Source organism: Musca autumnalis, unplaced genomic scaffold (assembly GCF_047663935.1).
Source record: "Musca autumnalis isolate F117 unplaced genomic scaffold, ASM4766393v1 scaffold_5, whole genome shotgun sequence".
Lineage (NCBI taxonomy): Eukaryota > Metazoa > Arthropoda > Insecta > Diptera > Muscidae > Musca > Musca autumnalis.
The window spans coordinates 62,027,672-62,171,850 of record NW_027412088.1 but is presented as its reverse complement, the minus strand read 5'-3'; the positions used below and the strand labels follow the sequence as shown (position 1 = coordinate 62,171,850).

General features: G+C 35.9%; 4 protein-coding genes across 4 annotated transcripts; 1 reads left to right on the top strand and 3 right to left on the bottom strand.

Moving 5' to 3' along the window:
- The first annotated feature begins 33,975 nt into the window (after positions 1–33,975).
- On the top strand, positions 33,976–126,157 carry LOC141405422 (fibroleukin-like). The gene is made up of 5 exons (XM_073989718.1): positions 33,976–34,031; positions 125,007–125,110; positions 125,186–125,206; positions 125,445–125,939; positions 126,011–126,157. Exons 2-5 carry the CDS (start codon positions 125,025–125,027, stop codon positions 126,144–126,146), a joined length of 738 nt encoding a protein of 245 aa, XP_073845819.1. The 5' UTR covers positions 33,976–34,031; positions 125,007–125,024; the 3' UTR covers positions 126,147–126,157.
- On the bottom strand, positions 42,204–49,747 carry LOC141405975 (fas apoptotic inhibitory molecule 1-like). Its single transcript, XM_073990943.1, has 4 exons — positions 49,533–49,747; positions 49,036–49,257; positions 42,697–42,969; positions 42,204–42,599 (listed from the first exon to the last, which is right to left on the bottom strand). The coding sequence occupies exons 2-4, from the start codon at positions 49,183–49,185 to the stop codon at positions 42,411–42,413; spliced, it is 612 nt and encodes a 203-aa protein (XP_073847044.1). The 5' UTR covers positions 49,186–49,257; positions 49,533–49,747; the 3' UTR covers positions 42,204–42,410.
- Positions 69,261–69,828, bottom strand: LOC141386643 (uncharacterized). The gene is made up of 2 exons (XM_073955559.1): positions 69,641–69,828; positions 69,261–69,575 (listed from the first exon to the last, which is right to left on the bottom strand). The coding sequence occupies exons 1-2, from the start codon at positions 69,650–69,652 to the stop codon at positions 69,261–69,263; spliced, it is 327 nt and encodes a 108-aa protein (XP_073811660.1). The 5' UTR covers positions 69,653–69,828.
- LOC141405425 (uncharacterized) lies at positions 86,257–87,557 on the bottom strand. Its single transcript, XM_073989722.1, has 2 exons — positions 87,319–87,557; positions 86,257–86,997 (listed from the first exon to the last, which is right to left on the bottom strand). The coding sequence occupies exons 1-2, from the start codon at positions 87,328–87,330 to the stop codon at positions 86,674–86,676; spliced, it is 336 nt and encodes a 111-aa protein (XP_073845823.1). The 5' UTR covers positions 87,331–87,557; the 3' UTR covers positions 86,257–86,673.
- Positions 126,158–144,179: the final 18,022 nt, after the last annotated feature.

Genomic DNA, 144,179 nt, shown 5'->3' with positions numbered 1-144,179 from the left:
TAAATGCTTGCGTTAATAAATTTGATTTGGATTAAAGGGCAAAAGGGTTGCACTTTTCGGAGAAGGTACCTGCAGGAATGGACCGACATATCTTATTTAGGAAGTCGATCTTATTTTGAGAGCCTTTCCTTTCGATAGTTATAACAACATATAACCATTCATTTTAGTTGGTCACCGTATAGTTTTTTACCATTATGTCAGGAAGCACGGACTTAGCTATGAAAAATAGAATATCGCTGTAACCAAGACCACAAGGAGTACCTTTGGTCAAAATGTCCAAAGGCTCCTCGAACAGATTTAAACTGCAGTTATGTTAAACTCTTGTGAGGGAGGTATCTGAAAATGTTGTTAAAATAATCTAAAAAACCAAATTTTGAAATTTAAGGAGTGAACTGATATGACTTAATCTAAGTTTGGACAAAATATTACGAAATCCAAAATTTGGAAAAAGTCGGCCGATTCGTTCGAGATTTATCATGTGCTCCAGCCATATAGACAGACGGGCGGACTGGGCTGAATGACACCAAATTGTCTGAAACGGATTTCTCCTACTGTTTAACACAAAATTTGTCTGTATGATCAGAAAGGGACTCGAAAGTGACTCCCTGTAATGATTAAAAATAGTTCAATTTAAAATACAACAACAAATGTGTAGCAATCACAAATAAATCATTCAGGCGTTTAAAATGTGACTATTTTTTCGTTATTTATTGTCACAGTTTCATCTTCATGAAGATTGAAAAATGCTTAATCAAAAAAGGGTCATGCAGGTGTTTGATTTTTTTTTGTTTTTTTTTTTTGTTTTGTTGTAAATAATTCTCATATACACTTTCTTTAAAACTTTGATATAAATGTAACGTATAATATTGAGAGTATAGACAAAACAAAACACATGTTCAGGTTTTGCCAAGTGAAATGAAGAAGCAGTATACTGAACAGCACGCAGCATAAAGGATAATTAAAAGACATAACAAAGCAGAAAAGACAATAAAACAAAGGAACGAAACAAACAAGTAAGAAATGTCTATAGTCGGACGGAGCCGACCATGGGATACCCTATACCACTATCCCTGGACAATCGCTCTCCACGGAACTTCTTTTCAGTGATTGTGAAAATTTAATTATCAAATATCAGAGATGTAATGTATAATACTTATGACCGAAACCAAAAAGTTATCTAGCATGACAAAGACATTTTTGTAGCAAGAAAGGAAAATTTAGTTCACACAAACTAAAATGTATTGAAACCCACCTATGTAGTACTACTACTTCCGTTGTTTAACCGCTACGTTATTGAAATTTTTACCAATTTCACACGTTTCAGTCCATTTAACCCGCTAAGTATTATCTGATCTTCACGTTGGTTTGTACGCTTCTTCTTCATCATAAACTAAAACTTTGTTTAAAATTTTGCGGGTTATTATTTTGGCCTACAGAGCCGCTACAAAATTGGTTAAAATTTTGTCTTTGGTCCATTTCATCCCCTGAACATTTCACGATCATCACCAAAAACTAATCAATTCTATTCTGGCCCGAACCCAACCTCCTTAAAAAATTCGTTACAATCGGTCCATAATTGCGGCCTTAACCTTGTTTACAATTTTTAATGGACGGACATACATCGCTAAATTTTGGCATACCAAATAAGGGGTCTAGGACGAACTTTTGGAGAGACAATATGTAGCTTGGGATAAAAATGTGGTTCTTTACACAGAACCCATTATATATTAGGCAGTAGGCCCGTTATCTAGCAAACACTTTATTGCAATTTACATCAGAGGAAAGGTCAGTATTTTTCCCATATGTAGGCTACTTTGCGAAATATATATGTCCTCAAGGAATTAAAATATCGACCAAAAACAAAATGTTTATATTTTTTATACAAAAGTAATGATCCATTTCACCCGCTAAAGAATATCAGATCATCATTCAAAATTGTAGGCATCTTTTTCGACCTATACTCTTATCCGGTGCAAAATTTCGTAACTATTGATGTATAATTGCGACTTCTAGCGAGTTTATAATTACACTACAAACAAATAACGGAATATATTAGGCTGTAACTCTGTTATCTGATCATGCACACCAACATAATTGGCATCAATTGAAAGGTCAAGCGTTCCACTTTCAAGTATATCTCACTTGTCCGGAATGTCACTTCTAGGAATTAAGATATAAGCTGTATATTAAAAATTTTCACAATTTTCACACAAAAGTTTTGGTCCATTTAACCCTCTAAATATTATCCGATCGCCATCTCAAATTGCAAGCTTCTCCTTTGTGATATACTCTTACCTTATTTAAAATGACGCGTGGATCGGACTATTATTGAGACCTACAGAGCCGCTAGAAAATTGGATAAATATTATGTTTTTGGTCCATTTCACCCGCTAAATATTTCACGATCATCACCAATAAGAATAGGGATCTATTCTGATCTGAACCCGACCTCCATACAAAATTTCGTGACGATCGGTCCATAATTGCGGCCTGGAGCGTGTTTACAATTTATAATGGACAGACGGACGGACGGACGGACAGACACACATCTCAAAATAGCTTTACCTCGTCGACATATGAAGATTGGTATACCACATTGGGGGTCTCCGACGAATATTTCGCGGTGTTACATGAATTTTTACCAAAACAAACTTATAATACCCTTTTCCACATTGTGGTATAGGGTATAAAAAGAATAAATAGAAAATTCTTTTAATTTATTTCGTCTATTAAAAAGACTCATGAACGACTCCCTAAAGACTCATAAACGATTGTAAACATGACTCAAAGAAGACTCGAAAAAGAGTCCCAAATTAATCAACAAATCACCAATAAATGATTGAAATACGACTCGAAAAAGACTTTATATACCATCAGAAAATGGACAAAAATGACTCGAAACTAATGCAGAGGAAGACTCATTTGTGATTTGTTTAGAAGAGTCGGATCAAAAAAGACTCGAATTTGATTAAAATTTTCAAAAAATGCTGGCTGGGTTTTGCCCAATATATATTTCATTCCATTCATTTCAATTCAGAAAATAATGTACGAGTAACTCCGCGCTCTTTTATTATTTGATAAAATAATAAAATTACATAAAAAGTAATTAAGATTTTACTGTGGGAACCTCTAAAAGTGTGTTAAGGGTGCCCCCTGCGTACGTCCCTGCCCTCCAGTGCCCACCTAATATTCCAATGTAGGCCATGGTTTTAAGAATTTCCAGAATTAATATGAGGTGCCATCTAGTGCCAGACTGTAAATGGTGGGGTGCAGACTAAAGCTGCCCTACAATATTGTTTCTATGGATAAATCAGGGTATGACTCTGTTATCTGACCACGTATATTAATATATTTGGCTCCAGTGGAAAGGTCAAGAACTCTTCTTCCATATATGACATATGTGGGCGGTACGTGTCTCCAAGGATGAACGTTATAAGATCTTTTTAAAATTTTTACCAATTTTGAGAAAAAATTGTTGGTTATTCAACCTGCTAAATTGGTAGGTTTTTTTGTTGTTTTGTAGATGGTTTTCTTTTCCCATGCCTATTTTTACATCATAAGATAATCGGTACTTCTGTTCAAGACATTTTGTATTAACAGCATAAAACAATTCATACTATACACTGCTTCCAAAAGGGAAAGCGGGAGATTGATACGCTCATGATTTCGTATAACAATTTCAGCAGCAGTACAAAGCTCTACCCAAGCTTATTAGTTTGATATTTACACGAGAAATGTTTTTGGCCACTTTCCCCTTACATGTTGATTCACTGTGTATCCTAAGCACATTACCTTGCTGGTCTCTACAGGAGGATATACCTTTACCAAAGCCATCAGTTTGATGTTTCACTCTTTGGTAGAATTTCGGACTTCCTTGTGGCTTCTGTACATCTCGATTTTTTTACACTCATGTTTTTCCATTACTCTCTTTTTTCTGCGGAAAAGACGTTTCTCAGCCCTCCTTTTTTCCCGGTACCTCTCTCGTACCTTACCTCAGATTGTAGAATAGCCCTATATGCCGTCTTTGATGGCGGCACAACATTCGTGGTTCTTTGATGGAGGTCGCCGATATCCAAGTATGGACTTTGCCGCTGTATGCATTGAAATGACAATACTTGGCCACTGTGGTGATATGTTATCGGGATGAGGAGTTCTTTCATTAAGCAATTGGGTCAGTTGAGTGAACTAGCTGAAATTTGACATTTGGGATTTCCAATGGCCAAGAATGTTCTCCACTAAAAATGTCAAGATAGGTCCACGTTTTGGTATAGCCAACATATAACGGTACCTTCCGATTTAAGGTATTTTGATGCAACATTTTTTAGCAACATTTTCCGCCCAAATTGGCTCCAATTTGCACTTGGAGTTTCAAGAGGTATAAACCCCATATAATGGTACCTCCCCATTTGAAGTATTTTGACGCTTTTAGCAACAGTTTTTGGCCCAATTAGTTGAAAATTGACATGTGAGGTGCTCAATGACCAGAAACATCTCCACTGAAAATTGCCAAGAGAGGTCCACATTTTGGTATAGTCCCCATATAACGTTACCCCCGATGTAAGGCATTTTGGGGATTTTGGCTAAACCCGAAATTTCTCCACCAAAAATTTTCAATATACGTCCATGTTTTGGAATAGCCCCATATAACGGTACCTCCAGATTTAAGGTATTTTGAGGCTTTTAGCTACATTTTCCGACCGAATTGTTCCCAATGACCAGAAAACTTCTCCAGTAAAAATGGCTAAGATATGTCCATGTTTTGGAATAGGCCTCCAATCGGTACCCCCGATTGTCGGTATTTTGAGGTTTTAGATATAATTTTTGAACGAACTAGTTGAAATTTGACATTTGATGTACTCAACTAAAAATCGTCTACATAGGTTCATTTCTTAGTGTAGCCCCTATAGAATGGTACCTCGAAATTTTACGGTATTTTGAATATTTTAGCCATAATTTTTAACCGAACTAGCTATAATTTGACATTTGAGGTCCCGAAACTACTCCATAAAAGTCGTCCACATAGGTCATTTTTTTTGGTATATCCCCCATATAAAGATACCACCTATTGAAGGAATTTTGTAGATAAAATTTTTGAACGAATTGAGGCATTTGGGGTATCCGTGTTCGAATAATTTTTGCACCTAATAGGAAACTATATTGGTCTCATTAGATCATATAGTCGATCGCTATAGTAATATCGTAGCTGTATCTAAAAAACATATTTGATGTCATCAATTAAAATCTTCTTTCTTTCCTTCCTTCTTTCATCCTAGCAGTAACCAACTGTTACTAAGCCCTATTCCCATCCCAAATTAATTGCTCGCGTCATCCAAAAATGAAACTCGGTGACAAAATATATTGTCACGAATACTTGATTGTAATTTAACACCCTGATGCGATAATCAAAATAGTTTTGTTGTTGTTTTTTTCTGAAATTCGATTTAGACAATTTTTCGTATAAATACAACCCAAAATTTAATCAATATTTAGTAGAAATCTGAACAAGTTAATAAATAGAATGAGCAACATACGTTATCCGTCGTTACCATCATCGGAGAAGCAGTATTCAATATCATGGGAAAAGGATTTTGTCATTTAACAGTGAAAAGAAATTGCCAATAAAAATTTCTGAAAAATTCAACATAAAACAGAAAAATCACAAAAAAAAAATAAAAAAATTAAATCATCAATAAATCCGTATCCTGAAAATAATTAAAAAAACTAAACATGTTTAAGGTAAGTAAATAAAAACATACATCACTATTGTAACAATTGAATAACACAATTATTTTTTTCTCAACTTCCAGGCCACAAGCATTATCCTGACATTCATTGTCATTTTCGCCGTCATAACAGGCATATCTTCAAAGCCCGTTATTGACCTTTACAGTCACAATGATAATGAAATTTATTTAGCGGGACAACCTGCTAAACATTCTGATGACATTCTCTCAAGTTTAAAACGTGGATACTATTACATCGATAATGGATCAATTAAACCTGTCAGGAATTTGGATGACATCAATAAGGCAGACAGTCACTACGCCCATTATAAACCCATTGTCCGTTATCATAAGCAAAATATGCAACACAAGAAAGTTGTGCTTAGTGCTCGTATTGATACACCACCAGCCGTGGGTTCTGTAAGAGCAGCCGTAGGACAACAACGTCAGAATAAATTATTCCTTAAAACACACAGAGATATCTCAGATTAATGCTGTTAAGTGGTTACTGTTTTGTAATTAGAAATTTTGCAATTGTTTAAATAAAAAAAATAAATAAAAATATATGAGAAATATTAACGCAAATGTTGTATTCATTCTATACCCCATGGGAAGTTTTTTATGTGAAGATCTGTTTGTTGGTCTCTTATGAGAATATCTATTGGTCTTCTATAAATAAAAATAAATAAAAAGTCCTATTGTTCCTCTGTGAGAAGTCCTATTGGTTTTCTATGAGAAGACCAATTGTCTTCAAAGCGATGATCTATTGGTATTTTATGAAATGACTGGACAGCGGATTTTTATGCAACCCCTATTTTTGGTCCGTTTCATGTCAAATTTAGCGGCTGTTCTGTTTTCTGTTCAAATTCTCTTCAGAAAAGTCAATAAAAAGAGAAATCTATATCCACAGCCATAACCTTCAAAATACCGAAAGTCGGAAGGTATCGTTCTATGGGGGCGTTCTATGAAGACATGGACCTATACCGACAAATTTCAGGTCGAATGTTATATAACCCCAACGAAAAATAAATACCAAATTTCAGTCATTTTGGTGGGATATTGAGGCCACAAACTTCAAAATGCCGAAAATCGGGAGGTACCGTTCTATAGGGGCTACATATGACCTATCAGTAGCAACGCGTAGCGCATGAGTTAGGTATCGGAAGCAAAGGAGAGAGGTTTCTCCTGTTCCACCATCTTTTCCGCTGGAAATATAGAGAAATGTAAAAGCGGGAGTTTGAAAAAATCGAGATGTACAGGAGCTAGAATGAACTCTAAAATTCAGATCTACACTTACCATATTTTTGCCGATTGTAGAACAGCCTTCGACAGTCCTCTACGCTAAAAGGTATTCCAAGACATGTCTGCATTTGGTAGCCCCGTCAAGCTGATTCGGTTTTGGAAGATGACATCAACTGATTCGCGGTCTTTAGGTCAAAAGAGGTTTCAAACAAGTTGGCAACCATTCGTGTGACTTATTCAACATGCTGCTGGAAAAGGTTAGACGAAATGTGAAAAGAGGTTTCAGACAAGCAGACGACCTGTCATGTGATCTCTTCAACATCCGGTTGGAAAAGGTTATACGAGATTCGAACGTCAAAAGAAGTGGGACAATTTACACCAATAGCCATATGTTATTTGCCTACGCTGACGATATTGAGATCATAGGTCAATCAGCAAAGGAAGTAACTGATACCATTAAGAAGGTCCAAGAAGAATCTGCTAAAACGGGTGTGTCAGTAAACGGCGAAAAGACAAAGTTGAGATAGTTTAAGACTTCGTCTACCTCGGCACCACCACGAACACAACAAGCAGCATTAGCTGTGAAATTAGAAGAAGAAAAATGTTGGCCAATAGATGCTACTTTGGCTTAAGTAAGCAGTTTAAATAAAAACAAAGCCATATCGCGTCAAATAACGCATTACGAGGGCTGTTCGGAAACTTCTTAGCCTAGCACAAAAAGCGCGGTATAAACAGAAAAAAGTTAAGTGTTTTGGAAACTTCCATCTCTGTTATGAACACATGTTAAATTTTGTTTCCATCTGGCAACTCCTTCATATAGAAACAGGTGTTCAAAAAAGATGCATCCGCAATTTTTTTTTAAATGGAAAGATTAGAAATGCGTGCTTTGGTGTTTATCAATAGTTTGCCTTCTAGTGATTTCTTTTGTTGTAGTATTGTTTGGCTACAGGCCTTTTTAATAAAAAGACTTGATGTTCTATGTTTTCAAGTTTTCTTTATTTCCAATATTTCGATTGGAGTCTCCAATCATCTTCAGGGAACTACAATAATTGCACATTACAAAAGGTTTGCTTAAGAGGAATAAAACAAAAAATAAAAACTTACTTAAAGGAAGTAATGGCTGTTTACTTCCCAAAACACTTTCTTTAACTAAAGTTTTGTAAATCTGTATTTATTTACTAAGTGTCTGTAACTTTCAGTGCAATTGTCAGTGTCTGTTTTATAGTTTAATCGTTTGTTTGTAGGTGTGTTGATTATATGTAGCATCTCGAGAGTGAAGCGTTTGTGATAGTTTTTCTCTTGAGCTAATATTTTGACGTCATCGAAATCAGGGACGTGTCCTGTGAGGCTGCAGTGCGCCGCTAGCGCAGTTTTTTGTTCCAGGGGTTTGTTACGGGATTTATGATCAGATTTATGGGATGATATTCTGGTCTTTAACTTGGTTTTTGTGGTACCAACATATACCTTTTGGCATATGTTGATATTGTCGCCCTTACAATTAATGCGATATACTACATTGGATTTATCTTCGTCATTTATTTTGTTTTTCAATTTGCTGAATAAACTGTTGACTGTATTATTCGATTTAAATGCTAGTTCGTATTTGTTGTTGTCATATATTTTAGAATGTTTTACTCTTTCAGAGAAACCACGTACATATGTCATCGGTTTATATATCTTCTGGTTTATCTCCTGCGTTTTAGAGGTGTCAGTTCTTATTGCACGTTTAATAAGATTGTTTATTGTTTCATTAGGAAAACAGTTTTTGGTGAGGATCTCTATTATTCTGTCAATATTTTTGTCGTGGAACTCTGAGTCACTAATGTCTAGCACTCTTTTAATAAAGTTGGAAGCAGTGTTTATTATTGTTCTTCTTGGGTGTTTCGATGTGTAGTTAATCAGTCTCCCAGACGCTGTGAGTTTCTGGTACCAGTCCAATTTTAGTTTGCCTTCCTGTTTGATAACTATCGAATCTAAATAGGGTAATCTGTTGTCATTTTCAATTTCCATCGTGAATTTAATTTGTGAATTATATGAATTGAGCATGTCTAGCGTTTCACTGATGTCGTCTTTTTTGATTACTGCAAATATGTCATCAACATATTTGCTAAGAATTTTGGGTTTATTGCGAATTTTCTCTATTGTCGAGTTTAATAGTTTTTCCATTACTATGTCTGCCAGCACTGGGGATGCTGGCGATCCCATTGGCATTCCTTTGTTTTGCTTATAATATTTATTGTCAAATATGAAATATCTTGTATCCTTTATACAAAGCGTCAATATATCCATGAAGAGGTCCTTAGGTATTGATTACCATTAGCTTCGTTCCAGAACTAAAAAGTTTTTACACATTTTGAACATTTTCCCCGAAATGCGTTCCCCAAAAAAGTTGCAAAATGTTCACTTTTCTTTCAACAAAAATGGCGCTGAAAGTCTCTCTCTTTAGAAACTTTTTACACGACATATTTGAGCGAGCAAAAATGTGCAATATGTTTGCCGGCTTCCGATTGGCTGACACGCCGACTTTGACATTTGTTCCAGTTTTTTGACGTTTCTGCCATTTTTCCGTTCCCGTACGTTTTGGAAAAATGTGTGCGTTGAACTCATTTTTGACGGTTCTCTCTTTTGCACATTTTACCATTAAAAAAGTACTGTAACGGAGCTATTATAAGTATGTCATCATTAGCTGTGTTCCTTTACTTACCTAAGGTTACCATTTTTACCATTTGTTGCCATTTTTAACCTGCAAAGCGTTCCTTAACCCCGAAAAGTGGCAAAACTGGAAGCAATTTTTAAGAGAGTGAGAGTGGAGAGATAGGGAAAATGGCTTTCTCTTCTACCACAGGCTACCAGCAAAATTTCTGCAGGTAAAAAATGGTAGAACTGATTTTTCGACTTTTGTTTGACGATTATTTCACAATGAAAAAGAAAATGGACGAAAAACAGAAGAAAAAGTCGAAAGCTGACAAAAACTGCGAAATAAAAGACGAAAAATGATTTTTTTATGTTTCTCTTTGACATTGCTGGCAGATCTACCATTTTTCCGTTCCTTTACTTTTCTGGTAAAAATGTTCATGAGAGAGCAATTTTGACACTTTTCTCTTTTAACACCCGTACCATTAAAAAAGTAAAGGAACAAAGCTTTTCTCTTTCAAAAAGGTTTTACTTCGTCCAACTGTGCTTACAATTAATTTGTCTTTCGCATCTAATGTTGTTCTCTTCATTTGTTCATCTATAAGAGAAACTAGGTTGATTCTCGCTATTTCTTGTTTCTCCTTGTCGTTGATGGTTTGTATGCAGTTTTCTCTTTCTGCGATCACATTAAACAACGGGAAATTCTTTGTTGTAGTTGCGTATTTTGGCCCTTGCGAGAGCAACGACTCAATATCTTGTGGAAACTCTTTTGTTGTTGTGTTCACAAACCATCCGTTTTTGTTGTAAATTTTCATGTTAATATTTTGTTGTCGCAATGACTCAAGCTTTTTAATTTGAGTGGATTTGTGTGTGTGTGTGTGTGTGTAATTCTCTTTTAGTATTGACGCACTCTCAAAGAAAAGTTTCAAATCTTCTTCATGTAAGATATTTGTAATTTGTTGTTGTAACTTGTTCTGTTTTAAACTTCTCTTGTGTCTTTGGTTGTGTTTTTGTTGTGTTACAAGATTAAGTATTTTCATGTGGAAATTGTAGGCATGTTTGTCTAGAGAAATTTTGATGTTTGGCGGGATGTCATTATTCAATTTAAAAAATGTTGTAAACATTCTTTGTGCTGTTGTATATGAAGTTTGGAATGATTCCTTCGTGTTTGCATTTAATAAGAAAGGATGTCGATGTTTTTAACCTCGTCATTAATTCGTTACCTTTGGAATATGGCTTGGCAATGTGTTGTGAATGCTTATTGTAGTATTCTTTGATAGTTTTGTAGATGGTCATCTTTGCGGTGTGCTTCCGTGTTTGGTGTTCATCAATAGTTTGCCTTCTTGTGATTTCTTTTGTTTTAGTATTGTTCGGCTACAGGCTTTTTTAATAGAAAGACTTGATGTTCTATGTTTTCAAGTTTTCTTTATTTCCAATATTTCGATTGGAGTCTCCAATCATCTTCAGGTAACTACAATAATTGCACATTACAAAAGGTTTGCTTAAGAGGAATAAAACAAAAAATAAAAACTTACTTAAAGGAAGTAATGGCTGTTTACTTCCCAAAACACTTTCTTTAACTAAAGTTTTGTGAATCTGTATTTATTTACTAAGTGTATGTAACTCTGGGCGCAATTGTCAGTGTCTGTTTTATAGTTTAATCGTTTGTTTGTAGATGTGTTGATTATATGTAGCATCTCGAGAGTGAAGCGTTTGTGATAGTTTTTCTCTCGAGCTAATATTTTAACGTCATCGAAATCAGGGACGTGTCCTGTGAGGGTGCAGTGCGCCGCTAGCGCAGTTTTTGCTCCAGGGGTTTGTTACGGGATTTATGATCAGATTTATGGGATGATATTCTGGTCTTTAACTTGGTTTTAGTGGTACCAACATATACCTTTTGGCATATGTTGGTATTGCCGCCCTTACAATTTAAATCGATATACTACATTGGATTTATCTTCGTCATTTAATAGTTACATAAAAAAGGTTTATCGGGACAATGTGTTAGGTGAAAGTGCTCCTTCATATGCAACAGTAAAAAATTGGGTTGCTGTATTTAAACGTGGACGTACAAGCATTGAAGATGAACCACGTTGTGGACGTCCAAAAACAGCAACAACAACAGAAATTATAGTCAAAGTGCATGATATGCACGCAGAGAAAAAATATTTTTCGCTTTTGTTGGAACAAAAATATCTGTTTTGGTTCCAAAAATGTATTTGTTTTGTTCAAACATTATAATCCAAATCCAAAAATACCATATTTTGTTCCAAACATAGAAAACAAAAACAACTTTCAAATTTCCCCAATATTGTAAAAATCGTTAACAATACCGATTGTAGGAACTATCATAACCTAATTTTGTTTACAAAAAGTATTGTCAACCCAGAAAAGCAGCCCAGAAATTTTTGATTTGAGTGTATATACTTCTCATATACACTTTTCACATAACTTGGATATAAATGTCGCGTATAATATTGCAATCATTGATGAACAAAATGCATGGTTTGCTGCACTGGCTGACAAACAAAAAGCCACAAGCACCCACCACAACATAAGGAATAATTAAACACCATAACAAACTCCGGTATAACACCGAACCTCAAAGCACAATGAAGATAGAAGAATGAAACAAAACAGAAACAAATAAAAACAAGAGTCTCATTGTTGGTATACATACACAAAAAACAAAGATAAAGGCATCAAGTCATACAAACAAAACTGACCATAATTGTTTTTTTTCAACACGGCATCGAATAGCGATAGAAGAGAAAAAATTGTCGAAGAAAAGAGAGAACTATTGTCCAGTTGACAAGAACTATTTTTGGATTTAACAAAACCCAATTGTTGGAATCACAATACTACATTTGGAATTTAACAATATCCTTACAATACATATTTTGCTCTTCGAATATTGTTGGATCAATCATATTTTTTTCTCTGCGTGTGGTATTAAATGATCGACGAATAAAAGTGCGTGGTATTGCTAATATTATGGGCATCTCAAGTGATCGAGTCCATTTAATTTTGCATGAAGAACTACAGATGAAAAAGCTTTCTGCAAGATGGGTGCCGCATTTGTTAACAGTCGATCAAAAACGCATAAGAATGAACATTTCTCAAGCTTGTTTGTTGGTGAGACATGGATCCACCACTATACTCCAGAGACAAAAGAACAATCCAAACAATGGACTGAAGCTGGAGGAAGTGCCCAAAGAAGGCAAAAACAATTCAATCTGCTGGTAAGGTTATGGCAACGGTTTTTTGGGACTTCAAAGGTATTTTATTGATTGACTATCTGCAAAAGGGTAAAACAATAAATTCAGAGTACTATTGCAACCTTTTGGATCAATTAAATGTACAAATTCGAGAAAAACGTCCTGGCTTACAACACAAATAAATAATTTTCCATCAAGACAACGCACCAGCGCACAAGAGTGTTTTAACAATGGCTAAAATCAACGAATTAAAGTACGAGTTGCTTGATCACCCACCTTATTCTCCTGATTTAGCTCCCAGTGACTTTTACTTGTTTCCAAATCTAAAAAAATTCCTTGCTGGCAAGCGTTTTACCTCAAATGAAGATGCAATTACAGTTGTAAACCACTATTTTGAAGACCTTGAGGAAAACTATTTTAATCAAGGGATAGAATTGCTAGAAAAGCGTTAGACTAAGTGTATTGCAGTTTCAGGAGATTATATTGAAAAATATTTTTGAAAAACTAACTATTCTCTTTCATTGATAGGCTAAGAAGTTTCCGAACCGCCCTAGTAAATGGCTGAAATTTGGTATTAAATCTTCGTTAAGTGTATGACACTTTACACTTGAAATTTATCCGCATGGGTCCACGTCTTAATATAGCCCCCATAGAACGGTACCTCCCGATTACCGATATTTTAAAGGTTGTGGCCTCAACATCACACTTAAATGGCTGGCATTTTGTATAAAGTCTTTGTTGGGAGTATAAAACTTTCCACCTGAAATTTGTCAGTATAGGTCCACGTCTTCATATAGCCCCCATAGAACGGTACCTCCCGATTTTCGGTATTTTGAAAGTTGTAGCCTCAATATCCGTCCGAAATGAGTGCAATTTGGCAATAAGTCTTCCTTGGGGGTATCAAACTTTTCACCTAAAATTTGTCGGTATAGGTCCACGTCTTCATATAGCCCCCATAGAACGATACTTCCCGATTTTCGGTATTTTCAAGGATTTAGCTTCAAATTACTAGTGAACTGGCTGGAATTTAGTATTTAGCCTTCGTTGGGGTCATAAAACTTCATTCAGAGAATAAAACTTTCCACCTGAAATTTGTCGGTATAGGTCGAGATCTTTATATATCCCCAACAGAGTGGTACCTCCCGATTTTCGATATTTTGAAAGTTTTAGCTTCATTATCACACCGAAATGGCTGAAATTTGGTACTTAGTCTAGGTTGGTGGTATAAAACTTTCCCCAGAACTTTATCGGTATCGGTCCATGCCTTCATATAGCCCCCATAGAAAGGTACCTTCCGATTTTCGACATTTTTAACGTTGTGGTCTCAACATCCCACCGAAATGGTATTTAGTCTTCGTTTGGTGTATAAAACTTTCTACCAGAAATTTGTAGGTATAGGTCTTTATATAACCCCCATAGAACGGCACTAACTGATTTTCGATATTTTGAAAGTTTTAGCCAGGAGTCACATTTCCCTTCCGAATTGGTAGATAATTGGAATTTTGTGTTCCCAGAAGATAGGAAACTTACACGAAAAAAACTATCCATGTAGGTTTTAATCTAACTCCCATGGACTGGTATTGCCCAATTGTTTGCATTTCGAGGGGTTTTTGTCCAATTTTCCAACCGAGATTGCTGAAAGGATAGAAAGAACTAGATTATCTCTTTTAAAGAGTGTTGCATAATTTTCCTTCTGATGTGGATGTAACTCAGTATTTTGGAATCTCAATGGGTAGAAAACCTCTAATCAGAAATAAAGATACGTATTAAGTGATTATCATCAGTTACGTTATTATTGTCCTCCAAGGAATTATACTTAACGTAGAGAAAGACCTTAGTGGTTGCTAATTGTTCATATTTACTTCAATACAGTGGTGGTGGAGGGTAAAAAAATTCGACCCGGCCGAACTTAACGCCGTTCTTAGTTGTTCTTCTTTTATTGGTCTTATTTTATAAGTTCATTGGTTTACATCTTTTTGTTTATTTCAGCTTTAGTCCATATTTTGTTGTAATTCAATTGTTTGAATAACAACAAAATATTTTAAAGTGGATATGAAATTGATTAGTTGCGGGCGAAGGGTAGGGAATACTATAGTTTCAGTTGTCACCAAACAACTTCATCAGTTCCCTTTTTCGCCGACTCTGTATCGATAAACAGGTCAATAAAGCCATCTAGCAAATTAAATAAAATGAGAAATTTGCTGTATTTTACCCTTCGCCCGCAACTAATCAATTTCATATCCACTTTAAAATATTTTGTTGTTATTCAAACAATTGAATTACAACAAAATATGGACTAAAGCTGAAATAAACTGCAGTCCAAGAATAAAAAACGCCAACAACAATAATAGGCATCAGCACGGCCTTGTTGACCAATGCGTAATGCAAAAACAACTTTCTTGTTGTTTTTACCCCCGCTTATTGAAGCAACACTCCTATGTTCGTATTCTTTGCGAAGCAAAGACGACATAAAAACAGTGGTGGATATGACATTCTTTAGTTCGACTCAAATTGTAGGGTAAACAGCTTTAGGGCCATATAGCAAATTTCTCATTTTGTTTAATTTGCTGGATGGGCTTATTGACCTGTTTATCGATACAGAGTCGGCGGAAAAGGGAACTGATAAAGTTGTTTGGAGACAACTGAAACTATAGTATTCCCTACCCTTCGCCCGCAACTAATCAATTTCATATCCACTTTAAAATATTTTGTTGTTATTCAAACAATTGAATTACAACAAAATATGGACTAAAGCTGAAATAAACACAAAGATGTAAAATTCTGCAGTCCAACAATAAAAAACGCCAACAACGTTCATTGGTTTATTTATAATTTTATTGATGTTCTATGAGAAGAGCTGTTGGCTTCTTTAATATGACCTATTGCCCTTTAATGGGAAAATATATTGGTCTTCTATGAGTAGACCTATTTGTCTTTTCATTAACCACCAACACAACAATAAAAGCACAATGTTTGATATAATGAAAAATAGCACGTGCACACACTTTGCTTGCTATGTTGTGCATATAGAAACTGCGCAATGCTTATGAATAAAAGTGGAATGGAAGAAGACATTAACTAAAAATTAGCAAAGACTCAATCAAAACTCAGCAGTGATCTAAACAAGATAAATTAAGAAAATACAACTCATGACTGACAACATACGACGTATCCGAGGTGTTAGATATGATTAATAACCAAAAGCTGTGACAAAAAATCAGCATTAATTGAAATTAATTCGCAGATTCATGCGAATCATATTATCGTGCATGTCCAGGTGAACGCCATCACAAATTACCAACTATGACAAAGAACAGATTGAAAATGATGCAAATTTGTTTGCAATTGATGCAAAAATACGTAAACACGGTTTAACAATGGGCGGGACGTGCCTCCATAAATGAAATATGTACATACATATGTATCTTTGAAGGTACATCTGGTCAAACAACTACTAAACATTTGGTACTACAACATGTGGAGAAGAATATACTAAGGTATTTAGTTACGAAGCCATGAATTTTGTGGTAAATTTATTAGAAAACCAGTAACGAAAAGATCAAAGTGGGATGGGGCCGACTTTATGACACCCTACAACAGTGAGAATATGTAAAATATATATGGGAGATATATATAAAATTCTGAACTGATTTGAATATAATATGGTACACTTATTACTAGACAAAATGTCGTCACACATTCCAAATTTCATCGAAATCGGACATACATATATAGCGTGTTTGATGCAGCAAATACGTGAAATCGGCCGAAATTTTATATATGGGAGCTACATCCAAATCTGAACCGATTTCGATATAATTAGGCACATTCATTGCTAGTCCGAGTTCAATCACACGTTCTATATTCGATTGAATATCAAACATATATAGCGTGTTTGGTGCAGCAAATACGTGAAATCGGCCGAAAATATATATGGGAGCTATATCCAAATCTGAACCGATTTCGATAAAATTTGGCACATTTATTTCTAGACGGAATTGAGTCACACATTACAAATTTAATCGAAATCGGACATATAAGCGTGTTTGGTGCAGCAAATTTGTGAAATCGGACGAAAACATATATGGGACTTATATCTAAATCTGAATCTGATGTAGCACATTTTTTATAGACCGAATTCAGTCACACATTATAAATTTTATCAAAATCAGACGTATGTAGCGTGTTTGGTGCAGCAAATACGTGAAATCGGTCGAAATATATATGGGAGCTATTACCAAATCTTAACCGAAAAGCAATAGCGTTCTTCCTATGGCTAAATAAATTATATTCCCCGTAGATGCTCGATCGATAATCTCTATCTCTTCTACATCTACACACACGATACTGTAGTTCCATCTTAGATATTCAATCACTCTGCGATTTGCCCACTTGCCCATCCCTAACTTTTCGCGTGAGAGAAAAGATATAGTTCTACGTTGGAAGATCACAGGTCATATTGCCTGAATACTGAATATCCTACGATGCGGTGCTCTAACTTAACATCATTGGTATATCGATCGACTGAGAGCCATACCGAGCTACTTTATCAGCTGATTCATATGTCATATATCATGCAGAGCCATTCTGCAATCAACTAAGGCTCACTTAAGTCATTGAGAACCTTTAGGGCATATGCATATTGATACGCGGGTCCTATGAGATTTGGTGAAAGTCCTCTAAGCAACGCTGATGCTTTCCTGCTAGCTAGAATTTCTATTTGAAAGATGCTGAAGCTGTCGTTAAACATATATGAGTTTTTTTTATGTTTGGATTTGCACAGTAGCCACCGGCGTCAGTGCCTCGATCTTGGATCCGTCTGAACAAATTGTCTTCAACCCCAATATCTCTGCTTGGTTGCTCAAGTTGACCGTCAGTTAAGTTCGCATATACGCATTTCTAACTACCGAAGCCTGGGATATCTAAAGGTTGGAGATCCAGGATCGCGTTCCAAGCAAGGTTTGATTACTCAGGATATCAATATTGGGACAGAACTGCTGACTGTAAATCGGGAAGTTTGCGCTTCCTGGTGTATAATACGAGATCCGTCTACTTCTAAATTTACCCCAAGTCCATTTTCTTTTCCAAAACTCATTGTATCAGTTCATCGGACAAAATTGTTAAGAATTGATCACTTAATACTACAGCATCATTGTCATAATCCACCGCCTTAGTCTTCCAAATCCCAATGCTTCGGGTTCTTGGACACCGGATTGACCCAGAACCAACTACGGAATATCCCAGAATTCCAGATCCGGATTCTTTGTTGCAAATTAATTATATTATAGCTATGGAACTGCTGAGGTAGAGTTGTTTAACCTATACATCCCGTCAATTAATAGCTGTACTCCAGGTTATAGTCCCAACCTTAGCCAGCTTTTGGAAGGTTATAACCAACTGGTCTTGGGGACTATAATGCTCATCATGAATTGTGGCATTCGTTCCTATGTAATGACTAGACCCCGGAATTTTATGCAACCCCTATTTTTGGTCCGATTCATGTCAAATTTTAAGACTGGGCATATTTTTGGCTTCTGATTACATTGCAATCGAAACATATGACATATGCAAAATTATGCAAAATGCATAAATTTTTGCAACAAATATTTCAATAATAGGTACAAAAATGTTTGTGTGTACAATTTTTCTGTTTAAAATTCTCTTCAGACAAGTCAATAAAATAGAGAAATGTATAACCAGAGCCACAACCTTCAAAATACCGATAATCGGGAGGTATCGCTCTATGGGGGCTATATAAAGACCTGAACCTTAACCGAAAAATTTTTGGTAGAAAGTTATTTACCCCCAAGGAAGACTTAATACCAAATTTAAGCCATTTCGGAGGGATATTAAGGCCACAACCTTCAAAATACCGAAAATCGGGAGGTACCGCTCTATAGGGGGCTATATAAAGACGTGGTCCTATACCGATAAATTTCAGGTGGAAAGTTTTTTACCCACATTGAAGACAAAATACCAAATTTCAGTCATTTCGGTGGGATATTGAGGAAACAACCTTCAAAATACCGAAAATCGGGAGGTACCATTCTATAGGGGCTATATGAAGACGTGGACCTATACCGACAAATTTCAGGTGGAAAGTTTTACACCCACAGCGAAGACTTAATACCAAATTTCAGCCATTTTAGAGGGATATTGAGACCACAACCTTCAAAATACCGAAAATCGGGAGGTACCATTCTATAGGGGCTATATGAAGACGTGGACCTATACAGATAAATTTCAGGTGGAAAGTTTTATACCCCCAACGAAGACTTAATACCAAATTTCAGCCATTTCGGAGGGATATTGAGGGCACAACCTTCAAAATACCAGAAATCGAGGTGCCGTTCTATGGGGGCTATATGAAGACGTGGACCTATACATATAAATTTCAGGTGGAAAGTTTCATACCCACAGCGAAGACTTAATACCCATTTTAGAGGGATATTGAGACCACAACCTTCAAAATACCGAAAATCGGGAGGTACCGTTCTATGGGTGGCTATATTAAGACGTGGACCTATAGCGATAAATTGCAGGTGGAAAGTTGTATACCCCCAACGAAGACTTAATACCAAATTTCAGCCATTTCGGAGGGATATTGAGGGCACAACCTTCAAAATACCAGAAATCCGGAGGTACCGTTCTATGGTGGCTATATGAAGACGTGGACCTATACCGACAAATTTCAGGTGGAAAGTTTTACACCCACAGCGAAGACTTAATACCAAATTTCAGCTATTTCAGAGGGATATTGAGACCACAACCTTCAAAATACCAGAAATCCGGAGGTACCGTTCTATGGGGGCTATATGAAGACGTGAACCTATACCGAGAAATTTCAGGTGGGAAGTTTTATACCCCCAACGAAAACGAAATACCAAATTTCAGTAATTTCGGTGGGATATTGAGGCTACAACTTTCAAAATACCGAATATCGGTAGGTTCCGTTCTATGGGGTCTATATGAAGACGTGGACCTATGCGGACAGATTTCAGTTGTAAGGTTGCATACCCCTACCGAAGACTTAATACCAAATTTCAGTAATTTCGTTGGGTATTTAGCCCACAAATCCTTGAATATATTTTTGCATATGTTTTTACATATGCTCATTTTATGCAGATATGTACAAATATGCCAAAATATGCACGATATGCAGAATATGCAAAAATTTCTGGGCTTAGTTCGTTTTATTTTGTAATAAAATGAGTTTCTGTCTAGTCAGATTTTCTCTACGACCATCCTAACCATATATGCATTTGCATAGGATTCCGCTGTCTAGTAATGACATACGTTTTGCACGCTCAATGAGGACGTCCCTACCAAAATTAGCGGATAGTGCCACAGTTCACCACACATAACCATCGTGGCATTTGGTCGGACAAATGACGTTACCTGGCAACCCGTCGTTTCTCTTGTTCAGACCATATTCCTTTAATTGTCACCATCAGTAGACCGCTCGACTTCGTCACCTATGAAAGCCCCAAATTCATCAACCTAATTGGCCTATTTTCAGAGAGTTTACCAATCACCAATTCAGAGAACTGCCTAACTCTTCTGAAATTCAGGTTGCAAAAAGGATGTTCCGAAATATCATCACACCTGCAGTCCCTCGCTATATACCTAATGTCTGAATACCCGAAGTGAGACCAAATTTTCCTGACGAACTTCATCGAGATAACCCTAGTGAATTCAGAGTTAGGGGGGTGATACGGAATGTTTATATGTTGGTCGGTGAGCAGAAGTGGAACAAGTGGCTAAATCATCTGAAGAGTTGAAACCTGAATTACTGAATTGTTGGTCACTCTTAATCCCTGAATAAAGGAAGATATGACCTCAGTCATGTTTGCCGACGTTACGCTTACCGATCTTAAGAGGTGTGCAAGTTATTTTAATCCACAAATTGGCGAGTACCTAAAGAGCTACAGAGTGAAGAGATGAGTACTACGTCGCATTAGATCTTTCCCGTCGAGGAGAAACGACCACAATTTACCATGGATAACGTTGCAAATGTCATTAGGAAATCGAAATCATCAAAATCGTCGGGCCATAACGCTGTCTTTATGGTAAATCTGAAACAGCTGGATGGGCCCAGGAGTTGAGTGAAGTTCTCAGAGCAGGGATTTCAACGGGGGAATTTAGCTACAATTTTAGCCGAACTAGCTGTAATTTGACATTTGAGGTTCTCTGTGGTCACGGAACTTCTACACCAACAAGTATGAAAGTGTCAGTCGGCTTTGCCGACAGCGGACAGATCGAATGTATTTAAGGTCTCTTCAGAATTTTGTGGCCCTTTTTGGACATTTGAACTTGCCGACAAAAATGTTGGTTAGGAATTAACTGCACTAAGACACAAATGTTGAATTTTTGTGGGGGAGGTACCCTTAGGGAGGACCGATATAAGCCATTTTAGAAGTTAAACTAAATTTTCACAAAATATGAGTGAGATCCAAAGTTTGGACCAAATTGGTTGCCCCATTCAAGTGATATCGTCCCAGCATTTTAGTGACATTTTTTAAATATTGGGGAGAAGTACCGGAAGTTGTGGACCACCCTGAAACTACATATGTTTGGATATAATATGACGAAGACCAAATGTTGGACCAAATCGGTTGAACAGTTCGAGAGTTATCGTGACATAGGTATTTTTTACACCTTTCAGGCTGTTTTCCTAAGAAATATGGACTTGCCCTGAAAAAACTTCTACTGTCGTAACGGAGGTAGCGAATGCAAATCGCTTTAACAAAAATCAAAGTGATTCGAGAGCAGGTCTTAAAGTGAACTTATTCGAAATTTTGTGTGAGAGGTACCAGAAGGAGTGGACAAATATAGACAATATTCCAATATGATCTATATCTGGTAGATATATTAGAATGTGCAAAGTATTGATTACTTCGGTCACTCCCTTCAAGAGTTATCGTGAACCGAACATTTTTGAACTTTTGTGGGGGAGGTACCTGAAGGAGTGGACCGACATGGCTTATCTTCGAATTTAAACTATGTTTGGACAAAATATTACGAAGGCCAAATTTTGGACCGAATCGGCAGATCCGTTCGAGAGTAATTTTGCGCTCTATCTACTACACACGGTATCATAGGGGCTTTTTGCATCTTTCACGATATTCTATCAGGAAGTATGGACGTGCCCCTGATGAAACTTGTGCCGTCGTATAGGGAGCAATAAATACAATTTGTTGCAACAAAAATCAAAGCGATTCGGTAGCAGGTCCTAATCTGAACTTATCCGGAATTTTGTGTGGGAGGTACCCGAAGGAGTGGACCGATAAAGTCCATATTAAAAATTTATCTAAGTCAGATAAACATTTCACGATTTGCAAATTATAAACCAAATCGGTTACCCCCTTCAAGAGTTATCGTGCGCACAAATTTTCCGAACATTTCGAACTTAAACTAAGTTTGAGCAAAATATTACGAAAGCCAAAATTTGAACCGAATCGGTTCTTCCTCTCGAGAGTTATCGTGCGCTCCAGCCAGACAGACAGACGGACGGGCATTGCTCAATCGGCTCCAAATTTTCTGAAACACATTTCGTCCAAACATACTTAGGGTCTAAAACCATTATTTCGATGAGACACATGATGCCCGCATGAAAGTGTATATACCCTCGTTAGCATAAATGCTGAGGGTATAAAAATCGTCAACATAGGTTCATGTTTTGATAGAGCCTCCATATAACGGCACCTTCCGAATTTCGATAATTTGAGGATTTTAGCTAAAATTTTAAACCAAACTAGCTGTAATTTGATATTTGAGGTTCTTAGTGGTCGCGAAACTTCTTCACTAGAAATCGTTAATATAGGTCCATGTTTTGGTTTATATCCCATATAACGATAACTCCCGACTTTCGGAATGTTGAGGATTTTAGCTAAAATTTTTAACCAAACTAGTAGTAATTTGATATTTCAGGTTTTCTCTGATACCTCCCGATTTTCGGTATTTTGAGGGTTTGACATTTCAAATTGCCAGGATATGTCACACTTTGACATATGTAGACCCGATATAATGGTACCACCAGATTGAACATTTTTTTATTAGATTAGGTAATTAAGACATTTGGGGTATCCGTGGTCGAAAAACAAACTTAAACTTGTTACTTGTTGGTATTTTGAAGGTTTTGCTCTCTCCCACCAAAATGACTGAAATTTGGAATTTGGTCTTCGTTGAGGGTATAAAATTTTCCGGTGTTGGCCCACGTCTTCATATAGATCCCATCATACATATCAGGAAAAATGTCTAAAATTGTCTTTTCCATTTCAAAAAAATCAAAAAAATTTTTGATACTACATCAATGATTTTTGGTACATAGATTAAGAAAAAAATCAGCATTCCAAATCTGTTTTCGTTAATAAATTTGATCTTTGCGCGCAAAAGATATGACCGTTTTAATTATGCTAATTAGAAAAAATTCTAAAAAAATCGCGGCTTAATATAGTTAGCTGTTATATCCTATTATCGTTAACTGAATTCGTAACCTTTGCGATGATGCAAAAAATAGTCGCGAAGTCTCAATGGATTCGCGAAAAATCAAATTTGTTAAATAATTTCACATATTTACAAACATATTTTTGAAACAATAGCGCTCATAGTTACGAAAAATATATAAAAAATTATAACAGCATCCAGACATTTTGAGGAATAAAATGAAACCTAAGTTGTGAAGGTATAGTATTCATGTTATTCATGTTATACGAAGAAAATATTACGAAAAAAATAAAATCATATTATTCTAATTTTATTTTTTTATGGTTTTCTAGGAAAAGTTGGAGAACAAATGTTTGAGTTCTTCGGCATTTTCGTCAAAATTGCACGCAATAATGATGATATTCCGCTGTAACAAATTTTTCGCTTATAGTTTTCCTATTGGATAATATTATTAGAACCTTATATTAAATCACAAGGAATTCCAATTGTGGCATAACGTTAAAATAATGTTATATAGAATATTACAATATTTGAGACGCCTATAAACCGCGTAATTATGAAAATGACATGATGCGCATCCGATTTTCCAACACAGCGAATCAATCCCTTTTATTTGATGTACAGTTTGTCAAATTCTATTTGGCGGCCACGATGTAGCATCTGCTGCATTTAAGGGTGCAAAATACAGTAAAATGGTCATAATTTCCGCGAAGTTCATTTACATTTTATGCGCATCCGATTTCAATAATCACCATTAAAAAATACATCCTTCTATGCCGTTTCAATGCGATCCATCAAGAACCGTGGATGTAGCATCGCACTCAATTTTTAGAAAAAATCTATTATATCTCTGGATTTACGAGAGTTTTTAAATATCTGTTTTCGCGCAGTTTAAACACGCGTATCGATCTATTTATTTAAGTAGAACTGACACATCCAAATATATTTCAAAATAATTTTTTGCAAATTTTCGAAATTTGAGGGGTATCATATCCGCCGATCTAGTGGGTGGATTTTTACGCGTCGTGGCTTGCTAGATTCAGAACGTAAAAAAACTAAATTTACGCGGGTTTCCACGGAAATCGAATGACGTTTGTAAATTTTAAACCAAAAAAATAGGTTTTTGAAAAAAATTTACGCACAAAAATTTCGTGTTTAGGCGCAGATTACTGTGATCCTGTGAGGGCTACACCCTTATGTTATACATTAAAAAAATGCGAAATCGCGAGTACTACAATCCAATAATAAGCTTTTAGGGAAATCCAGCTGCGCGTCCCGATTAGAGCAAAAATTCAAAAAACCCCATTTTTCAGGTTTCAAAATGTCAGCATCCGTTTTAGGTAGATACAGTGGATATATTAAAAAATGATACATTAGAAACTTCAACTCTGAAGTGTGCTCTTTAACTTCTCCTTTGAGCATTAAGCTCTACATTGTGTTGTAAAACCACTAATTGGAAAATAACATAATGAAACTCGTTTATTTCAACGATTTTTTCCGATTTTTTTACATTAGTACGACCACAGCTTCCGCTGAAATTATTATTTTAAGAAACCCCTCGGTGAATCGGGCTAAAACAGTTTATTTTGCCGAAATGCGGTCAAAAGTTATGGTATAGTAAAACTGATCGCGAGTTACAATACCCCATACCTCAGTTTCAACATAAGTTAATTTTCTACAAAAAGCTTGATATATGTACATATGTACAACTAGGCAAAGCGAAAACACGTGCGTTTTTGCAGGTAAGCATAAAATACTGCCTATGATTCATACTCTAGTTAATGTTGGTTTATTTGCCGTAGACAAAAGCCGCATTTACATCTAATAGATTTCCAAAAACCATGCGTCAATTTCATATAATACACACGTCATATAAATGACGTTTTGTCCCAAATACTTGTTTTCGGTGCAAGTGTAAATTAAGTTAAAGCACAATGTTAGACTACGATTGTTTCGTCATTTGTTTTGTCACAATTTGAAATCTGAATCATTTGAAAATTCTCGATTAATTTATGGGAATGTGACTGTGGTGTGAATTTTATTAATTTCTGAAGCTGCTTTTGTTTTTTTTTTTTTTTTTGTATCAAATTCTTTTTCGGAACTTGACTTCGTCGTGTATTTTACCGTTAATAACAGCTACTATTTAAGCAGAATGTCTCACAAATCATTTGCATTTCCAAACGAATAGAAGCGTTTTGGATAACAATATTAGAGCAAATATCCTTTGATAAAACAAGCTTTATTAAACAAAAAGAGTGTCAAATATACCAACAAAACATCATTTCATCACCGAAAATTAATAATCATGTTTAAGGTGAGTTAATTAAACTAAAACCCAATATAGAAATGTTTATTTCTAACACATGTTATGTTTTTTCTCAATAGCGTGCAAACACCAAATTACCAATTACCCTTACGCTTGTCGTCGTCTTCTTTGTTATTTTGCTAACAGAAATATGTGCAAAACCCACTTTAGGTGGTTACTATTCAGATTATACCAATAGACGATCTGACATAGAAGATGACAATATTCTCACGAATTTGAAAACGGGATATTATTACATTGATAATGGCTCAATTACACCAATCAGGAGATCTGACGACTCTAGTCGTTATACACTAATTGATCGCGCTGGCCAACGGTATACGCGACGAAAGAACATTCTTGGCCTTAAACAAGTCAGAGACATAGCGGACTGATATTCTTATTTTTAAGTAGATTTTGTAGTTTTTTTATTTATTTGTTATTGTTTATTGTTATTATTTATTTATATATTGTTATTAGCATTTAATTTAAAAATAATTAAAAAAAGTAAAATTTAAAAACAACGTGTTTTTCTCAACGAATTGAGACACAAGAAAGATATGGGAAACATCGTATATACAAAGATGTTCAGAAAACAAAAGAAGAATTGATAGATAACCTATGTACATCACGGTGTTGATTTTTATGAGACTGTCACATCTCAGAAAAACAGTTTCGAGAAAAGTGCATTTAAAGTTGCCGATTGAAATTTTGCTTCCCATCTTAAAAATATTATTACACAAATAACTATTTGGGCAATCTTTTCGAAAGAGTTAGCCAGATATCAGAGCTAAATTTCTGTACAAGATCAAGCATGATGCCACTCGTTGACTAAATAAGTGATATGATGTTTGTTTGTAGGAGTTTCAAACTCGTTCGCTATATTACTAAACGCAGAAATATGTTTGGATCCAAACAAATATATGTTAGGGACTGGTTGCGAACAAATATATGTTGTTATTCTCATCAAGGGCACGTGTGCCCCTTTTTGCTGGATGCTGAATTAAAGTTTAATTTTTAAACCAGCATCCGACAAAAAAGGGGCAAACGTGCCCTTGATGAGAATAACAACACAACAACCACCACTCAGTCTTCGTTCAGAAGTCAATGAAGAAGGTTCTGCAGTCGCTTCCCTGTAGGAAATGTCAATAGTGAATCTATACTGACTTACTACTGACATTGTCAACTGTACTACTGACAAACTGTAGACAACTAATGTAATTTCCTATAGACATTTTGTATGAACGTGTCATTGGAAAGTCAGTACTGACAATGGAACTAGTATGTCAATAGTAAGTCAGTAGTTCCTGAGGAACCATGTGTTGACATTGGAGGTAGTGAGTCAGTATAGACATTGGAGGTAGTAAGTCAGTAGAGACATTGGAGGTAGTGAGTCAATAGTTCATAAAGGGTCATATGGAGACATTGTTACCAGACTTCCCTTACTAAGTTTTTTGGCTTATATGAACTTTTTATTGATTAAAAAGCTATATGGTACGTTTAATAAGACGATGATCTTACACTTTTGTTTAAATAATATACATATTTTATTAAAGAAAAATACATATTATTGAAAATGCTAAATTCCACATAAGTTCAAAATAAAGCCAATGTTTTCGAGGCTGGCTAAACATTTGAATATTTAAATAATAACAAAGTCGTTTTCATTGTCAGAAATATCATCGCCTTTTATTTTCTTGACCATAAGACTTGGTGCGACTTGTCTGCTCAAAATATTTCTTCTTCTGCTGCATTTAACCTTTTATCATGCGATTCGCTGAATGTTGATATAACATCTAGGAATTGAAAAGAATAAACATGTATAAAAAAAAAAACAAAATGTCCTTAAATTTGCTTACCTGTTACAGCTGTGTAAACAGTGGACATTATAACTCATTGTTATGTCGTGTTCAAATATGTATATTGGGTTCAGCATTTCCAGCAAGACGGAACATTATATTCGCCAGGTCCACAATCTTCTCTAAAGATTCCACAAAATGTCTAATTGTCGAAGTTTCACCACACATGTTGTCAGCCGCCTCAGAATTTGTATTTTCATAATTGTCCATTTTTTCACTTGTCTTTTATAATTTCTTTTGTTCATACTTGTTATTAAAAGCTGAATCACACGTTAAATTCACTATATTTTATTGATTTTTCACAAAAACACTTTTTTCACGAAGCGCCAAAATTATTTTACACCAAACAATCGTTGGGTTATCAGCTGTGAAAATAATCAATGCTTCTTCTTATTAAGATAAAAGAATCAATGGTTGACAAAGTGTAGACTTTGTCACCATAATAGTAGACAAAGTGGTGACATGTCGACACATGTCCCCATGCTTCCTACAGGGTTGTTTCAATGATTTTTAATTTTAGAAATGCATTAACGCACACGCTGTTTGTGGAGAGAGAGTCGTATGCGTGAGGTCGCAAACAATGCATTTGTATTAGTGCCGATACCTGGTGTAAAGCAAGGCTGCTCAAAGGGCGCCCTTCTGCTGTCGGTGTGTGTCAATTAGCTCACTCACACAATTAAAAAAGAGAGCTTTTGTTTTTGAAATGAAAATTTTCAATACACAATATTTTGCATTACACAAGACAACCCAACATTACTCGCAAAAAACATCATATTTGAATTATAAATTCTTGTGTAGCCACTGGAGAATAAACGATACTTGATTTTCTTGAAAATAATGAATGTTTATGCTAATTATTAGCTTATCCGTGTAATTGAAGAATGTATTTATACGAATTATTTTTCGTAAATTTTATAAAATCAGGCTGAACGGTATGTTAGGAAACTATCAAAATGTTTGTGTTTCAAATCCAACACAATAAGAAAATACCCAGTTGATCAAGAAATAGCAATTGTCTACTTTGACATAGTTATGTAACTAGTTACTCATTGATCCTAGTTACTTTACACCCACAAATGACACACAAAATAGCCTATAGCCTGATTTTGTCACTGGAAATGGGCTTCACTGCTTACCATGTTAATTCACTAGTTACTGGTAATGCGGAGTGTAATATATTGACTATTTTATAGACTACCGATGGATAATGTAATCAACAATGTTTCTCTCTTGTAATCTCTTTTCAAAGTTATTAATTCTCTTTTTGAAAACAAAATAAAAAATGTCAATTTAATTTAATTTAATTTAATTTTTTCTGAATTTATAAAAGACGTATTTTGATGAGTTGATGTGCAAAAATTTGTTGTTAAATGAAGATACTACAAAGGTGAAGAACAGAAGAATATTTGGTAAGTATCGATATTTTTGGGACAATAGATTTTTTATTATCTCATTACATTTTGTACATTTTATTTCAGGTACTTCTGGATTATCTGAAGGAGACTTGAGATGAACATTCCCAGGACCAAATATACAGTTCGAGTTCATGGATTCACACACAAGTTTCAATAACAAGAATCAAAAGATTAACATTAAATTGTCCTTTGTGATATATGTATGTATGTATATACACGTCATGTAATTAAATAAAGCGTGGTTAGCGCATATAAAGATTAACTGTTATAATTATATTTTTTAAACTGATATAATGTCCGTTACACGTTAAGCATTTAGCTGATCAAAACATACTAGTGATTTTGGCTATCATTTCTAACTATCGATTTAACTGGTTACTGGTAATGCAATGAAGGGACAATTGAGTTTTCCAAGACTATCCAATTACCTGGTTACTGGTAATGCAATGAAGGGACAATTGACTTTCCAAGACTATCGAATTGCCTGGTTACTGGTAATGCAGTGAGGGGCAATAGACCCCTTCCTATGATATCCCCATGTTAAATTCACTAGTCTATAACATAGCGAGTAGATTGGGCGGTAACTAGGGGTGTTTACCAGTAGCCAGCAAAATTGCTAGTTATTCCCTAGTTACCCGAACAACTGGGTACATATGTTTGTAGTTGTATGAGCAGCCCTACCCAGTTGTTCGGGTAACTAGGGAATAACTAGCAATTTTGCTGGCTACTGGTAAACACCCCTAGTTACCACCCAATCTACTCGCAATGTTATAGACTGGTGAATTTAACATGGGGATGTCATAGGAAGGGGTCTATTGTCCCCCCCACTGCATTACCAGTAACCAGTCAAATCGATAGTCTTGGGAAACCCAATTGTCCCTTCACTGCATTACCAGTAACCAGTCAATTCGGTAGTCAGAAATTTATTATTTTATTTTATTACAAGGGGTGAATATATTTTACAAAGGACAATATAATCTTGTATACATATAGATCTTGATCCTTGGTACTGGAACTAGTGTATGACTACTTGATACAGCGACTTATGTTTATTTGTTGCTTGGAATGTTTTTCTCGTGGGTTCTTCAGATCATTCAAAAGTTCCTGGAATAAAATGTATAGAAGTTTAATAAAAATACGCGATAATGAATAGTGTCAAGATATGTGTCAATACTTACCATAAATATTCTTCTTAAATTATTCATCCTTTCTATGATTTAGCTCATAGCACGTTCTTTTTGCATGTTCAATTTTGTCGCAACATCAATAAGTTTTTGTAATTACGAATAAGCAAAATGACAGAAAATTTTTCCTATTTTGTTAAAAAAAGAAATAATTTTGAAAATGGATTACAAGGGAGAAACATTATCGATTACACTATCCAGCGGTAGTCTATAAAATAGTCAATATTTTACATGCCACATTACCAGTAACTAGCGAATTGACATGATAGGTAGGGAAGCCCATTTCCAGTGACAAAAGCAGGCTATAGGCTATTTTGTGTGCCATTTTTATACCCTCAGCCTTTAGGCTATGAAGGGTATATACACTTTCATACGGGCAAAATGTGCCTCATCGAAATAATGGTTTTAGACCCCAAGTATGTTTGGACGACATGTGTTTCAGACAATTTGGAGTCGATTGAGCAATGTCCGTCCGTCTGTCTGTCTGGCTGGCTGGAGCGCACGATAACTCTCGAAGGGATGAACCGATTCGGATTTTGGCTTTCGTAATATTTTGTCCAAACTTAGTTTAAGTTCGAAGATGAGCTATATCGGTCCTCTCCTTCCGGTACCTCCCCCACAAAAGTTCGAAAATGTTCGGAAAATTTGTACGCACGATAACTCTTGAAGGGTGTAACCGATTTGATCCATACTTTGCCCATCGCGGAGCGTGTACCAGACTTAGATCAGGTTTTAATATGGACTCAATCGGTCCACTCCGTCGGGTACCTCCCACACAAAATTTTGGAAAAGTTCAGTTTAGGAACATCTCTCGAATCGCTTTGATTTTTGCTTTAGCAACTTGTATTCACTGCCCTCCATACGACGGTATAAGTTTCATCAGGGGCAAGTCCATACTTCCTGAGAAAATAGCCTGAAAGTTGCAAAAAACCCCTATGACACCGTGTGAGGAGGTTGGAGGGCAAAATAACTCTCGAACAGGTCTGCCGATTCGGTCCAAAGTTTGGCCTTAGTAATATTTTGTCCAAACATAGTTTAAGTTCGAAGATAAGCCATATCGGTCCACTCCTTCAGGTACCTCCCCCACAAAAGTTCAAAAATGTTCGTACGATAACTCTTGAAGAGAGTGGCCGAATTGGTCCATACTTTACACATCCTAATATATCTACCAGATATAGATCAGGTTCAAATATGGACTATATTTGTCCACTCCATCCGGTACCTCCCACTCAAAGTTTCGGATACATGTTCACTTTAAGACCTGCTTTCGAATCACTTTGATTTTTGTTGAAGCAACTTGCATTGCTGCCTCAATTGCGATGGTAAAAGTTGTTTCAGGGGCAAGTTCATACTTCTTGAGCAAACATCCCTGAAGTTCTAAAAAACCCCTATGATACCATATGTAGTGGCTGGAGGTCCATTCTTTTTAGTATCTCCTCCGCAAAACTTTTGATAATAAATCCTAATCAACATTTTTGTCAGTTCAAACGCCCAAAATTTTTAAAACTCCCTAAATACATGCGTTTTTTTGGAACAAAAATTGTTTCAATATACACAGGCTGAGGGTATATCTCTGTCGGCAATACTTTTTTACTTGTTGGGTGTAAAGTAACTAGGATCAATGAGAAAGTAGTTACATGCCTATGTCAAAGTAGACAATTGCTATTTATTGAACAACTGGGCAGTCCTCTTTGCCTTGGAAAACTGTTACAATTTGTTTTTTTTAATATTTTGAAAAAAAACTATTAATAAATATATTTACCTTAAATACAATAACTGCTGTGTTTTTTAAAATAAATATACATTTGACACAATTTCAATTCAAATTGCGCAATTTGATTTTGGTGTTTACGAATTCTAGAGGCAGACAACATTTGGAAGACCAATAGGTCTTCTGATAGAAGATAATTATGTCTTTTAATAGAAGATCATCAGGTCTTCTCAAAGAAGACCGTTAGGTCTTCTTATAAAACACCATTGTGATGGACTTTCTGAATAACAACCGACTTGTCCTCAAGTTTTCTACCTAGAGAGTAATTTTCTAATGTCGAGAGTAATTTTTTGGTAAGGAGGGATATGTTTTCGAATCCTTCCAAATCAGCAGTAGGGTGTGGGCACAATGGTCTAAAACTGACCTTTAGTCTTTTGTAATAGAATGTTAAAATACAATTTCTCACTTAGCATTTCAAAGTGACGTTAAACATTTCGTCTACGTAAACATTTGCTCTGGTAAAAAAGTAGCATTAACCTAGGTTATTGATCCGTTATTAAAACAAAACGGAACCGGTATCTTCTTCCGTCTGGGTCAAGGCTTAAACCATGGCTCAAACACCCGACAATTTATACCGTCATCATTATTTGTTTATTCAAAACAAAAGTAAATAAAAATCAATGACAACAACAAAAAGCCTGGCTGCACTATAAAAAAAAATTAAATTTAGCTAATGTTAACCCTTTGGGGACACATGGCCTGAGAATTCCGAAAGCCACATAGATAATTTCATTTCAAATTTTCACTACGTCTGTTTTGAAATATTCAACTGGAAACAGTAAATTCACAGTCTACACATTCGGGCACTAACCCCACCCGATTTTTATGTTTTTTTGTCAAAAATAATATTTAAAATACAAAGAAATTCAATACAAAAAAATTCAAATCACAATAATGTAAATGCTACTATGTTTGTTGTTAAAGTTTTTAACAGCCTGTTTCTATATGTCAAAATGAAAATGTGTGCGAATGAAACACACCCGAACTCGTGTGTGTTTTTCAAATTTCTTTTTTGTTTTCAAGGTAAAAATATTTCGAAAACTAAAGTTTAGGCGTATTTCATTCTGAATGGCCGACCTTCTGTAAGCCTTGATTAAAATCATGCGTTAAGCCTTTACCTAATTAACTGCGTGTTGCGTGTGCGTTCAAAAAAACAAAAACAAAATACATGTATTTGTTTTTGTTTTCAATTTGAAATACATGTATTTTGCAGTTAATTAGGTAAAGGCTTACCCCCAGTTTTTGTAAAAAATTTTATTCTTCTCACACGAATTGTCAAATTTTGTAGATCGATTTACTCGTTTTAGCGCAAATGTAGAGCGCTGATTTTTAAATGAGGAATTCTTAACGATATATGGAACGGGTGTACGAAAAATTAGATGAGTATGTCTTCTGGGGGCTGAGCTATGGATGCCTAAATTATTACGAATATAGACGAACGAACAAAAATAATTTACAAAAACAGGGGGTAAAAGATAAGTTTTTCGAAGCATGTTTACAATAGTTGTGTTCCAGAACTAAAAGGTTTTTAGAATTTTACCACTTTTTACCACATTTTGCATTTCCTTACACCACAACACAGCATAATTTATATGGGAATCGTTCACTACTTTTGAAACTTTTGCCATTTAATAAAGAACGAGAGCAGACCAAATGTGAACTCATCATTTTACTAACAACAAACAATTGTTCGTTTTTAATGGGTTAATCGCATGGGAAAATTTCAAAATCACAAATGACAATGTTCAACTACAAACGGGTGTTAAATGCAGCTCCCCAGGTGACACTTGAGACACAGTGTGCACTTGAGATGAAAGATGGACCAACATAAATCCTAGGCTTTGCCATGTTAAAGCCGGTCAGCACCGTTCCTTGGTATCTTCCATCCCCTACGTCACCCGAAGTGGTTGGTTGATTGTGGCAAATTACCATTAAATATAGAATTAGTTTTGTATTTATTTGCATGTATGTGCCGATAGTTAGACAGGCAGATGGTGATGGGGGAATTTCGAAAGTGATTTCTAAACACATGTTTTGTTATGCGTTGCAAATCGACAATATCGATTTCCGATTTAACACCTTTGTCTTCTTCTTTGTCTAATATTTGCGAGCTAAATGCACGAAAATTAATATTTACAAAACCAAGGTCAGTGATGTTACATTCATTCATTCGTATACCAAAAGCCCGGGAAGTAATAAAAAGTGTTAAAACGTGTTTTAGTTAACCATAAAGGGTAGTAAAAACAAACAGCTAGTAAATATGGAAATTGCCAAAACAAAACCAACTTACACTGGGAATTTTTCCATCTTCCCTAGGAAACAAAAGTGTGTTCCGCATGCAAAGATTTAAATTAATTAGTATCTCTATCAATTAGTTGAAACAGTTAAGGAACACTTTAATGCTAATAACGTTGTTTATTGCCAATTGTCTGAAGGAAATTTCCATATTTATATATGTCTGGTAGAAATGGTGTTACATTTTGGAATGGTGGATAATAATAAATGAGATACAATTTGATATGCCAGTTGAAAACATTTCATATCCACATGACCCGAATAAACTATTACAAAGTAATGTAAAGAAGCTCTATTCTGCAGTACCAATAGGCTGGAAAAATAATGGTATATTTCTTTAAAAATTTACAAGGCAAAATTATTTGCTTACTCATTACTAAGTAATAGATAGCGGTGAAACAGAGTGTGTGTCTGGCTACTAAACCGAGAGTAGGGGTTGGTTAAACGCTCACAATCGGCAAATAATTCTTCTGTTAGGAAAAAATCGAAGAGTTATAGATACCCAACAAACATTTTGGAGCCAAATAAGCCAATATCAAATAAAGGGTCTTAGAGTACTTTTTGGTAGTCGTAACTACTTACAGAACCCATACTAACCCATCATTATTTTAACAAGGGCATGTCGCACAGAATGACTAGTTATTATATAACCACAAGAATAATGAGTTATTCTATGGCCACTAGAAGTTGAAAAATAAGCTAAAAAAACATTGATTTGTAGAACAATGGAATTGAGGTGGAATTTATTCTCAATTTCAACACACTTCATATTTTTATTTTATTTTGCTCTCTGCTGGATGTGATCATGCAAACTTCCGATTTGTAGCCGAAGACACTGCATACTATGCTACGCGTACGAGCAATAAGGGTCATTTAAACGCTTAGATATGCACCACTAACAATTTTTACTTGAACTTGGAGTTTCAAGAGGCCAAAAGATGTCTGCACTAAAAATTGTGGAGACAGGTCAACGTTTTGTTATAGGACCCATATAGCGATATATTCCGATTAAAGTATTTTGATGCTTTTAGCTACATATTCAGACCGAATTAGCTGAAATTTGACATTTCATGTTCCCAATGACCAAGAAATTTCTCCACTAAAAATTGGTATAGCCCCCATATAACGCCACCTCCCGATTTAAGGCATTTTTAGCTAAATTTCCCGCCCAAATTGACTCCAATTTAGCACTTGAAGTTTCAAGAGGTGGTTGCAGCGGATTTTATTATGCTAAAACTTTTAGCGTTTGTCTGATAGGCTCGTCGATCTAGAGGTTGTCGTTTGTACCTTCAGACCTCTCTTTCTAGATTGTGAAGATCTCTTCTGATGTCCACTAGGTTGGGATACTGATGCTCACGGCAGTAACACCCCGGCAGGTACTGCATAGATAACATCTTGTTGTGCTGATATGCCAGTAAAATCTTCGCCTCCTCATGAATATGGTTCATTGTTGTTCTGAGCAGACACCCTGCCGCAGTCCTCAGAACAGCATTGTGGCAGATTTGAATGTTCTTCCTCTGTGTATCGCTAACGTTTGCCGCATGGCTTGCCACAGATCAGCCTATTGCTTGATGAGAGTTCCACAAGATTTCTTTGTCAGAACCCCAAGTGCTGCCGGCCAGCCACTTGATAAACAAGGTTCTCAAGGTTCTGATCTTGTCGCAAATAGCTGTAGCTTTCTCGGACGACTTAAACATCCTGTCGAACGTTACACCCAATATCTTGGTGTAGTTAATGGTGGGAATCAGTGCACCATTGTTCAGGGGGACCCTCATTTTATCCTTCCAGGTTGTGAACAGTGTGGCTGTGGATTTAGCGGCGGAAATTTTCACATTCCTCAGATGGAAGAACTAGACTACGTAAACTATATAGATATTTTATTGGCTATTGCATCGACGAATGGACCCGACTCAATATCGTGCAATTATCCCCATATACATATTGCGATAGCTATGTCGTCCGGAAGGTGTGGAATTTCAGAGAAGTAGTTGTTAAACACTTTCCGATAAATTACACCACCTTGGAAGACCGATAGCTTCGACTTCTCATTTCCGATTCCACAAATGACGCGTCCACATTTATAGTAGATTATCTATGTTTTATACACTGCTTAAGGGAAGTATTTTCTATGATGGTACCAAAGGCCTTCGTTGGTTCAAGAGCTACCACAACTGTTCAGTCGCACGGTCTGTTCTGGTTCAGTCCGCGGCTGATATGTGTATATGGCGAGTAATGCTGTGGTGGTATAGAGCATTTTCTGAAATCCATGCTGATGTTATTGCTGGCATTGATGGTTATTGCTGCCAAAACGCAAACTAATAGCAGGCATATAACGCAGGTCACAACAATTCATTGGAGATATTAAGCACCTCTACCTCGGCATTCTAACACTTATTCCACTATTCCCACTTATTTCATGTATGGGTCACAAGAGTAGAGGTGGGCGCGTGTCGTGCCGTGAGTAGTGCGTGTTCGTGCCTTCTCGAAAAACGCCGTGTTTGTGCGTGTCGTGCCGGTATGCATTTTTGGCCGTGCGTGATCGTGTTTATTTGTTCGACACGGTTTTGCCCGACACGACTAAACACGATCTGCACTATGTGACACGATCGTGCTAAATTTTTGGTCTCCCTTTAGAAGTCGTGCAAGATACCTTACTAAACACTAACATCGAACAAGAAACCGACCAAAATATTCCAAAAAATTATTTGCTTCGTTTTTGCAGTCTGGTACTTATTGCCGTTTTGTTATGGAGAGGGCAGAGTAAAGTGAAAAAAGATGATGTTTGTTTGCCATTTGTTTTGTTCATGAGAGAAGCAAATACAAAAACTACTATGAGGGTTAACGCAATATACTCTCTTTGCAAATCATATGTTTTTTCATTCGTACACATTCTTCTTTCGACATACAGAAACTGGCTGTAAGAGTATTTTGCTACAAAAGCGTGAGTTGGATCGTATATCTGACTTAAAGTTTTCATTGCTAGAACTTCTATTGGGTTTTCAAAAAATATTCTCGGAAAAGTACCCTACTATGCACATTTTTGCCCTTTGGACAAAAAAACTTTTGAAAGTCTGCTCAATTGAAAGATTTGAAAGCTAAAACTAAACAATCATTGCTTAAACGCTTTGTACCAACAATGACACATCTTATAGGGGCGTTTTTATTTCCAAGGTATTTGATGCACGAAACACGCTATATTTGTCCGATTTTGATGAAATTTGGACTATGTGACGGAATTTGGTCTACAAATAAATGTGAAAAATTATATCGAAATCTGTTCTGATTTGGATTTAGCTCCCATACATTAGGGCTATAACCAAAAAATACCACCACATAGCCGTGTAGAGAGAGCATGGAAAACTATTATGAAAACTATGTAAATTTTTCTCTATTGCGAAAAAAGTTTTCGCACCAAATGCATTGAAGTTCAGTAATGCATTTTTTAATTTTATCTGTTATAACAACATATTTGCTTTTCATTAAAATTTTTATTTTTTTTGTAATCTAATTTAAAATCATTATCAAACCGTTCTGGACCAATTTGTTCTCAAATCGCGCCATTTCGGAGCACATTAAGAACTTTTGACACTATTGCAATTTTTGGTTTTTCTTTATAAACTCGTGAATTTTATGTTTATATTTTTTGTACCTATCGGACAAGAGAATGTGGATTCATTTGCAACAAATTCGCGAAAGTTTCATGCTGTTTTTCTTGACTTTGCCTGTTAGAATCGTATTTGTTTTCTATAAATATTTTTTCAGACAAAGCAAATTTAAATTTTTAAATAGAACAAATATCAAATAGGCTTTAGTAATCGCAGCCAGTGCGGAAACTTTTTTCACCGAATCGATTATAGAAACTCGTTTGCGTTATCAGGACAAAATTCCCCACACGGTACTGGTGTTGTATGTTTTTAATTATAGCAATATGTAGAAACACCCTTTCTTTTAGGGTCTATAAAATCACCCTTGCTTTTATGTGGCCCCACCTAAGAATAAAAATATTGAAAAACAACACGAATATATTGCACCACCTAGGATTAAAAATAAATAAATAAAAAAATAATACATAAAATTAATAAGAAAAATTACAAAAAAAACTCCAAGGTACTTGAAATAGAGTCGAAGCATTACATCGGGGCTATACCAAAACGTGGACTGATATAGCCCATCTTCGAACTTGACCTGTCTATGCAAAAAAGACACTCGGGTGCAAAATTTTAGAGGTCTATCTCAATTATTGCGGACGCTAGAGTTATTACAACAGACAGACGGACATGCCTAGATCTTCTTCGAATTTTATCCTGATCAAGAAAATATACACTATATAGGGTCGCAAATGATTAGTTCGATGTGTTACAAACAGAAAAACAAACTTAATATACCCTCCATACTATGGTGGAGGGTATAAAAAAGAACAAATATTTGCACGACCAGTACCATGTGGGGAATTTTGTCCTAATAAAGAAAACGCGTTTCTAAGATCGATTTGGTGAAAAAAACTTTCCGCACCGACTGTGATTACTAAAACCCTTTTGATATTTTTTCTACTTAAAATTTTAAATTTGCTTTGTTGAATAAATATTTATAGAAAACAAGTAAGCAAAGGCTATAGTCGGACGGGGCCGACCATGTGATACCCTACACCACAACCTGTAGGAATAGCTATGTGCAACCGGCTTGCACGCTGAATGTCCGGGTTCGATTCCCATCAAATTGAAAACGGCGGCAAAATACCCCTTAGCAATGTTGGGGATATTTCCTGAGTATTTCCGCCATGAAAAACGTCTCTATAAGTGGCAACTTAGGACAAGCCTTAATAACTTACTATGAATCCATTGATATATGAGAAGTCTCCCTTGTCTTTACTGGGATGTTTGTGGAAAAAATATATAAATTATACATTTCTAAAAAATATTCGAAAATTAGAAAACTCGCATTGATTAGCCCCTCTTGCTACATCTTAAAATTGAATAGAATTTCAAAAAATTTGCATGCAAACAAATTTATAAATCAAAAAAATTATTCATATTCAATTACACACCAAAGAAGATAGTATAAGTCAGCTGCGTTAACGGTGATATACCCTCAGCCTCTGCCGTATAAAAAATATTAATTTTGTAACACGAGTTTGCTTCAAAATACGTGGGATATGTACGTATCGTAATATGGGGCTATACCAAATCAATTTTAGTAAGCTAACTTCTGAGTTTTGGAAAAGTTTGAGAATTATGTTTTCAGATGTGTAATTTTAGTTGGAGCCGGCAGGGGTTTTTGGAACTTCTGGATTATTATCTCAGGAAGTATGACTTACCCCGGAAACGTGACCCGAATAGGGACCGTGAAAAGAACATTCTTAAAAAAAAAAAAAAATAAATAAATAAAATAATAATAATAATAATCAAATAGATCCGATACGGGTCCTCAAACTGCACTTTTCCCATATTCCAATCTGATACATGAATGGATGAAATAATACGATGTGTAAAGTTTCGACCAATCAGAAAAACCCCTTGAGATTTATCTTGCTGAAAAAAATTCAAAACGGTTCGAGAGGACTCTTAAATTTCCCTTTTCCGAATTTTGTGGGAGGTACCCTAAGGAGTGGACCGATATAGTCTTATCCGATCTATATCTGGAAGGAATAATATATTGAAAGTTTGGAGTAAAACGATTGCTCACTTCGCCAGTTATCGTTCACAGAATTTTTCGAAAACAATTTTAAACTTTTTTGGGGGAGGAGTGGACCGACACAGGCTACATTCGAACTTAAACAAAGTTTTGGCAAAATATTACGAAGTATAAAATTTGATTCTAATCGGTTGGTTTTAATTAAGAGAGACAGATGAACGGACAGGGCTAAATAGACTCCAAAGTGTCTGAAACTAATTTCGTCCAAACATACTTGGGGTCTAAAACCATTATTTCGATGAGACACATCTTTGTTCGGATTTTGTATGTATCCCCTTTACCCAAAATCCTGAGGTATAAAATAGGAGGCGAGGTGACCCCATGCTGCAATATATGTATAAAAAATCCAATTGGACAATTGAACTGAAAATTTCTCTGTCATGATAGAGACAATTTGTATAATGGGAGGAAATTGTGGTTATCTACACAAACCCATTATATGTTAGGCAGTAGGCCCATTATCTAGCAGACAAGTTATTGCAATTTCCATCAGGGGAAAGGCCAGTAGTTATTTTTCCATATGTAGGCTACTTTGCCGGTATATTCCGTCCAGGAATTAAAATGTGGGCCAAAAAAAAAATGTATATTTTTCTTACAAAAGTAATGGTCTATTTCACCCGTTAAATAATATCAGATCATCATGCAAAATTATAGGCATTTTCTTCAAATTTCGTGACTATTGAGCTATAATTGCGACCAATTGAGCTATAATAGCGTGTTTATGATTACTCTACAAACAAAAAACTGGATATATTAGGCTCTAACTCTGTTATCTGATCACGTACATTAACATAATTGACATCAATGGAAAGGTCAAGAGATCGTCTTCCAAATATAACTCATTAGGAAGGAATGTGTCTTTCAGGAACAGAGTTATAAACTGTATATAAAAAATTTTCACAATTTTCACACAAAAGTTGTGGTCCATTTAACCCTCTAAATATTAACTGATCGCCATCTCAAATTGCAAGTTTCTTCTTCATCATATACTCTAACCTTATTTAAAATTTCGCGTTAATCGGTCTATTATTGCCACCTACAGAGCCGATACAAAATCGGATAAAAATTATGTTTTTAGTCCATTTCACCCGCTAAATATTTCACGATCATCACCAATTAAAATAGCGATATATTCTGATGTGAAACATATCTTCATACAAAATTTGGTGACGATCGGTCCATAATTGTGGCCTGGAGTTTGATTACAATTTATAATGGACAGACGGACACACGGACGGACGGACACACATCTCAGAATCGCTTTATCTCGCCGAGATATGAAGATTGGTATACCACATTGGGGGTCCCCGACAAATATTTCGCGGTGTTACATGAATTTTTACCAAAACAAACTTATAATACCTTTTCCACATTGTGGTGTAGGGTATAATAAATACAATTCTCACAGGCAAAGTCATTAAAAACGGTCTGTAACTTTCGGGAATTTGTTGCAAATGACACCATATTCTCTTGTCCGAGAGGTACAATAAATATAAACATAAAATTCACGAGTTTATAAAGAAAAACCAAAAATTGCAATAGTGTCAAAAGTTCGTAATATGCTCCGAAATGGCGCGATTTGAGAACAAATTGGTTCAGAACGGTTTGATCATGATTTTAAATTAAATTACAAAAAAATAAAAATTTTAATGAAAAGCAAATACATATGTTGTTATAACAGATAAAATTAAAAAATGCATTACTGAACTTCAATGCATTTGGTGCGGAAACTTTTTTCGCGATAGAGAAAAAATTGCACCTTATTTCATTATAGTTTTCCATGCTCTACACGGCTATGTGGTGGTATTTTTTATATTTGCAAAAAAGTGCAAAAAGTTATATCCCTACCATACATATTTTACATATTTACAGTGGTGTAGGGTATTATATAGTCGGTCCCGCTCGACTTTGTCCTTTCCTTACTGGTTTTGTAATTTCGTGCGTGAGTGTGCGTGTTCGTGCCTTCTCGAAAAATGCCGTGTTTGTGCGTGAATGTGCATAAAAATTTTGGTCCGTGTTCGTGCATGTTCGTGCCTAAATTTTTAGGCACGCGCCCTTCTCTAGTATGAAGATGTGGACATATAGCGATATACCCACAACGAAGACAAAATCCAAATTTCAGCCATTTCGGTGGGAAAATGAGGTATCCAAAATTCGAAATCGGGAGGTACCGCTCTATGGGGACTATTATAAATACAGATCATCCTATGAGCAATAGAAGGTTGTATACCAAAATATATATGTAGCTGTATCTTAAAAATTGCAAGCTATATTTTGATTCCAACAGACGGATGGACAGACGGACATGGTTATATCGAATATCAATTTTATAATTAAGAATACATATACTTTACTGAATCCACGAAGAATATTAGAAACGGAGTAACAAATATTATTATGGTACAAAGTAAACAACAAGGTTGCAAGCACTGGACGGCAACAACATCATAAGCATTTAATCGTTATATCAATCAAGTCAAATACAATAAGTAGTTTAATAAAATTTACAAATTTCGAATACATTTCTGTTATTTTGCTTAAGTCTTAAGTTTGCATTTCACTTATCGGCCTAAAATCGGCAGGCACGTTGAATCAAAAGAAAAAAATTGGACCGCATTTTGGTGTAATTAAGTTGAGAGTATTGAGCAGGGTTCTTGCATGATTTCCTGAATTTTCGCTTCGGGTATTTCGACTTGATTCGCCAGCAAGATGTGGCGGATTCCACTGAGCTTATTGCCACTCGATCTAGTCTGCAGTATAAATTCAACATCATTATAGAGAATAGTTGTGTCGGTGCCACCGTTAACGAATTCGGCCTAAAAAAAACAAGAGATAATTAGAGATATATTGACGGCAAGAATGGATGGAAGATAGGGTGATTTCAGGCATCAGCCTGAAAACGCCATTAGTTACCTTGTCTCTGCACAATTCATCGTTTATGTACAAATTTAGGGTATCCAATTCGAACATTATCCTGTATTGAATGCCATTAATTGTTGTCACCCACAGTCGATATTGTTTGTTCTGTTCATCGGTGTACTGGTCCAGTGACTTGCCATCAATGAATAATGAATATTCATATCTGAATCCCGGTGCTGGATCTACTCGTATAATGCATCGTACCTGTTCTATGTAAAACGTATCCTCACCGACCAATTTAAACATCCAGTCACGCCTCAAGACTTCCTGTTTGAAAAAAAAGTATGGTGTTAACATGGTTAAATATCCTTAAAAAAATTTGATAATTAGCCCTGATTGCGGTAGTTGATGGCGGAATTCGTCAGTTGGTGAATTCGTTGACTAACTTCAGTATTTTACTAATGCAAGGATTCAAGGATTAAATTTGCCATTCCGTTTATAACACATCGAAATATTCATCGGATAACCTATAAAGTATATATATTCTTGATCCCCACAAAATTTTAAGTCGATATAACTATGTCCGTCTGTCCATCCATCCGTCTGTTCAAATCAAGATACTGTATTTTGCTTTATCACACCGAAATGGCTGCAGTTTGGTTTTTAGTCTTCACTGGGGTATAAAACTTTCCACCTGCAATTTGTCGGTATAGGTCCACGCATTCATATAACCCCCATAGAACGGTACCTCCCGATTTGGGGTATTTTGAAGGTGTGGCCTCAAATGACTGAAATTTGGTATTTAGTCTTCGTTGGGGGTATACAACTTTCCACCTGAAATTTGTCGGTATTGGTCTAGGTCTTAATATAGCCCCCGTAGAATTTTCGGTATTTTGAAGGACTGAAATTACTGAAATTTGGTATTTAGTCTTCGTTGGAGTATACAAATTTGTCGGTAGTGATCCAGGTCTTCATAAAAACCCTTAAAACGGAACCTCCCGATTTTCGGTATTTTAAAGGTTGTGACCTCAATATCACACCCAAAATGAGTGATGTTTGGTATTTAGTCTTCGTAAAACTTTCCACCTGAAATTTGTCGGTAGATGTCCACACTTTCATATAGCCCCGATAGAACGGTACATCTAGACTTTGCCCATTTTGGTCGAAATTTGGTTATAAGTCTTCGTTGGGGTATAAAACTTTACACCTGAAATTTGTCGGTGCAGGTCCACGTCTTTGTATAGCCCCAAGAGAACGGTACCTCCCGAACTGCGGAATTTTCGAGGTTTCAATCTCAATATCACATGGAAATGACTGAAATTTGGTATTTAGTCTTCGTTGGAGTACAAAAGCTTCCACCAGAAATTTGTCGGTATTGGTCCAGGTCTTCATATAGCCCCCGTAGAACGGAACCTTCCGATTTTAGGTATTTTAAAGGTTGTAACCTCAATATCAATGTTGGAATGTGTCGGTATAGGCCCACTGGGGACCTAGTATCAGTTAATATCATCCTAATATGGGTTCGAAAATCTTTGAACGTAGAGGGCTATCGAAGGCAGCTTTAAAATCGACAAAATGATAGTTGGTGTCGATCTGCATCTCTTGGGTCTTCTCCAGGATTTGTCACAGAGTAAATATCTGGTCAATGGTGGATTTGCAAGATCTAAAACCGCATTGGTATGACCCAATTATATCGTTGACCATAGACTTTAGGCGTTAGCACCATATCCCTGCCACTGTCTTATAATCAATAAGGAGCAGACTTATGCTTCTGTACTTTGAGCACAGTGTCTTATCTCCCTTCTTGTGGAGGAACACAGGATGCTCAAGTTACAATCGTCGGGTACGAGTTCTTCCTGATAATCGGCATCTTCTGCCTTGTTATTCGTCAGCCGGTTTATTGCTAACTTTACCTTATCTTGGTTGGACGGTATAAATTCAGTACCATCTTCTGGGATTGGATCTGTGATATCTTCGTTGTCTTCGATATGACTGGATGCAAACAGTTTGGAAAATGATATTTCCCTATCCTTAGCACACTATCTGTTTCAGTTCCCATATTACCTTGCTGGTCTCTACAAGAGGACGTGCCTGTTGATGTTTCACTCGTTCATAGAATTTTCGGCCTTGATTCTGACTCCTGCACATATCGGATTTTCTTACACTCCCATCTCCCTATTTCCTTCCGAAAAGACGTTTCTGCTCTCTCCTTTTCTCCCGATACCTCTTTCGTACACTTCGCATTGCTACTGATTGTAGAATAGCCCTATATGTCGTATTTTTCTATTGGTCATACCATGGATTCCTTGGTAGAGGTTTCTGGTATCCAAGTACTGATTTTGCGCCGGTTTGCATGGATTGTGCAATACTTTGTCACTGTGCTGATATGTTATCGAAACGAGGAGTGCTTTCCTTAAGCATTTGAAACTACTGAGTGGAATATTCCGTGACTATCTGTTGTGATTTCAGCTTACCAATGTACAACTCCCGTCTTGTGTCTATTCCTACTTTACTTGCTACGTTTAATCGCCCACGTACCTTTGTTGCAATAAGGCGGTGGTTCGGGTTTAAGTTTGCTGCTCGGAACGATCGTACAACCAAAACGTTCAATGAATGTTTTGTATCTATCTCAACGTGATCAATTTTATTTCTTGTGTTTTGGTCTGCAGTTAACCAGGTGCTTTGTAGATGCATAGTCTATCTGCCTTATTTCATTGTCAGGTGTTTCACTGTGTAGAATTTTGACATTAAAATCGCCTAGAATAATTTTAATGTCATGGGCAGGACAAAGGTCATACATATGTTTCTAAGCGCTCGTAAAATATATCTTTGGTCTGTGCGCCCTTGCTTTCAGTAGGAGCATGAGCGCAGATAAAGCTGATGTTGAAGACTTTTGCCTTTATTCATGTTGTAGCAAGTCTTTCATTTACAAGGGTAAAGCAGGAGACCAGATGAATTAACCTCCAATCAACAAATCCGCAACCAAACTCGTCGCCTTAAGCTGTTGTTGTGACGTCTTTCCCAAACCATCGTATTTCCTGTATGGCTGTAATATCGGTCTTACATTTTTCGGGTACATCTGCCAGTTTTCTATAAAGAGTGCGAACATTCCAGATGCAGTTTTGTAATATTTTGTTCACACTTAGTTTAAGTTCGAAGATGGGTCATATCGCTACCGTCCCCACAAAAGTTCAAATATGTTCGGAAAATTTGTGCGCACGATAACTCTTGAAGTGAGTAACCGATTTGGTCCATACTTCTACCAAACTAAGATGAGGTTCCAATATGGACTCAATCGGTTTATTTCTTCGTGTAAATCCCAAACAAAATATCGGAAAAGTTCAGGACCTGCTCTCGAATCGCTTTGACCTTTGTTGTAGCAACTTGTATTTACTGCCCCCATATGACGGTACAAGTTTCATCAGTTGCAGGTCCATACTTCCTGAGAAAATAGCCTGAACGTTGCAAAAAACGCCCCTATGCCACCGTTAGTAGTGGTTGGAGCGCAAGATAACTCTCGAACGGATCTGCTGATTCGGTCCAAAATTTGGGCTTCGTAATATATTGTCCAAACTTAGTTTATGTGTGGTATAAGAAATAAGCCATATCGGTACACTCCTTCAGGTACTTCCCCCACAAAAATTCAAAAATGTCCGGAAAATTTCTGCGCATGATAACTCTTGAAGGGAGTGACCGATTTGGTGCATACTTTACACATCCTAATATATCTACCAAATATAAATCAGGTTCGAATATGGACTATATTTTCCCACTCCTTCGGGTCCTCCCACACAAAATGTCGGATAAGTTAACTTTAAGACGGTAAACGTTTTCTTCAGGGACAAGTCCATACTTCTTGATAAAACAGCCCCATAGCACCATATGTAGTAGCTGGAGAGCACGATAACTCTCGAACAGATTAACCGATTTGGCTCCAAATTTGTCCAAATTTAGTTTAACTTCTTATATATACCATACCGGTCCTCTTCTTAGAGTACATCTCCCACAAAAGTTCAACATTTGTGTATAATTGCAGTTAAGGGTATGTTCGAAGATCCTTTGGAAATATATACCGATGCTATTGGTTGTCATCCTGGTTACAGTGATTTTATGTTTGCGTGGATAAGTCCATGCTTCCTGGCATACTGGTCCAAAAGTTTTACGATGACCCACTGAAATGACTAGTTATCTATCGAAAAGATATGACTCCCAAAATAAGATCCACTTCCATAATGGACTATGTCGGCCCATTCCTTCAAATACCTCCTCCGCAACACTTTTAAATGTTAATGCTAGTCCACATTTTTGTCGGCAAGTTCAAATGTCCAAAAAGGGCCACAATATTTTGAAAAAATTCTAAATACATTCCATCTGTCCGTAGATGAAAATTTCAATTCACATAGGCTGAGGGTTTATCTCTGTCGGCAAAGCCGGCTGATACTTTTTTACTTGTTTCATAGTTCTTGTTTTATAGTGGAATGGGTTAATAACGCAAAGCTCTACCCACGAACAAAGTTGCAAAGAACAAAAATTCCTTTTTTGGACCCTCAGCATTTATGCTAACGAGGGTATATCCACTTTCATACGGGCAAAATGGCTTTAGACCCCAAGTATGTTTGGACGAAATGTGTTTCAGACAATTTGGAGTCGATTTAGCAATGTCCGTCCGTGTGTCTGGCTGGTGCGCACGATAACTCTCGAACGGATGAACCGATATGGTCCAAAATTTGGCTTTCGTAATATTTTGTCCAAACTTAGTTTAAGTTCGAAGATGGGTTACATTGGCCCACTCCTTCTGGTACCTCCCCCACAAAAGTTTGAAAATGTTAGGAAAGTTTGTGCGCACGATAACTCTTAAAGGGAGTAACCGATTTACTCCATACTTTGCACATCACGAAATTTCTACTAAACTTAGATGGGGTTCCAATATGGACTCAATCGGTCCACGCCTTCGGGTACCTCCCACACAAAATTTCGGAAAAGTTCAGTTTAGGACCTGTTCTCGAATCGTTTTGATTTTTGTTGTAACAACTTGTATTCACGGCCCCCATACGGCGGTATAAGTTTCATCAGGGGCAAAACCATACTTCCTGAGAAAATAGCCTGAAAAGTTCAAAAACCCCTATGGCACCGTGTGTAGTAGTTGGAGCGCAAGATAATTCTCGAACGGATCCGACGATTCGAACCAAAATTTGGCCTTGTTAATATTTTGTCCAAACTTAGATTAAGTTCGAAGATAAGCCATATCGGTTCACTCCTTCAGGTAACTCCCCCACAAAAGTTCAAAAATCTTCGTAAAAGTTGTGCGCACGATAACTCTTGAAGGGAAGGACCGATTTTGTCCATAATTTACGTATGCTAATAAATTTTCCAGGTATAGATCAGGTTTGAATATGGACTATATTTGCCCATTCCTTCGGGTACCTCCCACACAAAATTTCGGATAAGTTCACTTTAAGTCCTGCTCTTGACTAACTTTGATTTTTGATGAAGCAACTTGCAATCGCTGTTTTAGTTACAACGGTAACAATTTTGTCAGTGGCAAGTCCATACTTCTTATGAAAACAGCCCGAATTGTAAAAAACCTCTATGGCACCATATGTAGTAGCTGGAGTGCACAATAACTCTCGAGCTGATAAACCAATTTGGTCCAAAATTTGGTCTTCGTCATATTTTGTCCAAAATTAGTTTAACTTCAAAAATGGCCCATATCGGTCCTCTCCTTAGGAAACCTCCGCCTGTTCGGAGATCCTTTGCAAATTTATACCGATGATGTTTTTTGTGGTCCTGTTTATAGCCATATATGTTTTCCGCAGACAAGTCCATGCTTCCTGGCATACTGGTCCAACAGGTGTACGATAACCCACTGAAATGACTAGTGGGCGCGATATCTATCGAAAAGATATGAATCTCTCGGTCCATTCCCTCCTCCGCAAAACTTTTGAACTTCAATCCTAATCCACATTTTTGTCGGCAAGTTCAAATGTCCAAAAAGTGCCACAAAATTCTGAAAATACCCTAAATACATTCGATCTGTCCGTAGATGAAAGTTCCAATTTAAATATGCTGAGGGTATATCTCTGTCGGCAAAGCCGACTGATACTTTTTTACTTGTCTCTTTTATTTTTAATAAAATACAACATTTTTGCTTGCTTTGGTTCCTTCAATGGCGGACAAATTCAAATGTTTTGGCAAATCAGCTGATTGCCTACTGGTTTTTGCAGGGAAGGTGTCTGTTTACTTTTTTAATTTTTCTTGCAAAAGAGAATAAAAACTACTTACTCTTCGAGAAAGTTCTTGTTGAATAATTCTTGCTGGGGAAGTAAGCAGACAGACCTAATTATTATTATATTATCGATGTGCCATCAACAACCCCAACAAGGGCAACTATACCTTTCCATTGACCCAGATCATTCGACGACCTGATGTGGTACCATGTTCCAATTCGATGCGATACATTCGGCCGTTAATAGGAGCGCACCATTTTGCCACAATATTGTTTTTATTATAACGATTTTCTTCTGGCAAATGATCCGAGCTCATTATGGGGTTTTCGGGACAAATTTTCTAATCTCAACGATGGAGAGAGAGAAATGGCATTCTCCACTCACTGACCTGCAAATGTAACGGAATTGGAATAAAAGAAAAAAAAAGAACAAAATATACTAAGCAATTAATTCACGAATGGACAATTTATTGATTATTGAAACGGGAAATCGGTAACTCCCAGCGTATTACGAATTTATGGAATAATGCACACACACACACTTAAGATATTCTGTTCACGTCGATACGATACTGTTTAACATTTCCCGAAGTTGTAGAGGGTGTGTATTTGTTTAGCCCTAGACAAGACGTTTAACTGTATATAATTCGTTCACCACACTCACCACACAACACTTAAGGTCGTCACGACTAATCGCTTTGCTTCGTAAAAAGGCCCGGAAAGGAGATAAATGTAAGTGTTTACCGTTACAGTGCCACTAAAGTACTAAAATTCAGGACAGCACGCAATTCATATACTAGAACATATTTGTTAGCATGTCGCTCTTCTCTGGATATTCGATAGCCAGTCAGTCTGCCAGCCACTCAGGCAAATGTCGACAGACAAGGTTGAGCCAGCCATCCTTCGAGGCAAGTCGCCAAAGCCAGTGGCAGAATCGATGGCGACATACGACAACCCACCACAGTCCATTGTTGTTAGGGGATCTTAATGACGTGTTAGTACACACACATATGTTTGTCAGTGTGTGTGTATATTTTCCATGACGTTCCTTCGGAGGGGGATGTATGTAGGCATATATGTTTACAAACGACAAACAAGTTGATTACATATGTATGTACAATAGGGCGACACAAAAAAACAACATTTTTTATTTTTTTGATTGGAACTCTAATTTTTTTCCATTTTTCCCAAAACCAATATATATGAAATTTTATATAGGATCCGATTTTCTAAAATTGTTGCAGGATTCGTTTTTTAGCCACAACAACCGAATAACCGAATGACATAAAATTTTTATACAACTTTTTGGATCAAATGGAAAAAAATTGGGGGTAGGAATTCCAAACATTTTTTTTGGTTCACCCTTATGTGCAACTCTTACTTTGTCTTCTTTTTTGCATTGAAATCCGGCAAATTAATAGTTGTTTTCATAGGGTAGAAATGAAATGTTGGTCGCCAACTTTTAGTTATTCGCAGTTGTACAGAAATTGGTCTGAGAATTCAAAATACTTCTGGGGTTTTGCTCTTCTGAACTAATAGCAACGCCTCCATTTGGACAGGGGGTCCCTTTATCAAGTCCCCTCGAGTTGTATTGAAGTAAACTTGAACAATTAGTTTCACTTCGTTTATGAAAGGAAAGTAGCAAAATATTTTAACTAATAACACTGTGAACCGAAATTTTGGGGCAGAGATAAGTCCTTTTGGGGATGAAAGCACTCGGTGAGTACATTAAGAATCCCGAAGGACAGATCCGCCGTGAGTCGAACTTCCGAGTTATTGCGTGATGAAGTTTCTGCTGAAGACCCTGTTAGGCATCTGAAATTAGCGTTGTATCTTTGTTAACCGTTGTTTTAGCTTACTTATGAGATGACATGTCTTCGGTCAAATCGAATAAGGATTATTTTCGTAGAGCATTTCGACCTTTTAACTCGCTTTCCTCAATGTCCTTTTCGTCCTTTATTTTAAGAACCTCTATAAAAGTACCACAAGATGACGTTTTTCAGATCCGTTATGTTCGACAAAAATGTTGCTCAGAAAATTTTATGTACGACTCTTATTGACAACTAATCGATTTTTCGCGTTTCATTGTTATTTTTTGATATTTACCCTGTTTTGGCTCAGAAGAAACTAGGTTTTGTGTTTTTGTATATTCGAACAACCAATAAATAAAGAATATACAAAAACAAAATACAGTTTTTTTCTGAACAAGAACCGAGTAAATGCACAAAAGTACCATGAAAACGCGACAAAATCGATTAGTTGTCAATGAGAGTCTTTCATAAAATTTTCTGATCTGAAAAACGTCATCTTGTGGTACTTTTATATCGACTCTTAAAATAAAAGACGAAAAGGACATTGAGTGAAGCGATTTAGAAGGTCGAAATGCTTTACGAAAATAATCCTCATTCGACTGAAGATATGTCATCCCAAAAATAAGCTAAAGCAACAGTGAACAAAGATATAACGCTAATTCCTGACGGCTTACAAGGTCTCTAGCAAAAAACTTCATGTTCGGATGTTCGACTAACGGCGGATCTGTCCTCCTGGGTTCTTAATATACTCACCAAGGCCTTTCCTCACCAAGAGGAATTTTCCGTGCCCCAGACTTTCGCCTACATTTTGTTGCACAGTGTATTTTACCATTTAAAAATTGAAAAATCTGTAAAGAAATTCAAAAACTTGTGATCATACTACATACTTAATATGTGCATATTGTTCCACTCTTGTACTTATCGAATATTTTCTCTTCTATTTTTACTTCCTCTTATGCTAGAATAAAGGAAGGCAACCTCATTTTAAATTTACCACCCGCAACCCTGGTATTTTCTGGAATTTAACTTTTCAAATCCAAACCTTCATTCCTACAGTATGACATGAAAAACAAAAGCAACACTTGTTTTGTTACTTTGATGTAAATATTTTTCAGATTCGTATTGAAAAATAGAAACGAGAATGTCGAATGTCTGGAGATTTGGTTAAACGCATTGCCATGTATGTCTCAACGCGAAGATCATTTCTTATTTTATCATTCATAAATATAAGAGCAGTGAGGTGTGTAGGGTGACTGTAGACTGGGTTTTCGGAAATTCGTACTATGTAAAAGAGTACGTAAAGTACTAAACTGGGTACACTTTGTATTTGAAAACGGGAAGAGCTAGAATTTTGAAATTTGGAATAAGAGTCACTGATGGAGAGTTAGAAAGATGTTCGAAATGGTTTTTACAAACTCGAACTATACGCGTTCGAATATTACTACATTGAGAGCAAAATGCTTCGTTGTATCAATGAACGGGTTTCATTGACTATTTTTCATTGATGCTATGAAATGTTACATTAATACAATGAAATGTTTCGTTCATGATAAGAAACCTTACGTTACCTAATATTTAATAATTTTTGTTTTTTTTTTTTTGCATAAATGAAACGGATTTCATTGTTGTAATGAAACTTTTTATTTCTTTAAATTTAAGAAAAATATGTGAGTATTTAAATTATGCCAAACACTTTTTAGGAAAATGGCGGAAAATTTGATATATTTGAAATAGTTTCATTAAATAAATGAAACAGCTTCCTTAAATAAATGAAACAGTTCCATTAAATAAAGAAAACAGTTTCATTAAATGAATGAAACAGTTTCATTAAATAAATGAAACAGTTTCATTAAATAAATGAAACAGTTTCATTAAATAAATGAAACAGTTTCATTAAATAAATGAAACTTTTTGAAGTCCCTAATACTATTTTGCGGAATGAAAATAAGGTCTGCAGTAATGAAGTCTTATCTATATTATCACCCTATCATCAATATCAATTTTCTTCTAATTTGTTTTTTCTTTATTAAACAAATATTTTTAATTTCCAAAACCATAAATAGAACAAACACATTTATAAAGTTGCGTGTATGGAATCATATCCATATACATATATGTATGCATGAATACTTGCAAAACCTAGCAGAAGCATCACTAACAGCGTAACTACTTTTTTGTTAAATTCTAGTTGTGGTTATTCTTTTTGGTGTTTTCCTCGCTACAAACACTTTTGGCATGAAGAGAAGACAAAAGGCCTGAATTTGATTTGAAAAAATTCCAAAATTGGATATATTACTGACTTGGTTCAGCAACTACGCCCACCAGCTTTGCATCAATGTATAGAAGATATTCTTCTTCAATTGACGAGCTTTCCTTTTGGAACACCCAACCAGAAACGGAAATATTCGCATATGAATAAAACCTTCAATTTTATCCACACCTACCCGTATTCCGAGCATCACCAAAATCAATAGGTTTCTTCATTTGCCATCAACCTCCAAAATTTTTGATAAACCCATCAAAATTTCGAAATGTAGCGTGATTACAAAAAAAGGACAAATTGAACGAATTACCGAGTTTTTCGATATCTCCTTGTTTGACCACCTACGCCAACTGACTTTGCATCAATGTAAATGAGATCTTTCCTTCTTCCATTGACGGACTTTTCTTTTGGAATACTCCTACCAGAAGCAGAGATATTAGCATGTGAATAAAACTTTGAATTTTATCCACATACCATTTTTTCCCATTCTGACCTCTGAATATTATCCAAGCACCACCAAAATCAGTAGGGTTCTTCCTTTGTGGGACCCCATCAAAATTTCGTGATTAATCGATCCAAATTCCGACCAGTATCGTGATTAAAAAAAAAATGAGAAATAGGATGTATTACAGACTATTGCAATATCGCTGTTGTTTGACCACCTATGCCAACCTGCTTTGCGTCATTATAAAGGTGGAATGTCTACTTTCATAGAAAGGCTTTGCTTTTGAAGGATACCCAACCAAAGTTGTGATATTTGTCATTATAATTAAAATCGCAAAATTTAAAAGTTAGGTTGGATCTGAGAATATGGCGATATCTCAGTTGTTTGACCACCTACGAAAACCCACTTTCCATCGTTGTAAAGTCGAACCCTTAACGAAGCGTAAAACGTTGACTTTTTCTCCGATCAAAATTGCGACCTGTAGCGTGGGTACAAGGTTTAGATGGACAATCGGACGGACACACATAGCCAGATCGAATCAGTTTGTCGATACATTCATTTTGGAATATATAAGTATAAATGTACGACAATTATTTCCATGCATTGCAAACATTTTTGGGCCAAAACCAAATTATAATACCCTCCTCACATTGTGATCTATACTTATAAAAGCTTATGTTCAGTAATGATGAGTGACTGACTGACCGATAATCAACGCCCAAGCTAAACGGCTAAAGCTAGAATCTTTAAATTTTGGGCTTGGTTTTTGGACATTTGAACTAGAACGTTACTAAAAGTACTTAAAGGTTCTAAATATGATACCATTTGTAATTGACGAACCGGTGAAGTTAGAGTTATGAAACTTGGAATGAGGAGTAGAGTGCAGGACAGATGTACCAAAGGGTTATTGGATATTCGAAACAATTCGTATTTTGTGAACGGATAAAGCTTACAGGCTGAAATTTGGAATGAAAATCAAGATTTAGAAGTATGGTTGATATAAGGAGGTGATTTTGAAATAGTATACCCAGCAAAATGTTCGATGTCAAAGATGCTATTCAATCATGGGTGAAAGTGATCTGGCATGTCATCTTTTTAGCATCTTCATCGATGAATTTTATATGAGTGTAGACCCCAAAAGATGCTATTCATTTTTGGATCCAAAGCATGTCATTTACACCAATGCTTTGACATGTCATTTTCAAATTATCATTACGAAGAGAGTTTTAACAACGTTGGTTGTGATTTCGAGTCTCCGACAACATCAAGCCTATTGTAAATAATTAATCTTATATATTTAGAAAAATGTGTATAAATAAAACAGAAAATTCATCTCTGTTGGATCGATGGAATGGGTTCAAATGCTGATGAAAAGATCGGATCTTTCACGACTTCCTTTGCATTTGTTTACATGCTAATGAAAAGGTCGGATCTATCACGACTTCGTTTGAACCAATGCAAAAGATGCCATGAAACCACATCATAGCATGGAACTCCTTCCTTCAAATTTGGCTGGCTAAATTTGGTACAATTTGAATTTAGTTGAAAGGATTGAGAAATTTGGAATTAAGATTGCTGTTGGAGTGTAAGAATGATATATGGAGGTTGTTTTGGAAATTCGTACTTATGTGTACGAAAATTACAAAATGGTACTAAATTTGGTTTCGGGTGAACGGATAGAACTTGAAACCCTAAATTTAGAATTAAGATCACCGTTGGAGTATAGAAAGTCGAAATAAGTCCAATCGATGCAAACAGTTTACCAGTTCTTTGTAGTGGCTAAGTAAGTAATCCTACAAAAAAAGGTTGAAAATCGGATCAGATTTTAATTTTGGCTATATAAAGGGCCCTTGGAAACTTTGAGGCCCCAGTGGCACGTGTTAACATATTCTGATTGAGCTCAAACTTTGGCAATCTTAATTTTTAACATGACTAAACATTTTAGGAGGGTGCCGCATAAAAAAATCCGACATAGATTTTTTCCCTTTGAGTTAAAACCAGTCTAATGGACATTGTTTAAGGTTTACTCAGATGTACGAAAAAAAACTAAATTTGTTACCATTTTGTTATTGCATACGGTTATGCAATAATATAAGGAGTTTTTTTATGTTGATTAAAAATGGTAGTAGTACAACAAAATTTTCAGTGTTCGTCATTTCCATATTAAATATTGTTTATTTATTTATTTTTTATATCCTTCCCTCATACGAAGTAGCGGACACTTTGCTAATGTAGGATATAATAAGTTTTGATAAATTGCGTCGTTCAATTTGTCAATTCCAAACGACGTACTTGCCCAAAAAAACCTTTTTTAGGTCCCAGTATAACTTAGATTGACGCCATGCGGGTTTTTTAAAACAATTAACTACATTAGAGATATTTTTGAGGCAATAATAAACAGGATTCGTTCAAACCAAATGTGACACAATTTCACGGTTGCAATAAATCTTTCGAACTTTCCATACATTTCGATGAAACAAAGTTCAATGTATGGTTTGGAATTTATTGTTAAGGCAATTAGGCACCTTACGTTTTCTCAAAATTCCCAGCACGCAAACATTTCGTAAGAATGTGGCTGCGGTCTGAATTTTATTGACTCCTCAAACTGGTGCAACAATTAAGTTATTATTGTTTAAATGCGACTACCTGCATCCTGTTTTAATATAAATACCCGATATTTTTAAGCTGGATGCTACACAAACCATTTGGAATTCAAAGAGTCAATAACATTCCACTTTTGCGAACGGATAAAAGCAATTCGGAATTAAAATTGAAAAAATATCATATAATTAAGACAATTAAAAAAGGATTGCAAAATAAAAATTGAAAAAAGTAAATTTAAAATTGTTTCAATAATATTGAATTGTAACAGTGATATAATCCAAAATGATAAAGGTGTGTAAATCAATTAAACTCCTTTTTTTTAATATACTAATATATTTTAATATTTTTACAGCCAATTAGCACCAAATGGATTGCGTTTACATTCGTATTATTCATTATTTGCTTTACTGAAATATATGCTAAACCCACCTTTCGTCTTTACGATGGCGCTTATTGGTCAGATTATCCCTCGAGACCGTCTGACAAACAGTGTGACAATATTCTCTCCAGTTTGAAAACTGGATACTACTACATTGATAATGGATCAATTATACCTGTCAGAAGAAATGGTGACTCTTATACGGCAATTGGTTATACACCCGAAATTCGTTACCGACGCAAGAACATTCTTGGCCTGAAGCAAGTAAGAGATATAGCAGACTGATATTCGAATTTTTAGTACAATTTGTAAAGTTTGTTTTGTTTTGCATTATTAGTTTAATTTAATTTATTAATTGTTGTTAAATAAAAAAACTTGAAAAGGCATACACTAGAATGTACTCTATTCTGGTTTTATATAATCCTTAAATATCTGCTTATATTTTTTATATATCTTAAATAAAAAAATTGAATAACAAAAAAGTTAAATGTATACACTATACAGTGTTTTATTCAGGTTTTATATTATACTACAACATATATGTTTTTAATATAAAAAGTTTATATGTACAATATTTTTTCATTTGATTAATATAAAAAGTTCGATATGTTCGATAGCTTTTAATATATTAAATTATGACTTTGATTTGCATTTCGCTTTGAATAGATTTCGCTTATTTGCTTTTACAGTATTATTAATAATAGAAGATACCAAGAAATTATCACCGAATGCTCGTTTGATTTAACAAAGACAAACAGCCAAATCCCAACATGACCAGATTTCGTAGGAATTTGGTTGTTGTGCGTAGTTAATTGATAGATTGATTTCACAAACTGGTGCAATAATTAAATTATTTTGTTTTTTAACAATTTGACTACATTCTGTTTTATTATAAATATGAGCTGCAACTTAAGCTGTGGGCCACACAAATAATTTGGAGTTCAACAAATAAATAACATTCACGTTTAACAACCGCACAGTAGCGATTCCAACATCAAAATCGAACAAAATTTCTGATAACTAAGAAAACCAGAAGAAGATAAACCTCGAAAACGCTAGAAGGATTTCAATATCAAATCGAAAGTCAATAACTTTTAAAGTTTTTCAATAATCCAAGCAATAACCAACCAAATAATAATGTTTGTGGTGAGTAAATTATTTCTAAGGCTACGTTTACATTAGCGTTTCTTTGTCATGATTTGGTTGCTATATCTTGATATATTTGACGTAAGGTTTCGTATATATTTTACGTCTAATAAATGGTGATTAACTGTTATTTATCACGATCATAAATAAATCCAGGTGTAAACGAAGTTAAAATTCCTGAGGTATATTGACCTAACATATTTAATTTATTATATATTCCTTATTATCTTGCAGCCAACAAGCACCAAATGGACAAAACTCGTGTTGGTACTCCTCCTTGTTTGCATAGCGGAAATATCTTCAAAACCCACATTTGGAATTTACGATGAAAATTATTATACAGATTATCCCTCCAGCCGGTCTGCCGCACATAATGACAATATTCTTTCGAGTTTGAAAACAGGATATTATTACATTGATAATGGATCCATTACACCAGTTAGACGATCCAGTGATTCCACTCGAAAAGGCGGAGGAAACACTCGTTATACACCTATCCTGCGCTATCGGCAACAACAAGTACAACGCAAAAATATTCTTGGCTTAAAACAAATAAGAGATATTGCAGACTAATACTCGTTTGTTTCAGTATTTTTAAGCTGTAGTTAATTAATTTTAAATTATTAAATTATTTATTTAAAATATAATTTTTTGTACTAAATAAAAAAAAAAAAAAACAAAACGAAATAAGTTAAAAAGAGTCATTAATAGGCAAAAACTCATTCATTCCCGCAACAGGAAATCATTTTTGAGAAAAAAGTTCCAAAAGTCATAACCCTAATCTACACACGCCTTGTACGCTAAATGCTTACTCACTTACTTAGTTGGCCATTACAGAACATTTGTTCCATAGACCGAAGATCTCCATTCCTCTCTGTTTTTCGCTTGACTTTTTGGAATACCGCCCCTTTTCATTTCTTCATCCATTTGTATGCTCCATCGAAGCTTAGGCCTGCCGATTCTGCGTGCACCGCCATGTGGCATGTATTCATATGACTTTTTAGCGGGTTCATCATCGCTAATTCTCATGATATGGCCTAGCCAACGCAATCGTTGCATCTCGATACGTTTAACTATATGCATGTCTTTGTATAGCTCATATAGCTCGTGGTTCATACGACGTCGATATTCACCGTCAACGCAAATCGGCCCGTAGATCTTTCGAAGAATTTTCCTCTCAAACACACCAAGCACTGCCTTATCTGCTTGCGCAAGTACCCAGGCTTTGGAGCCATACATCAGCACGGGTAGTATCAGTGTTTTGTAAAGCGTTATTTTTGTTTGAGGAGATGTGGCTTTGTTTTTAAACTGCTTACTTAAACCAAAGTAGCATCTGTTGGCCAATACAATTGTTCTTTTTATTTCACAACTGATGTCGTTTGTTGTGTTTACGGAGGTGCCGACGTAGACGAAGTCTTTTACTACCTCAATATTATAGGAACCAACTTCTACAGTCGGTCCGAGCTCAATGGACGCATTGCGCGTCGACACCATCAACTTGGTCTTCTCACCGTTTACCGCCAGACCCACTTTAGCAGATTCTGCTTCGACCTTCATAAAGGTATCAGTTACTTCCTTTACTGATCGTCCCATGATGTCTATGTCATCAGCATAGGCAAGTAACATGTGGCTATTGGTGTAAATTGTGCCATTTCTTTTGACATTTCCATCTCGTATTACCTTTTCCACCAAATGTCGAATAGGTCACACGAAAGGCTGTCTCCTTGTCTGAAACCTATTTTGGTACAAAATTCTTCGGAGAGGTTCTTTCCAATTTTAACTGAGGACCTAGTATCAGTTAAAGTCATCTTACAAAGCCGGATGAGCTTTGCGGGGATGCCAAATTCAGACATTGCATGGAATACCTTTGATCGGAGTGGACTGTCGAACGCTGCTTTATAATCGACAAAAAGGTGATATGTGTCGATCTGCATCTCTTGGGTCTTCTCTAGGATTTGCCGCAGGGTAAATATCTGGTCAATGGTGGACTTGCCAGGTCTAAAGCCACATTGGTATGGTCCAATTATTTCGTTGACCATTGGCTTTAGTCGGTCGCACAATATCCCTGACACTATCTTATAGGCAATAGGGAGAAGACGTATGCTCCTATAGTTGGAGCATACAGTCTTATCTCCTTTCTTGTGGACGGGACATAGGATGCTCAGGTTCCAATCGTTGGGTATGCGTTCTTCCTGCCAGATGGTGCTAACTACCTGATGCATACACCTCATCAGCGCATCGCCTCCAGTTTTAAACACCTCGGCTGGTAAGCCATCGGCTCCTGCTGCTTTATTATTCTTCAGTCGGTTGATTGCTGTTTTTACCTCATCTTGGCCGGGCGGTATACATTCTATACCATCTTCTGGGGTCGGATCTGTGGCATCATCGTCTTCGCTACTATTGGATACCAGCAGATTGGAGAAATGTTCCTTCCATATCCTGAGCACGCTATCTGTATCTGTTACCAGATTACCTTGCTGGTCTCTACAGGAGGATGTGCCTGTACCAAAGCCATCAGTTTGATGTTTTACTCTTTGGTAAAATTTTCGGACTTCATTCTGGCTCCTGTACATCTCGATTTTTTCACACTCCCGCTTTTCCATTTCTCTCTTTTTCTTGCGGAAAAGACGTTTCTCTTCTCTCCTTTTCTCCCGATATCTCTCTCGTGCGCTACGCGTTGCTACTGATTGTAAAGTTGCTCTATATACCGCATTTTTCACTTCGCTAGCAGCACGACACTCCTGGTCATACCATGAATTCCTTTGTGGAGGTCTCTGGAATCCAAGTATGGATTTTGCGGCTGTTTGCATGGAGTGGGCAATATTTTGCCATTGTGTTGTTATGTTATCGGGACAAGGAGTGCTCGCTAAATGCACTGATTTAATTTCCAGGCCAACCAACTTGGTATTTCCAACGGTTACAAAATGCTCCTCAATAAACAGAAGGCCCCATATCATTGAGCTCAGGGTGCACTCACTGATTTAAGAGATGTAACCTTTGTATCCTTGTATTTACTATAAACAGTTTTTATACCCTACACCACTATGTGGGGAGGGTATTTTAAGTTGGTTTTGCCCAAAAAGTTTGTAACACGTCAAAATAATGGTCGTAGATCTATACTTACGTACATATACCATAACCAGCAAGGAAAGGATCAAAGTCGGGCGGGGCCGTCTATATGATACCCAATGTTAATATGTAAAATATATGTGGGAGTTATATCTAAATCTGAACAGATTTCGATATAATATGGCACATTTGTTTCTAGACCAAATTCCGCCACACATTCCAAATTTCATAAAATTTGGACAAATATAAAGTGATTGGTGCATACAATACATAGAATGGGCAGAAAATATATATGGGAGCTATATCCATATCTGTGTCTCATCGAAATAGTGATTTTAGACCCCAAGTATGTTTGGACGAAATACGTTTCAGACAATTTGGAGTCGATTTAGCAATGTCCGTCCGTCTGTCTGTCTGCCTGGTGCGACCATTTCAAACTACATATGCCGAATTATAGCCGATTCGGTTGGAAAATATAGCTAAAAACATCAAAATATCTGAAATCGGGAGGTACCGTTATGTAGGGGCTATACCAAAATATGATGGAGAAGTTTCCTGACCACTTCGGACTTCTCAGAAAGGAATAGGAATTTGGCCTGGCTGCCTTTAGCAATATTGTAGCCCTAAACTAGTAGAACTTATCTTTTGAAAAAACCACATAAGAAAAACTCCATCTAGGGCATCAAAATCTATAAAATATAGAAAATTCTGCATAATTGCTGAAATTCTAGTCAGTATCGGCTAAACTATGGGGAGTTGAACCAAGTAACCTTTTGCAAAAATCTTCCAAATAAAGTTCTCAACAATTCTTTAGAACATTCTGAAACTCTAAAATGGTTACTTCATGTTGTTTCAGCGGTATTTTGCATCATATCTTTTACCACACGTATTTCAAACACAGTTCACACCAACTGTTTATTCTCGCATTTCGAATTTCACTACATTATTGACATTTTTATTAAATCGTCGCTGAAAAATGTACTGAAAACAACGGCATAGAGGCATTTTACAACAGTGACATGTTCCGAAGAGTTGTGTATTACATTCCAGGGAATATTTTTCCAAAAGAAAATATTCAGAAAAATTAACGAAATTTATAAAAATTGTGGAACACAACAAATCTCAACTAGGTTTCTTGTCGTTTGGGTCTGTACTTTCAAAAAATCCCCAGTTCGAATTGTAAACGAAGGTCGTGAGGGTCGTTCAAAAACGGCCGTTGTGCCAGGAAAAAATTAAACCAAATCCAACGAAAGTTGTTCATGGAAGAAGCACTTCGAAACAAATGGTCGCCTGTTTCTTTGGCTAAACTGACCATTAGCTACTATACGACTTGAGCAACGTAGGACGGTTATTTCTGAGTGGTACACTACAATTTGTTTGCCTAAACTCTCCTTAGAAATTCGCAAAACGAAAAAGAGAAGACGAATCATTGTGCACCACACATCACACATCGATTCAAACCAGCGCCATCCGCCGTACAGCCCAATGCGACCCAATGCGTATATTTGATTCGCGTACATCCAGAAAAAAGGGGTCATCAACAATTTTCGTTTCCAGAATATGCTGTTGAAGCGTCCAAAAACCATGTTTTGGAGGTGACTCGATCGAAGTGGAAAAAATGCTTCAACAATTGGTTTAAGCACACAAAAAAGTGTATAAAACATGCTGAAGAATACTTTGAAAAACAATGGTGATAAATATTCGCGTTTTCATTATTAGTCCAGAAACTTTTCTAGTTCCCCTCGTACTATTGTGAACGGTATAAGAACATATCGTGTAAAGTAGCCATTATTTAGTAGGCCCTCTAAAGAACATTTGTCCTATAATCCGAACAAATAAAAGATTTCCATGCCTCTATATTTATTGCTTTTTTTAAATATCTTGTTTTTCGATCTCGTCTTCCACTTGTTTACTCCATGGAAGACTTGGCGTTCGAGTTCTGCGTGCAAAATTCAGTTCCATAGATAAAGTTAAAAAATGGGCCATATCGGTCCATTCCATTCTGACTATTTTGAAAAGCATCGAAAGGAAATTTAAAATATCCGAATGAGCTTTGCGCAAATCGGTAGGTACCTATTCTAAGGACTATATAAAAACGTGGAATTCTACAGATTATTCTTTGCATACTGAATTTTACATATTCCTGTAGAAAAATGTTACCAATACCTTCAAAATTGTTTCCCCAAAAGGAGACTAAATAGCAAATTTCAGTCATTTCAATGAGATAATATGGCTAAAACCTTCAAAATACCGACAATCGTATTTTGCCAACGTTGAAATTGTTTGATGTTGCCTGGCCGGGGAATCGAACCCACGATCTTCAGCATGCAAGGCGGATGTGCATACGATTACGAAAGCCAAATTTTGGACCGAATCGGTTAATCCGTTCGAGAGTTATTGTGCGCTTCAGCGAGACAGACAGACGGACGGACATGGCTAAATCAACACCAAATTGTCTGAAACGGATTTCGTCCAAACATACTTGGGATCTAAAACCATTATTTCGATGAGGCACATTTTGCCCGTATCAAAGTGTATATACCCTCGCTAGCATAAATGCTGAGGGTATAAAAAAAGTGGGATTGATGGATCATCCGCCGACAGCCCTGACTGGTGATCCAATGATTTCATTTGATTCCAGCATATAAACCACGCTGGTCAACGTTTTTCGTCGCCAGAAGATGCTGTAAAATTGTTCAAAAACCAGGGTAGTAAAACGTATTGAGCTATAATGATTGCGTCGGCCGGGCCATGTCAGCAGGATAGATAATGATGCCCGCGAATGAAAGGCATATGAATACGACCCATATGACGTATACGCCCCAAGGGAGTGGCGTCTCAATATTTAAGTTGTTTATAAAACTATGATAATATCCAAAATAAACAACGGCTTTACTTTTTTTATTGTAACGAAAGTTGCGTTTTTTAATAATTATATCCGTACTTGTTGATTTTCACAATAAATTATGAACATAGTTGTGAGTAAGATCGACTTGGGCTGTGTAGCTTATAATTTTATAAAAAGGGAAGAGTTTTTGTTTACCAATTTCCATCGGAACATCCTGCACATATTTGCACTTTTCGTTTTTACAGTGTTTTATTTAACTTGCTTTGGTGTCCGTTTAGTTCAAATCTGGTAACTCATTTTAACACAGTTGCAGTTGACCAATCGAACTGAAACTTTGCACACTTTTCAGATTTAGATGACAATACATGAATATGGAATCAAAACCAATATTGGTCCATTTTTATAGTGTTTTATTTAAATTGCATTTCAAATCTGGTAACTCAATTTTGACACAGTTGCAATTGACCAATCGGACTATTTACCATTTTACAGTGTTTTTACGGTGTTTTATTTAAATTGCATTTCAATTCTGGTAACTCAATTTTTCACACCGTTGCAGTTGACAAATCGAACTGAAACTTGGCAGACTTTTCAGATTTGGATGACAATACATGAATATGAAACCAAATCCAATATGGGTCCATTTTTTCTATAGCCCCCATATAGCGTACCACCCGATTTATTTCAAATCTAGTATCTCATTTTTAACGCAGTTGCAGTTGACCAATCGAACGGAAACTTTGCACACTTTCCAGATTTGGATGACAATACATGAATATGGGCCTATTTTTTCCTACAGCCTCCATATAGCGGTACCACCCGATTTCAGGTATTTTGAGGATTTTATCTTCATTTTTGCCCGAATTAGCTGTCATTTGGCATTTGGGATTTCCAATGATACAGACATTTCCCCACCAAAAATTGTGAACATAGGTCCAGGTTTTGGTATAGCCCCCTTATAGCGGTACCACCCGATTTCAAGTATTATGAGGATTTTATCTTCATTTTTAGGCCGAATTGGCTGTAACCCCCATTGGTACAGAAACTTCTCCACCAAAAATTGTTGACATTGGTACAGGTTTTAGTATAGCCCCCATATAGTGGTACCACCCGATTTCAAGTGTTTTAAGGATTTTATCTTCATTTTTAACCAGAATTGGCTGTAACTTGGCATTTGGAGTCCCCAATGGTACAGAAACTTCTCCACCAACAATTGTTGACATTGGTACAGGTTTTAGTATAGCCCCCATATAGTGGTACCACCCGATTTCAAGTGTTTTAAGGATTTTATCTTCATTTTTAGCCAGAATTGGCTGTAACTTGGCATTTGGAGTTCCCAATGGTACAGAAGCTACCCCACCATTACAGAACATTTGTTCCATAGGCCGAACTAAGAAAAGATCACCATTTCTCTCTATTTGTTGTTTCGCACTCCGGAATACCGCGCCTTTTCATCTCTTCATCCACTTGTTTGCGGCATCTATTCCTTGGCCTGGCAATTCTGCGTGCACCGCCAAGCGGTCCGTATTTATACGCCTTTTTAGCGGGTTCATCTTCGCTCATTCTTATGATATGGCCTAGCCAACGCAATTGCTGCATCTCGATACGTTTAACTATATTCATGTCGTTGTACAGCAGATACAGCTCGTGGTTCATGCGACGTCTATATTCACCGTCAACGCAGATTGGTCAGTAGATCTTTCGAGGAATTTTTCTCTCAAACACACCAAGCACTGCCATGTCTGCTTGCGCAAGTACCCAGGCTTCGGAGCCATACATCAGCACGGGTAGTATCAGTGTTTTGTAGAGCGTTATTTTTGTTTGACGAGATGTGGCTTTGCTTTTAAACTGCTTATTTAAACCAAAGTAGCATCTGTTGGCCAATACAATTCTTCTTTTTATTTCACAACTGATGTCGTTTCTTGTGTTTACGGAGGTGCCGAGGTAGACGAAGTCTTTTACTACCTCAATATTATAGGAACCAACTTCCACAGTCGGTCCGAGCTCAATGGACGCATTGCGCGTCGACACCATCAACTTGGTCTTTTCGCCGTTTACCGCCAGACCCACTTTCGCAGATTCTGCTTCGACCTTCCTAAAGGTATCAGTTACTTCCTTTACTGATCGTCCCATGATGTCTATGTCATCAGCATAGGCAAGTAACATGTGACTATTGGTGTAGATTGTGCCACTTCTTTTGACATTTCCATCTCGTATTACCTTTTCCAGCAAAATGTCGAATAGGTCACACGAAAGGCTGTTACCTTGTCTGAAACCTCTTTTGGTACTAAACTCTTCGGAGAGGTTCTTTTCTATTTTAACTGAGGACCTCGTGTCAGTTAGAGTCATTTTACAAAGCCGGATGAGCTATGCGCGGATACCAACTTCAGACATGGCATGAAGGCTGCTTTATAATCGATGAAAAGGTGGTAGGTGTCGATCTGCATCTCTTGGGTCTTCTCCAGGATTTGCCGCAGGGTAAATATCTGCTCACTGGTGGACTTGCCAGGTCTAAAGCCGCATTGGTATGGTCCAATTATCTCGTTGACCATAGGCTTTAGTCGTTCGCACAATATCCCTGACACGATCTTGTAGGCAATAGGGAAAAGACTTATGACTTATTAGAGCATACAGTCTTATCTCCCTTCTTGTGGGCTGGGCACAGGACACTCAGGTTCCAATCGTCGGGTACTCGTTCATCCTGCCAGATGGTGCTAACTAGCTGATGAATACACCTTATCAGCGTGTCGCCTCCGGTTTTGAACAGCTCGGCTGGTAAGCCATCGGCTCCTGCTGCCTTATTATTCTTCTGCCGATTTATTGCTGTCTTTACCTCATCTTGGCTGGGCGGTATACATTCAATACCATCTTCTTGGATTGGGTCTGTGGTATCTTCGTCGTCTTCGCTGCTATTGGATACCAACAGTTTTGAAAAATGTTCTTTCCATAGCCTGAGCACACTATCTATATCAGTTACCAAATTACCTTGCTGGTCTCTACAGGAGAATGTGCCTATACCAAAGCCATCAGTTTGATGCTTGACTCTTTGGTAGAATTTTCGGACTTCATTCTGGTTTTTGTACATTTCGATTTTTTCACACTCCCGCTTTTCCATCTCTCTCTTTTTCCTGCGGAAAAGACGTTTCTCCTCTCTCCTTTTCTCCCGATACCACTCGCGTGAGCTACGCGTTGCTACGGATTGTAAAGTAGCCCTATATAGAGCATTTTTCTCTTCGGTAGCAGCACGACACTCCTGATCATACCATCGATTCCTTGGTGGAGATCTCTGGTATCCAAGTATGGATTTTGCGGCTGTTTGCATGGAGTGGGCAATACTTTGCCATTGCGCTGATATGTTATCGGAATGAGGAGTGCTTTGATTAAGAAATTGGGCTTGTTGAGTGGAATATGCTGTGGCTATCTGTTGTGATTGCAGCTTACCGATGTCTAACTTTCGTGTTGTGTCTGTTCGTACTTTGTTTGCTACGTTTAACCGGGTGCGTACCTTTGCTGCAACAAGGTAGTGGTCCGAGTCTATGTTTGCTCCTCCGAACGAACGCACATCCAACACCCTCGATGAATGCCTTCCATCTAACACAACGTGATCAATTTGATTTCTTATTTTCTGATCGGGACACAGCCAGGTGCCCTTATGGATGTCGATATGTTGAAATCTGGTGCTGCTAACTACCATGTTTTTTGCCGCTGCGAAGTATATCAGCCTCATACCATTGTCAGATGTTTCACTGTGGAGACTGAATTTCCCGACTGTTGGGCCAAAGATATTCTCCTTTCCAATTTTGGCATTAAAATCGCCTAGAATGATTTTAATGTCATGGGCAGGGCAACGGTCATATGTTTCTTCTAAGCGCTCGTAAAATATATCTTTGGTCTGTTCGTCCTTTTCCTCAGTGGGAGCATGATCGCAAAGAAAGCTGATGTTGAAGAATTTTGATTTTATTCGAATTGTAGCAAGTCTTTCATTCACTGGTGTGAAAATGGAGACCAGGTGTTTTAACCTCCGACTAACTACAAATCCGCAACCAAACTCATGCTTTATGTCATGGCAGCTATAATACAGTGACGACCTTTAGGTGTTGTTGTGACGCCTTTCCCATTCCATCGTATTTCCTGTATGGCAGTAATGTCGGCCTTGTACTTTTCCAGTACATCTGCCAATGCGTAAACTGCACCTTCTCTATAAAGAGTGCGAACATCCCATGTGCAGATTCGCAGATCATGGTCCTTAAAACGTTTGAGGGGGTCGTCAACTTTAGAGGGATTTGTTTTTCTTTTTTTTTGTTTTTTCATGGTAGGGTGATTTTTCTAGGGGATGGTTACTAACCATCGCGGCACATTTTAGCTCACTACCTTTAACGGGTGTTAAAGGCAGCTACCCCAGGTGACACCACCGGGAGGTCAGTGTCCACTTGAGATGAAAGAGGAACCAGATAAATCCTGGACTTTGCCATGTTAAAGCCGGTCAGGACCGTTCCTTGGTATCTTTCATCCCCTACGTCACCCAAATTTTCGGCCTAAATTGACTATAATTTTGTTCTCAGTATTTACTAAAAAGTAAAAAAAAAATAATTTAAAAAAATTAAGTTTCAGTGTTTTATTTAGAAATGCACTTAAAACTAGGAAATATTTTGTCGCTTAGCGTCAATAAATATATTCTTTCTCATGATGGAATCTCTCAAATAAAACGCTTGCATTTAAATTATAAATGGTGGCAAAATTAAACGGTGAGCGTTTTATTTGAGAGATTCCATCATGAGAAAGAATATATTTATTGAGGCTAAGCGACAAATTATTTTCTAGTTTTAAGTGCATTTCTAAATAAAACACTGAAACTTTTTTTTTAAAAATATATTTTATTATGTGATATTTTGTCTTGCAGATATGAACATATTTTCGTTGATTCAGAATATCATAATATTGTATAGGGTGACTTCCTGGCGTTTAGGTAAATTTTAGAGTTTTGATGTATTCTAGGACCTATAATAAAATGATTCACGCGAAGTTTATTTTTTTTAAGATAAATATTCCTCACATTCTTGTCAGTAAAGTTGCCAAAGACACCATATACCTAAAGTGCAAGGATTCCAAGTAATCTTAACTCAAATATTTCCAAAACTGTAGAAATGGTAGAAGCTTGCACCCCTATTTTAGTTTCTTGGTTTTTTGGCAAAATTGATACCGATATTTCCTTGGTATGTAATACAGATAGAGATTTCATTTCTTTGGTGACTTATAGTGAAATTTAGCTGAACATTTTTGTCTTCGACGCCATTTTGCTAAAATGATGTTTTGACTGACAATTTTGCCAAAACTCACATGAAGTACGACTTTAACCCTAAAATGTGTTTTTAATTTTACATATTTCTGGAGTTCACGTAAGATATAGAGTTTTGGTGTATTCTATGACGTATAGTAAAAATTGATGGCGAAGAAATTTGTAGAATGTTTTGATCTGATACGATTACATTTTATATGAGAAGGGACCGAAAAGACCTCTTTAATGAACACCTGAGGTTTAAATAATATAAAAAATGAAACCAGCGACCCGAAAAACATACGAACCCAAGGCTAGGTCAAAATCCATTCAGTTTTAGAATTTTGGCCAGGTTTTTCGTAAAATTGGTCACTGCGCGTTGTCCAAATAGAAGCCTTTTGTGTTCAGTTCACTTCCCATTTGAAATTTTATTTTTTTTTTATAAAACGTTATAACCCAAAATAATTACTATTATAAAATATGTAACTAAAAATAAAGAAAAATATCAGTCTGATCTCTCTCGATGATCACAAATAGGAAAAACAGAATCCTTTAACCATAAAAGTTAGGTACGAAAAGCTTCTTACGTTGCGTTTGTTGTTTTCGGTAACGTACAATAGGTGTGTAATGACTGTATCCACCATAAGGATCATCGGTTCGTCTGACTGGTGTAATAGATCCATTATCAATATAGTAGTATCCCGTTTTCAATGTTGAGAGTACAGTTTTAGGTTGTTCTCTGGGACGTCTCGTGGTAACATCTGAATAATATGACAGATCATCGTAAATGTCATAGATTGGTTTTGAATATATTTCCACTGTGAAGATAAGGAGCAATGCCAGAGTAATCCATTTGGCGTTTGTCAGCTGCAAAAAGGAAATTGATACAATGAGTTAATTAATTATTTAGTTATTTTTTTTAAATAACACACCTTAAGTATCATTTTTTGGCTTTTGGATTTGAATTATTTTATTTAAATTTTTACTTGAAGATTTTTATTTGAATTTGTTTAATTGAATATGTGCATTAAATAGTAAAGACTTGTACTTATTTTCCCGTTGGTATTGAATCGAATTCTGTTTATCTGTTAACACGATTTGAATGTTCTTTCCTTTTAGAACTCCAATTGATGTGTGTGGTATCCCGTTGAAATTGTAGCTGGTATTTATAATAAAACGGCAAGTAGCCAAATCCCAAATTCCAATAAACAATAACATTTCACTTCACCTCTTTTTTGTAAAAAGTCAATATTTTCAATTGGATTTTCGCACCCATTTGTGAAATCAACAAAGTACGCAATACAACAAATTGTTGTTGTTGTTATTTCTTTCTTTTAAGAGAGTTCATTCATAAATTCGTACGAAATTTATTCATGTTGTGGTTTTGAGGTGCAATTTCGATTTGCAATTGTTATGACTAAGTAAATCTAAATCTAATATTGAGTTTTGTCTGGAAGAAATGCAAACATCCATACGTACATATATACATCTGTATAGAGTCCAATGACTTTGTTGTTTTCATAATATTGCAATTAATCTGATTATAAAAGTAAATGACCGAAATCTATGGAAATTAGTATGTCTTAAGGCCAGTCAGGATTTTCACAATGAATTTTTACCCAACAAAATGTTCGACGTCAAAGAATGAATGACATTATTGCAAGTGCAAGTGATGACGTACGGCATCTATTCAGGTGAATAACCCATTGTTTTAATATTAGCTTGACGCATTCTTTGAACATTGAATTTATTCCATCATATCATATTTCGAGGTCACATCATCTATTTGCTCATTTCAATGGGAGTTTTTAGACTTCCCTGAACTGCGCAAACTATTATTAGTCTCGTTAGTAAATGCCTTATTAGCTGGAATATTATCAATCACTCTTTTAGTAGAAAAATCTTAATAGTGTTAATTGTTTTTAATAAGGGGAATCCTAAGCGTTGATGACGTGAGTGAGTAAGCGTGGGATTCCACAAAAGTTATGTGCATGATTCATAATCCAGTGATTCATAGCACGACGGACACATCGACAAGCCGGATTAGTCAAATTCCAAAATAGGAACAAGTTTTACTTAAACACTCTAATTGTTTAAAGGCCTTTTATAATACCAGCTGGTGTTCTATAAGAGAAGACACCTGGTCTTCTATATAAATATCCTTTGGTCTTCTATAAGGAGACCTCCTGGTGTTCTATGAGAAGACCCTTTGATCTTCTGTAAGAAGACATACTGGTCTTCCATAACAAGACCTATTGGTCTTATATGAGAAGGCCACTTGGTCTTCTAAAAGACGACCTCATGGTCTTCTATAAGAAGAACTCTTGGTCTACTATAAGCAGGCCTCCTGATCTTCTATAAGAAGGCATCCTTGGTATTCTATGTGGTATTTTATAAGGACACCTTCCTGTCTTCGATAATAAGACAAGACCCCTTGGTCTTCTATAAGGAGACCTTTTAGTCTTCTGTGAGAAGACCATTTGCTTTTCAATAAGAAACCCCTTTGGTCTTCTATAAAAACACTTCCTTGTCTTCTATAAGAATACCTCTTGGCATTTTATCTGACAAACTCCTGTTTTTTAGGGAGACCCTTTGATCTTCTTGATATTAGAAGACCATTTGGCCTTCTTTATATGGCCTTCTAAAGAACACCTCATTGTCTTCTACAAGAAGACATCCTTGTCTTCTATATGAAGACCTCTTGGTCTACCATAAGGAGTCCTCCTGGTCTTCTATGAAAAGACTTCCTGCTCTGCTATGAGAAGACCTCCTGGTATTCTGTAAGAATACCTCTTAGTCTTCTTTCAGAAGAGGTTTGGTCTTCTAATAGAAGATTCTTAGTCTTCTATAAGAAGACTTTTGGTCCTTTATGGGAAGACCTTTTGGTCTTCTATGAGAAGACGTTTTGGTCTTGTACGAGAAGCACTTTTGGTCTTCTGTAAGAAGACTCCCTGGTCTTCTATAAGTTGGCCTCTTGATCTTCTAAAAAAAGACCTGTTGGTCCTCCAAAACAAGAACCCCTTGTCTTCCATAAGAAGACCTCCTGGCCTTCTATAAGAAAACCACCTAAACTTCTATAAGACCTCTTGGTCTTCCATAAGAATACCTCTTGTTCTTCTATGAGAAGACTTCCTGGTCTTCTATGAGAATACCTCTTGTTCTTCTATGAGAAGACTTCCTGGTCTTCTATGAGAAGATCTCTTGGACTTCTATAAGCAGACCTCCTAGTCTTCTATAATAAGACATCTTTGGTCTTCTATAAGAAGGCCTCCTAGCCTTCTATAAGAAGGTCTCCTAGTCTTCTATGAGAAGGCTCTTGGGCATCTACATTAAGACGCGTTGGTCTTCTATATGAAGACCCTTTTGCCTGTTATAAAAAGATATCTCTATATTCTATATAAAAATCTTCTTGTCGTCTATATTAAGGCATCTTGGTCCTTTTTCTATAAGAAGGTCAAGTGTGTTCGCAAGGGCCTTCTGATAGAAGACCAAAGGTATAGGTAGGCTCTCTGGTCTTCTGCGGGAAAGGCTTCTGGTGGTACCCGAAGAACCGGACCGATATGGACCATATTCGAATTTAAGCTAAATTTTGACAACATATTACTACTTGCTTACTTACAGAAAATTTGCTCCATAAGCCGAGCTAAGAAAAGATCTCCAATCCTCTCTGTTTGCTGCTGTATTTTTCCAATTTGGGATATGGAGTTTTCTGATGTCGCGTTTCACTTTTTCACTCCAATGAAGCTTTGGCCTTCCAGTTCTGCATGAGCTGCCATGCGGCCCGTATTTATACGCACTTTTAGCGGGTTTATCATCAGTAATTCTTACGACAAGGCCTATCCAACGCAGTCGTTGTATCTCGATTCGTTCAACTATACCCAGCAAAATTTGAAGGAAGGGGTCCTTTGCGATGACGTGATTTCATGTCATCTTTTGCATTGGTTAAAAGGAAGTCGTGAAAGATCCGATCTTTTCATCAGCATTTGTACCCATTCCATCGATCCAATGGAGATGATGTTTGTGTTTTTATTTACACACCTGTTTATTTTCATTTTGGTATGTTCCAGTACTGCAAAAATCTACTAATTTTTACTATTTTTTCCGATAACATAAAGGAAAAATTGTTATCGTAGTAAAAATTAGTAGATTCTTGAAGGTTCTGGAACAGACCAAAGTTGTTAGAACTGTCGTCGTGATGTTATCTTACATTTCCTGCATATCAGACAGCTAAAACTTCTAAACAATTGGTATTGTATTAAGCTCGAAATGTCTGCAATAAAAATGAAGTCCCAATCATCGAGCTAAAAATAGAATCGGACTGCACACATTGCTATTTTAAAAGTTCCCTTGTCTGTTCTAAATCTGACATAGAACGAAATCAATCAAATCTCGCTTCTTGGAATTTCAAAAAAAGTCCGGAACGAAAAGGAACAAGAATCTGAAAATAAAGAAGAAACGACTTTTGGAAAGAAATAATTAAAAATAAATTAATTAAGCATAAATGGTATTTTCCAGAAAAAGTCTCTCCTCCTCGTTCGTTACATTTTGTTCTTAGAGATACCTAAAGCAAGCCGGATTGTAAATCCCTACATATTTTCGTCACTAAACAAAAGATTATAAATTTCCAAAATGTTGTTATAAAATAACAAATCTATAAAATAAAAGTAATTTAGGAAATAAAAATACTTAAAGGAGTGCAGTTGGAGTCCATGTCGAAATCTGAACTGGTGATGGGAAGATAATAGAAAAAAACCTTTTGTAAGATGAAAGAATATCAGTTGCGGAGAACGGAGGAAGTAATCTTTTGCGTTGCAGCGGTGGTGATTACATTGCAATTTTGGATGTAAACTTTTTGCTGATCAATTAATTGAAGTTATTTCGTGAATACGTTTGAATTAATAAAGAGTTTTGTTTGTCCATATTTCAATAGAGCATTTCCATTTTCCAAACAAGACATGAAAATGTCATGCCAAGGTGTTGGTGAAAATGACATGTCAAAGCATTGGTTAAAATGACATGTCAAGGAATGGGTGAAAATGACGTGTCAATGCATTGGTTAAAATGACATGCTTAGGATCCAAAAAAGTACGTCATCTTTTGGGGGTCACGCTCATATAAAATTCATGAGTGAAAATGACAAAAAGATGACATGCCAGATCACTTGCAGCCATGATTCAACTCATGATTTTTCATCGAAGATTTTACTGGGTACTGATGTCGTTGTAAAGTTGATACAGCTCGTTGTTCTTACGACGTCGATATTCATCATCAATTTTGAAATTTGTTGAAAATTACTGTGGAAACAAAGATCGTTAGGTTGGCACGGGTTAACGTTAACCGACCGCCATAAAATTTCACATATAAGGTTTTTGGATCAAGTGGAAAAAATTAGGGGGGTAGGAAATCAAAATTCCATTTTTTTTTGGGTCACCCTAATGTGAATGTTGGTGCCTACGATTTTGAGGTAGTAAAAGTCTTCGTCTACCTCGACACCGCCATAAACACAACAAACAGCATCAGTTGTGAAATACGAGGAAGAATAGTGTTGGCCAACAGATGCTACTTTGGGCTGAGTAAGCAATTCAAGAATAAAGCCACATTTCATTAACCAAAACTAACGCTCTACAAAACACTGATACTAAGTCAGTGCGTGGTATTTGAGAGAAAAAAATTCTTCGAAAGATCTGCGAGCCAATATGCTCCAACACACTCGATGAATGTCTTCCATCTATCAGATCGTGATCAGTTTGATTCTTGTTTTTCTTTGTTTTTTTTTTTTTTTTGTTCTGGAGACAGCCATGCGCCCTTATGACTGTAGGACCAAGGATCTTCTCTTTCCAATTTTGGCATTAAAATCGACAAGAATAATGTTCACTGGGGTGAAGCTGGAGACCAGATGTTTTCACCTCCGACCAACTACAAATCCACAACCAAACTCATGCTTTGTGTCAAGGCAGCTATAAGACAGTGCAGTGCATCACCTTTAGGTGTTGTTCTGACGCCTTTACCAATCCATCGTATTTCCTGTATGACAGTAATGTTGGCCTTGTATTTTTCAAGTAAATCTGCCAATGCGTAAACTGCACCTTCTCTATAAATCGTATAAACATTCCAGGTGCAGATTAGCGGATCATGGTCCTTAAAACGTTAGCGGGGGTCGTGAACTTCATAGGTGTTTGTTTTTCTTTTCTTTTGTTTTTTTTTTCATAAGAGGAAAATTTTTTTCTAGGGCAGGGTTACTAACCCGACGCCCATACCCAAGTTTTGATCGTTGTTATGGGTGACACCACGGGATGTCAGTGTTCGCTTGAGATGAACGAGGGACCAACTTAAGTCCTGGGGCTGGGTTATTGTTCTATGGAAATTTGAAATGACACATGGTACGTTACAAATGCCCTTCGTCCTAATAAGACAACAATAAATAAATGTTCAACATTTTTGTTTATATGCAGATTAGGGTCTGTTCGAAGATCCTTTGGAAATGTATATCCTGAAGTCCAAAACCTTTAATTTATACGGTAACTAACTGAAATGGTTGGAGGGCGCGCTATATATCGAAAAGAAATGACCCGCAAAATAGTATCCTCTTCAAAAATGGACTATACCAATGCATTCCTAGGTACCTCCTTCGCAATACTTTTGGGGTTTAATACAATCCAAAAGGGCCACAAAATCTGAAAACCCCCTAATACTTAATTATTGGATTTCGATTACGTGGCAGTTATTCAATTCGATATTGTCAATTTTATTTGGTACATACATTGTACATCGTATTGGTCCACTCCTTCGGATACCTCTCACACAAAATTTCGGAAAAGTTCAGTTTACGACCTGCTCTCGAATCGCCTTGATATTTGTCGTAGCAATTTAATTTGGGATTTATGTAAATACCAGTAGTGCGATTCTCTAACTCATTTTTTGACTTACCGACAAAAGTCGGTAACATTAAAACCCAAAATTATGGATGAAAAGTTCAATTAAAAGTTGGCAACACTGTTTCTATCGGTAGAGTTTTACGCCTACTTTTTATTGGTCGCTAATTTACTGAAAAATATAGTTAATTACCGAAATTATAAGATATTTAATTTTAACGGTTTTTGTCGGTAACTGAGAAATGAATTAGAGAATCGCACTACAGTACACGATGGAGCCAATGCACACTGGTCCCAACCTGCGACAAAAATCGAAAAATCGATATCAGCAAATCTCTGCGACAATTCAGCAAATTATCTCTAAACATATTTTAATATTCCAGCACTGTTTTTGTAATTTATAACGGTATTTAACAAGACAAAACAGAAGAAGTTGACATTTACATATGTTCTCTTAAAAACTTTAGAAACATCAGTAAGGTTGTGACATCTTACAATGCAAGTAACTCAAAATTGAAAGGATGAAATTATTTTTTTCGAAATGGAAGTTTGAGTACACGGTTTTCTAATTACTTTTGCATAAAATTTTGTACACATTATTCGCATAAAATGTGCTGGAAATCACATTTTTTATAATACTTTTTTGTGGAGTTTTGTTTCCAAGTCCTAAAAATTGAAGTTGAGTTTTACTAACTTCGCCATCCTTCGCCACTCTCCAAATTTTTTGAAGAATGTTCGAAATAGTGTCAAGTTTACAAAAAATTTGGTTCCAGCTGCATATATTTGCGCTTCCGTGCGTGACATTAAAAATACTGACGATGCCTCTGGTCGTTTCAGTGAATATGCCCTATTACTGTATGCTCAGTTTCTTCTTTGTTTTGTGTTTTAATTGTATGTTTTGAGTTTTTCTTTAATAATTTAGACATTTTTGTTTTGGGATCTACTTATGAGTGTATTTTTTACATTTGTATATTTTTGATATATGTATGATGCTACATATAAAATGAAAAACAAATAAAAATGTAAAGTTCGGTCGCACCGAACTTTATTATATCCCCTACCATGAAATATTCTGACCTCAAATGGAATAATTTGTTTCCTTTCCGGTCCACGATACCAGTCGGAGACGTTATTTGACCACTAAGAGCTCCAAATAGCAAATTAAAACCAATTTGAACCGAAAATGTAGATAAAAACTTCAAAATAACTGAAATAGGGAGGTACCCTAATATGAGGGCTATACCGAAACTTGGACCTAAGACCACAATTTTTGGCGCAGAAGGTTTTTGATCATTGAGAACTCCAAATTGCAAATTACAACCAATTCGGGCCGAAATGTTGATAAAATCTTCAAAATACCTGAAATTGGGAGGTACCGTAATATGAGGTCTATACCGAAACCTGGACCTAAGCGAACAAATTTTGGCGCAGAAGGTTTTTGACCATTGCGAACCCCAAATATCAAAGTACAGCCAATTAGGGCCGAAAATGTAGATAAAAACTTCAAAATACCTGAAATCGGGTGGTACCGCTACATGGGGACTATAGGAAAAACTGGACTCATATTGATGATTTTTTGGCTAAAGTATTTTTTACTTATTTTTAGCACATACTGAAAAAATCAGATTGATCCGACGATTATAAATATTTTTGTCGCACCTTCCCATACAAGTGGGACCACTGTGCAATGGCAGGTTTTTGAGGCAGTCATTTTTCAAGTCAGTGATTGAAATCAAATAATAACGGAATTATATTCTTAGCACTTTCAAACCTCCAAAACCAAAAAAATCACAATCTGGCAACGGCCCCGGCGACATGCCAATCTGCCAAAGATGTCATAATTTTCATTCCGTTTATTTCTAACATTCAGTCGTAATTAAACAATTTAAGTATTTTGGCGCCAAAACCTGATCTGTTGATATTATATATGTTTTAAAAATGGAAAATACGGGTAATAGTATGTAAATTAAGATTATTATTAAAAATGTAAATGTAATATTAGATGTAGTCAATAATTTGTTGTGTCAGTAAATGATGTTTCTTGATGTAGTCTGTGGTATCGTCCATGGGTTCTTTGGAGTAGAACTTTCGATATGGGGGTGTATTCTCGTAAAAATATGTATCTGGTGAAAGGTGACAATGCCGGCTAACAGATTTTGAAAAGAAATTTTGCGTATACTTGCGAATAAAAAAAATTTTGGCAAACTTATTTCCAGTCCGAATTTCGCCACATATTCCAAATATCATCATAAATGGACAGAATTTTCGTGTTTGGTCCATCAATTACTAGAAATCGGGCGAACATATATATGAGAGCTCAGGGACGTACGCAGGGGGGGGGGCACGGGGGGCCCGGGCCCCCCCCGAAATGGTTTGGTCGAACAAATTTTTTTAAGCTACTGTAACTAGTATTATGCTTTTTCCCATAAAAATGTTTGTATATCTGAAGATTTCAAATTAAAACTTATATTTTCTTAAGTTTCTGAACAGAAAATGTACATCATTAACAATTTTTGTAAGAAAATATTTTATTAATTTTTGTTTGTAAGCTGTTTTTGAGAGAAACTTCCAATGAAATCTGAATTACTTCTTCATGTCATATCATACCACTATCAAATGCTAATTCCTTAATGAATATACTCCATGTCTATTATTTATTCGAACTGTATAGAGCTCTCGAGGCTTAAAACTCATCCGGTTATAACAAAAATAACGAGTTCAGTATTGTGGGAATGGAAATATATAAAAAAATCTATTGAATAAAATGTATGAAGGGTCGGTCCTTCGTGGACTACATATTGAAAGCCAATTAGAAATTTGTTTTACTGCCATCGCCAACATTTTGTTATTCTGTTTTAGACAAATTTGCTGCTAAACAGTATGAAAAAATAAAATAGACAAATGAATTTTTGTGCGTCACTTGATTTTTTACTTATCATCACCGAAGTATAATTGTAACCTTAGACTTTAGATTACGAGATTATATAACTAGGATACGATACAAAAAGATTTCATCAAAATAATGATTTACGAGTAAGACTTCACATATGTTTGGACGATATTCGTTTCAGACAAGATGGAAATACTTACCACCGTCCGTCCGTCTGTATCTCTGTTTGTCTGGCAGGTTGGAACTCATGATAACTCTCGGTCCAAGTTATGGATCTCGTAATGTTTTGTCCAAATTAAATTTAAGTCATATCGGTACCTCCGCCATAAAGGTTATAAAATGTTCACTAAAATGGTCCAAGGGACTAACCGATTCGGTCTAAAATCGAACGTAATATGGTTCGCAAGATTACTTCCAAAAGTACATCAAGGTCCAAGAGAATATGTTTGGACAACATCTTCAGGTCTCTTATACAAGTCTAACATAACTGCAGTTTAAGGAATGTTCGATGATTCCTTGGACATTTTGTAGTCTTGTTTACAGCGATATCCTACTTTTCGTGGACAAGTTTATGCTTCCTGATAAAGCTCTAAATACTACAGTGGCCAACTAAAAAGCTTATGGGCGCGGTAACTATCGAGAGGAGTGTCTCTCAAATAATTATTAGTGAATAATTATGTGGGGTTCAATAGGGATTGATTGTTATTTGTCAAAACTATATAGAACTAAGTCCATAAAAGTTTTTGTCATCGAGTCCAGAAACTTTTAATCTGACAATTAAGAAAACAAATTATAACGCTTCTTTTGTAACATTATATTAAAAGTAAAAAAAAATCCTGGTATCAGAATCTATCTCTTTCGGTAAATAACACTGTGCAACATTTTTAAGGTAATCTTGTGCAAATAATTTGGAGTGAGGATTTTTTGAAAAAAAGTACAAGAGCCCTACGAGTAGTTCCGTTTTGTTGAGTCAGTTACAGCTTGGATTTAATGGCCCCATATAACATTGTTAAATATCGACTTTTTAAACAACTCGGGGCTATATCTCTGAAACCAATGCAAATCTGTAGATAAGGGCAAAAATAAAATATTGGGAGAAATGAACAAAAAAATAAATTTTATAATATATCTAAAAATTCCATAATTTGTATACATTTCGCACCATATCTCCAAAACTGTTAAATTTTTCTTAATGTTTTCATTTGGAAACACATCAACGACAGCCGATATTTTTAAAAATTAGGCTAAGATCATCGAAATAGTGAAAATCTTGCTATAGCAAAGACAACGGCAATTCTTTGTGGTTGTAAAATTCTGCGATAAACCATAACGTGGACCTGTATGATTAAAAACTTCAATATACTTCAATAAATTTTACATGGCGACTTTACCGAACGTGGTCCGATATTGTCTATTTTCAATTCTAAATATCCTACTCTGTAAATATTTAAAATTGTATGCTTAGTCCCAATTTACATTAAACGATTTTTTTCCGGAAATTTTTCTCGTTCTCTTTTAAACTTGCGTTTATACAGGCAATTCTGTTTCTGCAAGTTTTGTTTTCAAAACAATGAAAATAATGTCAATAACGACAAATATAAAAGGAATTACCTGAAAATTGCCGGTACGACCAATTTTTTTCCACTTCCATACCCCTTACGTGTCTCTCCTACAAAGTGAGACTTGCAGCAAGTAAACTCGCCTAATGTAAATTGGGACTAAATATTATGAATTGTTTCTATTGAATTTATATACTTTGTACCATTATTTCATATAAAATATAGAATAGAATATAGAATAGAATATGTCCCAAAATTTCTAGTCCATCGGACAAAAATTTACCGAGATATGAGCTTTCGAAGGGAAACATTTATTGTGTTTTGTATGTAGCATAGAAACTAAAAACGTATTTTCCTCGAAGTGGCACTTTATAGTTTTTGTGGGACTATTGTACACATAAATCATGTGCTTAACCGAGAGAGTCTTTAAAAAAGCTGCTGACGGAGTCAGAAAAAATATCAATTTTGTACAGTGTTTTGTTTTTGTTAAAATCGAAATTTTGATTTTAACTGTTCAAAATTTTTAAAAATTGATTTTTTTAATTCCTTTTCGATAATGGACAAGATTATTAAGTTCGTAATGATCCCACAAAAATATATGCTGATCGGTTTATTCTTTTTTAAACTACAGTGGGTATCGCAAACTGCTTTAGTAAAAACAGTGCTTTATACGCGGACATTTGAATGCAAGATTTTTCAAAAAAAAAAAAAAAAAAAAAAAATAGAACTTAAGGTTTAATAGATTTTTTATAAAAAATGCATGAAAATGGCTTTTTCTCATGCTTATAAGTGGCCATAACCCCTTAAAATAGCTTTACGCAACGCTATACAACATTTGAATTTTTCATGATTTTTGGTCAAGTTGGGCCCCCCCCGAAATGAAATCCTGCGTACGTCCCTGTGAGAGCTATATCTATATATGGACCGATATCAACCAAATTTGGCAGATTAGTTTCTAGGCCCCTTATAAACATATGCATTTTGAATGTCTAGCTTGCTCCTGTGATTTTTTGCCTTAAAAACCTGTCATCGGCCTCATCCTGCAGTATAGCTATGCATAGCGTTGAATAAAAATGTATAAACAAAACCACACGTATTCTGGCTTCCCAGCTAACAATTTTTTCCGAGTCCTCTGACTTCCGAGATTTTCTGAATATTTTTTAGAAATTTGCCGATTTCTCTAATATATTTTCCTAGAAATTGGACCGATTTTCTAAAATTTTTTTTAAGAATCTCTGCACATTTTCTGAAGAATCTTCCTTCCGAATTCGTTCCGATTTCTAATCAATTTTTCTAAGGGTTTGTTTTGTTCTTTTGTTGTCGAAACACAATGGGATTGGTTATAAAATTCGCATATACAATTTGCATTTATTAATTTATTTTTTTAATTAAATGCAACATATAATAATTTAAGCTTGTGTTGATAGTTTCAACATACTCGTGCAAATCGCGCATAAAAAGAAAATTGTTTCTAGGTGGGTCTTTTTCTGTGTTGTGTAAATATCAAAGGTGTCGGCACCCAAGAATTTTTTCCATTTTTTTTTAAGAAAATCTAAATTTTTCTTCGCTTTTTTCCAGAACTTTTCTCCGAATTTGGGGCGATTTTTTTTCAGAAAATCTAAATTTTCGTTCGATTTATCCAGAATTTTTTTTCCGAATTCGGACCGATTTCTTTCAGAAAATCTAAACTTTCTTGCGGTATCTGAAACTACAATGTTCATAGATGAGAAAAATAAAAACAAAAAATCGCCGGAGGGATTTTCAAATAAATCGCGGTCAAAGTTCACATTTTTAGGGCTTTTTTAGGTTTTCGCGAATTTGCAAGATTGACCTCAATGGTATTTTCGTAGGTTTTACCATTTTTGAGATAAAGAAGTTCAAATTGGGTCAATGTACTGACTGACCCTATAAAACAATGTCATGCAGGGTGCACCTTAGCTAACTTTGAATGAAAACCGCTTACACCTGGAAAGTTTTCGCGGATTCTGCAACAGCAATGTTCATACATGAGAAAAATCCAAAAACAAGAAAAGATCAAGAAATTTTTAAATAAATGGAGGTCAAACTTCACTTTTTTAGATTTATTTTGCTTGGAAGCCGCAAGTCCCGTCGAAATAGGGTTAAAATAAGTTTTGTAGCTGTGAAAATTCTCCACAGGATTGACCGTTATGATTTGTTTCTAGGGCTAACCATTTTTGAGATGTAGCAGTTCAGGTCGCATTTTTAGGGTTTTTTGTTAGGTTTTCACGATTTGCTTGAAAACGGCAAGTCTTATCGAAATGGGACTACCGTTGGTTGTACCGTTTTTGAGAAATATAAGTTAAAGTTGTGACATTGCAGCCATGACCTATTAAGGAGACGATACAGTCAGTAAATTGTCAAAATTTGAACTTCTATATCTCAAAAATGGTAATACCTACAAACACATCATAAAGGACAATCTTGTAGAACATTTTCACTGCTACAACACTTCCTTTAAACCCGTTTCTATAGGCCTTGCGGTTTCCAAGCAAAATCGTGAAAACCTAAAAAAGCCCTAAAAATGTGAACTTTGACCGCGATTTATTGGAAAATCCCCCCGGACGATTTTTTGATTTTTTTCATCTATGAACATTGTAGTTTCAGAAACCGCAAAAACTTCCCAGGTGTAAGGACCTTTCCTTTAAATTTAGTTAAGGCGCACCATGCGTAGCAAAGCACTTTAAAACATGGGGCGTCATCGTTGTTTTTTTTTTTTCGAAACATATTTACAATTTTCAGAATTGAGCTTTTGTATCCACTGACAAGAAATCTTTAAAACGTCGACCTGTACCATGAAATTTCTGAAGGAAAGTTCTGTAACTCTAGCGAAGACTAAATGCTGATTTGGCTATAGTAATATTTTATCCAAACTTATGGTCTGTTCCAGAACTGCAACAATCTACTAATTTTTACAATTTTTTTCGATAACATAAAGGAAAAAATGTTATCGTAGCAACAAATAGTACCTTCTTGCAGGTTCTGGAACAGAGCATTAGTTTAAGTTCGAAGTAGGGATAGGTAAGTCGAATTTCGATTAATCGATTAGTCGACTTTTTGCAGTTAAAAGTTTAAAAATCATGGTCGACTTTTGGCTGGAGGGAAAATCGCATAATCGATTATCTTGTGATCTATTTTCGAGTTTGCCCATTGATTGCTGACTTGGCGGTTATACATTTTCAAAAGAAAACTCGAAAATCGACTAGTTCGAAGATGAGCCATATCCTTCAGATACCTCCCCCACAAAAGTTCGAAAATATTCGGGAAAAACTGTGCGTACTATAAGTCTTGAAGCGAGTAACCGATTTGGTCTATACTTTGCACATAGTGAAATTTCACCCAGACATAGATGAGATTCCACTATGGACTCTATCAGATCACTCCATCGGGTATCTCCCACACAAAATTTTGGAAAAGTTCAGTTTATGACCGGCTCTCGAATCGCTTTGATTTTTGTTGTAACACCTAGTATTCCCTACCCCCATTACGACGGTGCAAGTTTTATCAGGGGCAAGTCTTTACTTCCTGAGAAAATAGTCCGAAAGTTTAACAAGTAAAAAGTCGTTAAGTTCGGCCGGGCCGAACTTTTTATACCCTCCACCATAAAATAGTCTTAATTAAAATGGAATAATTAGGGTCCTTTCACAATTTTAGGTGGAACAACTTTTCGACAATGGATAGACTCCTACTGCCTCCCACTATGCTTAAATTACACTGTGAACACAAATGTTGAAGATGAAAGCCCTTGGTGTATAATAAAAACCCCGAAGGACAGATGCGCCGTGAGTCGAACTTCCGCATTATGACGTGATGAAGTTTTTGCAAGAGACCCTGTAAGCCATCATGAATTAGCAATTTATCTTTGTTTGTTGTTGTTAAGCAACAGTGAACAAAGATATAACGCTAATTCCTGATGGCCCACAGGGTCTCTAAGAAAAATTTTATCACGCCATAACGCGGAAGTTCGACTCACGGCGGATCTGTCCTTCGGCGTTCATAATATACTCACCAAGGCCTTTCTTCTCCAAGAGGAATTTTCCGTGCCCCAGACTTGACCTCCATTTTGTTGCACAGTGTTATCTAATCTAATCTAAAAAAATGCGTTCTGCTAAAATTCTCAAAATACCGAAAATCGGGAGATACCGTTATATGGGGGCTATACCAAAACATGGACCTATGTTGACGATGTTTGGTGGAGATGTTTCATGACCATTGAACCTCAAATGGCAAATTACAGCTAGTTCAGTTAAAAATTGTAGCTAAAATTCTCAAAATACCGAAAATCGGGAGATACCGTTATATGGGGGCTATACCAAAACATGGACCTATGTTGACGATGTTCGGTGGAGATGTTTCATGACCACTGAGAACCTCAAATGTCAAATTGCAGCTAGTTCGGTTACAAATTGTGGCTAAAATTCTCAAAATACCGAAAATCGGGAGGTACCGTTATATGGGGGCTATACCAAAACATGGACCTATGTTGACGATGCTTGGTGGAGATGTTTCATGACCACTGAGAACCTCAAATGTCAAATTTCAGATAGTTCGGTTAAAAATTGTAACTAAAATTCTCAAAATACCGATAATCGGGAGGTACCGATATATGGGCGCTATACCAAAACATGGACCTATGTTGACGATGTTTAGTGGAGATGTTTTATGACCACTGAGAACCTCAAATGTCAAATTGCAGATAGTTCGGTTAGAAATTGTGGCTAGAATTCTCAAAATATCGAAAATCTGGAGGTACCGTTATATCGGGACTATACCAAAACATGAACCTATGCCCATATCCTTTGGGATATAAGTTTGTTGATCACTAGGGCCAAATTATAGCTAATTCGGTCTGCAAATGTTTCGAAGAACGTCAAAATACCTCAAATCCGGAGGTACCGTTATATGGGGGCTATACCAAAGAGTGGACATATATAGCCCATCTTCGAACTTGACCTGCCTATGGAAAAAAGACCCTCGGGTGCAAAATTTCAGCACTCTATCTCAATTATTGCGGACGCTAGAGTGATTACAACAGACGGACATGGCTAGATCGTCTTAGAATTTTATCCTGATCAAGAATATATATACTTTATAGGGTCGCAAATGATTAGTTCGATGTGTTACAAACGGAATGACAAACTTAATATACCCTCCATACTATGGTGGAGGGTATAAAAAAACCCCTAAGGCACCTTGTGTACTCGTAGTGGTTGGAGCGCACTATAACCCTCAAACGGATCAGTCGATTTGTTCAAAATTTTGGCGTTCATATTTTTTTGTCCCAACTTATTTTAAGTTCGAAGATAGACCATATCTGTCCACTCCTTCAGGTACCTCCCCCACGAAAGTTTGAAAATGTTCGGAAAAATTTGGCACATGAAAGCTCTTGAAGGGAGTAACCGATTTGGTCCATACCTTTCGTATTGTGATATCTCTACGGCACATAGATCAGGTTCGAATGTGGACTATATAAGTCCACTCCTTCGAGTACTTCCCACACAAAATTTGTGAAGAGTGCCGTAGTACACGTTTTTTCCAGGGCAAAGTCCATACTTCCTATGCAAATAGTCCGAAAGGTTTAAAATACTCCCATGGCACCATGTGTAGTGACTGGAGCGCACGATAATTGTCGAACGGATCAGCCGAATCGGTCCAAAATTTGGGCATCGAATCCGTTTGATTTTTGCTGTAACATCTTGTATTCGCTTTCATCATTACGACAGTATCTGTTTTTTTTCAAGGACTTGTACTTACTTCTTGAGATAATGGCCCAAAAGCTCCAAAAAGGCCTGCCGGCCCCAACTAAACTGGGTAGTACGTAAGATTACACTCGAAGGGGGAAACCGATTTGGTCCAAATGTTGTACATCGTATTATATAGACGTCAGAAGTATTGTGTGTTACTTTCTTTTCTTTAGGTCCGAGGCTAAAGGTATATCTCTGTCGGCGAAGCTGCAACACTTTTTTAGATCTGGTCACACTGCCTTAGAAAAATTTTCCGAATTCGGTGACCACGTCCTTACAACTTTCGTACCTAATTCGGAAATTTGTTCAGAGATTCTGACCGAAATCGAATTTGGAGAATATGTTAGCTGGGTTAGCAGAGGAAAAACTATCTTACTACTACTAATAGTAACTCTGATGTTAGGGTATTTACACAAGTCCCGTCAAATACCATGTCTATTTATTACAGAATTAAAAACCAGCAAATTCCTCTTAAAATATTTTCTTTTTATTCTAAGATCCTTATAAATTAAGCCTCTTACATACATACTTATAACATGATACAAATTAACAGCATTATTTAAAGATATCGTAAATCTTATAAATGTATGGCAAAGCAAAGAAAAAATATAAATCTTAAAAACGATTCCAACAACAACTTAAAATATATGGCAATCATTTTCAACTTAAACAATTAGCTATAACAAATTTAGACATTAGTCTACAGTCTTATAGGGAGTTATTCTGAACATAAATTCCACGTGGGATTTCTCACTCTCTCTCCTTTGAATTGAAACGACGGAAAGACGAAACTAACGGGGAATGTTCGTTCAAAATAAGCCCCTTACATTCTTAAAAATATTATTTTTTCACACCTGACTGTTTGGGTCTCATTTGTGACGTTTAACCAAAGAAATTGGGGACAAATAACTTCTTGCGTTTTGTTTTGGTTTCCTTGTAACGTACAACTGGTTTGAATTTAACAACTTCCGTTGTCCGGCTCCGATTTGGTGACAAGGTGTCCTGCCTATCGGCTAAGGAATTTTGGGCAATTATCGCCAATTGGCCACGTGATATAGATTTTATGGAACCATTTTCTATATAGTAATATCCGGTTTTTAAACTATCAATTATTCCATCATTTTGTCTTGCAGGCATGCTAAATACTTTGGTGATTGTGGTGGTGGTGATTAACATTAGGAGTAGAAGTAGATGTGTAATTGAGGTCTGGAAAGTGGAGAAAAAAAGGGGAAATTAGATCATTTATTTTTGAAAATATGTCTTTAATATTTGGAAATATTTAAACAGAATTGGGAAAAAGGGTTTTTTGGAATGTATTTACAAAAACAAAATTTATAATTTTAAAATTTTCGGATAATTCAAAGATTTCAAACAAAATTTATAATTTTAAAATTTTAGGATATTTCAAATATTGACTGAAGGTACATATTAATATTCGCCAAGGGGAAAATAAATATTCTTCTTTTAGAACCGAGTTAAGTTTGTTATATAAGTACGAGCACTTCTTATAGAACGGTAAATACCCACCATTTTCTCCATGATTCTGATTGTTCTGTTGCTGTTTCCAAGTTTTTGAAAATTAATTTGTTTAAATATGAATGTCTTTATTTTTAATATTTATATTTTCATAACGTTGTTTTTTTCTTTTGTTTTGATTACTATTATTTTTATTATAGACGCACACATATGAAATTATCTTTCTAGAAATTTCTTTCTATGATTTCCTTTTGATTACTTCTGTATTGCTTGAAATGCTGTGGTGTTATGATTTTCAATATTATTGCGAATATCACTTTTATATAGAAAGATTTGCAGATTTGTTTATATTTGTTGTTTTGTTGTTTTTCTTACATAGATATTGTTTTTACAAAACATAATTTTAACACTTTGGTGTGAAATGATGATCGCCATTCCATTTGGTATAGCAAGCAGTAATAAATAGAAAGAGGCAACAATAACAACAGCAACCGACAGCAGTTATTTACTCATATTGTGTTAAGACATTCGAATTAAGCTTAATTTTGTTATTATTAACGTAAAAATACCGGTAGCCGATAGATCCATTAGTTACGCACATGGGGATGATGCAAAAATCATTTTTATTTTGTATATTTGAATTTATTTCTAAATACATGGTCACGTTTTTCGCTATAGTTTGAGAAAGTGTGATCTTATAAACATAAATGATAAATGCGTAGTTATTTATTGAGGATTAGTCATATTTTTTTTTATTTTGCGGATTAGTAAACGAAATCAGAAGAAAAGAATATTTATTAAAATTCATAAAAAAAACTATTCATACATAAGTTAAAGAAGAATCACAAACAATAGATCACATACGAGGGCGGTTCGGAAACTTCTTAGCCTATCAATGAAAGAGAATAGTTAGTTTTTTCAAAACTATTTTTATTTTTCAATATAATCTCCTAAAACTTCAACACTCTTAGTCCAACGCTTTTCTAGCAATTCTATCCCTTGATTAAAATAGTTTTCCTCAAGGTCTTCAAAAAAGTGGTTTACAACTGTAATTGCATCTTCATTTGAGGTAAAACGCTTGCCAGCAAGGATTTTTTTAGATTTGGGAACAAGTAAACGTCACTGGGAGCTAAATCAGAAGAATAAGGTGGGTGGTCAAGCAACTCGTACTTTAATTCGTTGATTTTAGCCATTGTTAAAACACTCTTGTGCGCTGGTGCGTTGTCTTGATGAAAAATTATTTTTTTGTGTTGTAAGCCTGGACGTATTTCTCGAATTTGTACATTTAATTGATCCAAAAGGTTGCATAAGTACTCTGAATTTATTGTTTTACCATTTTGCAGATAGTCAATCAATAAAATACCTTTGAAGTCCCAAAAAACCGTTGCCATAACCTTACCAGCCGATTGAATTGTTTTTGCCTTCTTTGGGGCACTTCCTCCAGCTTCAGTCCATTGTTTGGATTGTTCTTTTGTCTCTGGAGTATAGTGGTGGATCCATGTCTCATCAACAGTTATGAAACGATGCTTAAAATCCATTTTATTTCGCTTAAAACGATCCACACAAGCTTGAGAAATGTTCATTCTTATGCGTTTTTGATCGACTGTTAACAAATGCGGCACCCATCTTGCAGAAAGCTTTTTTATCTGTAGTTCTTCATGCAAAATTAAATGGACTCGATCATTTGAGATGCCCATGATATTAGCAATTTCACGCACTTTTATTCGTCGATCATTTAATACCATATGATGCACTTTGGCTACAATTTCTGTTGTTGTTGCTGTTTTTGGACGTCCACTACGTGGTTGATCTTCAGTGCTTGTACGACCACGTTTAAATTCAGCAACCCAATTTTTTACTGTTGCATATGAAGGAGAACTTTCACCTAACACATTCAACATATCATTATGCATTTCTTGTCCCGATAAACCTTTTTTATGTAAATATTTAATGACAGCACGCATTTCTAATTTTTCCATTGTAAAAAAATGCGGATGCGTCTTTTTTGAACACCTGTTTCTATATGAAGGGGTTGCCAGATCGAAACAAAATTTAACATGTGTTCATAACAGAGATGGAAGTTTCCAAAACACTTAACTTTATTCTGTTTATACCGCGCTTTTTGTGCTTGGCTAAGAAGTTTCCGAACTGCCCTCGAAAAGGCTAGTAGGAAGTAGTAACAAGTAACAAGGAAGTAGTAACAAGTAGGAGGGGAGGTACCTAAAGGACTTTACCGATCGGGTCTTATTTTGGGAGTCATTCGTCTCGTTATATATCGCGTTCATCAGTTATTTCAGTTGGCCACTATACAATTTAAACCATTACATCAGGAAACATGGACTTGGCCACGAAAAACAAAACATCTTACCGATGTACTAGGAGTACGTTCGGTAAATATTTCCAAAGGATCCTCGAACACTAAAACAAAAATGTCGAACATTTAAACATTTTCGAACATAAACTAATTTTGAACACAGTATTTCGAGATCCAAAGTTTGGACTAAATCGGTTGCTCCCCTTATGAGATATCGCACGTACCATTTTAACGAATATTTTCGCACTTTTGTGGGGAAGGTACCGAAAAAGAATTGGATCAAATATTCGAAGAAATATAACGATATGCAAAGTGTGAACCAACGCATTATTCGGTTCGAGAGTTTTCGTGCGCACCATCCACTACACTTTGCTGGCCGTAGGGGTTTTTACAGATTTAGGGACATTTTCTCAAGAAGTATGGAATTGCCACTAAAAACTTGTACCATCGTAATAGGGGCCTTGAGTGCATCCTGTTGCAAAAAAATCAAAACGATTCGAGAGGAGGTGCTAAATTGATCTTTTCCGAAATTTTGAGTTGACATATATAGTCCATATCATGACCTGATCTATGTCACGTAGAAATATCACGATGTGCCATAGCGGTTTTTTACAGCTTTCGGACCATTTTCTCAGAAAGTGTGGAATTGCCGCTGAAAAAAAACATGTACCGTCTTAATGAGGACAGCGAATACAAGGGCCATTTTTTAACTTTTGGGGGGAGGTGCCGGAAGGTGTGGGCCGATATTGCCCATTTTCGAATTAAACTAACTTTGGACAAAATTGGACCCGAAGGGATGGACCGATATAGTCCTTATTCGAAACTGATCTATGTCTCACAATGGGCCAAGTATGGACCAAATCGGTTACTGCCTTCGAGAGTTATCGTGGGCATGGTGCGCGAAAAGTTTTAAACTTTTGTGGATGTGGTATCCGAAAGAGTGGACCGATATGGCTCATCTTCGAACTTAAACTAAGTTCGGATAAAATATTACGACGGCGAAATTTTGGACCGAATCGGCTGATCCGTTCGAGAGTTATCGTGCACTCAACTAGCGGATTTTCGGGCCATTTTCTCAAGAAGTATGGACTTTCCCTGAAAGAATTTGTACTGTAGTAATGGGGTATTGGAGTACAACCTGTTGCAACAAAATTGAATACGATTCGAGAGGAGATTGTAAACTACACTTTTCTGAAATTTAAGGAGTAGACCGATATAGTCCATATTCGAACCAGATCTACATCTGGTAGAAATATTAGGAGGTCCAAAATATGGACCAAATCGGTTACTCCCTTCAAGAGTTCAAATTTTTGAACTTTTGTGGGGGAACATTTTTGAACTTTTGTTTGAGAGGTACCCGAAGAGGTGTACCGATATTGCCCATATTCGAACATAAACTAAGTTTGGACAAAATATTACGAATGCGTTCGCGAGTTAACGCGCGCTCCAACCTGACAGACAGACGGACGGACATGGCTCCAAATTTTCTGAAACGGATTTCGTCCAAATATATTTGGGGTATAAAACCATTATTTCTATGAGGCACAGTTTGGTCGTATAAAAATGCATATACCCTCGTTAGCCTAGAGGATAAGGGCATAAAAAGGAATGAGACAACTTTGCTGACAGCTCAGCCTACGACCGTACAAAAAAATAAAAAAAAACAGGAGTGATGGGCCTTAATATGCAATGAAAAGATACTTAATTAAAAACAAAAATAAGATTTTAGTAGTTCGCAAAAGAAGTTTTGAAGTTTTTATACCCTCCACTATAATTATACCCTCCACTATAAAATATTCTAAACTAAAGTTTAATAATTAGTTTTCTTTCCTGTCCAGCTACCTCTGAACCCTTGCCAATCAGCTTTCCCATGGTTCAGGAAAGTACGGCGTTCAGATGTTAGGAAATCGGGTGGTGTGTTTACGGAGACGATGATAGGGAGGTGGTCTGAGCTAAGGGAAATTACGAATTGCCAGGATACGTCATTTATAAGACCTGGTGACACAATGGTGATATCTGGCGAGCTGTGGCAGTCTCCTCTAATCCTCGTATGAGCGTCTTCATTCACCGTGCAAAACGTGGAGCTATCAATTTGCTCAGCCAGCGATGTACGCCATTTACCTAGGACGGAATGCCAAAGATCGTGATGAGCAGCAGACGGTTATTGCCCTCGGGCATATAACGCCGGGTAGAGCTATTCATCGGCGGTATGTACACATTAAGCAGCTCAACCTCGGCTAGAGACAAGCTCAAGCGAGATAGGTATGTACTGGACAGACTGGTGTATCAGGAAGGCAAGTCCTCCTCCGCCGCTTCTTGTGCGATCCTTCCGCAAAAGGTTGTAATCATCACAACGCAAGCTACAGGTGGCGGTGAGCTTTGTTTCTTGGATCGCGGCGACCATGATGTTTTTCCGACCTTATTGCGGAGAACGTTGCAATTGAATTGCAGGAATGATGCATTTCCGGGCCGTTGAACAATAACTTGTGGTGTTAGATGCTGAATTTGTTGTTGTTGGGGAGACTGCGGGGGCGTCTCGTATTCCGAAGACGCACACTGGGCGATGTACTGACGCAGCAAGCAGCAACATACCTAACGCTGTAATCCCGGGTGCTACTAAGGCCAGAGCACCCCCGAAAATGCACCCATTCCATACATCCATTACATCTCACTATTGTTGACATGTGGTGGATGCGGATCTGGCAAATGGAACAGATCAGGGTTCATCTCTATCCCGGCACGGACCAGAAGAGCTCGGAGCAGGCATTCCGGGATAAGTTGCCGCTCCCATGGTGAAAAAATACACGAACACAAACACATATTTGTTGAGGTGACGACCCCTGGTCGAAGATTCCTCCGAGTCAGTCCGGTGCATAGAAGCAGCCGCCGTGGGATTGTGACGAATTTTAGGGAATAAGTTTCGTGACCACTGAAAATTCAAATGTCAAATTACTGTTAGTTCGATTAAAATTTGTAGCTAAAACCCTTAAAATACCGAAAATTAAGAGGTATCGTTATATATCGTCAAGAAGTTTCGTGACCACAGAGAACATCAAATGTTAAATTAAAGCTAGTTCGGTTAAAAATTGCAGCTAAAACCCTCAAAATACCGAAAGTCGAGAGGTACCGTTATATGGCAGCTTTGCCAAAACATGAGCCTATGTTGATGATTTTTAGTGAAGAAGTTGCGTAACCACTGAAAATTCAAATGTCAAATTAGAGGTAGTTCGTAGAAAATTTTAGATGAAACCCTCAAAATACCGAAAATCGGGAGGTACCGTTATAAGGGGGGCTATACCAAAACATGGAATTATATTGACGACTTTTGGTGGAGAAGTTTCGCGGCCACTGAGATCCTCAAATGTCAAATTACAGATAGTTCGGTTAAAAATTGTAGCTAAAATCATCAAAATACAGAAATTCGGGAGGTGCTGTTATAAGGGGGCTATACCAACACATAGACCTATGTTGACGATTTTTGGCGGAGAAGTTTCATGATGACTAAGAACTTCAACTGTCAAATTACAGCTAGTTCGGTTAAAAATTGTACCTAAAAGTTCTCAAAATACCGAAATTCGGGAGGTACCGTTGTATGGGGGCTATACCAAAACATGGACCTCTGTTGACGATTTTTGGTGGAGAAGTTTCATGACCACTGAGTACCTCAAATGTACCGAAATTCGGAAGGTACCGTTATATGGGGGCTATACCAACACATAGACCCACCGACGTAGCCAGGGGGAGGTCCTGGGAGCCCTAGAGCTAAAACTAGGAACCCTAGAGCTAATTCGGTTTGAAAATGTGACTAAAAACGTCAAAATACCTGAAATCGGCGGTACCGTTGTATGGGGGCTATACCAAAACGTGGACCGATATAGCCCATCATCGAACTTGACCTGCCGGCAAACAAAAGACGCATCTTCCCAAAATTTCATCGTCCTATCTATATTTTTGTGGATGCTAGAGTGATTACCAAAGACGGACGGACATGCATAGATCGACTCAGTATTTCACGCTGATTAAGAATATATGTATATATGTAATTTATAGGGTCGCTAATGATTATTTCATTGCGTTACAAACGAAAAAGCAAACTAATATACCCTCCGTACTATGGTGGAGGGTATAAAAACTAGTGGTGGTCCTTTAAATAAAGCGTCGATATACAGTCACAATATCTATAACAAATTGTGATAATACAAAAAAATATACTTCACTATAATCATCTTTCTTTCTTGCCATCACCACCATTCATTTGACTTTAGTTAACACCATCTTTCAAATGTAAAAGACTCAAAATCTAAATCAAGTTTAGATTAAGTTTATTTTGATTATAAATCGAAATCGAAAATTCCTTCGTTTAAAACTAAAAGCTAAGAATTTTCTCCATCCAAAACAGAACGAAACTATTAAATTAACACTTAACACCTTTCGTTAGAAGTAAACAAATAGAAAGAAAATAAAAATACTTCCTGATTTTGCCTGAAGTGGTTGGTTGGTTGTGGCAAATTACCATTAAATATGGAATTAGTTTTGTAAATATTTGCAGATATGTATGTGCCGATAGTTAGACAGGCAGGTGGTGATGGGAGATTTTTAACGTGATTTCCAAACACATGTTTTGTTATGGGTTACAAATTGACAATAGCGATTTCCGATTTAACACCTTTTTCTTCTTCTTTGTCTAATATTTGCGAGGTAAATGCACGAAAATAAATATTTACAAAACCAAGGTCAGGGATGTTACATTCATTCATTCGTATACAAAAATCCAGGGAAGTAATAAAAAGTGTTAAAACGTGTTTTAGTTGGCCATAAAGTGTAATTATAACAAACAGTTGGTAAATATGGATATTGCCAAAACAAAACCAGCTTACACTGGGAATTTTTCCATCTTCCCTAGGAAACAAAGGTGTATTCCGCATGGAAAGATTGAAATTAATTAGTATCTCTATCAATTAGTTGAAACAGTTAAGGAACACTTTAATGCTAATAACGTTGTTTATTGCCAATTGTCTGAAGGAAATTTCCATATTTATATATGTCTGGGAGAAATGGTGTTACATTTTGGAATGGTGAATAATAATAAATGAGAAACAAATTGAAAGAAAAATGTGATGACCACGTGAAACGAATAAACCATTACTTACAAAGTCTGATAAGCTTGTCGATCTAGAGGTTGTCGTTTGTACTTTAAGACCTCTCTTTCTAGATTGTGAAGATCTCTCCTGATATCCACTAGATAGGGATACTGATGCTCACGGCAGTAACACCCCAGCCGGTACTGCATCGATAACATCTTGTTGTGCTGATGTACTGGTAAAATCTTTGCTTTCTCATGAAGATGGTTTACTGGTGTTCTGAGCAGATACGCTGCCGCAGTCCACAGAACCGCATTCTGGCAGATTTTGCCGCATGGCTTACCACAGACCGGCCTATTGCCTATTGATAAGAGTTCCACAAGATGTCTTTGCCAGCACCAAAGTTCTCAAGGTTCAGGTCTTGTCGCAAATAGCTGTGGCCTGCTCGACCACTTAAACATGCTGTAGAACGTTACCCCCAATATATTGGTGTAGTTAATGGTCGGAATCAGTGCACCATCGAACAATATGTTCAGGGGGACCCTCATTTCAGCCGTCCAGGTTGTGAGCAGTATGGCAGTGGATTTAGCAGCGGAAATTTTCACATTCCTCCGATGGAAGAACTAGGCTAAGTCAACTATGTAGATATTTCATCGGCTATGCCATCGGCGATAGGACCCGACTCCAATATCGTGCAATCATCCACATATACATATTTCGATCGTTGTGTTGCCCGGATGGTGTGGAATTTCAGAAAAGTAGTTGTTAAACACTTTCCGATAAATTACACCGTCTTGGAAGACCGGTAGCTTCGACTTCTTATTTTGAATTCCATGACCGGCGTCCACATTTATAGTTGATTACCTAAGTTTTTTTCTAAACTCGGCTTAAGTGAAATATTTTCCATGACGGTATCAAAGGCCTTCGTTGGTTCGAGAGCTACCACAATTGTTCGGTCGCACGGTCTGTTCTGGTTCAGTTCTCGACTGGTATTGTATATGGCGTGTAATGCAGTGCTGGTATTGAGCATTTTCCGAAATCCATGCTGATGTTGGACAACCGGGAAACAGCTCCTTATTATGGGAAGGGTAGTACTTGTAGAATCTTCGTCACTGGCGGCAGGAGGGTAAACGACTTGTACGTTATGTTTCTGCTGGCATCGTTACTTCATTAGCGGAACCATTCGGCCAACATGCCAAGTTTCTGGTACAATAGGAGAGGCTAACGATCAATTGAGAGAATTTGTCAAATACTGAACCGCGGGTTCATCCTCGTGGCTTAATCCCGGTCAACATTGTTGTGATTTTATTGAAAACAAGTAAAAAAGTATCAGTCAGCTTTGCCGACAGAAATATACCCTCAGCCTATGAGAATTGAAACTTTCATCTACGGTCAGATCGAATGTATTTATGGTCTTTTCATTATTTTGTGACCTTTTTTGGACATTTGAACTTGCCGACGAAAATATGGATTAGGATTAAAGTTCAAAAGTGTTGCAGAGGAGGTACTTAAAGGAATGGACCGACATAGTCCATTATGGAAGTGGATCTTATTTTGGGAGTCATATCTTTTCGATAGATATTGTGTCCACTTGTCATTTCAGTGGGTCATCGTATAACTTATGGACCAGTATGACAGGAAGCATGGACTTGTCCACGGAAAACATAATACCGCTGTAAGCAGGACAACAACGAACAGCATCTGTATACATTTCCAAAGGATCTTCGCACAGACCTGAACTGAAAGTATGACAGAATGTGAGAAAGGCCAAATTTTCGACCAAATCGGTTAGTTTGAGAGTTATCATGCTCTCCAGCCACTACATATGGTGCCATAGGGGTTTTTGAACCTGTCGGGCTGTTTTATCAAGAAGTATGGACATTCCCCTGAAAAAAACTTTTACCGTCGTAATTGAGGCAGCGAATGCAAGTTGCTTCAAAAAATCAAAGTGATTCGAGAGCAGGTCTTAAAGTGAACTTATCCGTAATTTTGTGTGATAGATACCAGAAGGAGTGGACAAAAATATAGTTTATATTTGAACCTGATCTATATCTGGTAGATATATTAGGATGTGTAAAGTATGAACCAAATCGGTCACTCCCTTCAAGAGTTATCGTGCGAACAATTTTTCCGAACATTTTTGAAATTTTGTGGGGGAGGCACCAGAAGGAGTTGACCGATATGGGTTATGTGCGAACTTAAACTATGTTTGGACAAAATATTACGAAGGCCAAATTTTGGACCAAATCGGTTAATCCGTGCGAGATTTACCTTGAGCTCCAACCACTACACACGGTGTCATAGGGGTTTTTTTGCATCTTTCAGGCTATTTTCTCAGGAAGTATGGACTTGTCCTAATGAGACATGTACCGTCGTAAGCGGGACAGTGAATACAAGTTGCTACAACAAAAATCAAAGAGATTCGCGAACAGGTCCTAAACTGAACTTTTTCCGAAATTTTGTGTGGGAGGTACACGAAGGAGTGGACCGATTAAGTCCATACTAGAACCTCATCAAAGTCTGGTAGAAATTTGACGATGTGCAAAGTATGGACCAAATCGGTTACTCCCTTCAAGAGTTATAGTGCGCACAAATTTTCCGAACATTTCCGGATCTCGTCCAAACATACTTGGGGTCTAAAACCATATTTCGATGAGGCACATTTTGCCCGTATGAAAGTGTATATACCCTCGTTAGCATAAATGCTGAGGGTATAAAAATTAAAGTAATTTTAAAAAACTCGATCTAAGAACAAATAATTTCATTGAAATCATGCTAGTGTGGATTCGCGACTTTAGCTTTACCAGTTGAATTCCGTTTAGGTCGCCCAAGGCTTTGGAAGATTTCTCGTTTCGGAACACATTTGCAACATTGCTCATAGTTAATAGTGGTGCTACCTATTTTGAGAGAGTTCATATTCATCGTAGAATATTCCTCTTCTTTCTATCGCTTTCGGGAGCTCTATAAACTATCGGATAAAAAAAACACGCCCACCTCGTTGAATCTGTCACTGTCATGACGTTGAATATAGCAGACGTTCTATAATCCCTCATTCCTGAGCTGGAGAGTGATTAAGCCGTGGCCCACAATTTCCTCAATTATGTACATTTATGTACATTTTCCCTGTTGACTTCAAGAGTATGTTCCCTAACTTTCGGGTCTTCGTATGAAGCTCATAAGCCTCATTTGCTAGTCCGTCGCCTCTGCTGGGAGTTTCAGTTGCATGTTCGACCAGCAGGTAAGTAGCGAGCAACTGGAGCTGTGATGTTGTCCCGGAAATTTCTCTCAACTACCCGAGTATCTAAGGGAATAGGCAGCTTTCTGATTTTACATTGTTCAGAAAAGTATGGCGGTCTGAAATTATGAAGTTGGGTGGTAATTGAGAGCACTATAAAGATGGTCTAGGCCAGGCGAAATGACTGGTGTCACAATGGTAATGTCTGACGTGCTGTGACAATCTTCTCTTTTTCTCGTAGGAACGTCTTTCTGCACCATCGTGTCGAGCTAACAATTTACTGCGGGGTGTTTTTTATGAATTCGACGTTGATGTTGCAAACACATTGGGAAATGTTCTCGCACAGCGGGCAGCAACATAACTTCTATCGAAGTAGTCCAGAATACCCTCGGAAGTGTACATATTCCCTGCTTTCATTTCATCTTACTGATGTTGATATATGGTGGATGTAGATCTGGCAAACAGAACAGAGATTTTCACTAACACCGCACGTCCACTGGTCGGCCGTCCAGGGATCGAAAGACCAGCTTGTCCATCTCTACAAAAGAATATATAAATAAATCGACTTATCAATGGGTCACAAGTTCTGGCACTCTGTAATTCTTGTATTGAAACATAGGGCATCATCCACATTTATTCATCACTCTTTAAACAAACACCCTTCCAATAGCGAGTTCAATGTTTCCTAAAGACGAAAACAACGACCAGATGTCTGCTGAATGACCATAGAAATTCAACGAAATATTTGTTTAGACAAAATATTAAAAAAAAAAATAATAGCAATTGACTAAAATTATTATAATATTGTCTTGTTAATTAAATACTTTCCATTCATTTGCAATGGAATTTAAACTGAGGTGAGATTTTATACGAAGCCGCCGCCTCACGCCATTAGACTGGTGTTCAATAACCCAATTTAATTTTGGTTAGAGGCAAACCAGAAAAAAGGGAAAACATTTGTAGTGGTACATTGTGATTTGGAAATTTTCCCATGCGATTAACCCATTAAAAGCGAACAATTGTTTGTTGTTAGAAAAATGATTAGTAAAATGATTAGTACTTTACTAAATGGCAAGTTGCAAAAGTAGTGAACGATTCCCATATAAAATATGCGGTGTTGTGGTGTAAGGGAATACAAAATGTGGTAAAATTCTAAAAACCTTTTAGTTCTGGAACACAACTGTTGTAAACATGTGTCGAAAAGCCCACCTTTACGCATGATTTTAATCAAGGCCTGTAGACTGTGAATTTAATTTTTCCAGTTGAATATTCCAAAACAAATGTTGTGAATATTGGAAATGAAATTATCGCCCTGTTAACCCTCAAAGGGTTAACATTAGCTAAATTTAATTTGTATTATTGTGCAAATCTGCAACCAGACATGCGTGACAACGTGCATGACAGCCAGGAATTTTGTTATTGTCATTGATTTTTTTTTACTTTTGTTTTGAATAAACAAATAATGATGACGGTATAGATTGTCGGGTGTTCGAGCCATCGTTTATGGTTTGAGCCTTGACCTAGACGGAAGAAGATACCAGTTTCGTTTTGTTTTGATAACGGATCAGTAACCTAGGTTAATTCTACTTTTTTACCAGAACAAATGTTTACATAGCCGAAATGTTTAACGTCACTTTGAAATGCTAATTGAGAAATTGAATTTCAACATTATATTACAAAAGCCTAAAGCTCAGTTTTACATCCTTGTGCCCACACCCTACTACTGATTGGAAGGATTCGAAACCCCTTACCCAAAAATCACCATTACTCTCGATATTAGCGATGAATTTTTCTACTTTCCTCGGTAGAAAACTTGAGGACAAGTCTGTTGTTATTCAGAAAGTCCATCTCAAAGTCTTTTTATAAGAAGACCTAACGGTCTTCTATGAGTAGACCCATTAGAAGACCTAACGATCTTCTTTGAGAAGTCCATCACAATGCTCTTTTATAAGAAGACCTAACGGTCTTCTAAGAGTAGACCTATGAGAAGACCTAACAATCTTCTTTTAGAAGACCTGATAATCTTCTATTAAAAGACATAATAATCTTCTATCAGAAGACCTATTGGTCTTCCAAATGTTTTCTGCCTCTGTAATTCGTAAACACCAAAATCAAATTGCGCAATTTGAATTGAAATTGTGCCAAATGTATATTTCAAAAACAAATAAAAATATTTACAAATTATTTAAACAAATAAACAAATCATTATGCAGTTTGTAAACGATTTCAATTTCACACCATGTCACGCTTTATCAAGCACATCTGTAAACGGGAGACAAAGCTCCATTTTAAAATATTCCCATTACAAAAACTACACAACAGTCAATTCCATTTCTTAAGATAAATATTATCTTTTTCCTATTTGTTTATTTTTACAAATAAACAAGTAAGAAAAGCGTTAAGTTCGGTCGGGCCGAACTTTTTATACCCTCCACCACAAATTTCAGCCATTTCGGTGGATTAATGTGGCCACAACCTTCAGAATACCGAAATTCGGAAGGTACCGTTCTATGGGGCTATATGATGGCGTGGACTTATACCTACAAATTTCTGGGGGAAAGTTTTATACGCCTAAAGAAGACTAAATACCAAATTTCAGCCATCTCGGTGTGATAATAGCCTCAACGTTCAAAATATCGAAAATGTTTTCTGGCCTCTGAAGACACAAAATACCAAATTACAACCAATTCTGTGGTCAAATGGGTCTAATGCATTCAAAACATATTAAAATGATGCGTACTTTAAATGGGGCCTTATATGGGGGCTATACCAAAACGTGGACCTATATAACTCAACTTTGGTAGGAATATTGGCCTCTGGAGACACAAAGTACCAAATTACAACCAATTCGGTGGTAAAATGGCCAAATATCTTAAAAATTCCTTAAAACGACGACGCGTCATTTTGTATGGGGGCTATACGAAAGCGTGTACCTACATAGCCCGCTTTCAATACCAAAAGTCCTACGTAAATATAACATATTTTCCCAAAATTTCATCAACCTACGTCAATCCGTTCGGACGCTAGAGTGATTTCCACAGACGGACAGACGGACGGACATGGCTATATCGATGTAGAATTGCACGCTGATCAAGAATATATATACTTTGTGGGGTCTACAATGATTATTTCGAGTAGTTACAAACGTAGTGACAAACTTAATATACCCCCATCCTATGGTGGAGGGTATAAAAAGCGTTGTTTATGTTTACTTCATGACAAATATTTGGTTGTACATACATATGTATGTAAGTATTTATCTTGTTATGAACCAATTATCATGTTGAATGGAAAATCTAGCGAAAGGACATACTAAATAATAATGTTATTGTACAAAGCAGTTATTGTATTTAAGGTAAATGTATTTATGTATTATTTTTTTTTTTCAAAATATTAAAAAAAAACAGTTTGTAACAGTTTTCCAAGGCAAAGTGAACTGCCCAGTTGTTCAATAAATAGCAATTGTCTACTTTGATATAGTTATGTAACTAGTTACTCATTGATCCTAGTTACTTTACACCCAAAAATGGCACACAAAATAGCATATAGCCTGCTATTGTCAATGGAAATGGGCTTCTCTGCCTATTATGTCAATTGACTAGTTACAGGTAATGCGGCGTGTAATATATTGACTATTTTATAGACTACCGATAGATAGTGTAATCGACAATGCTTCTCTCTTTTCAACATTATTTGTTTTTTTTTTAACAAAATAGAAAAAATCTTGTCATTTTGCTTATTCTTATTTAAAAAAATATTCATAATATATCTGTGGTAAGTAGAGTTGGGCCATCTAGTTCCTAGTTCCTGGTACTAGTTCCAAAGCGTATGAGTAACATCATTAAATATAACGTGTGATAGTAAGTATACGCAGTTTGTTCAAAGAAAAAAGGTGGGCCATTGGAACTGCGAAGTGAACGAGATAGTTCCATATAGTTCCTTTTGCACAACTCTAGTGGTAAGTATTGATACATATCTTGACACAATTAATTACACTGTGCAACAAAATTCAATTTTTTTTTCAAAATGATGGGAAAAACCGAGTATATTATGAAAGTAGAGCTAAAAATATGAGACACGTGTATCGGCGTTTTTAAAGTTTACGTCAGAAAGTAACCAAAATAGCCGGGGCAAGTTCTGCCCATTTTTAAATTTTTCGAAATATTCGAGTTTAGATGTCTTGGAATCCTTGCATTTCAGGTATATAGTGTCTTTGGCAACTTTACTTAGGAGGGTTTGGGAAATATTTTTGTTAAAAACTTTAACCCTCATGCGGTTAATCAAAGTGGTCTTTTTTGTCCTTTTTCCGAAAAATTTTCAAAAACTCATTAAAAATGTGATCGTATTAAATCCGAATATTCTACAAAATTGTTCGCCATAAAATTTTACTATAGGTCTCAAAATACACTAAATCTGTAGCTCTTGTCTAATCGCCAGGAATCGCTAAAAATGAAAAACACGTTTTAGGGGTAAAGTCGGACTTAATCTGAGTTTATTCAAAATTGTCCCACAAAACATAATTTTAGAGAGATGATGTCAGGCACAAAAATATTCTTCGTCAAATTTCACCATAGGTCACCATTCTATAGTATGAAAATATCAGTATCAATTTTGCTGGAAAAACATGAAAGTGTTTCCCAATTTTTTTGATGAAAATTGTTTCCTTCTTTTTTCTAGTTGATACATGGAAATAATATAAAACTTGGTTATAGGTGAAAACTGTCAAAGGATGAAAATTTCTACACAAAATTTTACTATGAGTTTCAAAATAAACAATAAATCTATGTACACTATTTCCTTAAAAAAATTAGATTACAAATTTATATATATTAGGATGAAATTATATGTTTTAATTTTGGACTGTTAATTTTACATAATTCCATACTAGATCAAAATCTAGCAATATCCTTTACTTTTTGGGAATATTGTTAAAAAAATTGCTAGGGTTAATTCCGTAAATGTCACCAAAGTAGGAGTGAGTCCCATCATTGTAGTTTTTTTGGACCACACCAAATTGTGCATGGAGAGCCCATATGACACCTATATTTTCACTGGACCATAGCCGAAGACCTCTAATGTATTTTCGCATGCAATATAAGTAACCAATGGGTTATCCTAACTACGGAATTTAAGTTGAAAGTATTAAAAATACGCAATTTTGGCAGGTCCGATCTGGGTTTTTTTATATTGTTCAAATGTTTGTTTTGTTTTAGTTGAAGATTCAATCATATGATTGTTTAAGAGTCTGGAGTTTCCCCCATTGGCTTAACTTCATCACTTTCCTCTTTGCAGAGAAAAATGTTTACAAAACGCACTGACAGCTTGCAAAATATACTGATCGCTACCAATATCATGATTTCATCCCGGCGAAGGGAATTATCAATTGGCTTTTCAGTTTTTGAAATGATGATTTGTTAGTGAAAACCTGAACTCTTTAAGCATCGAGTATTCTCATGTTAATGAGAATGATGCTCACTTTTCGGCTTTCCCAAAAAAACACCAGAACAAAATATTTGCAAGCTAACAGCACGATTCAACTAAGAAATCATCGATTTCTGTTAAGTTGAAATAACATCAACACAGTTACCTGTGAGTATGTCGTTGGAATTTTATTTACAAAATTCCGTTTTGCGCGAGCCTTCGCTGTTTTTTGTTTGTTTTGTTTTAGTTGAAGATTCAATCATATGATTGTTTAAGAGTCTGGAGTTTCCCCCATTGGCTTAACTTCATCACTTTCCTCTTTGCTCAGAAAAATTTTTACAAAACGCACTGACAGCTTGCAAAATATACTGATCGCTACCAATATCATGATTTCATCCCGGCGAAGGGAATTATCAATTGGCTTTTCAGTGCATATGGGCTCTCACATGCACAATTTGGTGTGGTCCAAAAAAAACTACAATGATGGGACTCACTCCTACTTTGGTGACATTTACGGAATTAACCCTAGCAATTTTTTTAACAATATTCCCAAAAAGTAAAGGATTTTGCTAGATTTTGATCTAGTATGGAATTATGTAAAATTAACAGTCCAAAATTAAAACATATAATTTCATCCTAATATATATAAATTTGTAATCTAATTTTTTTAAGGAAATAGTGTACATAGATTTATGGTTTATTTTGAAACTCATAGTAAAATTTTGTGTAGAAATTTTCATCCTTTGACAGTTTTCACCTATAACCAAGTTTTATATTATTTCCATGTATCAACTAGAAAAAAGAAGGAAACAATTTTCATCAAAAAAATTGGGAAACACTTTCATGTTTTTCCAGCAAAATTGATACTGATATTTTCATACTATAGAATGGTGACCTATGGTGAAATTTGACGAAGAATATTTTTGTGTCTGACATCATCTCTCTAAAATTATGTTTTGTGGGACAATTTTGAATAAACTCAGATTAAGTCCGACTTTAACCCTAAAACATGTTTTTCATTTTTAGCGATTCCTGGCGATTAGACAAGAGCTACAGATTTAGTGTATTTTGAGACCTATAGTAAAATTTTATGGCGAACAATTTTGTAGAATATTAGGATTTAATACGATCACAATTTTAATGAGTTTTTGAAAAATTTTCGGAAAATGGACAAAAAAGACAACTTTGTTTAACCGCATGAGGGTTAAAGTTTTTAACAAAAATATTTCCCAAACCCTCCTAAGTAAAGTTGCCAAAGACACTATATACCTGAAATGCAAGGATTCCAAGATATCTAAACTCGAATATTTCGAAAAATTTAAAAATGGGCAGAACTTGCCCCGCCTATTTTGGTTACTTTCCGACGTAAACTTTAAAAACGCCGATACACGTGTCTCATATTTTTAGCTCTACTTTCATAATCTACTCGCTTTTCCTTGTCATTTTTTTTTGTCGCACAGTGTTTTCGCGTCATTTCATTAAACTTGTAAACATTTTATTTCAGGAACTTTTGTATAACCTGAAGGTCACACGAGGACCAAATAAACATAAGTCGCTGTATCAAATAGCCACCCACAAGTTCCAGTATCAATTGAGGATCAAGATGTACATATCATATCCATACGTATACAAGATAATATTGTCATTTGTAAGATTTTTGCACTCCAGTAGTAGTTAGTAGTAATTTTGGCTATCATATCTGATTACCGAATTGACTGTTTACTGGTAATGCAATGATGAGACAATTGCCTTTGACACGACTATCGAATTGTGTGGTTACTGGTAATGCAGTGAGGGGACATTAGACCCCGTCCTATGATATCCCCATGTTAAATTCACTAATCTATAGCATTACGAGTAGATTGGGTGGTAACTAGTTGTGTTTACCAGTAGCCAGCAAAATTGCTAGTTAAAAGGCCTCTCTAACATACATATGTCCCAAACATATTATGCAGCAAACATATATTTGTTTGTATTCAGTCCCAAACATAACATATGTTTGAGTCCTGCAAACAAATATATGTTTGGGTACAAACAAATTATATGTTTGGGGACGCTTACTGAGCCCCTTGGTACATGTGTTTGGATTTTTTTCATCTATGAATATTGCTGTGTCAAAATCCACAAAAACATCCTAGGTGTAAGCGGTTTTAACTTAAAGTTAATTAAAGGGCATCGTGCATGACATTGTAAAACCTACGAAAATACCATTATTGTCAGTCTTGTAGAGAATTTTCACTGCTACAATATTTCCTTTGGTCCCATTACGATAGGACTTGCGGTTTCCAAGTAAACCCGTAAAAACATAAAAAACCCTAAAAATATGAACTTTGTCCGTCATTTATTTGAAAATCCCTCCGGCGATTTTTTTGTTTTTTGATTTTTCTCATCTATGAACATTGTAGTTTCAGAATCCGCAAAAACTTCCCAGGTGTAAGCGCCTTTCATTTAAATTTAGTTAAAGCGCACAGTGATAACAGACTTTAATAAAAGAAAAACTGAATAGAATAAATTGTAAAAATTCACACTTTTTGTTCGTTGAACGCTTCTTCTTAGTTGTGAAATAAAACACATTTTCCTCAAAGTTGAAATCATCAGCGGGAAATCGGCATCTGGAATCAAATGATTATATAATGTAATAAATAGGTACATCCATATTTCATATATACATACAGTTTGCCAATGAAATGTTTTCAAACTGAGAAAACGAACACTTTCCATGCATTAATTAGTAAAAAATGACAAATAGTTGTGATAAAAATGTCGGGTTTTTTGCAAAAATTAGTTAGTCGTCTTATTTAAGACCAAATTGAATGGATAAATAAAAAATTAACCCACTTAGTTCAACAATAATAACCAAAAGAATAATTAACACGTAATGCAAGGTGCAAAAAAATGTTTTCAAAATGTAATTAAGGTTCCAAAATACCCATGTTTTCGGTAAATGTTAAAAAATCATAACATTTTATGAATTTTATTCTTAACAAGGATTAGTTGCTAGCAAGTATCAACAATATTAGACATGAAATATCCCCACTAGGAGTGTTACTATATGGACCAAGTGGGTACCAGATCATATTGCATGTAAGCAATGTCCTATATGTCTCAAGCCGAGAATATCTAAAAACTAAGACGTTTTATGAGTATTTTGGTTTACCAAAATGGACTGCCATCAATTACAATGAATATTACCTACAGCAGAACTCGATCAGGAGTGTTGCCAAATCGACTAAAAAAGTACCAGGTCTTAATAACAGTAAACTAGGCCCACAATTAGATCTTAAAAGTGGTATATTTAACTGAAATCGATTTGAGGGATAAGAACATTCACTATAACAAACCAAAATATAAGCAAGAAGTAAAAAAATCGTTTAGAAATACATATGAAAGATATTGCAAGATTATACTGAGCTTGCTATAGACATCCGATTTTATCTATTAACAGCAAGATTGGGGAATTCTTGTAAGTTTTTGGCTTTAATGGTATACCAATGTAACACTGTAGCATTATTTCCCCGTCACCTAGAAAATTATGCCACAGTATTACTTAAGAGTACACGAAATGTCTCCAGTAGGTCATAGTAAGGATTTGTGAAAATTGTAGAAATCTGTACCCCACAATTTTTTTAAGGAATATTAGTCTCCAAATGTGCTATTTTCGACTGTTTCATGAAATATACGTATCTCTTAATTAATTCATTAATTAATTAATGTTGGCCTAGACCTGCTGTTGGTAATATTCATTGTAATAAATAGCTCTGTTCCAGAACTAAAAAGTTTTTACAATTTTTACCACTTTTACACATTTTGCGTTCCCGTACACAAAATTTATATGAAAATCGTTTACAACTTTTACGATTTTTACCACTTTATAAAGTACGGGAACAGGCTATATATGTATGTATGTATATATAGCACCACCTCCTAAAAAAATGGTTTTGAGGTATTTTTATTTACATGTGCAAATTTTGCTGACCGTTTTAGAACAAAACAACTCTAAGGAATATAAAAGTAACAACAATCGCAATTATATTCGACACTTAAAAAAAAAAAATAAACCAAATTTAACAAAAACTACAAAAAGTGAGCGAAAAAAATAATAGCACCACCATTGAAAATTTTCTTGAAATGAAATATTTTCACTTTAATGCTCAAGAATAGTAGTACATCAAGAGAAAGAAGTGTCTACTGATTTATTGTTCAGTTGAATTCGAAAGTAACGCCTCGGGATAGGCTTGGTATCGAACAATCGGATTCTGGTATTGTTGGCAGGATTATTCTTAAAGGACCTCTTAATAACTATCCAAAATGATTTTCTAATATTTGGTTTTGATGCTGTAGTTGCCTTATTGGCCTCAGCTAACACTATGTTGATTTGTCATAGCCTAGGGACAACGCACAACCCTAGAGAATGGCCAAGGAACTTCTAAAAGACAATTTCTTTGAATTTCTTCCAGATTATAACCCAGTTTATTACTGTTCATATCCTTTTGGATGGACCAAACTAATGCCATCTTATTTTCTAAATGAAAAAGTCATATTTTCTAGGATTTCAACGATAATAAGTGAATTCTCTACAGTTGCCTTGCCATGTATAGGGCTTAGTCTCTAACGACAAAATCAGTTCCATACTATTACGGCTAAACAATCCTTTCATAATGGTTTTTTTTGCTATATATTTTTGGTTCTATTCAGAATTTTTTGAGATCATGTAATTGAGAAATGAAATTATTTCCTAAAAACATAAATATTTAGAACCGCAACTACATAAAATATTGCCCCACAGTTGATCTTGCAAATGTAAAATTTCATTGTGACTATTATTCGGCTCTGTATCGTGTAATCCGTTAAAATTATGGCGTTTCCAGGAACTGTGTGCTTTTAAATAATGTTCCCTGAGATATTTGCGAACTTTTTGTACTGTTTCCGATACAATATGGTCTTTAATTGCCTACAAGGACCTTTGAAATAGATATTAATATAAGTATATAGATATATAGATATATAATATTTCAGATGAAAATTTTGATTGATGTTATGTCAGGGATAAATTAATTCCACTACTTTAGGCATTTTCTTCACAGCTAATAGCGTGATGAATCATTTTCTTAGATTTTCAAACAAATCTGCCAACTTATCTGTAAAACTTAGCTATCAACAGGGGTGTTGTTCATTATTTTGGGCTTCTTTGCACTGTAGGCCCTTTTACGATCTATTTTAATTTAAAACATTGTATTTTGTTGAAGGTGGAATGTCAAAAAATGGAAATTAATGTTCGATAAGTCAAACAAGTGTTTAAAAGCAAGAAAATGCCCCAAAAGTAAAATATTTTCTATAGAAAATGTAAGTGGTGCTATTATTATTTTTTTTTTTTTTTTGCCTCTTTTTGATAGTTTTTGGTTAAAGCTGCCAAAAAGAAATATTTATAATAATGTGAATATAAATTTTACTTTTTTATAAAAGGGGACACCTTAGGATATGCACCTAACAACATCATTAGTGCAAGCAACAACAATATTGATTGTATTTTTATTGGCAAACAAATTGATCACGGTGGTGCTATTATTGTTTTCGCAACTGTATATATATATATATATATATGCACAGCTCCTCAAAAAAATACTTATAAATATCCACCATCAAAAACTTGATAGTCCTTCAAAAAGAATATTGTAAATATTCTTTATTATAGTCCACATACGAGGGCGGTTCGGAAACTTCTTAGCCTATCAGTGAAAGAGAATAGTTGGTTTTTCAAAAATATTTTTATTTTTCAATATAATCTCCTGAAACTTCAATACACTTAGTCCAACGCTTTTCTAGCAATTCTATCCCTTGATTAAAATAGTTTTCCTCAAGGTCTTCAAAATAGTGGTTTACAACTGTAATTGCATCTTCATTTGAGGTAAAACGCTTGCCAGCAAGGATTTTTTTTAGATTTGGGAACAAGTAAAAGTCGCTGGGAGCTAAATCAGGAGAATAAGGTGGGTGGTCAAGTAACTCGTACTTTAATTCGTTGATTTTAGCCATTGTTTAAACACTCTTGTGCGCTGGTGCGTTGTCTTGATGAAAAATTATTTTTTTTGTGTTGTAAGCCAGGACGTTTTTCTCGAATTTGTACATTTAATTGATCCAAAAGGTTGCAATAATACTCTGAATTTATTGTTTTACCCTCTTGCAGATAGTCAATCAATAAAATACCTTTGAAGTCCCAAAAAACCGTTGCCATAACCTTACCAGCCGATTGAATTGTTTTTGCCTTCTTTGGGGCACATCCTCCAGCTTCAGTCCATTGTTTGGATTGTTCTTTTGTCTCTAGAGTATAGTGGTGGATCCATGTCTCATCAACAGTTATGAAACGACGCTTAAAATCCATTTTATTTCGCTTAAAACGATCCAAACAAGCTTGAGAAATGTTCATTCTTATGCGTTTTTGATCGACTGTTAACAAATGCGGCACCCATCTTGCAGAAAGCTTTTTCACCTGTAGTTCTTCATGCAAAATTAAATGGACTCGATCATTTGAGATGCCCATGATATTAGCAATTTCACGCACTTTTATTCGTCGATCATTTAATACCATATCATGCACTTTGGCTACAATTTCTGGTGTTGTTGCTGTTTTTGGACGTCCACTACGTGGTTCAGCTTTAATGCTTGTCCGAACACGTTTAAATTCAGCAACCCAATTTTTTACTGTTGCATATGAAGGAGCACTTTCACCTAACACATTCACCATATCAATTTCTTGTCCCGATAAACCTTTTTTATGTAAATATTTAATGACAGCAGGCATTTCTAATTTTTCCATTGTAAAAAAATTGCGGATGCGTCTTTTTTGTACACCTGTTCTATACGAAAGAGTTGCCAGATCGAAACAAAATTTAACATGTGTTCATAACAGAGATGGAAGTTTCCAAAACACTTAACTTTTTTTCTGTTTATACCGCGTTTTTTGTGCTTGGCTAAGAAGTTTCCGAACTGCACTCGTAGTCCCTCAAAAAGATTCTTACAAATATCCACGAATATCGCCCTGACAGCTCCTCAAAAATATACTTGCAAATATCCACTATGAAAAACTTGACAGACCCTCAAGAAGAATTTGGTAAATATTCTTTATTATAGTCCTCATAGTCCCTCAAAAATATTCTTATAAATATCCATGATTATAGCCCTCACAGTCCTTCAAAAATATTCTTATAAATATCCACGATTATCGCCCACAGCCTTTTGAAAATATTCTTACAAATATTCACAATTATAGCCCTTACAGTTTCCCAAAAATATTTTTATAAATATCCACGATACTTCATACATTTTTTTATAAATATCCATGATTTCAGCCTTGACAGTCTTTCAAAAATATTCTTATAAATATCCACAATTATACCCTGACAATCTCTCTAAAAAATATTCAAATAAATATATAAAATATTCTTAGAAATAATTATTCAGATTTTATATGGTATTTCGTTGTGATGTTTTTATACCCTCAGCATTTATGCTAACGAGGGTATATGAGGAAAAGTCAAAATTTTTTAGTTTCCATGAAGCCAAGGTTTGCACTATTATAATACGCGAACTATTGTAGTTTACCAGTAACTATGACTATTGCTGGATTATTTTAGATGTTTTTGTACAAAGCTCAAAAATTTAGCAAAAAAATTTAATTTACGTGGTAGTTACGACCGCGTAAAGGAAAAAACATAGGTAAAAACACGTTGAAGCTAAACAGGTTTTTTACATTGCTATTCGATTTCTGATTAAACCATTCAAATGACGGACATCTGTCCAAAGTAAAAGTAGGAGAATACAAAATGAAGATTACACTTCTACTGTACCACTTTCCAAACTTTCCACTGCATCCACCTTTTATGGATGCTGACATTTTGAAGCCGGATTTCAGGTGTTTTTTGTATTTTTTATGTAACTGGGACGCGCATTCGGATATTTCGAAAAACCAATTATAGGACTAAAGAACTCGCGATTTCGCATAATCTGATATGTATATTGAGTATGTAGCCCACACAGCAGCAGAGTAATCTACTGCCAAAGGCCAACATTTAGTGTGATATTTTTTCTAAAAAACCTATTTTTTGGGTACAGCATTTACAATATCGTTTTGAGTGTGCTGGTACCCCGCGATATTTTAGTTTTTCGACGATCCGGATCATATGAATCACAGATCATAAAAATCAATCTACTAGAACGGCGGAAATGGCTACTGCAAAAATTGAAAAATTTGTGAAAAATGTTTTTCAAAATATCGCTGACTAATTCGCTTTTTATGTTGATCGTTTCCATTTCAATGAAGAAAATGAATCATCACTCGCGTTTGTACGAAAACAGCGGTTTGAAAAATTTAGTGGCATGGGAGCTGTATCCGATTTATCCAAAAAATACGGTTCTTGATGGATTTTATTGAAATATGTTTAGATCGATATATTTTTTCACGGTTGATAGTGAAATCGGATGCGCATAAAAAGTGTATGCACTTTGTGCAAAATATAAGAGTTATACAGTTTGTTGCACACTAAACTGCAGACGATGCTACATCTTAGCGGCCAATGTAAATCCTGGCAAATGTGTACAAATTAAAAGAGAAGAATTCGCTGTATTGGTAAACCGCATGCGCATCAAGTGATTTTGAGGATTTCGCGATTTACACGCATTTCAAAATGAACATTACCCGATACAATTTTATTTCAAGATTTTACCCCATTTAAAGGAACCCAACATTTATTTGAAAGATATCCATATCTTCTGCTAGATATTAGCGTGTTTTCGAGAAGTGATTAGAATAAAAAATGTGATTTATTGCGTGAAATTTAACTAAAATAGAAGAAAAACTCCGACCTATTTTTCTTACCTTTTGTTCAACTAACTCACAAAATAAATGTTATGTGCCGTTTCCACGGTACGTCGTTCGTTCTCTATTCGTTGTTCGACCCATGTTCCCCACACAACAAAATTCTATGAACGAACGACGATTTTACTACGATGTTCGAGTAGAAATACTCTCCGAACAACGATAAAATAAGTCCCATCTCTAACAAATGAGAGCATTTATCGAAATAAATTAATTATGACAGACAAAATATAAAATTTAAAAATGTATGGATTTTTTAGAAAAAATGGAAAACATGAATTAAAGGTAAACGGTTCAACGATTAGTATACGTTCAAAGCATAGCAAATTTTCTATTCTCTTTCATTGCAGTTCCATTTTTGGTCCATTGTTTTAATTTCGCGTACAAATCTAGAAACAAAAATCAAATACCTGCCTGAAAGTCTGTATACACAAATATTGTTTTGACATGTCTCTCTCTCCTTAATTTTGAAAATAGAAATACATAAAAATATATTGAAAATAGCTAAATTTACAGAATTTATGGAAAATATGATGAAAAACGTGTAATTAAATATAAAACATACATTCAAAGGAATGGCTATTGTATTTCCTGTTCATTTAATGTGTATCATGTGTGTTTTCTGTTCAAATTTCCTTAAAAACCAAGAAACAAAAAGTGATAAGAATTGAAATACGTTACGGTGAACAACGAATGGTGTCGTGGAAACGGGTTAATTCGTGTACGTATTTCGACTCTCGAACAACGTACTTCAAACGCTCGTGTGAACATGACATTAATAAATATTTTCTCTTACAAAAATTTTATAAATTTCCTCAATATATTTTTTTGTTTTCGCTATAATATGAAAACCACTAAACGGATTTGTATAGTTTTGGTTTCATTTGAATCTTCGCGATGTATAGATTACGTACATATTTTTTATATATTTTTCAGAGGCATAAGCAGGTTGAATTTTATTAAAACAAGTTGCAAACTACCAATTGTTTGGAATTCTTTCCTAATTTCCGCGAAAATGCACAACTTTTTCACTAAAGTTAATGGACCTCAGTAAACATATAGTATGTAGGGAGCCCCTAATTAAGAGAGTTTTTCAATATAATGATTAGAGTCTTTTAAAGATTTTTTTCTTTTTATCAGAATTGAAACCGCCATAACTTTTGCGCGCAACAACCAAAATTAGTATCTCGAACATATTTAAGAATGGGATTTTTTTCCCAATCTATGTACGAAAAATCTTTCATGTAGCTTAAAAAAAATTTTCATATTTTTTTATGGAAAACTAAAAAATTTTGTCTTTTCTTCATATACACTTTCATACGGGCAAAATGTGCCTCATCGAAATAATGGTTTTAGACCCCAAGTATGTTTGGACGAAATGTGTTTCAGACAATTTGGAGTCGATTGAGCAATGTCCGTCCGTCTGTCTGTCAAATTTTGGCTTTCGTAATATTTTGGCCAAACTTAGTTTAAGTTCGAAGATGGACTATATCGGTCCACTCCTTCCGGTACCTCCCCCACAAAAGTTCGAAAAATTTGTGCGCACGATAACTCTTGAAGGGAGTAACCGATTTGGTCCATACTTTGCCCATCGTAAAATGTGTACCAGACTTAGATAATGTTCTAATATAGACTCAATCGGCCCATTCCTTCGGGTACCTCCCACACAAAATTTCGGAAAAGTTCAGTTTAGGGCCATCTCTCGAATCGCTCTGATTTTTGTTTTAGCAACTTGTATTCACTGCCCTCCATACGACGGTACAAGTTTCATTAGGGGCAAGTCCATACTTCCTGAGAAAATAGCCTGAAAGTTGCAAAAAACCCCTATGGCACCGTGTGAGGTGGTTGGAGCGCAAGATAACTCTAGAACGGATCTGCCGATTCGGTCCAAAATTTGGCCTTAGTAATATTTTGTCCAAACATAGTCTAAGTTTGAAGATAAGCCATATCGGTCCACTCCTTCAGGTACCTCCCCCACAAAAGTTCAAAAATGTTCGGAACAATTTTTCGTACGGTAACTCTTGAAGGGAGTGGCCGAATTGGTCCATACTTTACACATCCTAATATATCTACTAGATTTAGATCAGGTTCAAATATGGACTATATTTTTCCAATCCATCCGGTATCTCCCACACAATATACACTGGCTAAGGGTATATCTCTGTCGGCAAAGCTGATACTTTTTTACTTATTATTTATTCACAGGCTTAATGCTAAACAAGAATTATGTAAATTACTCAGCACCTAAAATAGACGTAAGATTAATGTCACTTTGCGGGTGACGTTTTGCATTATCTACAGACATATGTCTGTTGATCCTGTCTATACATACATAAATGTCAAATAGGTCATAATGCTCGCCATATAATGGTCAATAAAAATACATACAAAGATAAGATTGACTAGAGGTCAAATGGCACAAGTGGAATAGAGCTAAATCTGGACATATGTACTTTTTTTTTGAAAATTGCAAACTGTTGATAAGTATTTAAATAATTGTATGTTTTACGTAGGTTTTGTTAGTCTATATTAGATTCTTGCGTACATTAGATCGAAAAAATCAAAATTGGAACATAATGAAAATATTATACATATATTTTTGTTTTACTTCTTGTTATACCCTACACCACTATGTGGGGAGGGTATTATAAGTTGGTTTTGGCCAAAAAGTTTGTAACGCATCGAAATAATGGTCGTAGACCCATACTTATATATACCAAAATGAATGTCTCGACGAGCTGAGTCGATCTGGCTATGTGTGTCCGTCCGTCAGTCCGTCTGTCCATCTAAACCTTGTAATCACGCTACAGGTCGCAATTTTGTTCGGATCGTCACGAAATTTTGGATGTTGATGGGGGTCTCAGAGGGGAATGTGGTGATAATATTTAGGGGTCGGAATGGGCAAAAAACTTATGTGGATAAAAAGACAACGTTTTTTCCAAAGCGAATATCTCAGCTTCTATGCGGGGTATACCAAAAGCAGAACCTGGCCATGAAAGTAGAAAATATCGCCTTTCTAATAATGTAAAGTAGGTTCTCGTAGGTGATCAAACAACGAATATATCGCAATAGCCGCTAATAGAACGCAACTTTTTATTTTTGCGATTTTAATTATAATGACGAATATCACAGCTTTAGTTGGGGACTTTTCAAAAGCAAAGACTGACTATGAAAGTAGAAGATCCCATCTTTACAATGATGCAAACGAGGTCGGCGTAGGTGACCAAATAACGGAGATATCGCAATAGTAGGTGTTGGGGGTCCCACAGAGGAAAAAACCTTTTCATTTTTGGTAATGGTCGGATATTATTCAGGGGTCGGAATGTGACCAAAAAAAATATTTGAAAAAAAGGCCAACGTTTTATTTCAAAGTTAATATCTCCCTTCTGTAGGAGGTATGTATATCGAAAAGAAGGAAAGTAGAAAATATTACCTTTACAACAATGTGAAGTAGGTTGTCATAGGTGGTCAAACAACAGAGATATCGCAATAGTCGGTAATACATCCCATTTTTCCATTTTTGTGCAATCACACTACGAAATTTTGATCGGATCCTCACGAAATTTTGGGGGTTGATGGGGGTCTAACACAGAAAGAAGCCTATTGATGGTTGGCATACATCCCACTTTTCCATTTTTTATTTGGGTTGTACTGTTGATGCACTTAAATGCGTTTCAAAAAAATTGACCTGTGTTAATGTAGACATTCAGAGCAAAGGCGCTAAGCAATTCCAATTTTAATATTTTGAATTTTATTAGTCAAAAGCTTAAGAACAGTGGTAGTGGTGTAGGGTATCGCATAGTCGGCCCCGACCCGACTATAGCCTTGGCTCACTTGTTTTAACTAATAGAAATGGGTCATACGCTCAAATCAACAATGGATTTCAGGTAAATTCGAATAAAACATGTGGAATACATATTTGGAATATTAAAGAATTAAAGAATTAGGTCAATATAGTGGCACTGCTGGAGATTCATTATATACTCATAAGGGAAAGAAATTTAGTATATATGATCGTGACAATGATACCAACAGTAATAAGAATTGTGCCCAATTGTACACGGATGCATGGTGGTTTTATGATTGCTATTTGAGGTATACATATAAGGCGGAAATTTGGAATATCGAATAATGATTGAGAAAAATTTCTTGCTTTTTTATTTTAGCCTCCTCACGGGACCCTATAAATTGGAAAAGAATGCACAAAGCGTGGGTATCAGCTGGATCAAATGGCAAAGAACTTATTCCTTTAAAAATGCTATAATGATGATACGCCCCAAGGGAAATTGTAAGCTAATTTAAAGAGGTGAAATAAAAGGGAGTTCACTTTTTTTATTGTGCCATATTTTATTGTGATAAAAATTAGTATGTAATTCCAAAATAAATTGCTAACGCATTTGTTTTTAATTTAATTATTATTTTATTGCTTGATTTTTCATTTGCTTTGTTAATACTACGCGTCATTGTTCAAACAACAAATTTACGCAAAGAGTCAATTATAAATTATTTTTATTCATTTTTATTCATTATTAATGGGGTTAAATTTCGGCCAAAGCAACATTATAAGTTCTGTTCTAGATAATAGCCCTGACAATACCTCAAAAATACAGTCTCTCAACAATATTTTTCAAAATATCCCACGGTGCCTCTTAACTAATTTTAAATGAAAGGTGCTTACTGTCAGGGATCACTGTGTGCCTTAACCAAATTTAAATGGAAGGTGCTTACACCTGGGAAGTTTTTGCAGATTCTGAAACTACAATGCTCATAGATGGGAAATATCAAGAAACAAAAAAATCGCCGAAGGGATTTTCAAATAAATCGCGATTTAAGTTCACATTTGTAGGGGTTCTTTAGGTTTTCACGATTTTGCTTAGAAACTGCGAGTCCTAGTAAATGGGCCAAAAGCTGCGAATATTGTCCACATGATTGACCTTTATGATATTTTCCTAGGTTTTATCGTTTTTGAGATATAGAAGTTCAAATTGAGACAATGCACTGACTGTATCGCCTCCTTATAAAACAATATCATGCTCAGTGCGCCTTCACTAACTTTTGATGAAAACCGCTTACACATGGAAATATTTCGCGGATTCTGAAACAGCAATGTTCATAGATAAGAAAAATAAAAGAAACAGAAAAAATCGCAGGAGGGATTTTTAAATAAATCGCGATTAAAATTCACAATTTTAGGGTTTTTTAGGTTTTCACGATTTTGGTTGGAAACCGCAAGTCCCAAATTAAACTTAAATATCTTGAAAATGGTATAACCTAGGAAAAAATAAATCATCCAATCTTTTAGAGAATTTTCACAGCTTCAACATTTTCTTTAGTCTTATTTTGATATGATTTGCGGCTTCCAAGCAAAATCTTGAAGACTTAAGATAAAAACCTAAAAATTTGGACTGAACCTCTATATCTCAAAAATAATAAAACCTACGAAAAAACCTAAAGACCAGTCTTGTAGAGAATTTTCACAGCTACAACATTTTCTCTAGACTCATTTCGATACGACTTGCGGTTTCCAACCAAAATCGTGAAAACCTAAAAAAACCCTAAAATTGTGAATTTTAATCGCGATTTATTTAAAAATCCCTCCTGCGATTTTTTCTGTTTCTTTTATTTTTCTTATCTATGAACATTGCTGTTTCAGAATTCGCGAAATATTTCCATGTGTAAGCGGTTTTCATCAAAAGTTAGTGAAGGCGCACTGAGCATGATATTGTTTTATAAGGAGGCGATACAGTCAGTGCATTGTCTCAATTTGAATTTCTATATCTCAAAAACGGTAAAACCTATGAAAACATCATACAGGTCAATCTTGTGGAGAATTTTCACAGCTACAATATTCTCCTTAGGTCCATTTACATAGGAATCGCGATTTACAAGCAAAATCGTGAAAACCTAAAGAACCCCTCAAAATGTAAACTTAAATCGCGATTTATTTGAAAACCCCTCCGGCGATTTTTTTGTTTCTTTATATTTCTCATCTATGAGCATTGTAGTTTCAGAATCTGCAAAAACTTCCCAGGTGTAAGCACCTTCCATTTAAATTTGGTTAAGGCACACAGTGATCCCTGACAGTCCCTAAAAAAAATTTCTTATTAATATCCACGATTTTAGACCTGAAAATCCATCAACAATATTCTTAAAAATATCCACGAGAGTCTCTCAAAAATATTCTTATAAATATCCACGATTATAGCCATGATAGTCCCTCAAACAATTTCTTATAAATATCCACGATTATAGCCATGATAGTCACTCAAAAACATTCTTATAAATATCCACGATTGTTTTCTGTGACAGTCCCTCAAAATTATTTTTATAAATATCTACGATTATGGCCTCTAAAATATTCTTATAAATATCCGCGATTATAGCCCAGACGGCCCCTCAAAAATATTCTTATAAATATCAACGATTATAGCCCTGACATACCCTCAAAAATATTTTTTTAAATAGGCACGATTATAGCTCCGGCAGTCCTTCAAAAACATTCTTATAAATATCCACGATTATAGCTCCGGCAGTCCTTCAAAAACATTCTTATAAATATCCACGATTATAGCCCTGACAGTCCCTCAAAAATATTCTTATAGATATCCACGATTATAGCCCTGACAGTCCCTCAAAAATATTTTTATAAATACCCACGATTATAGCTTTAATAGTCTCTCAAAAATATTCTTAAAAATATCCGATTATAGCTCTCACAGTCCCTCAAAAATATTCTTATAAATATCCACTATTATAGCTCTCACAGTCCCTCAAAAATATTTTTATAAATATTCACGATTATAGTCTGGCAATTTATTTAAAAAATATTCTTATAAATAAGCTCTATTATACACCTAACAGGCCTTTACCCTGCGTTTACACATGATAGGACAGTTGAGTTCATGTATTGATTGTCAAACACCAAAAACTTGCCTGTGTGACGTAGGCGTCCAGACAACTGCAAAAACAGTTGTAAAATTATGAACGAAAATCATCTATTTCTTTTTGTTTTCCGTTCACATATTTTGTTTTTGTACATATTCTTTTGTTTTCAAAACATATGAATTATCATCTCACTTCTTTTTCACAAAAATGTCAAAAATTTGTTAACCCGGCTGTCTGTGAAAAAATGATGGACAGCTGCGAGACAGCCGACAAATGTATGTATGTGTTAGTAAATCAGAGTTGTAAAGCAGTAGATATTTCTGGTCAAATTTACATGTTAATAAACATAAAAAAATTAATGTTGAGACAATAAAAACAATTACTAGTTTAGTTTATCCTATTATTAAAGAAACTCAAAGAAAAAGCGAAATTTGGCAAATGTATTCATTTATTCAAACAGAAGATGGTACGATACTGTGTGGTGGTATGCAGTATTGTGCATACTGCATTTGCGAATCGTGTGAATACAAATGTAAAAGCAAGCAAGCATACACTAAAGCAGTGAATCATTTTTTGGGGTGAATCTGCTTTTTGCACATTCATATTTTTTATATGCAAGGCACTGCACTATTCGCTTTTGGGAAAAGGCAATAGAGTGTGCCTTTTATATGCATTTTGCGGACCTCTGGTATGTATTAATGAACAATAATATGAAAATTGTATTTAATTATAAATTGTGTTTTTTATTCGTTTTCTTTGCAGATTAGACGCAATTGACAAAAGGTATGTAAATGAAGCCTGGAAATACTCATTGAAAATATAGAAACAGATTAAAAATATCTATCAGACATCATTTTTCCCATTTCCAGGCAAAATGAACAAGAGAAAAAATTACAAAGAATTAAACTTCGATTTCTATGACAAATGGACAACTGTGTTGCAGCGTGTGAATGGATCACTTAACTTCTATCGCAGCTGGAAATCCACCAAATGGCGATTTCTTTATTGGTTTGGAAAAGTTACATGAATTGACAAACAAGTGCCCCACCATTGAGTTGAAAATTATTTTACGCGATTGGAATAACGAGGAACGTTATGCTCTCTATGATGCTTTCCAAATCGGCAGTGAATCGCAAGGTTATAAAATTAAAGAACTGGGCGAATATAGTGGCACTGCTGGAGATGTATTAAAAAAACACAAGGGAAAAAAATTTAGTACATATGATCGTGACAATGATGATAAACCTGATACGAATTGTGCCCAAAAGTACTCGCTTGGTGGTTTTATGATTGCTATATGAGGTATGTATTTTAGGCGAAACTTTGAACAATTAAATAATGAAGTGAATTATTTCTTTTATTTTAGCCACCTAATGGGACCCTATCAATTGCAACAGAATGCAGAAAAAACTGGTGTGAGCTGGGTCAAATGGAAAAGACCTTATTCTTTTAAAACTGCCATAATGATGATACGCCCCACTGGAAATTGTAAACCAATTTAAATAGGCATATAAAAAAGGAATTAATTTTTCATCCTGTCATATGTTATTGTGAATACGTACATATGTGTGCATCTATTCCTGAAATAACATTTGCTAATTTCAGATTTTTTATTTGTTATTCATTTGCGTTGTTAATGCCCTTCGTCATGTAAAGACGACAAATTTACACACAGAGTTAATTATTGTTTTAATTAATATTATCTTATAATAATTATTTTAAATCACGTATCGAATTACAAACGGGGTTAAGATTCTGGAAAAACAAAGCGACTGTAAATTTCCATCAAAACACTGTGGAACATTTGTAACGTAATTAAGTGCGTAATATTTTTACTTTTACTAACTGATCCTCAAAAATATTCCTTTAAAAATACATGATTACATCCTAGACTTACTTACTTAGCTGGCCCATTACAGACCATTTGTTCCATAGACCGAATTAAGAAAATATCTCCAATTCTCTCTGTTTAGTGCTTCGCTTTCTGGAATACCGCGCCTTGTCATCTCTTCATCCACTTGTTTGCCCCATCTATTCTTTGGCCTGCCAATTCTGCATGCACCGCCATGTGGCCCGAATTTTTACGCCTTTTTAGCGGGTTCATCATCGCTCATTCTTATTATGTGGCCTAGCCAACGCAACGCTTCGGAAGCTTACTTAAGCCAAAGTATCATCTGTTGGCCAATACAATTCTTCTCTTTATTTCACAACTGATGTCGTTTGTTGTGTTTACGGTGGTGCCGAGGTATACGAAGTCTTTTACTACCTCAAAATTATAGGAACCAACTTAAACAGTTTGTCCGATCTCAATTGACGCATTGCGCGTCGACACCATCAAATTGTTCTTCTCGCCGTTTACCGCCAGACCCACTTTAGCAGATTCTCCTTAGACCTTCAGAAAGTTATCGGTTATTTCATTTACTGATCGTCCCATGATGTCTATGTCATCCGCATAAGCAAGTAGCGTGTGGCTATTGGTGTAGATTGTGCCACTTCTTTTGACGCTTGCCTCTCTTATAACCTTTTCTAGCAGGATGTTGAAAAGATCACACGAAAGGCTGTCTCCTTGTCTGAAACCTCTTTGGTACAAAACTCTTCGGAGAGGTTCTTTCCTATTTTAACTGCAAATCTTGTGTCAGTTAGAGTCATTTTACAAAGCCGAATCAGCTTTGTGGGGATACCAAATTCAAACATGGCTTGGAATACCTTTGAATGCAGCGGGCTGTAGAAGGCTGCTTTATAATCGAAAAAAGATGGTAGGTGTCGATCTGCATCTCTTGGGTCTTCTCCAGGATTTGCCGCAGGGTAAATATCTGGTCAATGGTGGACTTGCCAGGTCTAAAGCCGCATTGGTATCGCCCAATTATCTCGTTGACCATAGGCTTTAGTCGTTACCACAATATCCCTGACACGATCTTGTAGGCAATCGGGAGTAGACTTATGCCGCTATAGTTAGAGCATAGTGTCTTATCTCCTTTCTTATGGACGGGGCACAGGATACTCAGGTTTCAATCGTCGGGTACTCTTTCTTCCTGCCAGATGGTGCTAACTAGCTGATGAATACACCTTATCAGCGTGTTGCCTCCGGTTTTGAACAGCTCGGCTGGTAAGCCATCGGCTCCTGCTACCTTATTATTCTTCAGCCGGTTTATTACTGTCTTTACCTCATCTTGGCTGGGCGGTATACATTCAATACCATCTTCTGGGATTGGATCTGTGGTATCTTCGTCGTCTTCGCTGGATACCAACAGGTTTGAAAAAAGCTCTTTCCATATCCTGAGCACACTATCTGTATCAGTTAGCAAATTACCTTGTTGGTCTCTACAGGAGGATGTGCCTGTACCAAAGCCATCTGTTTGATGTTTCACTCTTTGGTAGAATTTTCGGACTTCATTCTGGCTCCTGTACATCTCGATTTTTTCACACTCCCGCTTTTCCATTTCTCTCTTTTTCTTGCCGAAAAGACGTTTCTCTTCTCTCCTTTTCTCCCGATATCTCACTCGTGCGCTACGCGTTGCTACGGATTGTAAAGTAGCCCTATATGCCGCATTTTTCTCTTCGGTAGCAGACGACACTCCTGATCATACCAAGGATTCCTTGGTGGAGGTCTCTGGTATCGAAGTATGGATTTTGCGGCTGTTTGCATGGAGTGGGCAATATTTTGCCATTGCCCTGATATATTATCGGGATGAGCAGTGCTTTGATTAAGCAATTGGACTAGTTAAGTGGAATATGCTGTGGCAATCTGTTGTGATTGCAGCTTACCAATGTTTAACATTCGTGTTGTGTCTGTTCGTATTTTGTTTTCTACGTTTAACCGGGTGCGTACCTTTGCTGCAACTAGGTAGTGGTCCGAATCTATGTTTGCTCCTCGGAACGAGCGCACATCCAACACGCTCGATGAATGTCTTCCATCTATCACAACGTGATTAATTTGATTTCTTGTTTTCTGATCTGGAGACAGCCAGGTGCCCTTATTAAATCTGTTTAAATCTGGTGCTGCTAACTACCATGTTTTTTGCCGCTGCGAAGTCTATCAGCCTCATGCCATTGTCAGATATTTCATTGTGGAGACTGAATTTTCCGACTGTTGGGCCACAGATATTTTCATTTCGAATTTTGGCATTAAAATCGCCTAGAATAATTTAAATGTCATTGGCAGGACAACGGTCATATGTTTCTTCTAAGCGCTCATAGAATATATCTTTGGTCTGTTCGTCCTTGTCTTCAGTGGGAGCATGAGCGCAAATAAAGCTGATGTTGAAGAATTTTGCTTTTATTGGAATTGTAGCAAGTCTTTCATTCACGGGTGTGAAGCTGGAGACCGGGTGTTTTAACCTCCGACCAACTACAAATCCGCAACCAAACTCATGCTTTATGTCATGGCAGCTATAGTACAGTGCGTCACCTTTAGGTGTTGTTGTGACGACTTTCCCGTTCCGTCGTATTTCCTGTATGGCAGTAATGTCGGCCTTGTACTTTTCAAGTACATCTGCCAATGCGTAAACTGCACCTTCTCTATAAAGTGTGCGAACATTCCAGGTGCAGATTCACAGATCATGGTCCATAAAACGTTTGCGGGGGTCGTCAACTTTAGAGGGATTTGTTTTTCTTTTCTTTTGTTTTTTCATAGTAGGCTGCTTTTTCTAGGGGAGGGTTACCCAAACCCAAATTTTAACGTTCTTATGGGTGAACGCGCGGCACATGTTAGCTCACTACCTTTAACGGGTGTTAAAGGCAGCTGCCCAGGTGACCCCACAAGGACCATCGACGATTGTCCCTCAAAAACATTTGGATAAATATTCACGGTTGTAGCCCTAATTGTCCCTCAAAAATATTCTTATAAATATCAACGGTTATAGTCCTGATTGTTCCTCAAATATATGCTTATAAATATCAATGATAATAGCCCTACAATTCCTTAAAAAATATTCATATAAATATCCACTATTTTTGCCCTAATAGCTCCTCAAAAATATTTTTAAAAATCTTCAATAGTATAGTGGATTTTCAAATTTATATTTTTTAATTTCCACATTTGATCGGAATATACTAAACCTGGTGTCCACTGACGGGATCAACATTTGACTTATCAACATTTACTGCCAGACTAACTTTCACAGATTCACTTACTTTTACTTTACTTACTTGTTCACAGTTCGACATGTTATGACAATGCCGTCAGCCGCCCTTGAGCGTTTGTTTTTACTCAGACTTCTAATTTGTTATGAACTATTCAAATGGCGTAGAGCCAAAAATAGACAAAGACTGGCGTCACTTCGCTAGTGGCATTTTGCATTATCTATGTTCGTTGACCCTACCTGAACATCAGATTGAACAAATAGAGCATAATGTTCGCCAATATAATGCTCAATATAAATACACACTTAGATAAGATTGCCTACAGGTCAAATGTCACAAGCAGAAATAAACTAAATCGGGACACATGATGTTTGTCTGAAAATTGCAAAATTTTAATAAGTATTTTCATAATTTGATATTTTAAGATGGTCTTGTTAGTCTATATTAGATTCTTAGATACATCAGATCGAAAAACGCGAAATCGGAACATAATGAAAATATTATATATATTTTTGTTACTACTTGGACTAACAAATACAAATTGGTCATACCCTCAAATCAGTAATGGATATCAAGTAAGTTCTAATAAAAATTTAAATATATAAACTGCAGAACTGATATTGCCTGAAACGGGGATTGTGTTTTTTTCTAATGGTCCTTTGCCATGTTAAACACGACCGGAACCATTGCTAGGTATCTTTCATCCAACACGTTTCCTGTTAGAGAAAAATTGAACAATGTTATATTTTAAGTCATGGTTACCTGAAAACGGAATTACATTGTAAACCCAGATCCCATTGAAACCCAAATCAAATTTTATCGACTGAATTTCTCCAACAATTGTTTTTCCAGCACAATAACCCATCAATAATGCTGCAAGGGGTATATAACCAATTGAGCACCCTTATTATGCAAACGGATAGTACTAATAAAAATCTTGCCAGTTTGAGTCAGAGGTATGTATTTTTAAGCAATACTATAAAAATTTTATTTAATTACAATTTGTGATTTTAATTCTTTTTTCATTGCAGATTGGACGCAATTGACAAAAGGTATGTAAATGAATTTACGTAGAGAAAAACTCTAATACCGAATCGAAGACTAAGTTATTGTTAAAATAGTTTTCCCTTAAATTAATACGTTTTATAAAATCTTCCGATCGTTGTGAGAGTCTTTATGGCAGCATTTCTATTCCCAATCTCAGTTTGGTTTCATAATGTCTTAAGAATATGTTAAAAATTTATTTTCCAAATTAAAAAAATATATTTCCAACATTTTTCTCATTTCCAGACAAAATGAACAGGAAAAACAATTACAACAAATTATGCAACGTTTGCATTTCAATGGTAACGTTGTGCAAAGTTTCGATTCCAATGACCAATGGACAACTGTTCTACAACGCATAAACGGCTCAGTTAATTTCTATCGCAGTTGGAATGAATACAAAAAAGGTTTTGGAAATCCACCAAATGGCGATTTCTTTATTGGTTTGGAAAAGTTACATGAATTGACAAACAAGTGCCCCACCATTGAATTGAAAATTATTTTACGCGATTGGAATAACGAAGAACGTTATGCTCTCTATGATGCTTTCCAAATTGCCAATGAGTCGCAAAGTTATAAAATTAAAGAATTAGGCGAATATAGTGGCACTGCTGGCGATGCTTTACATCGTCACAAGGGGCATAAATTTACTACATATGATCGTGACAATGATGATAGCATTAATGAGAATTGTGCCCAAACGTACTCGGGTGCTTGGTGGTTTACTAAATGCTATATGAGGTATGTAGTTTAGTCGCCTAAACATTGGAAAATGATGCGATAATGAACTGGAATTATTTCGTTTGTTTTAGCCACTTGATGGGACCCTATAAATTGGAAAATAATGCCGAAAATTCCGGTATAAGCTGGAACAAATGGCGACAACATCATTCCTTTAAAAATGCCATAATGATGATACGTCCCAAGGGAAATTGTAAACTAATTTAAAGAGGAGAAAGAGAAAACGGGAGTTCATAATTTGGTTGTGTAACAATTTCTTGTGAAAAATATACGTATGAACGTGATCTTGAAATAAAATTTGATAACGCAAATAATTTAAATTGTTTTTTTTTTATTATTTCATTTTCGTTGTTGGCGCTCTTTATTATGTGACGTAGGGGATGGAAGATACCAAGCAACGGTCCTGACCGGTTTTAACATTGCAAAGCCCAGCATTTATCTTGGTCCCTCTTTCATCTCAAGTGGACACTGACCTCCCCGTGGTGTCACCTGGGAAACTGTCTTTAACACCCGTTAAAGGTAGTGAGCTAACATGTGCCGCGCGTTCTCCCATAAGAACGTCAAAAACTTGGGTTTGGGCGTCGGGCTACTAACCCTCCCCTAGAAAAAACATCCTACTATGAATAAACGAAAGAAAAGAAAAACAACCCCCTCTAAAGTTGACGAACCCCGCAAACGTTTTAAGGACCATGATCTGCGAATATGCACCTGGAATGTTCGCACTCTTTATAGAGAAGGTGCAGTCTTTGCATTGGCAGACGTACTTGAAAAGTACAAGGCCGATATTACTGCCATACAGGAAATACGATGGATTGGGAAAGGCGACACAACAACACCTAAAGGTGACGCACTGTATTATAGCTGCCATGACGAAAAGCATGAGTTTGGTTGCGGATTTGTAGTTAGTCGGAGACTAAAACATCTGGTATCCAGCTTCACTTCAGTGAATGAAAGACTTGCTGCAATTCGAATAAAAGCTAAATTCTTCAACATCAGCTTTATTTGCGCTCATGCTCCCACTGAAGAAAAGGACGAACAGACCAAAGATATATTTTACGAGCGCTTAGAAGAAACATATGACAGTTGCCCTGCCCATGACATTAAAATCATTCTAGGCGATTTTAATGCCAAAATTGGAAAGGAGAATATCTTTGGCCCAACAGTCGGGAAATTCAGCCTCCACAGTGAAACATCTGACAATGGTATGAGGCTGATAGACTTTGCAGCTGCAAAAAACATGGTAGTTAGCAGTACCAGATTTAATCATCTCGATATTCATAAGGGCACCTGGCTGTCTCCAGATCAGAAAACAAGAAATCAAATTGATCATGTTGTGATAGATGCAAGACATTCATCGAGCGTGTTGGATGTACGATCGTTCCGAGGCGCAAACATTGATTCGGACCACTACCTTGTTGCAGCAAAGGTACGCACCCGCTTAAACGTAGCAAACAAAGTACGAACAGACACAACACGAAAGTTAGACATCGGTAAGCTGCAATCACAACAGATAGCCACAGCATATTCCACTCAACTAGCCCAATTGCTTAATCAAAGCACTCCTCATCCCGATAACATATCAGCGCAATGGCAAAGCATTGCCCACTCCATGCAAACAGCCACAAAATCCATACTTGGATACCAGAGGCCTCCACCAAGGAATCCATGGTATGATCAGGAGTGTCGTGCTGCCACCGAAGAGAAAAATGCGGCATATAGGGCTACTTTACAATCCGTAGCAACGCGTAGCGCGCGAGAGAGATACAGGTAGAAAACGAGAGAGGAGAAACGTCTTTTCCGCAGGAAAAAGAGAGAGATGGAAAAGCGGGAGTCTGAAAAAATCGAGATGTACAGGAGCCAGAATGAAGTCCGAAAATTCTACCAAAGAGTCAAGCATCAAACTGATGGCTTTGGTACAGGCACATCCTCCTGTAGAGACCAGCAAGGTAATTTGGTAACTGATACAGATAGTGTACTCAGGATATGGAAAGAACATTTTTCAAAATTGTTGGTATCCAATAGCAGCGAAGACGACGACGATACCACAGTCCCAATCCCAGAAGATGGTATAGAATGTATACCGCCCAGCCAAGATGAGGTAAAGACAGCAATAAATCGGCTGAAGAATAATAAGGCAGCAGGAGCCGATGGCTTACCAGCCGAGCTGTTCAAAACCGGAGGCGACACGCTGATAAGGTGTATTCATCAGCTAGTTAGCACCATCTGGCAGGAAGAACGAGTACCCGACGATTGGAACCTGAGTATCCTGTGCCCCGTCCACAAGAAGGGAGATAAGACTGTATGCTCTAACTATAGGGGCATAAGTCTACTCCATATTGCCTACAAGATCGTGTCAGGGATATTATGCGAACGACTAAAGCCAATGGTCAACGAGATAATTGGACCATACCAATGCGGCTTTAGACCTGGCAAGTCCACCATTGACCAGATATTTACCCTGCGGCAAATCCTGAAGAAGACCCAAGAGATGCAGATCGACACCTACCACCTTTTTGTCGATTATAAAGCAGCCTTCGACAGCCCGCTGCGTTCAAAGGTATTCCAAGCCATGTCTGAATTTGGTATCCCCGCAAAGCTCATCCGTCTTTGCAAAATGACTTTAACTGACACGAGGTCCTCAGTTAAAATAGGAAAGAACCTCTCCGAAGAGTTTGGTACCAAAAGAGGTTTCAGACAAGGAGACAGCCTTTCGTGTGATCTCTTTAACATCCTGCTGGAAAAGGTTATACGAGAGGCAAATGTCAAAAGATGTGGCACAATCTACAGCAATAGCCACATGTTACTTGCTTATGCTGATGATATAGACATCATGGGACGATCAGTAAAAGAAGTAACCGATACGTTTATGAAGGTCGAAGTAGAATCTGCTAAAGTGGGTCTGGCGGTAAACGGTGAGAAGACCAAGTTGATGGTGTCGACGCGCAATGTGTCCATTGAGCTCGGACCAACTGTGGAAGTTGGTTCCTATAATTTTAAGGTAGTAAAAGACTTCGTCTACCTCGGCACCTCCGTAAACACAACAAACGACATCAGTTGTGAAATAAAAAGAAGAATTGTATTGGCCAACAGATGCTACTTTGGTTTAAATAAGAAGTTTAAAAACAAAGCCACATCTCGTCAAACAAAAATAACGATCTACAAAACACTGATACTACCCGTGCTGATGTATGGCTCCGAAGCCTGGGTACTTGCGCAAGCAGACATGGCAGTGCTTGGTGTGTTTCAGAGAAAAATTCTTCGAAAGATCTACGGACCAATCTGCGTTGACGGTGAATATCGACGTCGTATGAACCACGAGCTGTATCTGCTGTACAACGACATCAATATTGTTAAACGTATCGAGATGCAGCGATTGCGTTGGCTAGACCATATCATAAGAATGAGCGATGATGACCCCGCTAAAAAGGTGTATAAACACGGACCGCTTGGCGGTGCACGCAGAATTGGCAGGCCAAGGAATAGATGGCGCAAACAAATGGATGATGAGATGAAAAGGCGCGGTATTCCAGAAAGCGAAGCAACAAATAGAGAGAATTGAAGATCTTTTCTTAGTTCGGCCTATAGAACAAATGTTCTGTAATGGGCCAGCTAAGTAAGTAAGTAAGCTCTTTATTATGTACAGACAACAAATTTACGTACAGAGCAATTATTATTTTTATTAATATCATACCTATATTTTAATAAGATTAATTCAAATGTCTTATTACAAACGCGGTTAAAAAAGCGACTGTAAATTTTGAAAAAATATTATTATAAATATACACGAATATTTAGTCCCTGAAAAATATTTGTATAAATAACCACGATTACAGCTCCGACAGTCCTTTAAAAATATGTTTCAAAATATACACGATGATCGCCCCTCAATAATCTATATTAATAAAAGAGTGATTGACACACTAACTGATTTTATGATTCACCAACGCCCAAACGAAACGGCTGAAGCTAGAATCTTGAAATTTTAGGTTAGGGTCAGTCTTGGTCCGAAGGTGTCAGATAAGACTGGGTTTTTGGAAATTCGTACGGAAATTCGGGTTTTTAGAAATTCGTACTAAAAGTGTGCGAAAAGTACTAAAATGTACTAAATTTGGTTCCATTTTGTATTGTGTGAACGGATAGAGCTAGAAACTTGAAATTTGGAATGAGAATAAATATTGAGATGTAGGTTTGACATAAAGTGGGTGTTTTGGAAATGAATGCACATGTACTAAATTTGGTACGACTTAAATTTGGATGAACGGATAGAACTGGAATCCTGAAATTTTGAATTAAGATTACTGTTGAAGTGTAGGATTAAGATATAGAGGTAGTTTTGGAAATTCATACCTATGTGTAAGAAAAGTATTAAGTGGTACTAAATTTTGTACAATTTGGATTTGGGCCAACGGATAGAGAAGAATTTGGAATTGAGATTACAGTTGAAGTGTAAGTTTGAGATATGGAGGCAATTTTGGAAATTCGCACATATGGGTACGAAGAGAACTAAATGGTACTAAATTTTGAACAATTTGGATTTGGGTGAACGGACGTAGCTGGAATCCTGGGATTTGGAATTAAGAGTACAGTTGGATTGTATGTTTGATTCGTACTTATGGAAAAGTACAAATAGATACTAAATTTGATGCAATTTGGACTTGGATGAACGGATAGAGCTGTAATCCTGAGATTTGGAATTAATATTGCCGTTGGAGTGTATGTTTGAGGTAGTTTTGAAAATTCGTACATATGGGAACGAAAAGTGCTAAATTGTACCGAATTTGATGCAATTTGTATTTAGGTGATCGGATTGTAAGTTTGAGGTAGTTTTGAAAATTCGTACTTATAGATACGAAAAGTACAAAATGGTACCAAATTTGGTGCAATTGTGCTTGGGTGGACGGATAGAGCTGGAATCCGTAGATTTGGAATTAAGTTTAGTTTTGGAAATTCGCACATATGGGTACGAAGAGTACTAAATGGTATGAAATTTGGTACATTGGTATTAGGGTTTTTTGGGCTTGAATTTTAGAAATACGTACCATAATATATTAAAATTATTAAATGAGATGTGGATATGTTTTTGGAAATACCTGTAATTTGGTATTATGGGAAATTTTGTGTGTAGTTGGTTTTTAAATACTTTAGTACGTACTAAAGGTTAAATACTTTAGTACGTACTAAAGGTCTAGGCATAGACTTAGAATTCGGAAGTTTGAAACTAAGGTCAGTGTGCTGTGTAGGGAAGAGCTTTGGACATACCTTCCGTAGGTAAACGAAAGATACAAAAACATAGGGTTGAGATATAGAGGCGGTTTTGGAAAATATAGTTATACGCTTACAAAAAGTAATTCAATTTAGTATTGGGTGATGGAATAGATCTGGAAAATGCGTACTATATGTGGAAAAAAGTAATAAATAGTACTAAATTATTGAATGAAGGCCAGTGACTCTAAGCGTAATAGGCTAACATGAAAATATGGTTCTTGAAATTCAAACTACTCGAATGGCCTGTTTTACTAAGACGACTTATATTCAAATTTGTTTGAACGTCCACCAAACTTTTGTTTTTTTTTTTCATTTTTAAACTAATTTTTGTTCTTAAACAAGTTTTGTTCTTAAACTTTATAACAGGTAGTAGTTCGAACGAATTTGAATTCGAATTGTCTTATCGAAACCGGCGAAATGGGTGCGGGAAATAGTAATGTTGTACCCTTGGTATTGGGAAGGTAAGGAATCGAATGTTGTAATGTTAATAAATTTTTCAAATTTCATTTTATTAATTCAGGAATAAATAAAACGGGGGTCTGTTTGCATCCTCTTTCCTATAAATGACAACTTTTCGCTTACGAAGTAGACACACATGCTAGTATTCTCATAAATATGCACGATAATAATCCTGGAAGTCCCTCAAATATAATCTTACTAGCAAAATGCCCGCTACTTCGTATGCGGAAAAGAAATAATATACAAATAAACAATATTTAATATGGTGAACACTGAAAATTTGATATTAGAATTGATATTTAATATCAGTACGTATAATTTTTGTTCGAATTTCAAAAAAAGACCTCTACACTTCAACAGCGGCCTACATTGTAAATTCCAGTCCATGTTTTATTAGAACTGTATGGTATTTTGAAAAATTTATCAACATTTTCCAACCGATTTTTGGAATTTGTGATATCAACATGTAGAAAACAAAATATGTTACCCTATATAAAAGTCAATTTTTGAGACATTTTATTTTAGGCCCTTTTATTCTCAGGGTGTAAAATCTTATTGTAAAACATTAGCCGCATAGATCTATCTTTTCAAAGGGACTTACTATAACGTTCAGAATAAACAACAAAAATAAAAACAATTTTGTTGAAAGTTTATATTTATTGAGTCTTTTTTTTTAAACATTGTAAATATATGAATTAGATACATAATATGAGGAACTTATGACTATAATGTATTATCGTAATGCCATGTCAGAAATTGCAGCACCTAGCTTTTACATGAGAGGGGACATAAAATGTGGGTATACATCATTTAAAGTTACATACGTCTTTGCTCCCGAGACTAATACAATAAGAAGGGATAATTTATCCAGGGTTTATGAACTTAAAACTAATGATACAAAACAAAAAGGAAACAAAACAAAACAATGAACAGACAAAAAGTAGGTAAATCAATAACTACCCACGATGTGTACCGGCCAGTGCCTTCTCATAAAACTCGGTAATACCCGCTTCAGACTCGTATTTATACCCTATGGGAGATAGATAATTTGTGTTATACCAACCAATGTTCGCTTGACTATTACGTGCTTCATTCATATGCACATTTTCATGAAACTCTAATCTTGAATTAAACTTATCTAGGATCGTACAGATATAGATACCCATGCGTTGCAATTTTGAATTTGCATAAATAAAATTATTCGAATACCTCTTATTGATGCACATAAATTTTTTCCCGATGCAAAGTCTCAAAAATTTTCTCTCAAAAACCTCTAGCTCTTTCACAACAGTAGGTGATATGCTAAACCAGATAGGAAAGGCGTACAAAATAACATGTCTTGTACAACATTAATTTTGTACTTGCTGGCAAAGCTTTGTTGTTTAGAATTTTCAAAAACAAAATAAAAACTCCACGGGCCTTATTTAATGCCTTTCTAGCATGTGAATTAAATTTAAAAAGTTTGTTGAACTCTACACCCAGGTACGTAATTTTGTCTTTAAAGGGAATTTCAATGCCATTTAAAACTAGTTTTAAATCCTTACTCTCAGGAACTACAGAACGCTTACATTTTCCAGATGCATTTCTAATGCAAATTGCTTCGCTCTTGGAAGTGTTAATTTTTATTCCCCACTCATCGTAAAATTGTTTAACATTATGTAGGTATTGTGAGATATTGTCAGTAGCACACATTGGTGACTCGTGGTGCGAGTACAAAAGGGAGTCGTCAGCGTACAAAATACCCGAAGCGTTTTCCTGGTTATGAGGGAAATCCTACATTAAGATGTTGTATAAGTGCGGCGCTAACACAGATCCCTGCGGGACGCCAGAGCTTATATTTGACAGCTCGGACACCTGGTTTTTATATAGAACGCAAAATTTTCTGTTTGTTAAAAAGCTCTTAAATAGTTTAATAACCTCAGGGCTGAATCCAATCCTTATCATTTTGGTCAATATTCCATAGTGGGAGGCATGATCAAAGGCCTTTTCTACATCTAGGGAAACTGCAACGGTACATTTCTTTTCTCTTAGGTTCAGAACGATATCATTAGTGAATTTTGTCATTGCATCAACTGTGGAATGTCCTTTTTGAAACCCGAACTGTGAACTAGGTATATACGGTAAAGTGACTCCGACATCCATTTTAATACGTACAATCATTTCAAAAAGTTTACCAACATTAGATAACAAGGATATAGGTCTCAAATTAGATATGTCATCATTATTGGGTTTTTTCTTTATTGGAACAATTTTAGAGACTTTCCAAGATTCTGGGAAATAACCGTTTGAAATACAGTTATTAAAGATAATGGTTAGAAATTCAAAGGCCTTTGTTGGAAGTTTAAGAATTATGAAATTAGAAAGCGTGTCAAGCCCGGATGATTTCTTATTTTTAATAGTGGTAGCAACGGCTAGAATTTCATTTAAATTTGTTAGATTTGCACACCCTCTTTGATTTCTAGCATCTGAATCAGTGGAAAATACGTGGCAGTTTTGTGGAACGTTTGCAATATACCCGTTTACAAAATCTTCACTTACGGAAGGAAGGCTAGCAGCGTCATTATAAATATTATAAAAAAAATGATTTTAAACGCGTGAGGCATTCAGAATCATTACTTATTACAGTACCATCAACGGCAAGTTTATCTATCGGACGGGTTCTCCGATGACCAATAATATTAAAAACTTCATTATGTGCCTTTGGTCCTGGCTTAATTTTCTTAAGTTTATCTTGGAAAGTCGAAATTTGCTCAAGTTCTACCTGTCTTTTTATCATTATACTTAATAATTGGATCTGTTTCGATAATCTCAGATATTCCGGACTGCGCCTGTTATTAGAGATACGGTAAATCCGTTTAAGCTCCTTTTGCAAATTATATTTAATTTTGAATAGCTGTTTTATTCTGTCTGATACTGTAAATTGTCTTTTTCGCAAGTCAATTTTTTCAGAATGAAATTCAGAGACCGAATTAACCACGGAAGTGAAGTCATCTACATATTGATCGATTTCATCGTTAGTCAAATTTCTATCAGTAATCGGATAATGGTCCAAAATACCTTGGGTTACATCATATTTGAAATCATTCCAATTCGTATTTTCGTAACTTATGAAACTAGGTAGGGGCTTTAAAAAAATTTCGATACTTGGAAGAATGACGCTAAGCTTGAGAGGATAGTGGTCTGAAAAACTTGGTAAGCACGAAGTAGAATAAATTGGATTGGGCAAGTCTATGGCATTAGAACTGATAAGAAAATGATCCAAATATGATGAACCATTAGGAAAAGTAGGACAAGATGAAGATATTCTGGTAAATAAATTTGGAGGTGATCATAAAAACAATTCCCATTTATGTTATTCATGAAATCCCCCCATGAAACATGTCTGGCATTAAAGTCGCCACCAACAAAGGTAAAATCAAAATCCCTGGAATAGTGACCTAAACAAATCAGAGAACGTGAAATCTGCGACTGATCAGAATTTCCCGGTAAGTAAATCGAGCCAAGCAAAACTTTTCTACGAGCGCCATTAATATAAACTTCAATCGAGATAAATAAACTAGGGAAACTAAAACCCGAAATAACCTCTTTTTTGAACTTGTAATTTTTCCTTAGCAGAATAGCTACCCCTTGTGAGCTATTGTCTCTGAGAAATTGACAGCCCTCAAAGTTAATATTTGCACCAGATCGCAAGTGCGTTTCTTGAATGAATGCAACGTCAATATCATGGGTGTTGACTAACTTGTACAATTCGTATTTACGGCCATATTCAATTAATGACCTAACATTAAATGTGATGAGATTTAACATATTACGGACCATAAGTTTGATTAACTTCGCGCAAGAGACTAACACATTGTTGTATCGCCTCATCCTTTGACATTGATTTATAATCTCTTAAGAAATTTGAAATTTTATCTTCTAATGAAATTGTCTTAGGGGGACAAATTTCTTTAGCGATTTTTAAAAAATCTTCGATAAGTCTCGGCCTCGGAGAAGAGGCTGGAGTTAGGCTAGTGGTACACTTACGGGATGCATCTGAATAAGAGATATTCGGCTGTATAACAGAGGATAAAGCATTAAAAACATTGTTATTCACTTTCGATTTTCTTTCCAAAGCAACTGTTTTAGCTCTTTTCTTCAGTTCAACATACTTTTTATATTCAGGACAACCCCTAAAACTTGCGGGATGACCACGATTCCCACAGTTGATACAGTAGGGTAGGTTCCCATCACCCTGTACGATTTTACATTCGCCTTTGGCGTGGTTTTCACCACATTTGACACAAACAGATTCTCTATTGCAATTTTGCGACATATGGCCCCATTTCTGACATCTCCAGCATTGGACATCTCCCATGTTTCTTCTCGGCAATTCCCAATAGACTCTTTGCTTCAATACATACCTCAGTGACTTCAATTCTGATACCGATTTGCCCGACTGTAGAGTTACAAGATAAAGCCCTGTATCAATATCGTTTTTTCTAGAGTAAGAAGTGGTGAATTTAGAGACGTCTTGCACCGTATCCGGAACTAACATATCTAGATCTGACTTAATATCTTCAATTTGAGTTTCATGTAGAAGTCCGCGCAGAACTATGGTTTGTCGTTTCAACTCCTTTGGAGTATAAGAATACGAGTCCAACTTTTTTTCTCGTAGAAGGCTCATTAATTCGGTGTGTACATTTGGATCTTGTAGATAAAGTTTACTTTTGTGTCTGCTTTTATTAATAATTCTAAATTCGATGTTCCTGGCCTTTAAATCATTTAACAAACTATGCAAGTCTACGCCAAAAAGAAAAATAGGGGGACAGAAAGATTTTCTATTCCTATCAGGTCTATCTACTACTTCTTTCAAAGGAGCAGGCCTATTATACCCTTTTTCAGATTTAATATCCAAATCACCTAATATCGCAAATCTGCTTGACGGCACCAACTGATCGGATGCATTTTTTGGAACATGACGTCCAAAATTGGACATATCTACCTTAGCTTTTCTGGAACTAGTTGCAATTTTTCTTTTCTTTTGCACAAGTTGGAAATCTTCGTCTTGAGTCGGGAGATATTCATCTTGATCCATATTGCTCACCGTTTCTGCTGATGTAGGTATTGCATGGATTTGCTCCGAATTAGCATTCATTAGATTGGTGACATCAATGGAAGGCAATTCTTCAATATTGGTTACAAGGGTAGTGGGTTTTGCATCGTTGCTTTTTGAAGCCATGGGTGATGAGTCTGGCCGAACAATGTCTTCGACGCGATATCCCGGAATCCGATCATCCGATTCATTATCATTAAAACAAGCATCGTGCAAGAGCTTGCCAATAGTTGACTTCGATTTCGCCTTTTGGCTAGCTTTATCGGGAGGAATATTCTCTGCAAGAACGCGAGCGTCCTTGTCCAAAGGGTAAATATTCATTTCCCAATACCAATGAAAATTTGCTCAGAACAAAAATTCAATGAAAAAAAATTAATTTTTATATTTTATTTTTTGACAAAAAACACGTCCTTCTCGTTCAAAAGTTTGAAACCTTTTTTCATTTTGTTGAAAAGATAGGTTTGATTTTTGATTTCAGTACATTATTTTGAAACCGAATTCGTGCTAACATAAAAAAAAATTAACATAAAAAATAGTACAATATTCAGTACAATTTTTAAAATTCAGGACCTTAGCCCAAATTTTACAGTTTTAGCTCTACTTGTTCACCCAGTGCCAATAGTATTACATGTAAAAACCTTTCATACATTTAAAGGAAAATTTTACTAAACATTCTGATCCAATCTCAACAGTGATCCTCATAAAAAAAAATCATTTATCGATTCACTCAATACCAGTGCTTCAATATTTAGTATTATTTAATACTTCTAGTACACGGAGGAAAAAACGGCCTCTTTAACATATTTTGCAGCAAACATATATATGTTCTAACATAAAAATATATGTTATTACATAAAATATGTTTGGATCCAAACTGTTGCAAACATATAATATGTTTGGATCGAAACATATTTTATGTTTGCATCCAAACACATTTATTATTGTACGACCACCTCTAACAATGAACCTGTTTATTGTTTAAATAATAATGCTTTATTTAATAAAATATATAACAACAAAGATGAATATAAATCGAATATAAAATGGAGTCGAACGTTTTGATCTGTTTGATAGTTGAAATCGAAGTGAACAAAAAGATTGTAACTAGTAAGCAAAATGGCAGTTACCAAAAATGAAGCGAATAGTACAAAAGATACATTAATAGAAAGAGAATTTATAACATAGAAACAGAGTTGTCATGTGTATGAAATATAATATTGAATACACTACAATAAATGAATTTTTATTTGCTGAAAGCTAATTTCCATGGGTAGTGGTGTAGGGTATCACATTTTCGGCCCCGTCCGACTATAGTCTTTGCTAACTTGTTTTCATATACATAAGTTCCAAGAGTAATCTAAATTCCAAATTTCAGGATTCCAGCTCTCTACGTTCACCCAAATTCAAATTATACCATATTTAGTACTCTTCGTACCCATAAGTACGAATTTCCAAAACTTACCTTATCCTACACTCCAACAGTAACCTTAACTCAAAATTTCAGGATTCCAGCTGTGTCCGTTCATCCAAATCTAAATTGTACAAAATTTAGTACCATTTAGTACTTTCCGTACTCATAAGTACGAATTTCTAAAACTATCCCATATCGCAATCCTATACTCCTTCAGTAATCTTAATTCCAAATTTCAGGTTTCTAGTCCTATCCGTTCACCCAAATCCAAATTGTACCAAATTTAGTACCATTAAGTACTTTTCGTAAACATAAGTACTAAAACTACCCCATATATCAATCGTACACTTCAACAGTTATCTTAATTCCAAATTTCAAGTTTCCAGCTCTACCTTTTCACCCAAATCCAAATTTTACAAAATTTAGAATCATTTAGAACTTGTCGTACACATACATAAGTACGAATTTCCAAAACTACCCCCATATCTCAATGCTATACTTAAATCCAAATTCTACTAAATTTAGTACCATTTAGTACTTTCCGTACCAATAAGTACGAATTTCCAAAACTACCTCTATCCGGCACTCCATAAGTAATCTTAATTATAAATTTCGGGATTCCAGCTCTATCTCTTCACCCAAATCCAATAGTACCAAATTTAGTACCATTTAGTACTTTCCGTAACCATAAGTACGAATTTCCAAAACTACCCCCATATCTCAATCCTATACTCCGTCAGTAATCTTAATTCCAAAATTTAGGTTTCCAGCTCTATCCTTTCACCCAAATCCAATTTGTACTAAATTTAGTACCATTTAGTACTGTTCGTACACATGAGTAGTAATTTCACAAACTATTTCCTTTTATAAACACCACTTCCCAACTTTCATTTCCATACCAAATTCCAAGTTTCCAGCCAAATCCGTTCAAAATATACAATTGGTACTAAATTTAGTACTTTTCGTACACTTAGAGGTCGAATTTCCCAAAACCCTTTGGTGCATCTTTCTAACTCGCCATCAGTTACCATCATTCCAAATTTCAGAATTCTAGCTCTTCTCGTTTGCCTAATACAAAGGGTACCATATTTAGTACTTTTCGTACCCTTCTAGGTCGAATTTCCAAAAACCCTGCCTTATCTCACCCCTATACACCGACAGCAACCAACAGTCAAAATTTCAGCTTTCTAGCTTCAGCGGTTTCGTCTGGGCGATGATATACATGTCACTCACTCACTCACTCAGTCATCACTAAGCTCTTTTATATACACTAGCGGTCATCTGAATAGGTTTGAATTTTTTTCTTTTTATATTTTAAAGTATCTTCTGATGTGTTCGCATTGCAGATCCATACTATTTAGTTTTTGAGAGTCCTATACTATGCCAACATTCCCACGAAAAAACTTGACGGTGTTGCCATATTTTCGGAAAATATCCCAATTATAATAAAAAATGTACAAAAAAGTGACCAATTTTTGCGATCATCAGAATAGGTTTGAATCAAATAAAATTGAAAAATTGTACTATTCAAGCAAATATTGCGCAGTTTTTTGGTTTAGTTTAGTAAAATGGAACATTCTGATAAATCCTACAACAAATTTGACCCGCTTTAGTTGGAACGTGGGTTCAATTCTCAACATTGAAAAGTTACCAAGAACTTTCAGATAAAATCAAGAAATATTCAAACCAAAACGTTTTATAAAGTTGCTTTAAATGACTTTTTGAATTCGTTAGATCTCTTCTGAGCTTCGAAAATTGTCAGAAAGCAAATACCAAGTGTAGCCATATTATTAGGATCGATAAAATAGAAAGGTCATTGAAAATAGTTGGTATTTTAGTTCAAGTTTCATTTTTTAACTATCCTTACAGTACAAATTTATGTGCTATCATGCTCACAAATCCACCATAGTTGCCCACATGTATCATAAATGTTCTTAAATTGGTATGGAAGAATGTTTCTTCGACGACAATAAAGTAGAAAATTGTAATTCAAATTTAAGTCAAAGGGGCATGATATCACCTACTGTTATAGAGATGTAATACCTATATAGTCAGGTCAAAAAGTTTTTATCTGTTCACAAGTCATAAAACAAACAGGAATAAGTACAAAAGAATGAACTACTGAGGTTATACAGCACTATAAAAGTCGGCGATATCACGCCCCTTTAAGTTAAATTTGAATTACAATTTTCTACTTTATTGTCGTCGAAGAAACATTCTTCCAGACCAATTTTCGAACATTTATGATACATGTGGTCAACTATGGTGGATTTGTGAGCATCATAACACATAAATTTTTACTGTAAGGATAGTTAAAAAATGAAACTTGAACTAAAATACCAACTATTTTCAATGACCTTTCTATTTTATCGATCCTAATAATATGGCTACACTTGGTATTTGCTTTCTGACAATTTTCGAAGCTCAGAAGAGATCTAACGAATTCAAAAAGTCATTTAAAGCAACTTTATAAAACGTTTTGGTTTGAATATTTCTTGATTTTATCTGAAAGTTCTTGGTAATTTTTCAATGTTGAGAATTGAACCCTCGTTCCAACTAAAGCGGGTCAAATTTGTTGTAGGATTTATCAGAACGTTCCATTTTACTAAACTAAACCAAAAAACTGCGCAATATTTGCTTGAATAGTACAATTTTTCAATTTTATTTGATTCAAACCTATTCTGATGATCGCAAAAATTGGTCACTTTTTTGTACATTTTTTATTATAATTGGGATATTTTCCGAAAATATGGCAACACCGTCAAGTTTTTTCGTGGGAATGTTGGCATAGTATAGGACTCTCAAAAACTAAATAGTATGGATCTGCAATGCTAACACATCAGAAGATAACTTAACATATAAAAGGAAAAAAATTCAAACCTATTCAGATGACCGCTAGTGTATATAGATAGATAAATATCCACGATTGTAACACCGGAAGTCCTTCAAAAATATTCGGATAAATTTCTATCATTATAGCACTGACTATATCCCGAAAATATTTTATAAATATCCTTGACAGTCCCTCAAAAAATTCTTATAAATACCACAATTATATCCCTGACAGTCCCTCAAAAATATTCGATAAATATCCACGATTATAGCCCTCACATCTCTCAAAAATATTCTAATAAATATCCATGATTATAGCTCTGACAGTCCCTGGAACACATTGTCATAAATAGCAATTATTGTAGCATTTTCCCCTTATATGTTCTTAAAATATATCCTAGATTACAACCCTGATAGTCCCTCAAAAATATTTCTATGTATACGCGATTATAGACCTGACAGACCCCTCAAAACTGTTCGAATATCGAATATCCTCAAAACTATATAAATATCCAAGGTTATAGCCCTGACTGTCTGTCAAACAATTTTATAAATATCGATCGAAAAAAACCTGATCGTTCCTCAAAAATATTCTTATAGGTATCCACGATTATGGGCCTAACTGTTCCTCAAAAATATTCGAATAAATATCCACTATTATAGTCCTGTCAATCCCTCAAAAATATTTTTATAAAAATTCACGATTATTGCCCTTATCAATATCCACGATAATAGCCTTGACTGTTTCACAAAAATATTCGAATAATTATCCACGATTATAGCAGATTATAGCACAGACGTTTTCCCCAAAATCGATAAAAATCAAATGTCGTTCGTTGGTAATGGCATCAGTTAAGAACGGCTGGACCGATTTGGATAAGGTTTTAATGCAAAGAAAATTTGACCACGCCAATTTTTTTCAATTTTCAATTTTAAATATTTCTACAAAAACTACTGAACTGATTTTCCTGAAATTGTCAGGGAATGTACATGGATGGCCCCTGGTTAAAATAGGCTACATATTTAGTTTCGGAGGGGGGACTTCCCCTATACCCTATTTTTTAAAAATGCTATATTTGAAATAAATACGAATATATCGGTTTAGAAATTAATTTGCGAGACAATTGTGGTTGTGTAAGGTAAGGTCGGAGTTACCTACTTTTTTAGGATCCAATTACTTGACCACGCCCACTTTTTAAAATATGTTACATCTACAAAATTACTGAACCAATTTTCCTAATTTTCAGGGAATGTACAGGGATGGCCTCCGGTGGAAATAGGATGCACAATTTCTTGAATTTAGAAGGGGGCGGGGTACTTCCCTTTGTCATATTTAAAAAAATACCATATCTTTATGAATAAAAAACAAATGCCGTCATAACCCAACTTAGGTTTTTATGGAAAGAAAATATTACCGCTCTCTCTCTTTTCAATTTTCATTCAAAGTTTTTCTGCAAAAACTACCGAAACGATTTTCCTAAAATTGTAAGGGAATGTAAAGGGAAGGCCCCTGAAAACGGGCTACATATTTTATTGAATTCCAGAGGGGGCGGGGTACATACCCTATGCGATATTTTAAAAAAATCTTTATATTTGCAAAAGTACACATGTATCGGTTTAAAAATTTACGGATTAATCTATAACTTCTTTGGGGCCTAAAGACCCGAACACGCCAGTTTTTTAAATGTTATAAAGGGTGTTTTTTTAAGCTAGATAGAACTTTAAATTGTAAAAAGTAACACAAAAAATTAATTTTTGATGAAACTTTTTTTATTTGTTTCAGTATACTCTGACAAATCATCATAAATAGACTCACGCTTGAACAACGCTACGAAATTATCCAAATTTACTTTGAAAATCAGTCGTCGATTCGCTCTAGAGCAGTTGGCAAATGTCCCGTTGTTTTATCGCAAAATTGTGTTCAGCGATGAAGCGCATTTTTGGCTTAACGTGTTTGGTAATAAGCAAAATTGCCGCATATGGAGTGAGACCAATCCACAAGAGACCCTACAGACTCCATTACATCCAGAAAAATGCACCGTATGGTGCGGTTTTCACGCTGGTGGCATCATCGGACCTTATTTCTTCAAAAATGAGGCCGGAGCTCGCGTTACGGTCAATGGAGATCGTTACCGCACCATGATCAATGATTTTTTGTTTGAAAATATGGATGACATTGATCCGGAGGAGATGTGGTTTCAACAGGATGGCGCTACGTGCCATACGGCGAACGCAACCATCGACTTATTGAAATCAAAATTTGGCGATAAGTTGATTTCGAGAAGTGGACCTGTCAATTGGCCTCCAAGGTCGTGCGATTTGACACCTCTCGATTATTTCCTGTGGGGCTACGTGAAGTCACTGGTTTATGCTGATAAACCAGCAACAATTGATGCCTTGGAGGCCAGCATTGTTCGTGTTATTCGTGACATACGGCCAGCAGTGCTCGAAAAAGTGGCCAAAAATTGGACGTCCAGAATGCACATCGTCAAGAACAGCCGCGGTGCCCATATGCCCGAAATCATTTTCAAATGTTAATGTCACGTATTGATCTTTCGAATAAAAAAAAATTTTGATTTCAATTTAATTTTTTGTGTTATTTTTTACAATTTCAAGTTCTATCGGCCTTAAAAAACACCCTTTATCTCCAATACTACTAAACCGATTTCCATCAATTCCAGCAAAAGCTCTATGTTTGCCGTTGTTATGTATAGTTTATGAATTTCGGAATTCATTTTATGAATTTCGCTATATGTATAAGCCAAACTTATGATTATATCGGTTTCAACAAATTACGATTACAGCCCTGACTATCCCCAAAATTATTCTTAAAACTATTCACGATTGTAGCTCTGACACTCCCCAAAACATTTTCATATAAATATCCACGATTATAGCTCTGACACTCCCAAAAAGATTTTCATATAAATATCCACGATTATAGCCCTGACTGCCCCCCAAAAATATTTTTATAAATATCCACGATTACAGCTCTGGCAGTCCCATAAAAATATTCTTGTAAACATCCACAATTATTGCCCCGACAGTACCTCAAAAATATTTATTTAAATATCCACGATTATAGTCCCGACAGTCGATTAAAAATATTTTTATAAATATCTATGATTAACCCTTTCAGCGTCAAAAATAATTTGTGCCCTTGTAAAAACATTGCTAA

Bases quoted from the DNA above. Each gene is read 5' to 3' on its own strand.
- LOC141405975 (XM_073990943.1), bottom strand. From the start codon at position 49,185: ATGAGCTCGGATCATTTGCCAGAAGAAAATCGTTATAATAAAAACAAT. The intron at 42,970-49,035 runs GTATAGTTGCCC...TTTTTCAAACAG, and splicing joins TGATCTGGGTCAATGGAAAG to GAAGTCTTGAGGCGTGACTG. The intron at 42,600-42,696 runs GTAACTAATGGC...TGTTTTTTTTAG, and splicing joins ATGAATTGTGCAGAGACAAG to GCCGAATTCGTTAACGGTGG.
- LOC141405422 (XM_073989718.1), top strand. From the start codon at position 125,025: ATGCTGCAAGGGGTATATAACCAATTGAGCACCCTTATTATGCAAACG. The intron at 125,111-125,185 runs GTATGTATTTTT...TTTTCATTGCAG, and splicing joins CTTGCCAGTTTGAGTCAGAG to ATTGGACGCAATTGACAAAA. The intron at 125,940-126,010 runs GTATGTAGTTTA...CGTTTGTTTTAG, and splicing joins TTTACTAAATGCTATATGAG to CCACTTGATGGGACCCTATA.